Genomic DNA, 144179 nt, shown 5'->3' with positions numbered 1-144179 from the left:
TGGAAGCAACTCAAGTGTCCATTGACAGATGGGTGAATAAACAAAACATGGGATATACAGGCAATGGAATATTATTCAGCCTTAAAATGGAAGGTGATTCTGACACATGCCATAATACAGATGAACTTCGAAGTCACTACTCTAAGTGAAATAATACAATGGGTGAATAAACAAAACATGGGATATACAGGCAATGGAATATTATTCAGCCTTAAAATGGAAGGTGATTCTGACACATGCCATAATACAGATGAACTTCGAAGTCACTACTCTAAGTGAAATAATACAATCACAAATGGACAAGTATCATATGATTCCATTTATATGTGGGGCTGGAAGAAGTCAAATTCAGAGGTATAAAGTAGAATGGTAGTTATCAGGGGCTAGGAGAGGATGGGGGATGGGAAGTTAGCATTTAATGGATATAGAGTTTCAGTTGGGAAAGACGAAAACATTCTTGAGATGGACGATGGTGGTGGTTGCACAGCAAGGTGAATGTATTTAATGACACAGAACTATACACTTAAAAATGGTTTAGATGGGAAATTTTATGTTATAGGTATTTTACCACAATGACAACAACAACAAAAATAAAAGCCAAAACGTTTCCTTGTACCTCTGATTAGTTAGCCTCCTTCCCTTCAGGCCTAGGCAACCACTTTTCTGCTTTTTATCATTATAAATTAGTTTTGCTAGTTCTAGAGCTTCATGTAAATGGAATCATACAACAGGTATTCTTTTGTGTATGCCTGCTTTTATTCAGCGTAATAATGAATTTGAGGCTTTTCAGTGTTTTGTGTACTAGTAATTTGATCCTTTTTATGTTGCTTGTGTGCCATTGTGTGAATAGATTCCCGGAATTCCCATCGTGGCTCAGTGGTTAACGAACCTGACTAGTATCCATGAGGTTTCAGGTTTGGTCCCTGGCCTTGCTCAGTGGGTTAAGGATCCAGCGTTCGTATGAGCTGTGGTGTAGGCTGAAGATGCGGCTTGGATCCTACGTTGCTGTGTCTGTGGCGTAGGCTGGCAGCTACAGCTCTGATTCGATCCCTGGCCTGGGAACCTCCATATGCCTCATGGGTGCGGCCTTAAAAAGACAACAACAACAACAAAAATAGGCTCCAGTTTGTTTATCTGTTCTTTTCTTGGTGAACATTTGGGTTGTTTCCATTTTTGAGGTATGCTTCCTTTTAAAAAAATACATATAACTTTTATATCAATGAGGGCTACCAATTTATTTATAGCTAAAAAGAGGTAGAAGGATGGAGGGAGGAGGAAGAGAGAGAGAAAGAATGAATGAATGAAATAGTAAATAATAAATAGAGGGGACATTAAACATCCACTAGTTTCACTAATAAATCTAGCCTTTAAATTTCATTAAATAAAGAGAATATGGTATAAGCAGGGAGGAGTAACAATTTCTCCTTAAGTCTTTCCTATGGGTCCATCTTCCCCTTCCTTGTCCTCTTCCTCCATTAAGAAGCAGGGAAAACATAGCTACTCTAGAGGGTTTTGGGCACATGGTATTTGAAAGAGAGATCATGTTTTTTCAAAATTTTTTTATTTTTGTCTTTTGTCTTTTTTTAAATTTTAATCTTCTACATGTGGTTGTCCAGCTTTCCCAGCACCACTTATTGAAGAGACTGTCTTTTCTCCATGGCATATTCTTGCCTCCTTTGTCATAGATTAACTCATCATAAGTACATGGGTTTACCTCTGGGTTCTCTGTTCTGTTCCATTGATCTATATGGAAGTGATTTTTTTAAATGTTATTTTTAAAATCAGGCATCCATTGATTCTGTGGCAAGACTACTAGATGCTTTACAACCTCCATTCTCCCCTACTTCCCAATGTTTTACCTGTATACATGGCTGTTCTGTGAAAGTCTACATCTTCCAGCCTCTACACAACTAAGTGTGATATATAGCTGAGCTGTGTTCATTGGGATTTGAGTGGAAGTGTATACAGTTCCAGGTTATGGCATGAAGAGAATTTGCTCTCTCTCTCCAGCCCCCCCTTTCCATCCTGCTGCTTGCCATGTGGACATGGCAGGGTTCTTTGGGTCATATAGCTAATGACCAAGCTACAAGAAATCTGTGTGCCTATGTGAGAGATAGACGTCTATCTTGTTTGAGACACTGTTACCTTGGTTTTTCTATTACAGAAGCTGAATATGTACCCCAACTAATATAAATCATACCATTGGCAAACCAGTAAATTGAATGTCTCATGTTGAATGGAGCAACTTGACAGTGCAAGTCCTGAGGAATTTCACAGCCTAGGGAGAGAGACAGATACAAACTCAATAACTATAATGAAGAGTAGACTAGGTAACTGACTTATTAGAGTTATAAACAGAGCCTGATGGAGGAGATTAATTCTGATTGTGGTATTGGGAAGCACTAAAATAAGGTGACATGAAACTTGGGATTTGGATAATGTGTTGAATTCTTTTAAAAGGGAAAAGGATAAATAGGGGATCTCAGGCAGAAGGAACAGTTTGTGTAAAGGCAAAAAGACAAAAAAAATATGCACATGTATCCAGAAAATAACCAGCTGAAAAAGGAAGATTGTCCATGAATGCAGAGGAGGATGACCCAAGTAGATAGGGACCAGATTGTGAAGGCCTTTGAATGCTATGTTAAGGAATTTGAGTTTGGAGATGTTTAATCTGAGATGGGATGGATGGGATGGCCAGCATATAGTAGGAAATTAGATTCAGGAGTGAGGAAGTCAAAAGTGAGGTGAGAACTGGAAATGTAGATCTTGATGTCATCCATGTCTAAGATACAAAGTGAAATAGGCAAGAAGAAAGTGCAGTGAGAAGAGGATGAGGAGGAGACATAGGCCACGTCTTTAGAGGTGTGGGGAAGGGGAAGATGACAGAAAGGGGGCTAGTGAAGAAAACTAGAGGGTGATCAGATCCTTAGGAAGAGACTCAGGGAAAGGAATGGTCATGAATCAAGGAAGTCATAAATGACCTCGTTTACTTCCTTGTAGTATCAAAATTATTCTTTCATCAGTAACCCATCATTTACCTAGCATTCCTATCTTAGAAGCAGATCCTTTAAAGAATACAATAGTTATTTAACTCTCTTTCGGACTATCGCAGTACATCTTGATTTTCTCTTGGCTTGTGAATCTGTAGGGTGTGAGCAGGAACTAACTATAGTGGATGCCACTGTGTGCTACTCAGATCTCTCCCTCAGAACAGAGGCACTCATTCTCCTGGCTCTTGGGTATTTTGACTGCTGATGACTCACATTTGAGCTTCTTGCTGAAGGGTGTTATCTGCCCAAGTTTATACCTCTTCTTTACAGTATGCCTGCATCACCTGACTAATTGATGCAGGGGTACAAAGCTTACCCCCTTCTCTGTATATGAGACAACTCAAAAGATCACTTGTAGCTGTAGAGCTCCCAACAGGATCAGCTGAAGCTTCTGATGCAACTTGGGTTCAAGTTTTCTTCTTCCACCCAATCCCATTTCCTTCATTTTCTTATGGTTATTGTTCCTGAAAGTACTTACCAGTAAGCCTTCTGCATACAAATCCCAGCCTCAATCTGTTTCCTAGGGAATTCCATCTAGGAAAGTTGCTGCCCATGCTATCCTCATAGTGATAGTCCACCGCCAGCTAGCAATGAAGATCCCATCCATGGTTTGGGTGGAGAGTTGATAGTGCTTGGTATGCTGCAACTATGCAGTTAAAACAGTTAAAACTTTGACTGGTAGTTAGCTGCGATAGGAATCTAGTGGAAGGGAGGCATTGCAAGGTGTAATAACTCAGGTCTTTGAGATGTTTGGGAAAAGTAGTAAATATAAGGACTGTAGAATTAAATAGCTCTTGCTGTGTGCTATTGACGCATTAGAGAAAAATAATGAAATATTGAGGGTGATTAACTTCCAATTTAAGATGAAATGTGAAAGCCAGAGACCTTCCTTGGTAGCATCTAAGTAGATTCTCAACTCCTGCATCCAGACAGCAGTAAAAGTTGAAGGTCAGGGCTAGGACTTTATAATAGTAGCAAAACTTCATAGAAGGGTAAATTTTCAGCCATGAAAAGTTAGGGTCTTTCATGGCATGGGAAGGAATGAGACCCCAGAAACTGATATGGGGATATCTCAACTGGATTAATGAAACTGAAAATATTGAATCCTCAGATTCCTCTGGACCCTTCAGACCTGAATAAGTAGCATTTTTTTTTTCCCCGTGAAAGGCCAGTGATCCTCCTTTGCTTGAAGATAACATAAAGGACCTTCCCTTGTAAGATAACATGCACCCATGGCCCACAATCAACCCCTATTTTCCCTCCTGGCCACCAGACTGATTAATTAGTAGGGCTAAGTAACAGTATAACCTAGTACTTTCCCTAGCTGCTAAGGGAGGAAGTGGATCATATGGTAAAAGTACTACAGGATCTAAACAATATGTATTGCAGGAGCTGAGTGAGTATATATGAGACTTGATTCTAAAGAAGCTGAGTTAATGGAGTGAGATATAGCATTGAATGAAGAAGAATTTATGAATGTGGGATCATCTTTCTACAACACAGATTTAACACCCTGAGAAATAGTGCCAACTTGCTGCAAGGATGGTTTTTGAGGAAACTTTGAAAAAGTGAAATAGAAAATTCAGGCTGTATTAGAAGACAATAAGGGATTAAGCCTTTGTCAGTTGCCTTGTTTGAAACTATTTTCTCCCATTCCATAGGCTGTCTTTTTATTTTATTTTTTAAATGGTTTCCTTTGCTGTGCAAAAGCTTGTCAGTTTGATTAGGTCCCATTGGTTTATTTTTGCTTTTATTTCTGTTGCCTTGGGAGACCGACCTAAGAAAACATTTGTATGGTTGATGTCAGAGAATGTTTTGCCTATGTTTTTCTCTTCCAGGAGTTTTATAGTGTCTTGTCTTACATTTAAGTCATTCAGCCATTTTGAGTTTATTTTTGTGCATGGTGTGAGGGTATGTTCCAGTTTCATTGATTTATATGTGGCTGTCCAATTTTCCCAGCACCACTTGCTGAAAGACTTTTTCTCATTTTATGTTCTTGCCTCCTTGGTTGAAGATTAATTGACCTTAGGCATCTGGGTTTATTTCTGGGTTCTCTATTCTGTTCCATTGGTCTGTCTGTCTGTTTGGTACCAGTAACACACTGTCTTAATTACTGTGGCTTTGTAATACTGCCTGAAATCTGGGAGAGTTATGCCTGCTGCTTGTTTTTTTTTTTTTTTCTCAGGATTGCTTTGGCAATTTTGGGTCTTTTATGGGTCCATATAAATTTTTGGAGTGTTTGTTGTAGTTCTGTGAGAAATGTCATGGGTAATTTGATAGGGATTGCATTGAATCTGTAGATTGCTTTGAGTAGTATGCCATTTTTACAATGTTAACTCTTCCAACCCAGGAGCATGGGATATCTTTCCATTTCTTTGCATGCTCTTTAATTTCCTTGATTAATGTTTTGTAGTTCTCAACATATAAGTCTTTCACCTCCTTGGTCAGGTTTATTCCCAGGTATTTAATTTTGGGGGGTGTGATTTTAAAAGATACTGTATTTTTATATCCCTTTACTAATATTTCATTGTTAGTATACAGAAATGCAGCCAATTTCTGAATGTTAATCTTGTATCCTGCTACTTTGCTGAATTCGTTGATCAGTTCTTGTATTTTTTGTGTGGAGTCTTTGGGGTTTTATATATATAGTATCATGTCATCTGCATACAGTGACAATTTTACCTCTTCTCCTCCTATTTATTTATTTATTTTTGTCTTTTTAGGGCCACACCCATAGCATATGGAGGTTCCCAGGCTAGGGGTCTAATCGGAGCTGTTGTTGCCGGCCTAAGCCAGAGCCACAGCAACGCCAGATCTGAGCCACATCTGCGACCTATACCATAGCTCATGGAGATGCCAGATTTTTAACCCACTGAGCGAGGCCAGGGATCAAAACCTCAACCTCATGGTTCCTAGTCAGATTCATTTCTGCCACTCCACAACGGGAACTCCTCTTCTCTTCTAATTTAGATAACTTTTATTTCTTTTGTTTGTCTTATTGCTGTGGCTAGGACTTCCAATACTATGTTGAATAAAAGTGGTGAGAGTGGGTATCCTTGTCTTTTTCCAGATTTTAGCAGAAAGGCTTTCAGCTTTTCTCCATTATTATATTTGCTGTGGGTTTGTCATAAATGGCTTTTATTATGTTAAGGTATGTTCCTTCTATACCCACTTTGGTAAGAGTTTTTATCATGAATGGATATACACAATTGAACACTACTCAGCCATAAAAAAGAATAAAATAATGCCATTTTCAGGAACATGGATGGAAGTAGAAACTCTCATACTGAGTGAAGTAAGTCAGAAAAAGAAAGACAAATACCATATGGTATCACTTATATCTGGAATCTAATATATGGCACAAATGAAACTTTCCACAGAAAAGAAACTCACAGACTTGGAGAACAGACTTGTAGTTGTCAAGGGGGAGGGAGAGGGGGAGAGCATGGGTTGGACTGGGAGTTTGGAGTTAATAGATGCAAACTATTGCATTTGTAGTGGATAAGCAATGAGATCCTGCTCTATAGCAAAGGGAACTATATCTAGTCAGTTGTGATGGAACATGATGGAGGATAATGTGAGAAAAAGAATATATATGTATGACTGGGTCATTTTGCTGTATGATAGAAATTAACAGAACACTGTAACTCAACTATAATGGAAAAAATAAAAATCATGTAAACTTAAAAAAGAAGACACCAAGGGATTAAAAAGCTCTGAGATACAGGCATTTTAGAGTGGATATATAAGTCTGAAAAATCTATCTGCTGACTATGTTCTGCAGAAGAATTCAAATGATATTCCATTGATTAAAGTGATAACGAATGTGCTAGTAAAAGGGGCACAAGAATCACTGAGAAACTTAGCCATAACTATCTCAGTGGTAACATGTCAGGGCTACAGAAGTAAGCAATGCTACTATAAGACTAGCTTCCTCATAACCATGGTGATGACTGGACCCTAATGTAACAGAGGCTAGGTAGTAGCAGAAAAGCCATCAGAAACAAGGTGGATGCAATTATAGTAATAAGCAGGAAGGGTACAGTGGCCTGCAGAAGAGTCTCATATGGAGAGGTATAGGGAAGGTGAAGAGATTGTGTGTTTAGGGTCAAGATGAATGAACACCAAATGAAGAGTTTTTCATATTGTTCAATCAGTAAAATGAAAATAAACCAAGAATGGATGATTAGGAGGCTGAGGACAGCCATCCAAATAAAAAAGTCATGATTCCATGCCTAGTTTCTATATAGGAATCCATTTTCAGGTCCAAAGCCCAAGGGCAAAGTCTGATGTGTTAGATGTATTCTTGTCAGAGACGATCTTAGATGAAGACAGTTGATATGATGAGTTAATTTTTTTCTATCCTGGCAAGACAGGAGAATAAGAAGCAGGTTTCACACAGATGGACAAAGCAGTATACATTAATGTCCTTGTCCTAGGGCTATATTAACTTTATATCCTCTGATATAATATAGTTCAAAGGGACCTGGACTACCTGGAGATGCAGAATTTCACATAGGAACAAACTAATGGTTATGATAGGGAGAGGGAAGGGGGAGGGGAAAGACCTGGAAGGAGATTAAAAGGTACTAACTGCTATAAAAGAAATAAGCTTCAAAGATATATCATATAGCACAGGGAATAGTTCTAATATTTTAAAATAACTTTAGGACTTCATGTTGTGGCTCAGTGGGTTAAGAACTCAACTAGTATTCATGAATATGTGGGTTCATTCTCTGGCCTCGCTCAGTGGGTTAAGGAACCAGCATTGCCATAAGCTGTAGTGTAGGTTGCATATGTGGCTTGGATAACAAGTTGTTGTAACTGTGGCATAGGCTAGCTGCAACTCCAATTCAACCCCTAGTCTGGGAACTTCCATATGCCACAGGTACGGCCCTAAAAAAGAAAAAAAAAATTAAATCAAAGTAAATTTAAATGGAATATAATCTATACTATGAATAATTATACACCAATAAAATGGACAACCTAGAAGAAAAAAGACAAATTCCAAGAAATATACAATCTCCTAAGACTGAATCAGAAAGACAGAAATGACCAATAATGAAATTGAATCATTAATTAAAAAAACTCCTAACAAACAAAAGTCCATCACCAGATGGCTTCACAGGTGAATTCTACCAAACTTTTGGAGAAGAGTTAATACTTATCCTTCTCAAAATATTCCAAAAAATTGCAGAGGTATGAATACTTCCTCATTCTATGAGGAAGAATCACCTTGATAACAAAAACCAGACAAAGATCACAAAAAAGAGAGAAAATTATGGGCCAATATCACCGATGAACATATGCAAAAATCCTCAACAAAATATTAGTAAATCAAATTCAATAATTAAAAGGATCAAATACTGTGATTAAGTTGGATTTAACTCTGGGATGCAAGGGTAGTTCAATATCTGCAAGTCGATCAATTTGATACACCACATAAACAAGCTGAAAAATAAAAACCATATGATCATCTCTGTAGACGCAGAAAAAGCTTTTGATAAAATTCAACATTCATTTATGGTAAAAACATTCCAGAAAGTGGACACAGAGGGAACATACCTCAATATAATAAAGGCCATATATGAAAGAACATACGACAAGAACACAGTTAACATCATACTCAATGGTAAAAAGCTGAAAGCATTTCCTTTAAGATCAGGAAGAAGACAAGGATTCATACTCTTGCCACTTTTATTCAACACAGTATTGGAAGTCATAGCCACAGCAATCAAACAAGAAAATGAAATAAAAAGATTCCAAATAGGAAAAGAAGTAAGACTGTCACTGTTTGCAGATAAGTTTATAATACACATAGAAAGTCCTAAAGACACCATCAAAAAACTATTAGAACTCAGTAAAGTTGCAAAACTAATATTTAGAAATCTGTTTCATTTCTATACACTAACAATGAGCTTTCAGAAACAAAAATTAAGAAAACAATCCCATTTATAATTGTATCATAGGAATAAAATACCTATAATAAATCTAATTAGGGAGGTAAAAGACCTGTGCTAGGAAAATGATAAGGTAGTGATAAAATAAATTGAAGATGACACAAACAGGTGGAAAGATACATCTTTTTCATGGGTTGGAAGAATTTAAAAACAATTTTTATGGTTGATTTACAATGGGCCAATTTCTGCTCAGATATATATCTATACATATATACTTTTCACATATACTTTTTTAATATATTATTTTCCACCATGATTTCTCCTAGGAGACTGGATATAGTTACATGTGTTATATAGTAGAAACTTATTGTTTGTCCTTTCCATCTTTCTAAATGTTGATAGTTTGCATCTACTAACCCCAAACACCCAGCCCATTCCACTCCCTCCCCTTCCCCAATGGCAAGCACAGGTCTGTTCTGTATTATGTCTGAGTCTGTTTCTGTTTTCTAGATAGGTTCATTTGTGTTATATTTTATATTCCAAATGTAAGTGATATCATATATTTTTCTTTCTCTTTCTGACTTACTTTGCTTTAGTATAATCATCACTAGTTGCATCCATGACATTATTTTGTTCTTTGTATGGCTGAGTAGTATTCCATTGCACATATGCACCACCTCTCCTTAATACATTCATCTGTCTATGGACATTTAGGCTGTTTCCACGTCTTGGCTATTGTGAATAGTGTGCCTATGAACACGGTGGTGCATGCATCTTTTTGGATTATAGTTTTGCCTGGATATATTCCCAAGAGTGGGATTGCTGGATCATATGGTAATTCTATTTTTAGTTTTCTGAGGACCATCCATACTGTTTTCCATAGTAGTTGCACCAACTTATATTCCCACTAACAGTGTAGGAGGGTTCCATTTTCTACATATGGATTGGAAGAATTAATATTGCTAAAATGACCATACTAATCAAATAAATCTACATATTCAATTCAATCCCTGTCAAAATACCAATGGAATTTTTCACAGAACTGGAACAAATAATTATAATATTTGAATGCACATACAAGAGACCCCCCCAAAAGCCAAAACTGTCTTGAGAAAGAAGAGCAAAGCTTTCATACTCTTTGATTTCAAACTGTACTACAAAGCTACAGTAACCAAAACAAAAAAAAAAGACACACAGATCAATGGAACAGAATACAGAGCCCAGAAATGAACCTGCACTTATATGGGCAATTAATCTATGATAAAGGAGGCATAAATACACAATGAGATGATAACCTCTTCAGTAAATGGTGTTGTGAACAGTGGACAGCAACATACAAAAGAATCAAACTGGACTACTCTCTGACATAATGTACAAAAAAAAATTCAAAATGGATTAAAAAAAATTAAAAAAATGTTAAGACCTGAAACCATAAAACTTCTAGAAGAAAACATAGTAAGCTCTTTGACATCATTCTTAGTAATATTTTTTTGGATATATCTCCTTGGGCAAAGGAAATAAAAGCAAAAATAAACAAATAGGACTATATCAAGCCTAAAAGCTTCTGTATAGCAAAGGAAGCTATCGACAAAACAAAAAATCCACCTACTGAATAGGAGAAGATACTTGCCTATGAAATGTCTAGTAATATCTAAAATATACAAAGAACCGATATGATTCAACATAAACAAACAAACAACCCAATTAAAAAATTGGCAGAGGAGGTAAATAGACATTTTTCCAAATAAGATATACAGATAGCTAACAGCCACATGAAAAGATGCTCAACATCATTAATTATCAGTGAAATGAGAATCGAAACCACAATGAATTATCATCTCACATCTGCTAGAATGGCTATTACAAAAAAGAAAACAAGTAACAAGTGTTGGTGAGGATGTGAAGAAAATGGAACCCTCATGAAGTGTTGGTGGGCATGTAGTCTGGGAAACAGTATGGAAATTCCTCAAAAAATTAAAAATACAGCCTACCGTATTACCAGCAATTATCCCCCTGGGTATTTATCTGAGGAAAACAAAACTACTAACTACAAAAGATATGTGCATTCTTCAGTTCACTGCAGCATTGTTTACTGTAGCCAAGGTATAGAAGCAACCTAGGTGTCTGTCAACAGACAAATGGATAAGGAAGATGTGATATTTATAAACATAATGGAATACTACTCAGCCATTACAAAGAATGAAATTTTGCCATTTGCAAAAACATTGATGGACCTGGAAGGTTTTGTGCTTCATGAAATAAGTCAAACAGAGAAAGACAAATGCTGTATGTTATTACTTATGTATGTGGAATTTTTTCTGTTGGCCTCCTTGTGGCATATGGAGTTCCCAGGCCAGGGATCAGATCCAAGGCACAGTTGTGACCTCTGGATCCTTAACCCACTGTGCTGGGCTGGGGATGGAACCTGTGTCTCAGTGCTGCAGAGATGCCACCAATCCTGTTGCACTACAGCAGGAAGTCCTTTTACTTGGAATTTAAAAAATTCAGCAAGCAAAACAGAATGAGATTCAGATATAGAGAACAAACTAGTGGTTACCAATGGGGAGAGGGAAGGAGGAAGGGGCAAGATTAGGATAGGGATTGAGAAGCACGAACTACTACATATAAAATAAATAAGCTGCAAGGATATTTTGTACAGCACAGGGAATACAGTCAATATTTTTAAAAACTTTAAATGGAGTTTAATCTATAAAAATCTTGAATCACTATGTTGGAAACCTGAAAATAATATTTTAAATCACCTATGCTTCAACTAATTAAAAAATAGATTTCAGTTCATCACAACAGATAACCTAAAAATTACAAATCATCAAAAATAATAGGCCAGTTAGTGGTGTAATGAATTTTCATCACTAAAGACTATTCAAGAGGTTGAACATAACTAAGGATTTCTGTATTGGAAATGAAAAGCAGCAACAGGGTTATAAACACAGAGAACAAATAGGTGGTTGCCAGAGGTGAGGGTTGGGCAGAGGATAGAAACAGGTGAGGGAAAGTAAGAGGTACAAACTTCTAGATCAAAATAGATGAGTAATGGTATGAAATGTACAGTGTACAGGACATAGTCAATAATTATGTATGATGACATGGTCACTAGACTTATAGTGATCATTTTGCAATATATAGTAATATCAAATCACTATGTTGTGTAACAGGAATTAAAAGTGTTGTAGGTCAATTATACTTCAAAGACAAACAAACGAACTCAGAGGAAAAAAAAAAAAAGATCAAAAAAAAGATCAGATTTGTGGTTACCAGAGGCGTGGGGCAGGAGAATTGGATGAAGTCAGTCAAAAGGTACAAACTTCCGATTATAAGATAAATAAGGGATATAAGGCACAACATGATAAATATAATTAACATTGCTGTATGTTATATATGAATGTTGTTAAGAGAGAAAATCCTAGGAATTCTCATCATAAGGAAAATTTTTTCCTCTTTATTTAATGTTGTATCTATATATGAGATGATGGAATTCACTAAACTTATTGTGATAATCATTTCATGATGTTTGTAAGTCAAATCATGGTGTACATCTTATACAGTGCTGTATGTCAATTATATCTCAATAAAACTGGAAGAAAAAAAACCACACTGTTTAAGAAAGCCTATGGAGGGAGTGGCCTCCGTTTGTTGAGAGTCGCCTTCAGTTGACAGGCAATAAAAAAATGGACTTCAGTCCTACTCATGGAAGGAACTGAATTCTGCCAACAATCCGAAGGATCAAGTTGAGCCTCAAGTTGAGGATGCAGCCAGCTGATACCCTGATTTCAGCCTCGTGAGATCCTCAGCAGAGGACCCAGAAAAATATGCTAGACTCCTAACTTAGAAAATCTGTGAGATAATACATCTGTATTATTTAAGTTACTAAGTTTGTGGTGATATATTACGCAGCTATAGAAAACTCATACAGGCCTTGTAAATGTTTCCCCTTCCAAGTGTTTCTCCTTTGTCAGTTGGCATGATGTTAAGCTTTGTCAATAGGAGATGCTGGAGAGACTAAAGGAGGAGGGTTTTTCTCCTCTCCTCTTGATTCCCATGTGCTTCTCTCACCAGTGCTCCTAAAGTCTGTGCTGTTTCTGCAGTGCCTGTCTCCTGCAGCAAGCTTGGTTGGCTCCAGCAGCACACTTGGTTTCTGCATTGCCCAGCTCCTGCAGTGCATGCAGCTTCTGCAGTATCTCCTAGCCAGTAGCACACAGTATCTCCCCATGGGCAGTTTCCTCCAGCATCCCCTAGAGTGGCTTTTCAGTTACCAGGTAAGGCACCTCCCTGTAGCTGGCTTCCCGCAGCACCTCAGAAGTTCTGCTGGTGTGGCACCATAGCACACTTCTCCACCATCCAGTGAGCTGTGGCTATTCCATCTCCAACGAGATCTTAATCTTAATCTTGGTGGGGTTGAGGATTGTTCTTGCTCTCTCTGAGTGCCAGAATTGTAACTGCTTCTTATAGTTGCTTTTCTTGTATTCCTTACAATACTCTTGATTTCCACTGGCCAATACTGCATTACTTCAGTGTCCACTACAGTAAGTAATTCTTTATATTAAACCTTCCCCATTCATCAGGTGTGGGTTTTCTCTCCTAACTGGACCTGACCAATGTACCCAACAAAGCTGGAATCTTGCTGGGACTGTCCAATGGGGAGCTAGGACCAGACATAGAGCCAGCTGCTGCTCCAGCTGCCTCCTAAGGCAGAGAGGAAGGAGTGACAAAGACCCTGATTTCTCCTATACTCTCTTCTTCCAATCTCCCAATCTCTCAGCCTCCTGTCTCTACCAGTGCATCCCCTACCCTGCAGCTGACATGGTGGCCAGGGAACACAGGTGCCTGTGATACACAGCAGAACAGCAAAAGGCGAGGAGTAGGTCTGGGGGATACCAGGGCTGGGAAAATCCTGCATGGTCACTGACATTAAGGAAATCAGTTCTACTAGGTTAATGAACTACAAACAGATTATATTAATCTCTTTAAGTGAATTAGAGTGTATTTTTCTTTTGGGAACACATAAAGACTTTAATGAAATCTTAAGAAGAAAAATGACATTTTGAAATCGTTAGCTGTTCATTAAAATTAATGCTTTTAAATGTGCTCTTTCATTTAGTAAATTAAGTGAGCAGTTCAGCAAAAATACTTTAAGATGAAGGTAAGTGAATAATTTTAAAGAAAGCACTTTCATAAAGTAATTCAAAAGACACTGATGAGTAATTTACAGGAAGGCCAAAGACTAGAGCAATAATTTGAAGATAAGTTGATCTACTGGAGTTTTTAAATTGAAAAAGTAATTGGAGACTCTGAACTCTGTATTATTGACCTCATCATATTACAAAGAAATTGACTTTTTATATATCATTGCACCATCTGGTCTGAAAAATCTTTGGAAATTATTCTTATTTAGCAACAGAAATATTTTGAAGAGAACATTTAAAGTAACAAGTAAGGACTATTTTGAAAAGCTAATGTTTGTGTATTTTTAGCACTTTTAGCAGTTTTGAATGAAGCATGATTAATATATAGTAGCTATTAAATAAATCTGTCCTAAAGAGAAAGCTGAGTACTGGAATAATTTATGCTGCCTATAGTGCTGAAATCCCACTTTCAACATCACACAGAAAGAGAAGAAAGCAGTAATAGTTGGTGGCCCCTTTGATATCTACACACTAAGATTAATAAATGAATATTGTGAAGACCCCAAAATGGAAGAATCATTGTCTTTTAAAACAATATAAGCATATTAAAAGAGAATTTTAAGATGTAAATTTTTTTTTGTCTTTTTTTAGAGCCATACCTACAGCATATGGAAGTTCCCAGGCTAAGGGTTAAATTGGAGCTGCAGCTGCTGGCCTATGCCACGGCCACAGCAATGAAGGATCTGAGCCACATCTGCAACCTACACCACAGCTCACAGCAATGCTGGATCCTTAACCCACTGAGCGAGGCCATCCTAATCCATGTCCTCATGTTTACCAGTCAAGTTTGTTTCCACTGAGCCACAATGGGAACTCCTAAAATTCTTGAATGAATAAATTTTTCCCAGTAGTTTTGCAAACAGTCCAAAAACACTGATGGTATTTCAAATGATTACCACTCAATATTATGAATATTCCTTTACTCATGAACGTCATGAGTCAGACATTGTAGTGCTAAAAAGAATTTGGGATTTTTCTCTCCTCTTCTTGGTGAGTCTAGCCAGAGGTTTGTCAATTTTGTTTACCTTTTCAAAGAACCAGCTCTTGGTTTTATTGATTTTTTTTCTAATGTTTTCTGAATCTCTATTTTATTGATTTCCTCTTTGATCTGTATGATTTCCTTCCTTCTGCTGACTTTAGGATTTTTTTGTACTTCTTTTTTTAATTCATTTAGGTGGTGGGTTAAGTTGTCAATTTAAGATTTTTCTTCTTTTTTGAGGAAGGCCTGTATTGTTATGAATTTCCCTCTGAGCACTGCTTTTTTGGCATCCCATAGATTTTTGAGTAGTTGTTTCTTCGTTATCATTTGTCTTGAGGTATTTTTTAATTCCCTTCTTGATTTCCTCATTGACTCATTGGTTTTTTAGTAGCATGTTGTTTAGTCTCCATGTAGTCAGTTTTTTCTCATTTCTTTTTCTGTGGTTGATTTCTAGTTTCATGCCATTGTGGTCAGAGAAGATATTTGAAATAATTTCTATACTCTTAAATTTGTTGAGGTTAGCTTTGTGCCCCAGTATATGATCAATTCTTGAGATCCATGTGCACTTGAGAAGAATGTATATTCTGATTTTTTTGGATGTAATGTCCTGAAAATGTCGATTAAGTCTAACTTTTCTATTGTTTCCTTTAGGATCTCTGTTGCCATATTGATTTTCTGTCTAGAGGATCTGTCCATTGATGTGAGTGGGTGTTAAAGTCTCCTACTGTGACTGTATTCCCATCAATTTCTCCCTTTATGTCTGTTAGTATTCATTGGAGGTATCTGGGTGCTCCTATATTAGGGGCATATATATTGATGATTGTAATATCCTCTTCTTGAATGGATTCTTTAACCATTAAATAGTGTCCTTTGTCTTTCTTTACAGCCTTCATTTTAAAGTCTATTTTGTCTGATATGAGTATTGCAACTCCTGCTTTCCTGTCTTGTCCATTGGCATTAAATATCTTTTCTCATCCCCTCAGAGATATGGTATATATACACAATGGAATACTACTCACCCATAAAAAAGAACAAAATAATACCATTTGCAGCAACATAGATGGAACTAGAGACTCTCATACTGAGTGAAGTAAGTTGGAAAGAGAAAGACAAATACCATATGATATCACATATCTGGAATCTAATATACTGCACAAATGAACCTTTCCACAGAAAAGATAATCATGGATTTGGAGAACAGACTTGTGGTTGCCAAGGGGGAGAGAGAGGGAGTGGGATGTATTGGGAGCTTGGGATTAACAGATGCAAACTATTGCTTTTGAAATGGATTAGCAATGAGATCCTGCTGTGTAGCCTGGGAATTATGTCTAGTCACTTATGATGGAGCATGATAATGTGAGAAAAAAGAATGTATACATGTATGTGTAAAATTAAAAAATTAAAAAAGAGGAGAAGAAGAAAATAAGACAACCCTACCCACCCCCACCACAGAAGCAGAATATGGTGAGTAGTGTCAATGGTAAAGAAAGACTTGGGTATTGGTAGTGCTCTTTATACTTTAAGACTCAATCACCTCATTCTGCAAGTCAGAACTTCAATTGCCAGCTTTGCCAGTGGAGATTTACCCCTAAAAACTACCTTATTTTATGACACTGACTTGTACAAAAGAAGTGAGTTTGTAATAAAACATGTAATTGTCAAACCCTCTGATTAACTCATTTAATCTCCATTATCTCACCATGGAAGTCTTTTTAAGAAACCAAATTAAGGTTTGAAGGGTCTCTTAAGAAACCCAAAGCCTTTCAAGACACCAAATGAAGGCTGGTGATTATATGTAACTGATAAAATTAATTTGTATATGGCGACCAAGACCCACAAAGTGGAAACTACCCCAGTGGCCTGGAACAAATCACAAAACTATATCTAAGTCAGCCAACTCTTTTGGAAACACCTGTCAAGGAATCCTAACATAACACTACTCATAGTCCTTCAACTCAGCATTAGCTAGCTTACCTTACCCTAGAGAAGAGGACCTTCTGGCCTTATAAGGAAATCCTGACCTCCTAGTCAATGATGCCCAGTTTCTGCGTGGCCTCCTCTAATGTTCTGTAAAACTCACTCTTGTCCCAAGTCCCTCTGGAAGAGTGCTACACTGCCTGAGGCTCTGTACTTGCCCAATCCATGGATTGTTTTTCCTTGTATAAAGGACATCAGACTTGTTACAAAATTATTGTTTTTTTGTCATTTGACATGACCAAAGCACAAATAACAGAGATAATACTATCTCTCCTGATACTTAGTATGCACTTAGTTAGGGGATGCTACTACTTGCAATAGTGCTTTACAGCTTACAGATCTTTTTCATATGTCTTATTGAGTATTTGAGTCTCATGAGAATTATGTCAAGTAATGCATCTTGTATTTTCATCTCCCTGTCTTTGATGGATGGAAAGTAGAGATTAAGTGACTTGACTAAAATCTCATGGCTGATATAGCTGATATCTGTTGCTTTGGTTAGGTGCATTTCCTTCCTTCTTTTGGTAACATGACTCTGATTTTCCTTTATGGGACTACCCCTATGCCTTTATGTAATTCCTAGCAGGACTGAAAATCAAGGGGGTGTTGCCTTTCTCTGTTATATATGACCCAGCTTGGCTCATCAGGACCCTTTCGATTCCCTTAGATGCAGAGACTGGTGTACAGGTAGGCATGTGATCCAAGTTATCTAAGGGTTTTTTTTTTAATAAAGAGATTGAAATAAATGGATTCTAGGAGTGAGTTGGCTTCACATGGGAGCTATAAGGACCATGATAACCTGGAGTTATTTTCTAGAGAGAGCTGCTGGAGTGAAGCCAATACAGAGGAAAGCCAAGAGGAGAACCAAAATGTGTGTGTGTGGGGGGGGGGGGAATACATTCCTGATTTTGCTTGAGGAAACAAACATAGCTATCTGAAGCTGGATCAACTCCTGGATTTTAAAGTTTAGTGAGTCAGTATATTCCTGGTTTTGCTTAGGTAGGTTTGGACTTCTTCACTTGGAAGCAAAAACAAAACAAAACAAAACAAACCTAACTAATACAGCTGATAAATATCTTAGCTATGACTGAAACGTCTTTTGACATAAAATCCTTTGCCATTTCCACTGCTGAATACTTCAGAAAGGTGCCCATACTTATAAGTGTCAAAACTGATCAGGTGCCTTTGTAGGATATTTGAAAATCTGCCCACTTTACATGGAGACACACTGTCCTGGGTTCCTTTCAAGTTTTCAGTTTTAAAATTCTATTAAGAAACTAAGACAAGCCACAGACCGGGCTCACAATAGACATATATGAAAGACATATATGCAAAAGACATATGCAATAAAGGCCTGTTATCTCATATACACAAAGAACTTGGCAACAAGAAAACAAGCAACCTGATTTAAACATGGGCAAAAGGTCAGAATAGACATCAAAGAAGATACACAGGTGGCAAATAAGCCTATGAAAAAGTACATCATATGTCATCAGGAAATTCAAATTAAAGAAACTATGAGATACTCCTGCACACTTACAGGAAGCCAAACATTCAGAACACTCACAACATCAAATGCTTGTGAGGAAGTGTAGCAGGAGGAACTCTCTTTCATTGCCGGTGGGACTGCAAACTGGTACAGCTATTTTGGCAGATGGTTTGGCAGTTTCTTACAAACTAAACATGTTTTTACCATACAATCCAACAAACTTACTCCTTGGTATTTACCCAAAGGAGTTGAAAACCCACGTATGCGCAAAAATCTGCACCCAGATGTATACAGCAGCTTTATTCATAACTGCCAAAACTTGGAAGCAACAAAAATGTCCTTCAGTCATGAAAGAATAAATAAACTGTGGTATACCCAGACAATGGATTATTACTCTATGCCAAAGAGAAGTAAGCCATCAATCCATGAAAAGACATGGAGGAACCTTAAATGCATATTGCTAATGGAAAGAAACCAATCTAAAAAGGCTACTTATTATATGATTCCAACTATATGACATTCTGGAAAAGGCAAAACTATAGAGTAAACAGATCAGTGATTGCCAGGTATTAGAAGGGAAGAAAAGAATAGGCAATGAACAGAGGATTTTTAGGCAGGATTCTATTGTGGTGGATACATACCATTATGTACTTGTCCAGTTTCAATAGAACATACAGCTTAAAGGGGGAACCCTGATGTAAACTATCAGCTTTGGGTGATAATGATGTATCAGTGTAGGTTCATCAATTGTAAAAAATGTACACTCTGGTGGGGGATGTCTATGCATGTGATAATGGGGAAGGCTATGCATGTGAAGGGGTAGAAACTATTTTTTTACTTTCCTCTTAATTCTGCTGTGAACCTAATACTGCTTCAAAAAAATAAAGTATATTTTAAAATGTCAAAAACCATTGCTTTTGACCTTGGCCTATATTTTACAAACTTTTTGGTGGCAATGTTGGGAGAATGTGTTGATGAAATAATCCATAAGAAGATAAGCTTTTTTTAAAAATACAATGTAAGGAAGGAATGTTGAAAATGTAGCAGAGTTGCATTGGGTGGAAGAATTTCAGTACTTTGCTAATGTGAAAGAATATTTCTCATATAAATATAAGAAAAGTGGTTGAAATTGCTTAAGAAACCGCTTTATGTTGGTTAACCATAGACAAAATGATTTTACTTTAATGCCTCAAATTCTCTGATTTTCTGTCTTCAGTTCCCTTCCTTCCCTTTTATTATTATTATTTTTTGGCCACACCCACAGTATATGGAAATTCCCAGGCCAGGGATCAAATATGAGCTTCAGCAGCAACCTGAGCTGGTGCAGAGATAATGCTAGGTCCTTAACCAGCATTATTATTTTGCAAGAATATCTACCTTTTTTATTATTTTGCAAGCATATCTCTATATGAATGCTTTCAAATTTCAGCACTTTAATCCACTAGAAGCGTAAGGACATGGGCTCTAACAATTTTCTCCTATATATCTTCCTTTTCTCTGCAGCCTCTGGTTCCTACATCTTTCTCGCTCACATATTTTTGTCACCCTGCCCTATCCTTTTCTTTTGATTTTGGAAAAGGATGGAAAGAGATAGAGGGGAAGGGAAAAGCAAATCCTGTGAAAGAATTAAGTCTAACTAGGATAGAGTTTTATGAAATCTCAGCACATTCTAAATATAAGACATCCTGATCAATAAAAGGAGTGCAAAATATATTCATGTATTAACATGGTTTTCTCTTTACTTGAATCTCCCACCTATTCCCTTTTTGTTAGTAAAAATAAAGGATGTAGGACATTTTAAGAAAAATAGAAAAACTGAAAAATGGATAAATGGTTTTATATATTTACTGTGTTAAATTTGCTCTCCCTCCTTTGGGTTGAAATTCAATGGACTAATTTTCCTTTTGCTATGAATATATATAGCATTTAGCTGCTTCTGGATATCATTTCTTTAGAGTAATTTCTTCAGAACTATGTGGCTACATTTTGTGTTATCCTTTGTAAGTTCTTTTGATATAAAAGATTATATAACACATTTATCCATTAGGTTCTTTTACTAACCATTTAATCTGTGTTATTCTTGCCTTCCCCAAAAGATAGCTCCTTGAGTCTTTGACTCTGAAGTATACTTTTGCTACTTATGGTTTTTTTTTCTGATTAGAAGGCTTTATTAGTTTTTATCCTCATATTATATTGACCTGTCCTTCAAGGTACAGATTAAATTAATTTCATCTGTTAGAAATTTCCTCAATTACTAATTTCCTCAATTACTTCTTAATTGTGCACTGCACAACTGCACATCTCTGGTTGGCTAAGTAATGGCTCCCCAAAGGTGTCCACTTTCAATTCCCCAGAGTTTGTGAATGTAACCTCACATGGCAAAAGGAACTTTGCTGAAACATGGTTTTGTTTAGAACCATGAGATGGGGAGATTATCCTGTGTTATGTAAGTACGTTCAATGTAATCACAAGGGTCTGTATGAGGAGGCGGAGGATCAGACTTCATAGAGGGAGAAGAGGCAATGTGATGTGGAGCCATGAGCCAAGTAATGCAGGCTCCAGAAGCTAGGAGAGGCATGGGAGTGGATGCTTCCTCAGAACCTCCAGATGTGACCAGCCCTGCCAACACCTTGATTTTAGCCCACAGAGACTGATTTTGGACTTCTGACCTCCAGACTGTAAGACAGTAAATTTGTGTTGTTTTAAGCTACTAAGTCTGTGGTAATCTGTTACAGCAACAACAGGAAACCTGTATGATGTCATTAGGCACTTTATATTCTTCTAGGTCTCTTCCGCATAATTTAATACTTTACTGTCATTCTTTTTAAATCTACTGTGTATAAACAGTGGAATATAAATTTCTGATGGGCAGGAAGCAGGAATTTTTTTTTTTTTTTGGCTGCACCCATGGAATCCAAAAGTTCCTGGGCCAGGGATTGAACACATGCCACAGCTGTAACCAGAGCCATAGCAGTGACAATGCCAGATCCTTAACCTACTGAGCCATAAGGAAACTCGAGGAACCAGCATTTTTACCTTTTTTTTTTTTTTAAACACCTTATAACGCCTAAGTCAAATCTCAGGTACTCAGCTATTTGAAGGGGATTATAACTTTGGTGCATAAAAGAGACTGACCACTATCAGTGGGGAAATGAAAGGCATTTTGAAAGATGTATGTAACTCAGCAAACTATGTTTACTTATTTGGCATCAAATCCCAACCTTTTGATTTTGAGCTGTGTCACATGCAGTTAGGTGCACAGCATTTGCTTTATGGAGGCTGGAACAGAGTGTCCTCAACAAGCGCTTGATTCATTGAGCTGAAATCTGTGGGGTAAAAAGGGAAAGGAGAAAGAGGGAAAGCAAGATGTGTCTGGAAAAAGCTCCTTTTCTGTTTGGCTGATTCATTTTTGTCACATTAAGTAAAGTTAAAATGCCTTAAAAGAACATTCATGCTTTTAAATTTTTTTTTTTTTTTTGTCTTTTTAGGGCCACACCCAGACATATGGAGGTTCCCAGGCTAGAGGTCAAAGCGGAGCTGTAGCTGCTGGCCTACACCACAGTCACAGCAATGGCAAATCTAAGCTGTGTCTTCGACCTACACCACAGCTCACAGCAACACTGGATCCTTAACCCACTGAACCTGCATCCTCATGGATGCTACTCAGGCTTGTAACCCACTGAACCATAACAGGAACTCCCCGTCCATGAAATTTAACCAGTGTTTTTAAATCCAAGCAATATGCTTAATATTGTGCTAGGAGGTAAAGAGGTTATAGACCACCCATAGAACATTCATGGATCTATTCCAGAAGGCCTTAGTATCTAGTTAGGAGATAATATTAACAATCAACTAAGGTTATCAGGCAGTTTATCAAGTACCTTCTTATGTGATTCACATTTTGGAGATTATAGATATTTGGAATTTGTGGCTCAAGAATCAATACTTCATTCAGCAACTATTCATCGAGAACCTCTTATAGTTTTCTGTGAATAAGAGTTTCTGTTTGGAGTTTGTGATCTAATAGAGGAAGTCAAGGGAAGTAACTAATACAAGAATGGATTAAGTTCTAAATAGCAGGAGGATGCTTTGTAGTTGGGACAAGGTTATTAATGTAATTTTTAAGAGTTGAAAGGGGAGGCAGGATTGTGAATAGTTTTAAAGTAAAGGTATTATTTAGGCCGAGCATTGAAAGATGAGTAGGACTGTGAAAAGAATATCTCAGGCATGAAAGGGCATAGCTTTGGGGAGTATGCTCAGATGGAACAAAGGATGTTCAAAGGGGAGTGCGTTACCTTCAGATTGCTGTAGTAACAAACTTAAAGCAATACAAATTTATGTGCTGTCTTAGAGTTCTGTAGGTCAGAAGTCCAACACAGATCTCAGTGGGATAAAATTAAGATGTTGGGAGGGCTGAGTTCCAATCTAGAGGCTCCAGCAGTGAATCCATTTCCTTCCCCTGCCCCTGGCTTCTAAAGGTCACCAATCCTGGCTGGTAACCCTTTTCGTCTATTTTCTAAGCCAGCAACGTTTCATCTCTCTAGTCATTCTTCATAGTCACATCTCCCTCTAGGCTCTGTTCTTCTGCCTCCCCTTTCCAGTTTTGAAGTCCCTTGTGATTATGTTGGTCCCCACTCAATAACCCTGGGTAATTTATTTTATAAGTCATAGTACTAACAACCTTAATTACCCTTTTGTGGTGAAATGACATATTCACAGGTTCTGGGGATTAAGTCTGTGGATATCTTTGGTGGGGGGATTATTCTCCTTACCACAGGTAGTAAGAAGCAGCTAATCTTGAGAGGAAAGGAGGCCAAAAGACGAAGGGGTGTGAATGCACTGATGAGAGTATTGGGGAACAGGTGCAAGTCTCTGAGGCTTGACATAAATTCTCATTTAAAATTTTTTTAAAATTTAATTTTACTTTTGCTTTTTAGGGCCGCGTCTGCAGCATATGGAAGTTCTCAGGCTAGGGGGTCGAATTGGGAGCTGTAGCTGGCAGCCTACACCACAGTCACAGCAAAGCCAGATGTGAGCCCTGTCTGTGACTTACACCACAGTTCATGACAGTGCCGGATTGCTGACCCACTGAGGGAGGCCAGGGATCGAACCCACATCTTCATGGATACTGGTCGGATTGGTTTCTGCTGTGCCACAATGGGAACTGCCAAATTCTCATTTTTTTGAAGATTAGAGAGAAGATGGCAGAGTGGTAGGACTCGAGTTTTTTTTTTTTTTTTTTTTTTTTTTTTTTAAGACACCTTGCCTGCAGCATAAGTTATTTGGGGTGCAACATTAGGAGGCCACTATTACAGTCTAAGTGAGAGGGTCGAAGGTAAAGAGGCGTTTTATTGGGTCTGACGCTGCTTCTGCCCATTTCTAAGTGTTTTTCATTAAAGTTCGTGACATCATCCCTTAGGATCTCAGTAAGTGCAGTTTTCAGTAATTTGGCTGAATCTGTTCAGTGGATGCTGCAACCCAGGCCTAATAAATTGGTCAGCTACAATCAACAGGAGGAAAAGGAATCCCGGGAAAACCTCCAATTAGTAAGGCTGAAGAGAGCTAAAGGTTGACTTTTTAATAGGTCCAAATTTGCAGGGTCCTTGTTCTCAAGGCGTTTCCTTAGGCAGACACAAAACTGAAAAGCTGCACAGACTTACTGAACCAAGTCCGGCTGCTCGCCCATGCTCAACACAGTGCGTTCCAGTCTTCAGAGACACTCCTGGGAGCAGCCCCTTCCCGTCACCACCCCTTCTCATCCCCGCCTCCTACCACCGCTACACAGCCGACTCTACTCAGACCACTTCCTAACCAGACAACCTCTTGAGCGCAGAGTCCCGGAAGTGGGGGTGAAGGGGTGGAAGGCAAGAAGGGGGTGGGGCGGACCGTGGTCAAGTGCCTTGGGCCTGACGCATTCCGCTTCTGTCACTTCCGGGTGCGACCGTCGCTTTTGTCCGGGTAGGCTCTGGACTCGTTCGGTACTTACTGCCTCTGACTGTACAGCTGCCCCTTGCCAATTCCCAGCGGACGGGACATGAGTGTCTCTGGGCCGCCGCCCCCGGACAGGGTCCTGCCAGGGCCACTTGACGGCCTGGGGGCCGAGGACATCACGCCTGGTACGTGCTTTGGGGCGGGGCGGGCGGCTGGGACCCGAGTGGATGGGTCTCCGGGAGTAAGAGTAAGTGGGCCGTTTCGCAGGAATAAGATGCTTTTGGTGCCGCGGCCTGGAGGCTTTGGCCCCAGCGCGGAAGTATGGTTATATTGCCTAACCTCCAATCGAAAGCAGGGGAGGGGAAATGAGGTCTGGAGGGGAAGCGGTGTTTGGGGTGCTGTTGGTGGAGGTTGATGATGAAGCCATTCTGAGTTTGTGTGTTGACTCCAGCACACTCTTACACGTTAGGGGTTTAGGATGAATTTCTCAGAAGGATAATAGGTTTGTGATTCAGAGAACTGATGTATCCAGTTTTATTGACCACTTACTCATGAAATGCTCGTCTTGCATGTTGACCTTACTGCATCCCTATTTCTCCAGAAGTCTTCTCATCCTGAGTTCCAGGAGAGATTTAAGCCCTAATGGCTTAGGACGTCTATTGAATGTAGTGAATTGACTTGCTGTGCATCCGCAATGGTACTATGTATTTACCGTCCTTGGGAGAATTGAGAAGATAGTCAAAGCAGTTACTGTGTTCTGTGGTTCAGATGAGGTGCCCTAGGTGCAGAAGGCTGCAGGACTTTGGACGTGCCTTTACTTGTACTTCCTGTTGCAAAATTTCAGGAGTTACCCCCAAATAACTCAGCGCTTTCTTGGTCGTGCTTTTCCTCAGTGATCTCCCTCTTTTCCCACCTGCACAAGTTTATTCTATAAATATGGCTTCTTTGTGTACAAGTGCAGCTCGGGTCCCTCTCTGCTTGCTCCTCCATCCGCTTGTTGGGTACTTTGACGTGGTTGTTTTGCACTAATCTCACATATAGCATGTACATAAATAAAAGTAGATATTTGATCCTATTAATGGTGCCAAGTCCCTATGACTTGACATTACTCTTGACTCTTCTCACTGGCCTCCTACCTCTATTTAGGGGATTCTGTTCTACAATTTCCATCTCCTTTTTGCATTTCACTGCTACAGCAACAGTTGTAAGGCTAGTGCCCTTCCAGTCCTTTACTCTTTCATTCCATCTAGCTCCCTGTCACGTCACTTCCCCAAGATAAAGCTCCTATCATGTTGTTTCCTTACTTGGAAACCTTAAATGGCTCCTTACTACTTACTAAACTAAGGGCCAGATACATTAGATTAGCACCCAAGAGTTCTTGAAGGCTGGCCACAACTCACTACTGCATGTGTCTTATGCTCCAGACGTCCCAAACTAACTTCTTTCCAGAGCAATCCTATATTCCCACCTTGCCTCATGCTGCTTCCTCTACCTGTATTGCATCCCTTTCTCTCCTAGTCTGGCATTATTACCCATTTGGAAATAGCAGCCCATGTAGATTGTTAGTGGCAGTGTAAATTGGTGCCATCTCTTAGGAAGGCAGTTTTCCAGTGTCTGTTAAAAAAAAAATACTTGAAATCTTTGTCCCATTAATCTATTCCTAAGAATTTATCCTTCAGAAACAGTGGCATGAATATGCAAAGACAAGTAAGGAGACTCATGCAACATTGTTTGAAATAGCAAAAAGTGAAAATGTGTCATTTTTCTGTGAGTTATCTTAGTCTACATGGGCTGCTATAACAAAATAACAGGCTGACTTGAACCACAGACATTTATTCCTTGAAGTTCTGAAGGCTGTGAAATCCAAGATTTAGATTTGGGCAGAATATGTTCCTTGAGAGGACCCTCTTCTGATTTGCAGATGGTTGCCTTCCACTTGTGGCCTCACATGGTAGAGGGAGAGTTCTGGTCTCTCTCTCTCTCTGTTAAGGACAGCAATCCCATCATGGGGACCTCTACCCTTAGACTTCATCTAAACTTAATTACTTCCCAAAGACTTCCACCTCTAAATGCCATTACATTGGAGGTTTGAGCTTCAACATATTAATTTTAGGGAAGGACACAAACATTAGTTCATAACAGTAGGGAACTGGCTCAATAAAATAAGATATAATTCTGTTCTGTCAAAAAGAATATAGTAGATTGAAATATGTTGATGTGGATGATATCTAAGACATATATGTGAGAAAAGTTGCAGAACAGTAAGAGCAGTATTTCATTTGTGATTAAAAACAAGGTGTAAGTGTAAGTATGCAAAGAAAATTTCTTGAAAGCTGTGTAAGAAACTTCAGAGTGACTCTGGCCTAAGGGAATGAGTAGGAGTATTTTTGTTTTTCAGCTTATGCCCCCTTCTTCAAGCTTCAGCTCCTTTAGAAATTGTTCCCTGATATCCCTGGTGAAAGTGCTCTTTCTCTCATCTGAGGTACTTCTCACATTCTCTGATTCTCCTGTATTGAACCCATTCTGGGAAGGGGACTTGCCGAATTTATTGTTGTCACCTCAAAAACTAGTGTATAAAATACACGTGCAGCAAATGTTTCTTGTCGCCCACAATAAAGTACCTTAACTTTAGTAAATAAGTGTTGTGAAAACACAAGTAACCTCAGACTCTTCCAATAATTAACCAGAATACTGGGGCAGGATAAGAGGTTGGAGGGGTGGTCTGTGAGTTAAAATGTGTGTAGAGTGTAAGGAAGGTGTATTGGTTATTATTCCTTAAAGTTGAAATATTCTTGGAGTTCCTGGTGGCTCACCTGGTTAAGGATCTGGCATTGTCACTGCTGTGGCACTGGTTACAGCTGTGGCCCAGATTTGATCCCTGGCCCAGGAACTTCTGCATGCCATGGGTGTGGCCAAAAAATGATTGAAATGCCCTTATTTGGTTGTGTCTGTTTATCTGTAGTAATTATGTTTTCTGTGTTTTTTTAGAGTTGCCGCTGTTTGCAGTATTATTGTAATCAAGCCTTTACATCTTCAGATTTAATCTTCAGATTTAATCTGAAGATGTAATCAAGCCTTTAATCAAGATGTAATCAAGCCTTTAATCTTCAGATTTTTTTAAATTTAATTTTATTGGAGTATAGTTGATTTACACTGATGTGTTATTTTCAGGTGTTCAGCAAAGTGAGTCAGTCATACATATAAATATATCCATTCTTTCCCCCATATAGGTTATTACAAACTATTGAATCATCAGATATATTTTTATTAATGTCCCATCTGATGGTACATCAATGACAATATCTGTAAATGTTCCACTTTTCCTATTATATATTTTTATTTCATTTTCGAAGTGCTTCAGTTTCTAATTAAGTCTTTTTTTAAAAAAATTATTTTATTTTTTATGTTTTTTAGGGCTACACCTGTGGCATATGGAAGTTCCCAGACTAGGGGTCAAATCAGAGCTACAGCTGCTGGCCTGTCCCACAGCCATAGCAACACTAGATCCGAGCCACATCTGCGACCTACACTGAAGCTCATGGCAATGCCAGATCTTTAACCCAGTGAGCAAGGCCAGGGATCAAACCCACATCCTCATGGATGCTAGTTGGCTTTGTTACTGCTGAGCCACAACAGGAACTCCTCTAGTTAGCTCTTATTTGTTTGAATATTGCCTTGCAGCCTTGAGAATTCCAAAGATTGTTTATATGTTTCTCAGGATCCAAATAAACACTGTGCTATTTTAATTTCTAAAAGCTAATTTTGAATATGATAGCATGTTGTTTTCCTCAGCCTTGCCAACATTTAAATCTGTGGTAAAAACTATACTTGGAAATAAGCTATAAGCAAAGTGTCATGATAAAGTTATTCTGTATAATGATCTAATTTCTTGTTATGGATTATTATCAGATTATGATTAGAGATGTTTCAGAGTTCAATATTAGTTTAAAAATGTTCTGAAGTAGAATTTTAGTAATGTGACCATCTCACTTTTTTTTTTTTCATTCTAAACCTCTGATTCTAAAATCTTACAAACCGTTCATTGAACCCTGTTTAGAAATTGTTTTGTACTTTTCTTGGTGGGGTAGTGATTGACAGGCAGTCATATTAATACATTTTTGAATGTCTGGCACAGTGCTTACATTGTTATTCAGTGGAAAAGTATGAATGAAATAGTTCATGATGTGTAGATATACACACAATTATTATTATTTTTGTCTTTTTAGGACTGCACCCATGGCATATGGAGGTTCCAGGCTAGCGGTCCAGTTGGAGCTGTAGCCACTGGCCTACGCCACAACCACAGCAACGTGGGATCTGAGCTGAGTCTGTGACCTACACCACAGCTCATGGCAATGCCAGATCCTTAACCCATTGAGCTGAGTGAGGTCAGGGATCAAACCTGTGTCCACATGGTTACTAGTCATACTTGTCTTCCACTGAGTCACAACGAGAACTCCATAAGACAGTTATTATACTATTCTCTATGGTAAATTAAGGTACTGAATCTCAAGAGAGGAGAAATTCTTAGAAAATCTCTCCCATCATCTCTAACAAATGACAAAAAAACCCTCCTTTTACATGTAAATAATGTATTAAGCTGTACACAAAACAAACGTTGACCCATATTACTTCCTAGTTGTATAAGAATACTTTTAGTTATTGTATTTAAAATATATATAATTTCTGTGAGCTTTGAAAAGAAGAATTTCTCGTTTCCGTTCAGTGACTGTTACTCCCTTTTTGGCCTCAGACTCCTTTAATAAGTCATGGGAAATGAAATCCTCTAACCTGCAAAATATATAAATGTAGAGAATTTTGTGTATGTTAATGTCCTTTTAATCCAGACTTTACCTTGTACTAGTAGCTAAAAAATACTGAGTGCTCATAACTCTTCTTTTAGAATATGCTCACGAGGTCAAAGTTTTTAAAAAAAAGATACTTTAAGTAGGCTATGTGTCTGGTCTGAACTCCACTACCAGGGTCTTTCTCTCCCTCCCTACTACTCTTTTACCTCTGTGTCAATTTAAAAGCTTCCTAAATTTGATTTTCTGGTTGGCAATAGGTTTAAGCGACACTTCTCCAGATGAAGGGTTAACAGAGGACTTGAACATAGAAGACAAAGCTGTGGAGCAGCTGGCAGAAGGATTGCTTTCTCACTACTTGCCAGATCTGCAGAGATCAAAACAAGCCCTCCAGGAACTCACGTGAGCTGACAAAAACCATAAATGCACTCCTTTCCCCTCTGGCATAGTCATAGTTTACTGTATAAGTTAACGTATATGCTGTATTAGGGGTAATATTTTGTAACATTTAATATAATGAGTATTTCTATATCTTTTGTGATAGCAAATGGGAGTGGAGTAATCTAAATTACATAGAATATATGTAATTTGGATTACATAGTAACCTAAATGTAAAAAGTGAAATTAATACTCCGAGTGTTTCGTCTCTTCTAAGAAGTACCCCTAAATCTTATCTAGACTGATTAGTTTTTGTGTCTTACCACTATTTTAGGAAAATATCTCCTATTGGGAATGTTGCAGAATGGGTAAACACCTGTTTCTAAGTAGAAGTGCTAAGTTACCTCCATTAAGAGTCACATTTGTGTTCAACTGCTGGTTCACGAGTTGTCAGAAATCCTAAATTATCTTTTTTTTCCTTTGTTTTTATGGCCGCATCTTCAGCATATGGAAGTTCTTGGGCTAGGGGTCAAATTGGAGCTGCAGCCGCTGGCCTATGCAACAGCTACAGCAATGCCAGATCCTAGCTGCAACTGTGACCTACACTGCAGCTTGTGGCAACACTGGATCCTTAACTCTTTTTTTTTTTTTTTTGTTTTGTCTTTTGTCTTTTTGGTTGTTGTTGTTGTTATTGTTGCTATTTCTTGGGCCGCTCCCGCGGCATATGGAGGTTCCCAGGCTAGGGGTTGAATCGGAGCTGTAGCCACCGGCCTACGCCAGAGCCACAGCAACGCGGGATCCGAGCCACGTCTGCAACCTACACCACAGCTCACGGCAACGCCGGATCGTTAACCCACTGAGCAAGGGCAGGGACCGAACCTGCAACCTCATGGTTCCTAGACGGATTCGTTAACCACTGCGCCACGACGGGAACTCCTGGATCCTTAACTCTTTGAGTGAGGCCAAGGATCGAACCCACACCCTCATGGATACTAGTCGGGTTCTTAACCCACTGAACCACAATGGAAACTCCTTAATTATCTTTTTTTTTTTTTTTTTTTTTTTTTTTTTTGAGATGACCCATTTCATTCCTAGTTAATAAGTCTACTTGCTAAATAAAGGATTGGAGGATAAGCTAAGAAAGGAACAGGATAAGGAAGAATGGAACCAATAGAATGGGATCCATGGTTTGTAAAAATATACACTCTAATTTTATTAGCTCCCACCCAGAAACAGCAGCCTGAGCTTCTGCTTCTTTGTGGGTCAGGACCTCTCTGGATTGACCAAGCTGGCCTGTCATGTCTTTTTTGTGGTGGTCAGCTTTTTTGTGATGGTCAGACCAGCTGGCCTGTCATGTCTTTTTTGTGGTGCTGCTGCTGTAAAACTTACTCTTTGTCTTTTCTTTCTTTTTTTTTTTTTTTTTTTTTGTTTGTTTTTTTGGTAACTATATTTTCCCAATCTGCAGTTTATTTTCTCTTTTTCTTGATCCACATAGTTTTTTTTTTTTTTATAATTTTTTTTTTATTTTCCCACTGTACAGCAAGGGGGTCAGGTTATCCTTACATGTATACATTACAATTACATTTTTCCCCCACCCTTTCTTCTGTTGTAACATGAGTATCTAGACAAAGTTCTCAATGCTATTCAGCAGGATCTCCTTGTAAATCTATTCTAAGTTGTGTCTGATAAACCCAAGCTCCCGATCCCTCCCACTCCCTCCCCCTCCCATCAGGCAGCCACAAGTCTCTTCTCCAAGTCCATGATTTTCTTTTCTGAGGAGATGTTCATTTGTGCTGGATATTAGATTCCAGTTATAAGTGATATCATATGGTATTTGTCTTTGTCTTTCTGGCTTATTTCACTCAGTATGAGATTCTCTAGTTCCATCCATGTTGCTGCAAATGGCATTATGTCATCTTTCTTTTTTTTTTTAGGGCCGAACCCAAGGCATATGGAGGTTCCCAGGCTAGGAGTCTAATTGGAGCTACAGCTGTTGGCCTATGCCACAGCCACAGCAACACGGGATCTGAGCTGTGTCTGCAACCTATACCACAGCTCATGGCAATGCTGGATCCTTAACCCACTGAGTGAGTGAACACACAACCTCAGGGATTGAACCCACAACCTCATGGTTCCTAGTCAGATTAATTGCTTCTGTGCCATGACGGAAACTCCTCCATGTGAATTTTAGAATCAGTTTGTTGATTTCTATAAAATAACTTACTGGAATTTAAATTGAGATTGCATTGAACCTATAGATCAAGTTGGGAAGAATTGATATCATAGCAATGTTGAGTTTTTAATTCCTTTTACTTGGAATATCTCTCCATAGTTTAGATCTTTTTTTTATTTCTTTCATTAGAGCTTAATAGTTTTTGCATGTAGATCCTATACATATTTTGTTAGATTTATGCCAAAGTATTTCTTCTGACAGGGGTTATTATAAATGATATAATTGTTCTTTGCTGGTGTATAGGAAGGCAACTGACTTTTGTATATTAACCTTGTATCCTGAAACCTTGCTGTAGTCACATATTTGTTCCTGGGTTTTCTTGATTCTTTGGGGATTTCTACATAGACAATCATGTCAGCTGTGAACAAAGATGGTTTTATTTCTTCCTTTCCAATCTGTATACCTTTTATTTCCTTTTCTTGTCTTACTGCATTAGCTAGGACTTGTAGTACAATGTTGAATAGGAGTAGTGAGAGTGGACATCCTTTCTTTGCTCCTGATCTTTAGGGGGAAAGCTTCTAGTTTCTTACCACAAGTGCAATATTAGCTGTAGGTTTTGTTTTTTATTCTTGTTTGTTTGTTTTTGATGGTCTTTATCAAGTTGGGGAAGTTCCTCTCTCTAGTTTGATGAGAATGTTTTTAATCATGAACGAGTGTGGGACTTTTCCAAGTGCTTTTTCTACATCAGCTGTTAAGACCATATGATTTTTCTTCTTTAACCAGTTGATGCGATGGGTTATATTGATTAATTTTCAAATGTTGAACCAGCTTTGCGTGCTTGGCATAAATTCCACTTGGTCGTGGTATATTATTCTTTTTATACATTGTTGGGTTTGATTTGTTGATATTTTGTGGAGAATTTTTGCACCTATGTTCATGAAAGATAATGGCCTATAGTTTTCTTTTCTTGTAATGTCTTTATCGGGTTTTGATTTTAGGATAATGCTGACCTCATAGAATGAGTTAAGAAGTGCTCTCTTTGCTGATGTTTTTTGAAAGATATTGTGGAAAATTGGTATGATTTCTTCCTTAAATATTAGGTGGAAATCCCAGTGAAGCCACCGGTTCCTGATTCTTTCATTTCTGGACATTTACTACTTAGAAATATAGGCCTACTTAGATTATCTGTTTCTCTTTGTATGAATTTTAGTAGTTTGTGTCTTTCAAGGAATTAGTCATTTCCATCTAAGTTTTCAAATTTGTGAACAGAGGTGTTGAAAGTATTCCTTTGTTATTTTTTTAACGTCCAGGGGATAAGTAGTGGTGATCCCTTTTCCATAAATTATGTTAATAAATTGTTTTCCAGTTGTAGCAGCCTGTTTCTACTGTCCTGCCTCTCTTGGGTCATTGATCTGCTGGGTTTTCCTCTCATCCATTCTGTTTTTCACCTTCTGTAGTCTCTGGTCAGCTGAAGGGACATCTGTGACCTGTGAGGTATGCCACACTCAGTACTGAATGGTAGAGATACTGTAACTGCCTTTCAGTCTCTTCATTGCTATTTCTTATTTTCATTGTTCTCTGTTTGCATAGTTTTGCAAGCACATCATGTCATATTTTTCTTTGTCTATAGTATTCTTTGAACTATTTAATTAGGTAATGCTCCCTCCCCCCACAGTGTTACTTATTCCTATGATCCTAGCATTGGTTGATCTGGAGAAGAATATCAGAGAAATTGGCTTTTCTTCCTCAATAGAAAGTTTTGAATCAGGTGTTCTTATTGTAGCTCAGCAGTAACTAATCTGACTAGTATGCATGAGGATATGGGTTTGATCCCTGGCCTCACTCAGTGGGTTGGGGATATGGTGTTGCTGTGAGCTGTGGTATAGGCTGGCAGCTGCAGCTCCTATTTGACCCCTAGCCTGGGAACTTCCCTATGCCATGAGTGTGGCTCTAAAAAGGCAAAAAAAAAAAAAAAAAGAAAGTTTTGACTCAGATCTTAATGAGGAAGCTTAGAAATTACCTGGATTGACCTTACTTTATAAATGAAGAAGTTTAGGTCCAGAGAAACAAACTAAATTTCCAAGATCATGTGACTAGTTATTATCCCTTGGTGCTGCATTTTTCCCAACCCTAATCTAAAAAGTCACTGCTTCTCTTCTCCTTTATGGTAATGTTACAGTTTTAATATAAATAAAACATCAAGTTTCTTGGGCAACATAGTATTAAAAAAACTTTTGATGATAATACAAAGAGTTCCTAAAAATAAATAATAAAATAATTTAAAATGGCTTGATGTTGTTCTAGTCTGTAATTGAGGCATGAATAAAAGACCCGTTTACTTATCAGAATGAGGATTTGGAATATTATTTTGAAAAAGATTATGTTAAACTAAATAAGCCATGGAATGTCAATAAACTTCCAAATTATTTCTCCTTTTAACATTGACCAAGTTGAATGTGATTTGTTTTAATGACCCTCCTCTTAAAGTATGTAAAGTTTATTTTGACTATGTGCTTTTGTTTCAGACAGAACCAAGTTGTATTATTAGACACACTGGAACAAGAGATTTCAAAATTTAAGGAATGTCATTCTATGTTGGATATTAATGCTTTGGTAAGTATGACTTAGTTGACATTGCTTAATGACATCTTGTTTTAGAAATAGCTAGGTTTATCCTCCCAGCTTTGTACTTATGTATGTTTGAGATCTTTTCTTCTAATTTTTTTTTTTTTTTGTCTTTTTGCCTTTTCTAGGGCTGCTCCTATGGCATATGGAGGTTCCTAGGCTAGGGGTCTAATCGGAGCTGTAGACGTTGGCCTACGCCACAGCCACAGCAATGTGGGATCCAAGCCACATCTGCGACCTACACCACAGCTCACGGCAACGCCGGATCGTTAACCCACTGAGCAAGGCCAGGGATTGAACCCGCAACCTCATTGTTCCTAGTTGGATTCGTTAACCACTGTGCCATGATGGGAACTCCTTTTTATGGTTGCACCTGTGGCATATGGAAGTTCCTGGGCTAGGGATTGAATCCAAGCCATAGCTGCTACGTCCGCTGCAAGTATAGTAATGCCAGATCCTTTAACACACTGTGCTGGGCTGAGGATCAACTTTTGCCTTTACAGCGACCTGAGCCACTGCAGTCAGGTTCTTAATGCACTGCATCACAGTGGGAACTCCTTTTCCTCTAATTTTTAAAGTTTAGAATTTGTTGTTTAACAAGAAACATTGATTTACTTTATTAGACTTTCTATTTTCTTGAATTGCTAGCTTTCAAATGTTGAACTTGAGGTAGGAAATTGAACTTATATATGAACGTCTGGAATAGATCTACTCATAATTGAAGACAAATAAAAGAGAAGTAAAAGTAAGGAGCTTTGGGGGTACTATTTTTCCTGTTAAAGAAAGCACATCTCTTTTTATCAAGTACATGGATTTTGAAATTAGCATTTATTCAATTGTATGGCATTTTCACAATGCCAGAACAACTTAACTCTGAAACAGATTGTTTGAAGCTCCTTTATGGACCCTTTATGTCTTTCAATATAGGCAATAATAGTTGAATTTCATCAGGAGCGTTATAGCTTTTGGATGAGAGGAACTGATACTCTTTATTTTAGGAAATGGAGAATTAACAGAAATAAGGAACTTGTGGCTATCTTCCTTTTTATGTCAAACATTAGAAACTAACATTAGCTTAGTTTGCATGGTTTTGTGTACTTTCATACTTACGTCAAAAAATGTACTTTTCATTGGAAAAATGTGGCTTACTAATGTTTTCCTTTTATAACAATAAGAAACCAAGACTGCCTTCTCTAGTATTAGATAGAAGCATGTGGTAGTATATATGAAGTCTTCCATTCAATAGTTCCTGATTTGTGAAGCCTACCTAGTTTTGTCTTCCCCACTGAGTTCATGTTGCAGCAGAATGAGTTTTGTTGAATGAATGAATTAATGAAAGAATGAAGAATGAATGAACCAAGCAAATGTAGTATTGTTGCTTCCATCTGAAGGGCAGAAGCTAAGTCTTCCTCTTTTTCCTTCTTTCAGCCCAAGAGTGGTTTTGATTGTCATTTAGGAACTGAAAATTAGAAGGCTCAGAGAGAGAGAAAGAGAGTCTGTAAGCTCTAGAGCTCATCTGACTCCAACTTTACTTGTAGCTGTATTATGGCTGCTAATTTCTCTACTGACACTTCTTTCATTTTTGTTACCTGACCTTCTCTTTCTGTTGCCTTGCTTCCTGAGAATGAGGAGCTCTTTTTCCTTCTCTCCCATCTCTGGCTGAGATGGAAAGTCTATACATATGTAACACTACTTGGAAATAAAAGTGTGCTTACAGAGATTGTTCTCCTTGGTCTGACTTCAGAAGCCCAAAGAATATGACCAAACTTGTCTGCCACCCTCTCAGGGCTTTCTGGTCATAGCTTGGTTTTTCCCGATGGGCAGACACTTCACTTAAACTGTCCTATGTACTCTGGCTTGGCCTCTCTCTTGTAAAGGCAGTAGAGTGTTTTACTTTTCTTAAATAAAACTGAGCATTATTGGATAGTCTTACTAAAATTGCATGTTTTTAAGGCAAAATGTTATCTGTATAGAATATAAATGTCTGTATTATGTTTAGTAACTTTTTAATCAATCTGCACGGAATCAAGTATTCTCAAAAGCCTGCTAGTGATTTAAATTAGATTTGAATTTTGGAATTACAATGTGGCGATAATTAAAGCTTCAAAAATTTGACCAATTTAGGAAGAATGAACTGTAATTTAGACATTGATTTATTTATCCCTTTTGATATTTGTCTGTTTTAAGTTGACTTTTCGTTTACTTTTCCATGGTAAGTTCACTGAAGCTAAACACTATCATGCCAAGTTGGTGAATATAAGAAAAGAAATGCTGATGCTTCATGAAAAGACATCAAAGTTAAAAGTGAGTTAATAATCAATGCTAAAAAATTCTTTCATAGTCTTTATATAAATAGAGGTTTAATTGTCTATTTTTCTCCAATATTTATTTTCTGATTTCTTATATTCATATACAATAACATACTTAATTCATGGTACATTGTGGTTTTTTTTTTGTTTGTTTCTTTAAAATACATTCTTATGTATTTTGGGCTTCACTTTGGGCTTTTCCTTTAATAACTGGCTGGTAGGCTCATGTTCTCTGAATATGTCACTGTCTTTCTCATTTAATAAGAGTTTATAGTAAATAAACTTCTTGTATCAAGGAGACCTTAAAGTATCCCAAACGTTAAAAAATTGTGAATCACTATGTCATACATCTGTAACTTATATAGTATTTTCCAGTAATTATACATCAATTAAAAAAAACTCAGAACAAATATGAAAGTTAAATATGAAATTTATTGATTATCTTAAATCAGAGCACTGTTACTTGTTTAAAAATGTTAAAATTAAAAATTTTTAATACAATTTTTAAATGTTACTTTCCATTTACAGTTATTTACAAAATATTGGCTATGTTCTCCGTGTTGTACAACACATCCTTGAGCCTATCTTACACCCAGTAGTTTGTTTGTACCTCCCACTCCCGTACCCCTATATTGCTGCCCCCCTCCCCACACACAATGGTACCACTAGTTTGTTCTCCAAAAACACTACTATTTTATTATCTCCTTCCTTATCCTGATGTTAGGTTTTGTTCTTTTTCTAATTCTTTAGGTGGTGGTTTAGGTTGTTTACTTGAGATTTTTCTTATTTCTTTTTTTTTTTTTGTCTTTTTGTCTTTTTTTGTTGTTGTTATTGTTGCTATCTCTTGGTTCTTGGGCCGCTCCCGTGGCATATGGAGGTTCCCAGGCTAGGGGTTGAATCGGAGCTGTAGCCACCGGCCTACGCCAGAGCCACAGCAACGTGGGATCCGAGCCGCGTCTGCAACCTACACCACAGCTCACGGCAACGCCGGATCGTTAACCCACTGAGCAAGGGCAGGGACCGAACCCGCAACCTCCTGGTTCCTAGTCGGATTCGTTAACCACTGCGCCACGACGGGAACTCCTTCTTATTTCTTAAAAAAGGCCTATATTGCTATACATTTTCCTGCAAGAACTGCTTTTGCTGCATCCCATAGATTTTGTATGGTTATATTTTCATTGTCGTTTGCTTCAAGATATTTTTTAATTTCTTCTTTGATTTCATTGTTGGCCCACTGGTATTTTAGTAGCATGTTGTTTAGTCTCCATGTAATTGTTTTTTTCTAGCTTCATGCCATTGTGATCAGAAAAGAAGCTTGAAACAATTAATGTAGTCTTAGTTTGTTGAAACTTGTTTTGTGCCCTAGGTCAATCCTAGATAATGTTCCATGTATACTTGAAAATAATGTGTATTCTGCCTTTTTTGGATATTAGGTCCTGAAAATATCAAGTCTAACTGTTCTAGTGTGTCATTTAGTTTCCCTTTTGCCTTATTGATTTTCTGTCTTGAAGATCTGTCCATTGATGTGAATGGGTATTAAAGTCTTCTATTATTATTTTATTCCTTTCAGTTTCTCCCTTTATGTCTGTTAGTATTTGTTTTATGTATTTAGGTGCTCCTATATTAAGTGCATGTGTGTTGATGAATGTTATATCCTCTCCTTGTATTGCTCCTTTTATCATTGTACAGTGTGCTTCTTTATCATTCTTTTTTAAAAATTTTTTTATTATGGTTGATTTATAGTGTTCTGTCAATTTCTGCTGTACAGCAAAGTGACCCAGTTATACATATATATACTTTCTTTTTCTCACATTATCTTCCATCATGTTCTATCACAAGTGATTAGATATAGTTCCCTGTGCTATACAGCAGGATCTCATTGCTTATCCACACCATATCTTTCTTTCTTTATATATTTTTTTTATTTTAAAGTCTCTTGTCTGATGTGAATATTGTAATCCCTACTTTCTTGTCATTTCTGTTTGCATGAAATGTCTTTTTCTATCCCCTCACTTTCAGTCTATGTGTGTCTTTTGTCCTAAAATGGGTCACTTGTGGGCAGCATATTGTAGGCTCTCTCTTTTTTTTTTTAATCCAATCTGCCACTTTATGTCTTTTGATTGGAGCCCAAGTCCATTGACATTTAAGGTAATTATTGATAGATACACGTATTTATTGTCATTTTGAGCTTATTTTCCCACTGATTTTATATTTCTTCTTTGTCCCTTTCTTTTCCTTTTTGTTTTTCCTCTTGTGGTTTGATGATTTTCTTTTTGCATTATGCTTATGTTCTCTTCATTTTGGCTTTTGTGAATCTATTATATGTTTTTGATTTGTGGTTACCCTGTTTTTCAAATATGTTAACCCCTTCCTATATCTACTTGCTTTAAACTGGTAGTAATATAAGCTCAAACACATTCTAGAAAAAAAATCTATATTTTCTTATTCTCCTCCCTTAGATTTTATGATTTTGATGTCCTTTTTTACATCCTTTAGGTTCATATTTTTGCCATTCTTTGTAATTATCATTACATTCACAGAAATTTTTCTTATTTTTTTTTTAATCTGTATCCTGGTTTATTTAAGTGATTTATTCTCTCTCTCTCTCTTTTTTTTTTTTTTTTTTTTTTTTTTTTTTTGCTTTTCAGGACCACAGCCATGGCATATGGAAGTTTCCAGGCTAGGGGTCAAATTGGAGCTACAGCTGCTGGCCTGTGCCACAGCCATAGCAATGCCAGATCTGAGCTGTGTCTGCAACCTACACCACAGCTCATGGCAATGCTGGATCCCTGACCCACTGAACAAGTCCAGGGATCAAACCTGCATCCTCATGGATACTAGTTGGATTTGTATCTACTGCATCACAACAGGAACTCCCAAGTGATTTACTTTCTAATTGTGATTTTCTCTTTTCTGAAGACCTTTCAATATTTCCTTTAGGATAGATTTAGTATTGCTATATTCTTTTAGTTTTTGCTTATCTGAGAAACTCTTTATCTCTCTTTCTATTCTAAATGATAACATTGCTGGATAGAGTATCCTAGGTTGCAGATTTTCCCCTTTCAGGACTTTGAATATATCTTGTCACTCCCATCTAGCCAGTAAAGTTTCTGCACAGAAACAGCTGATAGCCTTATGGGGCTCCCTTATAATTAACTCTTTGCTTTTACTCTTACTCCCTTTAGAATCCTCTCTTTATCTTTAACTTTTGCAATTTTAATTATAATATGTCTTTGGGTTCATCATGTTCGAGGCCCTCTGTGTAAAAGCATTGCTACTTTTAAATTAGACTATAACCTATAAGCCTTGTGTTCTCTTTGTTTTTAATTTTTTTTTTTTTTGGCATAGAAAAGAGCACTTAAACTTCAGCAGAAGAGGCAAAAAGAAGAGTTGGAAAGGGAGCAGCAACGAGAGAAGGAATTTGAAAGAGAAAAACAGTTAACTGCCAAACCAGCAAAAAGGACCTGAGAAGTTGGATGTTTGTATCTGTCCTTCTCCTATTCATGTTCTTGATTTAAGATGACCCAGTGCAGACTGAAGTTAAGGTAGTGCCTTATACCGTTGTGTTGAGTTTTGAAATCCTTTTCTCAGGAGTGCTGTTTATCTTCATTTCAGCCATTCAAGAAGCTTTCTTCCCTAAGTAGAAGACATGATGCCACTTGGTTTATATATTTATATGTAATTTTTCAACATTGTTTCACTTAATTTTGAAATTCATTCTTTTTGGCCCTAAGTCATTTATAAAGTAGAAAATGGTTTGATTGTTTCAATAGTTTAGACTCTAAGTGCTTAAAAATTAGTATGAATCTCTTAGCTTCTTAATAAGTGTGGATTTAGAAGTTTCAGTTTCTTTTAAAATCATTTGCCTCTCTGTCAATACAAAGCTGGTTTTTGACAGTTAGCTTTACATTGTTTGGTTAAGAAGAAATGCCAGCCTGTTTAATCACATACTACCACTGACAAAGAGGTGGTTTAAGCCTTTGTGAAGAACATGATAGAAAAATATGTATGCAGGAAATATTAGCATCTTAGGCATAGGGTAGGTGAGCAAGATGCTATATTGATTCCACTAACCATGTACTCTCACCGCTTCTTAGCTTTGTTGTTGCTATTTAGTTCTTATGTAGCTTCTGGGCTCAAAGTAGATTATATATATTCCTAAAGTTTGGCGGGGGTGGTGTAGCTTTCACACCCTCAAATGTGCTTAAATATTTATAATTCTTGGTTACAGTCATCACAGTCTGTGAGATACAGTTGTCAAGTTGATAAGATAATGAACCCAACTTTCCACATGGGAAGTCTTATCACTAGTTCTGTCTGTCCTCTGATTTATTGTGTAGCTTCACATGTGGTTGCTTTTTCTGTGCTTTTAAAAAAATTCTTAAAAGTAGAATGATATATACCAACTACCCATTTTATAGATAATGACAAGAATGGTGGAAAATGGGAAAATAGCTTCTTCACAAAAGAGGCAGCATGATACCTTTAGTGTTTTCTAGATCCCACCCCCATATTATATGTAGAAATGTATTATATGAGGGAAATATGAAGTTTCATTGTATTAAATTGAGAATATTTAGTGTTTTAGTATTGTTTAATATCCAACTGATATCTGGTCTCTTACTTAGAGACTATACAGAACCTATAAAGGTGTGTGACTAGAATGTGTATCTTTTATAATCTACATTACATTTTTGCTTAGCTGGAATCACTACCTCTGATAACATATCAGACTAAGTAATGATGGAGAAGGCATTAAATTTATGTTGAATGCTTAGAACTGGTCTGTTTAAAGGTTTAAAAAGTTTGTTTGAAAGCCTTTCCCTTCTTTTTTGTTTGAAAGCCTTTCCCTTCTTTAGTGAATGAATTATGATCTCACAATTTGCTTGACTTTGATCTTATGTTTAAGAATATAAATATATTTTATTTTTAAAGGCTTTGTGTTGTCCCCAAACTCTAGCTAAAACTGCTAGGGCAGATCATTAGTGCTGGCAGGACAGTGTCACCTAAACTGCTGAATGTAGTCATTTATATATAACCTGACAAAGGCTGTGCATTATTTCTCAGAGTGGTATGAGGTCCAACTGCAACGATTATCTAAAATGCTGGTTCCAGAGTTCCCATTGCGGCTCAGCAGGTTAAGAATCTCATTAGTATCCATAAGGATGCGGGTTTGATCCCTGGTCTCAGTCAGTGGGTTAAGAATCTAGAGTTTGCTGCAAGCTGTGGTGTAGGGCGCAGATGAAGCTTGGATCTGGCATTGATGTAACTGTGGTGTAGGCTGGCAGCTTCAGCTGCAATTGGATCTCTAGCCTGGACACCACTCTCAGTCTACTGAAACAAATGTTTGTTTTTCTTTTTAAAAAAGTTTCCTCAAGTGAGGCACCTTAAAAGTTGAGAACCACTGATCTAGTGGTCTAAGTTAGAGGTTTCCACAGTAGGCTGCGTATTATCACTTGGAAACTTAAAACAAACAAACAAACAAAAAAACTCGGAGATTTTTACTCATTAGTTCTTCGTCGGGGCGCATGTACATTTTATTTTTTTGTCTTTTGTCCTTTTAGGGCCGCACCCATGGCATATGGAGGTTCTCAGACCTAGGGGTCTAATTGGAGCTGTTGCTGCCGGCCTACGCCACAGCCACAGCAACGCCAGATCCGAGCCTAATCTGCGACCTACACCACAGTGCACGGCAATGCTGGATCCTTAACCCACTGAGTGAGGCCAGGAATCGAACCTGCAACCTCATGGTTCCTAGTTGGATTTGTTTCCACTGTGCCACGATGGGAACTCCTCCATGCACATTTTACAGAGCCCCTCTGATAAGTCTGATGCAAGGAACCACTGGTCTAGACTTTCTAGTGATTCGTATTTATAAGGAGTGAAATAGTTTGAAAGCTACCCAGTAATTGTTGGGATTAATCCTATGAAATAAATTCTTAAACTGTTTTTTTTGATATAAAGTTAGATTTAAGACTGAAATAGATAGCAGGCAGGAGATAGGTATAGAATCTGGGTTAATTGAAATTTTGTGATCTGTATTAAATCATGTTTATTGATCGAATGGCAAGGCACACGTACTTTTAGAGATGTATTATTTACACTTTGAAGTTTTTTAAAAATGTTAACAATATGTATTACCATTCACTATTTTTAGGTCAGTTGTAAATCAGAAGTACTGTAATCTTGTTAATTAAAATCTAAAACTTTAGCTGTATTTCAGTAGTGTTCAAACATATCTTACCAAAGCTGAACAGAACCCTTATAATTAGTCTTGCTGTAATTTTGCACAAAATAACGAATTAATAACTGAGTTAAAAAAATTGCCTTTGGCATTTTGGTTGAAAAAAATTGCATTTTGAAACTATATCACATATGTCTTGAACTAAAATGATGGGAGTTAATTTTGTATTTACTTTGAGGCGGTATCATGTAAATATGCAGACATTGAATGTAGTATGGACTGTGTCCACAGTGAGGTTTTGGGTGGATGCAGTTTATAAATATGCCAATTATATACCCTCATGCACTTGTCTGATTTTGAGCCTGTAAAATGACTACTTTTTACACATTTAATAAAGAAAAAAAGTTCTGAATTATCCGATTTTATTTATCAAACATGGGTGTGCTCACAGCACTGTGTATTTCTCTTTATGTACCTTATTTCTGACATTCTCTTCCTTTGCTTTCCTTTCCTATCATCTTCCTCTTAATGTTCTTCATAGATTGTGTCATAAAATGAATGACACTTATGAATTCCTTTTCATAGGGAATATATCACAAAGGTGATAGAAAGTGTTGTGAAAAAATTCTAGCTGAAATAACCCAATTTCGTAAAGTTCTCCACTGTTTGAAAGTAAAAATAATAGCTACTACTTTTTTTTAATAGTTGTTTCCCCAATACAATTTTTTTCTACTGTACAGCATGGTGACCCAGTTACACATACATTTACACATTCTATTTTCTCACATTATCATGTTCCATCATAAGTGACTAGACATAGTTCCCAGTGCTACACAGCAGGATCTCATTGCTAATCCATTCCAAAAGCAATAGTTTGTATCTATTAACCCAAGCTCCCAATCCACCCCACTCCCTCCCCCTCCCCCCTGGCAACCACAAGTCTATTCTCCAAGTCCATGATTTTCTTTTCTGTGGAAAGGTTCATTTGTGCCTTATATTAGATTCCAGATATAAGTGGTATCATATGGTATTTGTCTTTCTCTTTCTGACTTAACTTCACTCAGTATGAGCGTCTCTAGTTCCATCTATGTTGCTGCAAATGGCATTATTTTGTTCATTTTTATGGTTGAGTAGTATTCCATTGTGTATATATTACCACATCTTCCTAATCCAGTCATCTGTCGATGGACATTTGGGTTGTTTCCATGTCTTGACTATTGTGAACAGTGCTGCAATGAACATGCGGATGCATGCATCTTTTTTAAGGAAAGTTTTGTCCAGATATATACCCAAGTGCTGGGTCATATGGAAGTTCTATGTATAGATTTCTAAGGTGTCTCCATACTGTTGTCCATAGTGGTTGTACCAGCTTATATTCCCACCAACAGTGCAGGAGGGTTCCCTTTTCTCCACACCCCCTCCAGCATTTGTTATTTGTGGACTTATTAATGATGGCCATTCTGACTGGTGTGAGGTGGTAGCTCGTGGTAGTTTGGGTTTGCATTTCTCTAATAATCAGGGATGTTGAGCATTTTTTCATGTGCTTGTTGGCCATCTGTATAGCTACTACTTATAGTGGTTTGATAAAAAGTGCTTCACCAGGACCATGCTAGCCTATGGAAACTTCTAACTAATAGAATATTTTAGGTCAAATTTTTAATTTTTTTTTAACTTGGGACCCTGGGGGCAGGACTTCTATAGATAGTAGCCTTTGGAGATGTGAGCTCTTTATAAAGTTCTCACAGAAATTTGTTATGTATATGTTTCTCAGGATTGAGTCTATAGATTTCATTAGATTCTTTTCTAAATAAATATGTTTTACATATATATGAAATTTCCTCAAAAGCAATGATTCTTTTTTTTAATAATGATTTTTATTTTTTCTATTATAGCTGGTTTACAGTGTTCTGTCAATTTTCTACTGTACAGCGTGGTGACCCAGTTACACATACATGTATAGATTCATCACAAGTGATTAGACATAGTTCCTAGTGCTATACAGCACGATCTCATTGCCTATCCATTCCATACACAGTAGTCTGCATCTATTAACCCCAGACTCTCAGACCATCCCACTCCCTCCCCCTTGGCAACCATGATTCTTTTTTTTTTTTTTTTTTTGGTCTTTTGTCCTTTTAGGACTGCACCCACAGCATATGGAGGTTCCCAGGCTAAGTGTTGAATTGGAGCTGTAACCGCTGGCCTACACTACAGCCACAGCAATGCCAGATCTGAGCCATGTCTGCAACCTACACCTCAGCTCATGGCAACGCAGGGTCCTTAAACCTCTGAGTGAGGCCAGGGATTGAACCTGCGACCTCACAGTTCCTAGTTGGATTCATTTCCCCTGCGCCACGACAGGAACTCCCAGCAACTACGATTCTTAATCATTAAACCCCAAACTTCACTGTGCACATATTTTAAAAAGTTACTTAGCCTCTAAGCTTTCATTTTAGATCAAGACAGTTTCTACTTTACATATTTGTTGAGATACTATGTTTGCACAGATTAATCAGGTATTTAATTAAGTTTGTTCTATTGATAGCCTATTCATATTGTTTTAGCTCCCCTTGCATGTATGAGGTCAGATGCCATCCAGTCTTTGGGTTAACATTTGGATGAAACAAGGTTTATTTTCAAACCATTAAGATAGTGGAAGAAGGAGTTCCCTGATGGCTCAGTGGATTAAAGGTCTGGCTTGGTCGCTGCTGTGGCACGGGTTTGATCCCTGCCCTGGGAACTTCTGCATGCCATAGACAAAGCCAAAAATAGTGAAAGGAGTAGTCAGAGGAGATGGTTCTAATGACTAGTTTAAAAAGCACTTAAAGCAAAAATTCTGAAGAAACACAATATGAAGGAAGCGCAGTCAAAGAAAAGCTAGGTAAAATTTGGGGTGGGTTTATGTGTAAATTTTGAGGTGGTAATTGAGAAAGAGAAAAGGAGAGGCAGAGACTGAAGTAGAAGGGAAAAGTGATGTATATTTTGTGTATCCTGAATGAGAGGCTTGCAGGTGCATGAAGAATAATAAATTAATGAAGTCCACCTGTTTTAGGGTAAGGTCGCCCCCTACTGTCACTTCATTGGAAACTGAAAAAAGGTTGTAGCTAACTGTTTATTCCAATTTCCATCACATACATTCCTCAAGTGCTTCAGAATGTCTGCGATACTGAAATCCAGGTGAGCATGTATGGGTGCTGCTTATCCTATTCCAGGTTTGACTTTCATTAGGACTTTGGAGAAAAGTCTGAAAGTATATTGAACACTTAGTATAATGCTAAGAAACAAAAACATGTATGTAGAACTGAAGGTTCCTGGCTTCTGCTTTGATCATAAATTTTAAAGTATTTAGGACCTCCTGAGTAATAGAGTGGTTATGATTGTGGACTCTAAAGTCAGGTTGCTGTGGTTTATATTCCTGCTTAATTTAGGAGCTTGAACTTGCTTAAACCCTGTGCACCTCTCAGTTCCTAAACTGCAAAGTAGAAGTAAGTGTTTCTGGCTTCATAAGGTTATGAGGTTTTATGATATTCATATAAAAGCCCTTTAAGAGAATAGAAAGAGCTCAAGAAATGTTGGGTATTCTGTCAGTATCTTGAATCAAATATCCTCATAAGGGGGTGGTGCTTGTTTTGCCCCTTTGTGCATGTCTGTTTTTGCTCACAGAGTTTCCACTAGGGTCTTTCATTCTATGATGTCTTCCTGTTAGACAGCTATTACTTCTCAAAGAATTTCTTTTTTCTTGTTCTCTTAGTACTTAATACATCTGCCTTAGCATTTACTGTATTAGTTGTGTGTTAACGTGTCTCTCAAGATGAAGGATATTTCCTAGTCATCTTTTTCTTCCATGTTGCTTTAGTGTCTGACCTTTAGTTTGTATATTAAGCAGTTTTTGCCAGAGAAACAGAACGAATTAACCAATTTATGTGTGTATGTGTGTGTGTTTATGTGAGAGAGAGATTTATTTTAAGAAATTAGCTTATGTGATCGTGGGAGCCGGCAATTCCAAAATCAGAGCAGACCAGCAGGCTGGAGACAGAGGGAAGGGTTGATGTTGGCAGCTTGAGTTTAAAGGCCTTTTGGAGACAGAATCCCTTCTTCCTCAGGGGACTTTGTCAGTCTTTTTCTCTTAAGGCTTTCAACTGGTAGATTGAGGTCTACCTGTGTTATGGAGGGTAATCTTTCCTTGAAGTCTACTGATTTAAATGTTCTCATCTAAAAAAAATTAACTTTTTTTTTTTTTGCTTTTTAGGGCCCAATCTGTGGCATATGGAAGTTCTCAGGCTAGGGGTCAAACTGGAAACTGCTGGCCTCTGCCACAGCCACAGCAACACGGCTATGACCTACACCACAGCCCATGACAATGTGGGATCCTTAACCCACTGAGGGAGGCCAGGGATCAAACCTGTGTCCTCATGGATACTAGTTGGGTTTGTAACCCTCTGAGCCATGACGGGAACTCCTAAAAAATATCTTCACAGCAACATTAGACTGGTATTTGCCCAAATACCTAGGTACAATGGTCTAGCCAAGTTGCCAGATAAAATTAGCCATCATGGCTGAGACTGAATCGAATCTAGTAGGAAAGATAGGTATTAAAAATAGCTATGATAAAAAACTGGATTATATGTATATACACCAAAAAAGGAATATTGCAGTAAATTTCTAAAATTCAGACATGGCTTGAGAGCCTGTAATCCTTAGCCACTGCTTCCATCCCTGATTACATACTCAGTTAGACTAAAAAAAAGTAATGGTAGCCAGTCCCAAGATCTTGGGCATAAAATGAGCTCAGAGGTAATGCATGTAGAAAAATAGGTGCCACATCTTTTGTTTAGCTTTATACCTTCTCTATCAGCTAGGGGCTGTTCAGTTTTCTTAAAGAGAGCTTCAAGGAAAAGGTGGGCAGTTGTAGAGCAGGCTCAACAGATGAGCACATCTTAGATTTAAAACTTGAGGAAGCACAGAAGGGACAATGCTGTCATCTTGTGCTCTGCTCCCTAGCCTACAAATTCTGTATTGTCTCAATCAGTTTGATGAAGTTTGACCTATGTGTTCTTAACCATAGTGCTTTTGGTAAGTCAGAAGTACCACATGGTCTGAACTTTTGTTTAAACAATGAGAAGTTTGAAAGTGATCTGTGAAACATTTGATAAGGTTTAAAACTACATTTTTCTAACTTTTTGAGCATTTTAGTACGATGTTGGGCTTAAGCTCCCCCCCCTTCTCTAATCCTATAATCTGTCATCATTAACCATGCTCAGAATTCTAAGAAGAACTTTCCAGGCCTAAGATTTTGCTGTGGCAACGGCCCCAGGAGTTGTGTGCTTTTTATTCACCTGACCTTCTCCATTGGGTCTCTGCAGATAGGATCTGGAGTGAAACCTGACCCAAGGGCGGTCAGCCTGTGGGCCAAGAGGTGAAAAATTAGCCTGGCAAGAAAAACTCTACCAGGATGGGGACATAGAGGATCTCACTGGTTTAGTCACTGTCTTGGGAGTATATATTAGAATACTCACTCAGAGAGAATCAGCACTTTAGTAGTTGAAGAAGAAATGAGACAAGAAGCAGACAGAATAGCCGAGTGTTAAGTGCGAAGGAGTAGGGATCCATGAACTTCTACTTCTGGAGGGGGACAGGGTCATAGACCCCTCAAAATGTCTTGGACCCTGAACAGTTGTTCTGTGTAAGTCTCTCTATGACCCAGGTACTGGACTTTCTAGGTTCCTTTGAGATTTGATTCCTGGGCTAGGATTCCTGTTTTCCACAGATATTTTACAGTGCTACTCTCCTGTCCCCTACCCATTTATAAGGTAAACTTCTGTTTATTGCAACTTTAAGCATCTAATGTTGTCATTATCTTTTAGGTTGCTCTAGCATGTTATCTTTTTCAAAGTGTTGTTTTTTTTTCTTCTTCTTTTCTTTTTTGGCCGTGCCTATGGCATGTGGAAGTTTCTGGGCCAGGGATTGAACCTGTCTCAGCAGTGACCTGATCTGCTGCAGGGACAATGCTGGATCCTTAACCCACTGTGCCTCAGGGGAGCTCCTCAAATGTTTTAATGTGCATTATCTAATTTAATAGTAAGGATGCTACTTAAGAGATTGTGTTTTTATGCCTGCTAATCTAGGAATTCAGGGAAGAAGATAATACTAACCCGCATCCAAGTGCAGTCCTGCTGCCAGCCATGCACTTGTTCTCATTGCTTCCTGGGGTTTTCCCCTTGTTTTCTCCAGTTTCTTAGAGTATTCTTATCTCTGGCTGGATTTCTTTCTTTCTTTCTTCTCTTTTTAGGGCCACACCCATGGTGTATGGAAGTTCCTGGGCTAGGGGTTGAATTGGAGTTTCATTTGCTGGCCTGCACCACAGCCACGGCAACATGGGATCAGAGCTGCATCTGTGACCTATGCTGCAGCTTGTGGCAAAGCTGAATCCTTAACCCACTGAGCCACAACAGGAACTCTCTGGTTGAATCCCACATCTACTTCTAGCTCATTCCCAATCCTGAAGTTCAGAGCCCCAGCTCTGTTGAGCATCTGTTCTTTGCCAGGTGCTTTATACACATCATCTCATAATAGCTGCCTTAGGAGTTATCACCCTAGCACCATATCCTTATCACCATTTTATAAATGAGGGCATTATATGGATGAGGATAGCTGAGATGCATTGAGTCTGAGTAATTGCCCAGATCCCTAGCTCCCAAGTGGTGGAGCTGGATTTGATTCTGGGAAAAATGCAAAGCTATCACATTGCTTGGGAATTTTTTTAGGCTGGGGACTCTAGATCCAGAGATAGAAATAGGCTTAGGAATTTTACTTTAAATCTTTTTTAAAAAATGTGTTGTTTTTATTTGTTTGTTTTTTAGGCATACAGAAGTCCATGGCATACAGAAGTTCCCAGTCCAGGGATCGAACCCGTGCCACAGCAGTGACCCAAGCTGCTGCAGTGACAACGACAGATCCTTAACCTGCTGTGCCACAAGAGAAGTCCCTTTACACATTTTGATAAAACTATACCAATAATAGGGAATTAGGTGGATGCACCATTTTGTCTGCTAATATGTTTAATCCAGTCTGATAATATTGGAAGAACAGAAGTGGAGGAGACATAGGTTTCTATGTTAGGAGAGAGCCTATCAGAAAGAATGCACAGAACTCTTCTTTGATTTTCCTCCAAGGCTGGTTTAATTCTAGACTGACCGTGAAAGAAACTGGTGACCTTGAGATGAGACCTGGGTGAGATGTGGCCTGGGAGCCTCCCCTCAGATGCTGCTGCTGCTGCTGGACTAGACAGAAGAAAGGCAGAGCTGCTGGGAGATGTGAGTGACTCTGGAAGGGCTAAGACATTCCCATTATGGCTGTTTTGAGACATTTCATCACCACCATCTCCTTGAGAAAGTGGTCCTGGATGTCTCCTTGCTGGTCTGCATTTCTGGGTCTCCATCTCTTTTGGCACCTTTACAGCTTTGGGGGAAGAACACAGCTAGGATGAGCAGCCAGGTGTTCTCACTGGCAGCCCTTGAATGGTTCAGTTTCCCTCCAGGGTAAACACGCAGACAGGAAATGATCCCTAAGATTCTCTGAGTGTTAACATCATGAGACACCTTGTATCCATGGCCAAGGAGTGTTGGCTAAAGGGCTGTTTTCACTTACTAAAGCGCCAATCCATCTGCTTGGTGTAGTGGTGGCCTCCGGGTAAAAGCACTCATCTCAGGTGAGATGTTCTAGCCTTTAACTCCCTCACAGCCTGGCATCAGAAGAGTCCTAGTCTGTGAATTGACCCTCGCACAGTCGGGGAGCTGGGAAGAGATGACTTCTGGATAAGGGCAGATGTTTCTTTTTTCTCTGGATTGAAAGAATAACAGTGAGGAAAGAGGAGGAGAGGCCACACCGGGGCTACCTTAGCCCTCTGCAGTCCAGCCTGCAGCCTCTTATTCTATTGACTCACCCTCCTCTCCCAAGAGAGGTGTCATTCTGGGCAGAAGCTTGCGCCCTCTTAGAGGTCAGACCTCTTGATGCAGACTGGCATTTAAAGCAGGCTTTGATACACCCACCCTGATCGTTTTGGGCTGCTATCATGGCTATGAGCTGTCTCACACACCTCTAACTAGAGGGGCTGTAGCTGACCAAGGGTCCCTGCTGCAGTGCCCTGAGACCTACCTGTGTTTTCACTGATGCACACTTCCTACAGGTTGCTTCTAGCCAGTGGTCCGCTCCTGGGAGACACAGGACCTCTCTGATGTCAGCTTTGGCTCAAGGACTCCCCATTGGCTTCCATAAAACTCTTCTCAGCAGTTTAGGCTGCTTCCCCCAACCTTTCCTTCTCTTCTTCACTGCAGCATTCAGTGCAGGAAAGAATAAAGAGGTTAAGGGAAGTGGACATGCTGGAAGGGCTCTATTATGTTAGACAGAAGACCCACCCAAGGATGTATCTCATGAGAGGACACTCCAGTCACCAAGCCATCAAAACCCACTGATGAGAAAGGCACCAACATTATTAAGTTCTGTAGGCCAGGAATGAAGGAAAGGGAAGCAGTGACAACTGGGATTATTAGCATCTGTAGGGATGAAAGAGGCCAAGAGGTGGCACTTACCTCACAGAAGCCAGGAGGCCATAATTATCTCACTTACCAAAAGGCAGGTTTGGAGGGAGGGCCGTCAGTGGGCTCTGCCATCAGGGGTTGTGCAGCTGGTTAATGGGGCATGGTGTTGGTTTTACAGGTAGTGGCAAAATAGGCAGACAGTTGACAAGAGTGCTGCTTTGCATCTATCACGGGGTCAGCAAGCTTTTTTAAAAAAGAGCTAGACAGTAAATATTTTAGGCTCTGCAGGTGACATGCTCTTTGTTGCAGATGCTTAATTAAGTGAGTTGTTGTAGAATAAAAGCAGCCATAAGCAATATGTAAATGAATGTAGCTGTCTTTCAATAAAATTTATTTACAAGAACAGCTAGTTGTCTGGATTTGGCCCATAGGGCCATGTTTGCTAATTTTTTTTTTTTTTTTTTTTTTTTTGCCTTGGTGTGCAACAGCTTGATGTGGGATCTCATTTCTCAGACTAGGGACTGAACCTGGGCTGCAGTGGTGAAAGCGTGGAATTCTAACCACCAGACCACCAGGGAACTTCCATGTTTGCTGATCTTTATTAAAAAATAAAACAGATGGAGGAGAAGCAAGATGGCAGAAGAGTAGGGGGACGCACTCGCCCTCTCCCACAAACACAACAAAAAAACCACATCTACATGTTAAACGACTAGCACAGAACAGCAACTAAATACTGGCAGAAGAACTTAAACCTTCAAAAACAGCAAGAATCTCATGACATAACTGGGTAAAACAAGAGAAAATAGAGTGAGAGAAGGGGAATCAGGACTGGACTGGTGCTCCCGAAAGGGAACTCCAAAGGAGAAAGGGAACCCACACCCTGGAAATCGATGGAAAGATCAACAGAGTTGGAGGGATCTCCAGATGCCGAGAAAAGTGCAGCAGTAGGTCTGAGATCTGAAAAGCAGAGTGAGAGCTGAACAGATCATCTGAACTATTGGCACAGTCACCAAAAACTGAGACGCTCGGGTAGGGGCTGGGCACTGAGACCTAGGCTCCAGAGGTTAGTCCCCAGGAGCAGGCTGGGGTTGGCAGTGTGGAGACAGCCTGAGGGACTAGGAAGTGGTGCATTGTGGGTGGAGGGAGCAATATGCTAAGGGCTGGGGGGTGGAAAGTCACAACAGAGGGAACCTGGGAGAAGATCTGGACCCTCAGGAGAGACAAGGTGCCAGTGTTGGGGAGGCGAGAGGAGGAGGGCCTGTCTGCTATAGAATACTCCTTGCACCCCAGCAAGCATGCTTGCTTGCCAGCTAGCAGAGAGCAGTGCCTCTCAGTGCATCCCCACTCCCCTACCCAACACGTGTGCCTGACCTGAGGTTGCCTGCCATCCTGGAGGGCTGGCCTCACCACTCGCGGGAAGCCAACCACCTCCGGGGCTTTCCCCAGCCTGGCCTGTCCACCCTCTGGAGGGGCTACACTCCCACGGAGCAGCTGCCCAGCACCACCTGCCCCCGGAAGAGCTCTGTGGCCCAGAAGCGTGGGGCAAGCCCTGCCCAGCCAGGGGAAGTCTGCCTCCATCATGGTGCGGACCTGCCAGTCCTGCCCACCCTTGGGAAGTCCTCCTTTGCTTCAGAGTGACTCTATTAGCCCCCCCACCCTCGGGAAACACCCTGCTGCCTCAAAGAAGGCCAGCCAATACTGCCAGCCCTCAGGAAACACTCCACAGCAGTGCCAGGGCAAACCCTGTCCCGACACGGTGAGTGCACCTCCACCATGAAAAAGAAAATAACAAGCAAGATGAAGAAGCTCAGAAACCATTCCCAGTTAAACCAACAGGAGAACTCAGCTGAAGCAGTCAACAATGAAACAGCTGTGCACTCTGACAGACTTGGAGTTCAAGAGGGAGATAGTGAAAATACTGAAGTAATTAAGAGAAGATATGAACAGTAATGCAGACTCCCTCAGAAAGGAACTAGAAAATATAAAGAGGAGCCAAGAAAAACTAGAAAATTCATTTGCAGAGATATGAACTGTGCTAAGGGCAGTAAAAACCAGAATGAATAATGCAGAAGGAATTAGTGATGTGGAAGACAGGATAATGGAAATCACCCAAACAGGACAGCAGACAGAAAACCAAATGAAAAAACGTGAGAGCAATATAAGAGACCTATGGGATAATATAAAGTGGGCCAATCTACGCATAATAGGAATTCCAGAAGGAGAAGAAGAAGATAAGGGGATTGAAAATATATTTGAAGGAATTATCGCTGGAAACTTCCCAAATCTAAAGGATACTGATTTCAAGATACAGGAAGCACAGAGGGCCCCAAACAAGTTGAACCCACATAGACCCACACCAAGACACATTACAATAAAAACGGCACAAGTTAATGATAAAGAGAGCATCCTAAAGGCAGCAAGAGAAAAGGAAAGTGTCAAATATAAGGGAACCCCCGTAAGGCTATCAGCTGATTTCCCTACAGAAACTCTACAGGCCAGGAGGGAATGGCAAGGGATATTTAAAGCACTGAAAGGGAAAAATATGCAACCTAGAATACTCTCTCCAGCAAGAATATCATTTAAAATGGAAGGGGAAATAATTTTTTTTCCCCCAGCAAACAAAAGCTGAAAGAATACAGCAATACAAAACCATAAAAACAAAAAGCAAAACAAAAAACAAACAAACAAAAAAACTAGGATGGAGGAAACCACAGTCAGAGAGCACTCACTCAAATAAGCCGGGATACAGATTTAATCATGAAGATGTTTAAAACAAAATAAAATAAAAAGAAAAAAAAGAGACATCAAAATCATAAAATATGGGCAAGGGAAGTAAGGAAATAAATATATTCTTTTTTAAAATTTTATTATGGTAATGAAGTGTTTGAACCTACAGGACTATCAGGCTAAAACACACAATTATAGGAAGGGGTTAACATACTTAAAAAACAGGGCAAGCACAAATCAGAACCAAACATTACATTCACAAACAATGAAAAGAAAAATAAGCAGAAAATAATTGGAGACCATCCAACCAAAAAAGAAAGGAAGAATGGAGAATCATAGAATCAATTGGAAAACAAGGTTTAAAATGGCAATAAATAATCATCTATCAATTATCACCTTAAATGTCAGTGGACCGAATGCTCCAATCAAAAGACACAGTGGCTGATTGGATAAAAAAGCAAAAACCTTCAATCTGCTGCCTACAAGAAACTCACATTAGGACAAAGGGCACATAGATTGAAAGTGAGGGGGTGGGAAAAAATATTTCATGCCAATGGGCATGACAGGAAAGCAGGAGTTGCAATACTCATATCAGACGAAATAGACTTTAAAATGAAGGCCATAAAGAAAGACAAAGAGGGACACCATTTAATGGTTAAAGGATCCATTCAAGAAGAGGATATTACTATTGTCAACATATATGCCCTAAATATAGAAGGACCCAGATATATACAACAAATATTAACAAATATAAAGGGAGAAATTGATGGGAATACAATCACAGCAGGAGACTTTATCACCCCACTCACATCGGTGGACAGATCCTCTAGACAGAAAACCAATAAAGCAACAGAGATCCTAAAGGAAACAATAGAAAAGTTAGACTTAATTGACATCTTCAGGACACTACATCCAAAAAAATCAGAATACACATTGTTCTCAAGTGCGCATGGAACATTCTCAAGAATTGATCACATACTGGGGCACAAAGCTAACCTCACCAAATTTAGGAGCATAGAAATTATTTCAAGTATCTTCTATGGCCACAATGGCATGAAACTAGAAATCAACCACAGGAAAAGAAATGAGAAAAAACTGACTACATGGAGACTAAACAACATGCTACTAAAAAACCAATGGGTCAATGAGGAAATCAAGAAGGAAATTAAAAACTACCTTGAAACAAATGATAATGAATGTACAACCTCTCAAAATCTATGGGTTGCCAAAAAAGCAGTGCTCAGAGGGAAATTCATAGCAATACAGGCTTTCCTCAAAAAAGAAGAAAGATCCCAAATTGACAACTTAACCCACCACCTAAATGAATTAGAAAAAGAAGAATGAAAAAATCCTAAAGTCAGCAGAAGGAAGGAAATCATAAAGATCAAAGAGGAAATCAATAAAATAGATTCAAAAAAAAATAGAGAAAATTAATAAAACCAAGAGCTGGTTCTTTGAAAAGGTAAACAAAATTGACAAACCTCTGGCTAGACTCACCAAGAAGAGGAGAGAAAGAACCCAAATAAAATTAGAAATGAAAAAAGACTTGGAGAAGAGACTTGTGGCTGCCTGATGGGAGGGGGAGGGAGTGGGAGGGATCGGGAGCTTGGGCTTATCAGACACAACTTAGAATAGATTTACAAGGAGATCCTGCTGAATAGCATTGAGAACTTTGTCTAGATACTCATGTTACAACAGAAGAAAGGGTGGGGGAAAAATGTAATTGTAATGTATACATGTAAGGATAACCTGACCCCCTTGCTGTACAGTGGGAAAATAAAAAAAATTATTAAAAAAAAAAGAAATGAAAAAGGAGAAATCACAATGGATACTGCAGAAATACATAAAACCATAAGAGAATACTTTGAACAATTATATGCCAACAAATTTGACAATCTGGAAGAAATGGACAACTTTCTAGAATCTTACAGCCTGCCAAAACTGAATCAAGAAGAAATAGACCAACTGAACAGACCAATCACTAGAAATGAAATTGAATATGTCATAAAAACACTCTCTACAAATAAAAGCCTAGGATCAGATAGCTTCACAGGCGAATTCTACCAAACATATAAAGAGGATCTGGCGCCCATCCTCCTTAAACTTTTTCAAAAGGTTGAAGAAGAAGGAACACTCCCAAAGACAACTATGATGCCACCATCACCCTAATTCCAAAACCAAAGATACTACCGAAAAAGAAAACTATTGGCCAATATCTTTGATGAATATAGACTCAAAAATTCTCAAAAAAATTCAAGCCAACCGAATCCAACAACATATCAAAAAGATCATACAGCACGACCAGGTGGGATTCATTTCGGGTGCACAAGGATGGTTCATTATACGCAAATCAATCAACATCATACACCACATTAACAAAAGAAAAGTAAAAAACCATATGATCATCTCAATAGATGCTGAAAAAGCATTTGACAAAGTCCAACATCCATTTATGATAAAAACTCTCACCAAAGCAGGTATAGAGGGAACATTCCTTAACATAATCAAAGCCATTTATGACAAACCCACAGCAATAATACTCAATGGAGAAAAGCTGAAAGCCTTTCTGCTAAGATCTGGAACAAGACAAGGATGCCCACTCTCACCACTTTTATTCAACATAGTTTTAAAAGTCCTAGCCACAGCAATTAGACAAAAGAAAAGGCATCCAAACAGGAAGAGAAGAGATAAAACTGTTACTATATGCAGACGATATGATATTATACATAAAAAACCCTAAGGACTCAACCCCAAAACTACTTGGACTGATTAATACAAATACAGTGCAGAGGGGAGAGGGGAGATGGTGAGTACAAGTTAGGATCTGCTCTGGGGACTGTTATTAATCCAATTACTCCTTCTTCTGAGTTGCCCTTCAGGAGGGAATGCGCACAGGTCATGAAGAGTTGCTTCTTGTCTGTGTGGAGCGGTTGCTCTACATGACTCCGGGGTGACTGTGGTGGAAAGGAGGACATGGCTCCCAGCCCCGCCAGGTATGTGCTTGCTCCCAGACCTCAGCTATGCACCTCCATAACCTCCCTACCCTCCCTCCTAGATGGGCTCTTCCTGTGGTGTTCAAACATATGTGGAAAAGATATAGATGAACTTGTAGAATTGCCATCTGCTCCAGGGGTCAGGAAGGCATTCAATCCCCCATATTCTCCCCTCCCCAACTCCTGAGTCTTTCCTTGAATACTTTTCTCCAGGTGCTTATCAAATGTGGGTTATAACTTGACCAGTTGTCTAGCAGTCCTTTAAGGGAGTCTGTTTTGACGCTAACACTCCTACCTAGGAACACTTCCGTGGGACCCAATACACTTTCGTTGGGTAAAATACATTGCTAAGCCCTGGGGGATAAGATGGAGGAGACGGTTCCTGCCCTCAAGGAGTTCATGTTTTTCTTAGACATGGTTTGTCACATTATGCATGACTTTAGTAAAGGGGGTAATAAGTCACCATGGCACAGAATACCAAAGGAATAGCAATGGGAATGATGGGACTCACTGCTGGCACAAAGGCAGGTTTGGTAAGAAGTGTTTTGAAGGAACTAGCACTGACAAAGTGTCAACTGCCAGCTACAAAAGAGCCCCTGCTACCCGCCAGCTCTTGTTCTTGAGATAGAAGGAATACTCCCAAGACAGAGGGTAGGTCAAGACCTTCCTCACTTTTTGCTTCATCTTTTGGGAATATCAATCCCACTCTCAGGTTCGATTTCATGTCTGAGAGGCACTTTGCAGTGCAGTATATCAGCCTGTAAAGTAAATAGTTAGCTTTTCTATTCCCCGATCATTCCCATCTTTGAGAAATGAGGTGTAATATTCATATACTAGCTAGGCCCAGTATCCATACTGCTTCATTTAGTATGTGCCTGCCTGAACACTGGATAACGACAATACCTAGATAGTTACTAGCATTTTACTGAATGCTTAATCTATGCCAGGTATGATACCAATCACTTTATATGTATTAACTCATTTAATTTTTATAAGGGTCCCATGAGGTAGGTACTCGTAAAAATACTCATTACCAATGCTATTAACTGAGGCACATCAATTTATTCTCTCTGAGAGTGGTGGTGTACAAATACAAAGATAACCTGCGGTCTTCAGAGGCCCCCGTCCTCTGAGCCATCCGTCGGCCAAAAGACATAGTGATATTCCTGCAGCATATCCTTGAGGGAGGAGGGCAGATTCATTCTTATCATATAGATGAGGACATTCAGGCAGTAGGAATCTCCCCAAACTGAGTTTGAGGCTAAGTTTCTGAGAAAGACTGGATTCTAGATCTAAGTTTTTTCCTTATGTTCTCAGAGACCCCTCTGGATGGAAAGTCTGAGCCTGTGTGAGCCACACCTTCATTCTCCAGTGCTCTCATAGACATGGATTTAGGAGTTCCTGCCATGGTGCAGTGGGTTAAGAATTCCGACTCTGGAGTAGTTCACAGCTGTGGCTCAGATTCAGTCCCTGGCCTAGGAACTTATATATGCCTTGGGTCTGGCCGTAAAAATATATATGTGTGTAGATTTAGCAGAACTGTCTGTGTTAAGATGTAATATTTGCAAAGCCTATAGCTGACATCTTTTCTTTTTTCTTTTGGATGCCAGTATTCAATCCCTTTCCTATTTGGGGGAAATGCTCATCATAAAAGTCCTGGTGGAAGTCAGAGGAGCCACATAGGGTTTGCTGGAACCAGGAGGTGAGACAACTTCGCTAGCTACCCACTCACCAGGGAAGAATTTGCTAGTGGGAAGGGGTGAGGGTGGGGCTTGCTGATGGGCAAAGCTGAGAGTCCTGTTTAAAGCTGCATGTGTTCGGGAACAGTCTCTTTACAGTGCTCTTCCTCCTGCACCTTCCCTTTCCTGTTCTCCAGAGAGTGTATTTCTCTGTTCCATTCCCCAGTCCTGCCCATTCCTGCTGCCAGTTCTTCCAGCTCAGGAGCATGCGTGCCTTCCCAGAGCCCTGTCAGTTGACCACTCATGGATGTTCTTTTTTTTTTTTATTTTTTATTGTGAGCGTCGTTTAATGAAATTTCCACCTTTGTAATGTCTTGGATGCAAACACAAGATGTCAGGCAGGTCAGCTGTGGGAGTCACACAGGAAACCTCCAGGCACAGAAGCCTAGGGAAGAGGCCGCTTGCCTTTCACAAGTCCTGTAGTCCCAGGATGATGGTTAAAGATCCTATATATATACATTTTTTTTCATTTTTTTAATTACTCAAATGAATGTATCACATCTGTAGTTGTATAATGATCATAACAACCTGATTTCACAGGATTTCCATCCCACAGCCAAGTACACCCCCCCACCCCCAAACTGTCTCCTCTGGAGACTGTAAGTTTTTCAGTGTCTGTGAGTCAGCATTTGTTCTGCAAAGAAGTTCCGTCTGTCCTTTTTTAAGATTCCACATGTCAGTGAAAGCATTTGATGTTGGTGTCTCGTTGTATGGCTGACTTCACTTAGCATGATAATTTTTAGGTCTATCCATGTTGCTAAAAATGCCGGTATTTCATTCCTTTTAATGGCTGAGTAATATTCCATTTTGTATAGGTACCACATCTTCTTGATCTGCTCCTCTGTTGGTGGATATTTGGGTTGTTACCATATCTTGGATATTGAAAATAGTGCTGCAATGAACATTGGAGTACATGTGTCTTTGCAAGTTGTGGTTTTCTCTGGATAGATGCCCAGGAGTGGGATTGCTGGATCAAATGGTAGTTCTATGTTTAGTTTTCTGAGGCATCTCCATACTGATTTCCACAGTGGTTGAACCAATTTACAATCCCACCAACAGTGTACTAGGTTTCCTTCTTCTCCACACCCTCTCCAGCACTTACTGTTTGTAGACTTTTTGATGATGGCCATTCTGGCTGGTGTAAGGTGGTACTTCATCGTGGTTTTGATTTGCATTTCTCTAATAATGAGTGATGTTGAACATCTTTTCATGTGTTTTTTGGCCATCTGTATGTCTTCTTTGGAGAATTGTCTGTTTAGATCTTCTGCTCATTTTTGGATGGGGTTGTTTATTTTTTTGGTATGGAGCTGCAGACGGTGTTTATAAATTTTGGAGATCAATCCCTTGTCAGTTGATTCACTTGCAAAGATTTTCTCCCATTCTGTGGGTTGTCTTTTTGTGCTGTTTAGGGTTTCCTTTGCTGTGCAGAAACTTTTAAGTTTGATTAGTTCCCATTTGTTTATTTTTGTTTTTATTGTCAATACTCTAAGAGGTGGATCTGAGAAGATGTTGCTGTCGTTTATGTCAGAGAGTGTTTGGCCTATGTTTTCCTCTAGGAGTTTTATAGTGTCTGGTCTTATATCTAGGTCTTTCATCCATTTGGAGTTTATTTTTGTGTATGGTGTTAGGGACTGTTCTCATTTCATTCTTTTCCATGTGGCTGTCCAGTTTTCCCAGCACCACTTATTGAACAAGCTGTCCTTACTCCATTGCATATTCTTGCCTCCTTTGTCATAGATTAATTTGCTGTAGATGCGTGGGTTTAATTCTGGGCTTTCTATCCTGTTCCATTGATCTATATGTCTGTCTTTGTGCCAGTACCTTATGGTTTTGATGATTGTTGCTTTTTAATATAGTCTGAAGTCCAGGAACCTGATTCCTCCAGCTCCATTTTTCTTTTTCAGGATTCTTTGGCTATTCTGGGTCTTTTATGCTTCCAAACAAACTTTGAAATATTTTGTTTGAGTTCTGTGAAAATCGTCCTTGGTAATTTGATAGGGATTGCATTGAATCTGTAGATTGCCTTAGGTAGTATAGTCATTTTGATAATATTGACTCTGCCAACCCAAGAGCATGGTATATCTTTCCATCTATTTGTGTCATATTTGATTTCTTTCATCAGTGTCTTATAGTTTTCAGAGTACAGGTCTTTTGTCTCTTTAGGTAGGTTAACTCCTAGGTATTTTATTCTTTTGGATATGATGGTAAACGGGATTGCTTCCCTAATTTCTCTTTCTGTCTTTCATTGTTAGTGTATAGAAATGCCATCGATTTCTATGAATTAATTTTGCATCCTGCAACTTTGCCAAATTCATGGATGAGCTCTAACAGTTTTCTGGTAGAGTCTTTGGGATTCTCTAGGTATAGTATCATGTCATCTGCATATAGTGATAGTTTTACTTCCTTTCCAATTTGGATTCCTTTTATTTCTTTTACTTCTCTGATTGCTGTGGCTAGAACTTCCAAAACTATGTTGAAGAGTAGTGGCGAGAGCAGACATCCTTGTCTTGTTCCTGATCTCAGCGGGAATTCTTTCAGCTTTTCACAACTGAGAATGATGTTAGCTGTGGGTTTGTCATATATGGCCTTTATTATGTTGAGATAGGTTCCCTCTATGCCCACTTTCTGAAGGGTTTTTATCAGAAATGGGTGTTGGATTTTGTCAAAGGCTTTTTCCACATCTATTGAGAGGATCATATGGTTTTTATTCTTCGGTTTGTTAATGTGGTGTATCACACTGATGGATTTGTGGATACTGAAGAACACTTGCATCCTGGGATAAATCCCACTTGATCATGATGTACAATCCTTGTAATGTATTATTGGATGTGGTTTGCAAGTATTTTGTTGAGGATTTTTGCACCGATGTTCATCAGTGAAATTGGCCTGTAGTTTTCTTTTTTTGTGGAGTCTTTGTCTGGTTTTGGTATCAGGGAGATGGTGGCCTCATAGAGTGAGTTTGGGAGTATCCCTTCCTCTGCAATTTTTTGGAATAGTTTCAGAAGGAGAGGTGTTAGCTCTTCTCTAAATGATGATAGAATTCTCCTGTGAAGCTGTCTGGTCCTGGACTTTTGTTTGTTGGAAATTTTTAAATCACAGTTTCAATTTCAGTTCTTGTGGTTGGTCCATTCATCTTTTCTATTTCATCTTGGTTTAGTCTTGGAAGATTGTACTTTTCTAAGAATTTGTCCATTTCTTCTAGGTTTTCCATTTTATTGGCCTATAGTTTCATATAGTAGTCTCTTTTGATCCTTTGTATTTCTGTGATGTCTGTTGTTAATTCTCCTTTTTTATTTCTAATTTTATTGATTTGAGTCCTCTGTCTTTTTTTCTTGATAAGTCTGGCGGGGTTTATCAATTTTGTTGATCTTTCCAAAGAACCAGCTTTTTGTTTCATTGATCTTTTCTATGGTTTTCTTTGTTTCTATTTCATTGATTTCTGTTCTGATCTTTATGATTTCTTTCCTTCTACTATCTTTAGGTCTCGTCTGTTCTCTCTCGAGCTGCTTTAGATGTAACGTTAACTTGTTTATTTGAGCTTTTTCTAGTTTCCTGAGGTGAGCTTGTATTGCTATAAACTTTCCTCTTAGAACAGCTTTTGCTGCATCCCATAGGTTTTGGAGTGTCATAACTTCATTGTCATTTGCTGCTAGGTATTTTTTAATTTCCTCTTTGATTTCTTCAGTGATCCATTGGTTGTTTAGTAGCATGTTGTTTAGTCTCCACATGTTTGTGTTTTTTGCAGTTTCTTGTTGTTGATTTCCAGTCATATAGTGTTGTGGTTGGAAAAGATGCTTGATACAATTTCAATTTTCTTAAACTTATCGAGGTTGAATTTGTAGCCCAGGATGTGATCAGTCTTAGAGAATGTTCCATGTGCACTTGAGAGGAATGTGTATTCTGTTGCTTTTGGATGGAATGTCCTGGAAATATCTATTAAGTCCATCTGGTCTAATGCATCATTAAGGGCCTGTGTTTCCTTATTGATTTTCTGTCTGGTTGATCTGTCCATTGCTGTAAGTGGGGTGTTAAAGTCCCCCACTATGATTGTGTTATTGTTGATTTGTCCTTTTAATGTCATTGGCAGTTGCCTTATATATGGTGGTGAACCTATGTTGGGTGTGTGGATATTTAAAATTGTTATATCTTCTTCTTGAATTGATCCTTTGATCATTATGTAATGTCCTTCTTTGTCCCTTAAAATATTCTTCATTTTAGAGTCTATTTTGTCTGCTATGAGTATTGCTACTCCAGCTTTCTTTTGATCCCCGTGTGCATGAAATATTTTCTTCCATCCTCTCACTTTCAATTTGTATGTGTCCCTAGAAGTGAAGTGGGTCTCTTGAAGACAGCATGTATATGGGTCTTGTTTTTGTATCAATGCAGCCAGTCTATATCTTTTGGTTGGTGTGTTTAGTCCATTAACATTTAAGGTAATTATTGATATGTATGTTCTTATTGCCATTTTATTAATTGCTTTGGATTTGTTTTTGTTGCTCTTTTTTCTTTCCTTCTTCTCTTGTTCTTTTCTGCCTATAGAAGCTCCTTTAGTATTTGTTGTAAGGTTGGTTTAGTGTTGCTGAATTCTCTCAGCTTTTGCTTATCTATGAAGGTTTTGCTTTCTCCTCCAAATCTGAAGGAGAGCCTTGCTGGGTAGAGTAATCTTGGTTGGAGGTTTTTTTCTTTTCATCATATTAAATATACCATGCCACTCCCTTCTGGCCTGCAGAGTTTCTGCTGAAAAATCTGCCAATAACCTTATTGGGGTTCCCTTGTATGTTATTTGTTTCTTTTCCCTAGCTGCTTTCAAGATTTTCTCTTTGTCTTTAATTTTGGTCACTTTGATTAATATGTGTCTCAGTGTATTCCTCCTTGGGTTTATTTTATATGGTACTCGTTGTGCTTCCTGGATTTGAGTGAGTGGTTCCTTCTCCATGTTAGGGAAGTTTTCAGCTATTATCTCTTGGAATATTTTTTCTGTCTGCTTCTCTCTCTCTTCTCCTTCTGGCACCCATGTAATATGGATGTTGGTGCATTTCACCTTGTCCCAGAGTTCTCTGAGACTCTCTTCATTTCTTTTCAATCTTTTTTCTCTTTTCTTTTCTGCATCCATAATTTCCACTAATCTGTCCTCCACCTTGCTTATTCATTCTTCTGCCTCCTGTATTCTGCTATTAGCTGCTTCTAGTGAGTTTTTTATTTCAGTTATTGTATTTTGCATCTCTTCTTGTTTAAGTTTTATATTTTATATCTCTTTGGTCAGTGTTTCCTGTAAGTTATCCATCTTTGCCTCCAGTTTATTTCCAATGTCTTGCATCATCTTCAGCATCAACAGTCTAAAGTCTTTTTCCTGGAGGCTCTTGATGTGTCCTCCTCTTTTTCTTCTGGAGCAGGATATCTTTTTTATCTTTTTTAAGGTTTCTGGTCCATTTGGGTGAAGAATGTTCAGTCTTTAGTTGTGAATTTTGTTGTTTTTAGGAGAGAAGTTGAGCTCTAGTCCTTCTCTTCCACCATCTTAGTCCCATCTCTCATTATGGATGTTTGTGAATTGGGGTTTGTTCCACTTAGTGCCTACCCCTCCTATCACTCCCTCTTCCCTCCCTTTAATGGTTCATCTCCTACTTTCCCATCTCCCCAAGTGCACTTTCACTACTTGGCAAGCCCCACATAGTTAGGAATTGAGTCTGAGTTTTTCAACAGTGTATGATCAGGCAGGAGGCACAGGGCTTGCTTGGTGCATAGCAGGCGGGGACCCAGAGATTATCCATCAGGTTAAAGAATCACTACATGAGTGAGTGATTGAACTGTCAGCTCTCTTCCTGGCTGTCTGATGTTACAGTCCCAGCTCTTCTTCAAAGGATAAAAAGAGGTTTTAAGTGAGATAATAGGATGAATACTGGTAGAAGCCACCAGCATGTGGATTCTGCTCAGGACACCTTTCTTAACTCTGAATCTGAGTCCACACCCACCAATCTCAAACCACCCAGCAAGTAGCACATCTCTTGTGATTCTTTCTGCCTGCATCCTTCCCATTTAAACCAGGGCTTCTTAACTGGAATGGGGCGGGTGGGACTGGGAGGTGGAGTGGGACATTTTAGAACTATATGGGGCACTTTTATTTGTCAGAATGATTTGTGCATAATCTATTGGGGAGTGGGGGAGTCAGAGATGGCAACATCCAGTGCTGTGTGGATTTTCCCATAAACAATTAACTGTCCCAAATCCTGCATGATTTCTGGTGTCCTCTCTTGTACCAGCATTTAAGTATGCAAGGAAAAAAAAAAGTGAGCTGACTGGACCATCTCGAAAAGTCAAAACTGAAGGAACAGTGAGGTGTTCTCTGTAATCCTGGCCTTCTGACATGGCATCTGAGCCTGTAGTCCCAGAGAACCCAGTAGTAGCAGAGGAGGCAATATGTAGGACTCAGGGTTCCTGGCCACAGTGTTGCCTGCAACTACAAGTAACTGCGCTGCAGTGGTGGGACCTGGGACATCAGCCAACCAGCTGCTGAGGTGCCTCTGACTCCAATTCCCTGCTCTACCATCTTAAGTGCTGGACCCTTTGAATCTGACTGCCCTGGACATAGCAGAGGCACCCTCATGACCCCAGCCCCCCTACCCCAACAGTGACAGAGCTTGCCACTCACAGGGTCCTGGATACAACAGAAGCGCCCACCATCTCTGTGCGTGAGGCAGCAACACTGGCAGAAGCAAGGCACCGATGACCCCAGAGACACAGAAGTGATAAGGAGAGCATGAAGCCCCACCTGTGACAGATGGTAGAGGATGGAAAGTACTGATTGTCATAACCAGAGGCAGCACAGGTTAAGATAAATCAAAAACCAAAACAAAACACCTGTGCTATAGTGCCACCTACTGGAAAACAAAAGAAAAGCCTCTAATTTTTAACCTGTTGAATTGTTAGAATCAAGCAGGTGTTGACTACTTCAAATGCACTGGCAGAGGAACTATTCATCAAACACCATGAAGAACCACAGTAACAAAATTATCATTCCAATGTAAAGGAGAAATAGACATTTTATCAGACAAAAGCTGAGGGAGATCATCTCTACTAGACCTGCCTCACAAGAAATGTGGAAAGGAGCTCTCCTACCAGAAACAAAAAGACAAAAGTACATAAAACTTTGAGTAGGATGATAAATATACAAAACTAGAAAACAACTCTCAGTCAGAACAGGTTTTAAATACTTTATTATAGCATAAAGTTTAAAGGAGGGAGGAGCCAGAAAAAATAACCACAACTACTTCAATTCTATAACATGTTCAACATAAAGAAACAAGGTGAGATAACAAAAACAAGAAAGGGGAAGAGGAAAAGGATGAAATATGCATATGTAAATGAATATAAAGATGCTATCAGCAGAAAAAGGATTATTTTACCCATGAGACATTTTATACAAACCTCATGGAGACCACAAAGAGCAGAGACATGAAACATAAAAAAAGAGGAAACTGAGAAAAATATAGAAAACCACCAAACTAACATGCCAGACAGAAACAAAAGGAAAAAGAAACAGTGGAAATATAGAACAACCAGAAAACAAAAGATAAAATGGCAGTATTAAATTTTCATCTGTTAATACTTAAATGTAAATAGACTGAATTCACAAATCAAAAGACACAGAATGCCTGGATGGATTTAAAAACAAAACCCAACTACATGCCACTTTAGGAGACATACCTCAGCTCTAAGGACAAACATAAGCTAAAAATGAAGGAATGGCAGAGGACACTTCAAGCAAATGGCAGCCAAAAGAAAGTGGATATTGGAGTTCCCTGGTGGCACAGCAGGTTAAGGATCTGGTATTGTTACTGCTGTGGCTTGGGTCACTGCTGTGGTGTGGGTTCAATCCCTGGCCCAGGAAAGTCTGCATGCTACAGATAAGGCCAAAAAAAAAAAAAAAAAAGTGGGTCTAGCCATACACATATAAGACAAAATAGACTTTAAGCCAAAAAAGCTAACAAGTGACAAAAATAGTGTATAATGATACAGGGGACATTCATCAAGAAGACATAACATAGGAGTGCCAAAATACATAAAATAATTATTTACAGACCTAAAGGGAGAAATTGACAGCTACGCAATAACAGTAAAGGACTTTAACATCCACTTATGTCAATGGATAGATCATCCAGATAGAAAGTCAACCAGGCAATAGTGGACTTAAATGACACATTAGATGAGTTGTATTTGATTTGTACAGAACATTCCATCCGAATGCAACAGTACACATGAAACTTTATCAAGGATAGGCCATATGCTGGAACACAAAACAAGTCTCAATGAATTTAAGAAGATTGAAATCATACTAAGCATCTTTTATGATTGCAATGATATGAAACTAGAGATCGGTGACAAGAAGAAACCTGGAAAATCACAAATATGTGGAGACTGAACAACATGCTATTGAACAATGATTGGTTAAAGCAATCAAAGGAGAAAACAAGAATTACTTGAAGACAAATGAAGATGCAACATACCAAAATCTGAGGGATACAGCAAAAGTACTAAGAGGGAAGCTTTTTTGTTTTGTTTTGTTTTAGGGCTCAAGAAAAGTCTCAAATAAGCATTCTAACCTTAAACCTAAAGGATCTAGAGAAATAACAAATGAAACCCAAAGTTAGTGGAAGGAAAGAAAGTTTAGACCAAAATAAATGAAGTAGAGACTAAAAAGATAATAGAAAAGAAAAGTGGAACTAAGAGGTGATTCTTTGAAAAGATAAGATTGACAAATCTTTAGCCAGACATACTAAGAAACAAGAGCATAGGTTCTGATAAATAAAACAAGAAACTAAAAGGAAGAAATAACAATGGATACCACAGAAATACAAAGGATTATAAGAGAATATGATAAACATCTATATGCTAGCAAATTGGACAACCTAGAAGAAATGGACAAATTCTTAGAATCATGCAATGTTCCAAGACTGAAGCATGAAGAAACAGAAAATCGGAATAGACCAGTAGTCAGTCTCTAGTACAGAGACTGAAACAGTAATCAGAGAGCTCTGTCAAAATAAAAGTAGGGGAGTTCCCGTCATGGCTTAGTGGAAATAAATCTGACTAGCATCCATGAGGACACAGGTTTGATTCCTGGCCTTGCTCAGTGGGTTAAGGATTCAGTGTTGCCATGAACTGTGGTTTAGGTCTCAGACTATGGCTTGGATCTGGTTTTGCTGTGGCTATGGTGTATACTAGCAGCTGCAGCTCTGATTTGACCCCTAGCCTGGGAACCTTCATATGCCATGGGTGCGGCCCTAAAGAGACAAAAAACATAAAAATAGAAAAATAAAAAAATAAAAGTATGGGACCAGAGGACATCACAAGGGAATTCTACCAAACATTTAAAGATTAAGTCTTCTCAAGCTATTCTAAAAAATTGAAGAGGAGGAAATGCTTTCTAACTCATTTTATAAGGCCACTATTACCCTGACACCAAAACCATACAGACATGACCCAAAACAATAAAATAACAGGCCAGTATATCTGATGAAAATAGATGAAAAAATCCTCAGTAAAATATTAGCAAACTGGACACAACAATATATTAAAAGGATTTACATCATGATAAAGGAAAATTTATTCCAGGGATGCAAGTATGGTTTGACATCTGCAAATCAATGAATGTGATACACCATATTAACAAAATGAAGGCTAAAAGCCATATAATCATCTCAGTAGATGTAGAAAAAGCATCTGATGATATTTAACACTCATTTATGATAAAAACTCTCAATAAAGTGGGTACAGAAGGAATGTACCTCAATGTAATAAAGACCATATATGACAAACTCACAACTAATCTCATACTAAATGGTGAAACACTGAAAACTATCCTTCTAAAATCAGGACTAAGACAAGGATGTCCACTCTTGCCACCCTCATTTAACAGGGTATTGGAAATCCTAGCCAGAGAAATTAGGCAAGAAAAAGAAATAAAAGGAATCCAAATTGGGAAGGAAGATGTAAAACTGTCACTATTTGCAGATGATATGATTTTATGTGTAGAAAACTCTGAAAATCCCCCCAAAAGCTATTAAAAGTAAGAAATACAGTTAAGTTGCAGGATACAGTATCAACATATAAAAATCTGTTGTTATTTCTATTTGCTAACAATGAGCTAGCAGAAAGAGAAATTAATAATCCCATTTACAATTGCAACAAAAAGAATAAAATACCTAGGAATAAATTTAACCAAGGAGGTAAAACAATAAACGCTATAAGATGTTGCTGAAAAAAATTGAAGACATAAATAAATGGAAAGATATTCCATGCTCATGGATTGCAACAACTAACATTGTTAAAATGTCCATATTACTAAAACAATCTACAGATTCAATGCAATCCCCATCAAAATCCTAAAGACACTTTTCACAGAAGTAGAATAAAAAAATTCTAAAATTTACATGGAACTGCAAAAGACTTTGAAAGGCCAAATAAATCCTAAGGAAAAAAGAAAACAGCTGGAGGTATCACACTCCCTGATTTCAAACTATGCTACAAAGCCATAGTAAGCAAAACAGCATATTGGCAGAAAAAAACAGATATATAGATCAGTAGAACAGAATTGAAAGCCCAGGAATAAACTCACACCTATGAGTTATATGGACAATTAACATATAACAAAAGAGCAAAGAACATACAATGGACAAAGGATAGTCTCTTCAACAAATGGTGTTAGGAAAACTGGACAGCAACATGCAAAAAACAAAAACAAAAAATAAAAAACAAAAGTAGACTTCAGTCTCACACCATACACAAAAATCAGCTCAAAATAAAGACTTGAATGTAAGACCTTAAACCATAAAACTCATAGAAGAAAACATAGGCAGTATGCTCTTTGATATCGTCTTAGTAGTATCTTTCTAAATATGTTTCCTCAGGCAAGGGAAACAAAGCCAAAAATAAATAAATGGGACTTAGTCAAACTAAAAAGCTTCTGCACAGCAAAGGAAATATTAACAAAATGAAAAGACAAGCTACCAAATGGGAAGAGATATTTGCAAATAATATGATCTTTGAAGGGTTAATATCCAAAATATACAAAGAACTCATACAACCTGACAACAACAACAAAAAACCTGATTGAAAAATGGACAGGGAGAGTTCCCACTGTGGCTCAGTGGTTAACGAATCAGACTAGGAACCATGAGGTTGCGAGTTCGATCCCTGGTCTTGCTCAGTGGATTAAGAATCCGGCATTGCCATGAGCTGTGGTGTAGGTTGCAGATGCAGCTGGGATCCTGTGTTGCTGTGGCTGTGGCTTAGGCCGGCGGCTACAGCTCCAATTAGACCCCCTAGCCCAGGAACCTCCATATGCCAGGGGTGCGGCTCTAGAAAAGATGGAAAAAAAAAAATGGACAGAGGATCTGAAGAGATGGTTTTTCCCATTAAGCCAACAGGCACATAAAAAATGTTAAACATTCCAAATTATTAGGAAAATGCAAATTAAACCACAATGTTTGGTTAGCTCATACCTATAAGAGGGCTAATGTCAAAAGGGCTAGAAATAAGTATTGACAAGGATGTGGAGAAAAGGGAACCCTTTTGTTGGTGGGAATGTAAATTGGTATAGTCCAACGGAAAACAGTATGGAGATTCCTCAAAAAATTAAGAATAGGACAATATGATCCAGTTATCCCACTTCTGGGTATTTATTCAAAGAATAGGAAAATATTAATTTGAAGATACTTGCACTCCTAAGTTCATTATGGCATTGTTTACAATAGCCAAGATTTGGAAACAGCCTAAAGCATGCCCATCAATGGATGAATGGATAAAGATGTGGGATACATATATATATGTGTGTGTATATTCATTACATATATAGTATGTATGTGTATATATATATATGTATATATATATACACGAAATACTACTCAGACATAAAAAAGGATGAAACCTTGCCATTTGTGACAACATGGATGGATCTTGACGGTATTATGCTAAGTGCATTAATTCAGATGGAGGAAGACAAATACTGTATGACTTCACTTGTATGTGGGATATAAAACGCAAACAAAATAATCAAACAAATTAAACAAAAACACTGAAGTGCAGAGAAAAGAATAGTGGTTACCAGAGGGGAGCGGGGGAGGGGAAGGATGAAATGAGTAAAGGGGATCAACTGTAGGGTGAGGGATGGAAATTAAGTATTTGCTTGTAAGCATGCTGTAGGGTATAAAGAAGTAGAAATGGAATATAAAATGTTATAAACCAAAGTTACTTCAATAAAAAATAAACCTGAAAAAAAAAAAAAAAAAAAAGAAAGCAAGCAAGCCAGGGGGAGGAGCTCAGAAATTGTTAACAACTTTATTAGGTTGCTTTCCTGAGGCAACCGTCTCTTTGTGGTTACCTCAATAATTTTTGGTTTGCTAGTGTTCCTCTTTAAAAAGAAAAAAAAAAAGTATAGAAAAAAGTTGACTGAAACAAAAAATTCAAAAAACTAGTTCTTCAAAAATTGCAAAATGAAATAAATGTAAAACAAATGTAAGTAGTTATATTTTCAGGGGACTTTTTAAAGGAAAGTTTGTAACTCACATCTAAAGTTATTAAAGCTTAAAATTGCAGCAAGACTTCTGGACACCCAATGCATGCTATGAAAATGTTCTCTAGATCTGATGTGGTGGAAAACCACTCACCTACACTTCTCACCTACTTAGAGCAGCCAGTTGAAAACATCTAGCATGAAAGTATGATTGAACATGGTTTGGAGGCGAGCGGGTGAAAGCCAGCTGACCTTAGCCTCCACCCCTGAGGGAAAAGCGCTGCTCCAACGCTTAATAAGGTGAAGTTTTGGGGCTTCTCTGAGCCTCGGTTGCCTTAGCTGAGAAATGTGCATGGGAACAGCTGTCTCTCTGGACAATGTTTGGAACCAGATGAGAAGCACAGGGCCCACTGGAGGACCAGAAGACGCCAACCGCCGGGCCTCTGCCCACAGCCCCGCCTTCACCTTTGTCCCTCCCAGTTACGCAACAGAGTAGGCACCCAGATGGGGGAGAGCGATAGGTGCCCTCCGTGCCCACTCTGTGCCTAGGGCGCCCAGCCACACTCCAGGGTGCGCTGGGGGTAGGGGCGAGTCTGCCTCGCCGGCGGAGCCCCGGCCCGCTGGACCCACGTCCCTGGCTGTCCCCCGTGCGTGCTCATAAGCCTGGGTGCAGTCTGAACTTGGCCTTGGTGCTGGGACTGCGGCGCCGGGCGGGGCGCTGGCGGGACCTTTCCGGAACTTTCTGGGGGGTCGGGGCGGGGTGGGGCTCGCTCTCCCCGCCTCCAGCCTCCGCCCGGGGAGCGGGTGGTGCCCCAGCTGAGGCTGCAAGCCCCAGCGGGGAGCGGCAGGTTTTGCTGCGCCAACACTGTGGCCGGAGGCTCTGCGCGCCTTTGGGTAAGAGGCATACCCCTCGGCCGATCTCAGGCCCGTAGGGGAGGGGGACCAGGCGGGGACAGAGATCGCTCTGAGGCCGGTTGTTTATCTAGATATGTCCAAGCAGCTGGGACTGTTCCATCCCTCTTTACACTTTTCTTGCCCACACAGCATTCACAGCTCTTGCCGCCCTTGTTGGAACCTGGGTCTTGGGACCCCTTCCCAGTGTCAGGCCTCGGGGTCGCTGAGAGACCGGACCTGTGAGGAGCGATTAAATACTGAAGTTATCTGTTGGCTTGTGTATGGGGATTTTTTGCTAGAGTGTGTGGGAATTTCTGGCACCTTTCACCTGTTGACTGTGTTCTTAAGCATGTTTCCTGGGTCGCAAGTGAGCGCTCAGCCCCAGTGGGGTGGGAGGTGACGTCTGCTCCTTTGCCCATAGTGGGGCACGTTTCTCCAATGCCAGAGCTCAAGGGACCGAGGAGCGCTGGAGGAGGCAGCTTCAGCTGCTGCTGGAAGCAACAGAGGAGAGCATTTAGGGCCGTGCCCAACAGGAATTGGTGGAAAGAGTCCTCTGGTCCTTTCCTTTCCCATTCGTTTCTCTCTTTTAATTATAAAAATCCCAAACTAGCTTCATACTCAAAGACACAGTGAGCAGAGCCTCCGGGTTTGCCTGTACGGCCCATTGCTGTAATGTAGGTTTCTGACCAATTTTTGTGTCTTGTATCCCTTGGACAGTTCGGGGAAGACTAAGGACCCTTTCTCAGGGCAATATTCTTAAAGGTAAAAAAACAAAAGGCAAAGTATTATCAAGGAAACCAGTTCCAAAAAACTTGTCACAATATTAAAAGAATTTATGATATTTATGATATGTTCTTAAAAAAAAAAACAAAACGAATGCATTAAATAACAAGATCCGGCAGTGGATCTAATAGCTACTGAAATTTCGAAGTCATAATGAACATAAGATTTCAAGATTTAGAAAATCCTTGTAATATAAGAATATGTCTGTGATTTCTCTTTGTGAAAAAGTGGTGGGCACAGTCAGTATTCCTGGGGTTGTCGCCTGTATATGTAATTGAAGAAAGTGCTAAATTTCAGTTAGAGATTAATGAAAATAAAGATGTGAATTTTTATTTTCCACCCAAGTTCATGGTTAAGTGGAAAGGGTAGTGCACAGGAAGTCAGGTCACATGGCTTCTGGTCTTGACACTTCCATTGACTAGCAGCATGAGCTTGTCTTTTGGACTTATTTCCACCTTGACTTCTTCATTGTACAGTAGAGATAATCATGACTTCCTACTTATTTAAGGTGTCCAGCACTGCATCTGCTACAGAGAGGGTGAAATAAATCCCATTTATTAGAACTTGTTTTTCTCTCTTCCTAGACCCCAAGTTTATAGCCATCACCATTGTGTCTCCATTCTTGGTAGATGGAATGTACTCAATAAATACTTTTTGAATGAATAAGTGTATTGGAGAGGATTGCTTGAAAGTACATCTAAAAAAAACCTCCCAAATTCATCCAGGAGACAGCTGGTCGTTTGCAAAATGACTCTGCTTAAAATTTGGGCTTCTTTTTCCTACTGGCCGAACAATGTATAAACACATCTGGAGTTGGAGTGCTTGAAATATCAGTCAGGGCCTGTGGGTCTGTGTGTGTGTGTGTGTGTGTGTGTGTGTATTTGTGTGGAGGGTCTGTGTGGCTGGTGTTCTGCCAGAGAAAATGAAACTGAGTGTTGATGGCAAATTAGAATTCCTTTGGAGAACAGTTTCTCCTCCATCTTGCCTGAGTCTGGGCTTGCTAATCTGATGTGATGTAACACAGGAAATGTCTTACAGGGAGTGGAGACAGACTCATGATGAGGCAGTTCTGGGGACAGATGCATGTTACTCTTTCCTCTTTTCTTTTCACCTTTCCCTGCCTGCCCCACTACCTACTACATAACTCCTCTCTGACCCTGAATATTTGGTAAACAGGAGCAGTAGGTGCAAACTGCTAGAAGCTGCCCAGACTAGACCTGAAGCCAGCTGGTTGCTTCTTCATTCCCAGCCTTAAAAGTCTACATAATCCAACAAACATGGATGGTGATAGGAAGAAGAAAAGTAGATCCAGCCAGCTATCCCTGTGATTTACTTTCTACCTTGGGGCAGAAAGATGAGAGAGAACTTTGTAAAGAATGGTTAAGTTTAGAGCACATTGCTTGGAGTTCCCATCGTGGCTCAGTGGTTAAGGAATCCAACTAGGAACGATGAGGTTGTGGGTTTGGTCTCTGGCCTCAGTCAGTGGGTTAAGGATCCGGCGTTTCCATGAGCTGTGGTGTAGGCTGCAGATGCGGCTCGAATCTGGCATTGCTGTGGCTCTGGCATAGGCCAGCGGCTACAGGTCTGATATGAACCCCAGCCTGGGAACCTCCATATGCTGCGGGTGTGGCCCTAGAAAAGGCAAAAAGACAAAAAAAAAAAAAAAATAGAGCACATTGCCTGTAACTTTGGGAAAAGCAAATACCAGTGTTATGTACTGAATTGTGTCCCTTCAAAATTCAGATGTTGAAGCCCTAACCCCCAGTACCTCGGAATCTGTTTGGAGACAGGGCCTTTAAAATGAGATCATGAGGGTGGGGCCCTAATCCATCATGAGTAGTGTCCTTGTAAGAAGAGGAAAAGACACTAGTGGTGTGGGAGAGGCAAGACTATATGAGGGCACTAGGAGGTCCAAGCCTAGGAGAGAGGCCTCTGGAGAAACCACACGTACTGACACCTTGATCTTGGACTTCTAGCCTCTCGAACAATGAGAAATAACTTTCTATTGTTTGAGCTACCCAGTTCATGGTAGTTTGTTATGGCAGCCTGAGCAGAGTAATACATAAGCTGAGGAAATTTATTTATTTACTTATTTTAATTTTTTTTCTTTTATTTTCCCACTGTACAGCAAGGGGATCAAGTTATCCTTACATGTATACATTTTTCCCCCCACCCTTTGTTCTGTTGCAACATGAATATCTAGACATAGTTCTCAAAGCTGAGGAAATTTAGATTGAGTGTGAGCTCTTCATTCTCTTTCTTCCTTTGTTGCACTGACCTTCAAGGTCATGCATTCCAGATAATGTTGCTAAAAGATGGAGGAGAAAGGCCCAATTCAAATATGTTTTCTTGTGCCAAGCCACTGATATTCCTGGTTCCATTTTTGCTATAGGACAACCTCATGTTAATCAGGCAGGCTCATTCAACCTGGATGTTGGCTTTTACAAACAAAAGCTAAGCACAGGACCCTTTGGTTCTGCTGCTCCATGGGATGACCCCTCCTTGATGCAGTGGATGCTTCAAGTCTGGATACATGAGTGGGGCTGACTCACAGAGTAACTGAGAATATCAAGGTGAAAAGAGAGAGTTAATACATCAAATATGATACTGCTATAATTACCTAGGCCCAAAGTTACCTTGATCTTGAACTTTCAGCCTCCAGAACTGGGAGAAAATGCATTTGTGTTGTTTGGCCCATCCAGTCTGTGATATTTTTTTACGGCAGCTCTAGCAAGTTAATACTGGGGCACTGTATTCTAAATCATGATCCTAACACTTCCATTGCTGTCTCTCACCTCACCCACCAAGGAGATTCTTATACTCTCTTTGTACAGACAGCCTGCATTTTTGCTTGGATCCTGTCTGAGGTCATTAAGGCCTTCTTTACCTTCATGATCTTGACTGTTAGGAGAAACAGAACAGTGACCAGGGTAGCTGCTGTGCCTTATACAGAGCGGGTGCTTTATAAATGCATAGTGGGTGATGGGAAGATGTTGTTGGTCATCATCCTTAAGCACCATGGGGCGATTCCTTTCTAATCAAATGAATTTCCAAGATTTGACCCTAGTCCTTCCCTCAGGGAGCTTTCATTCTGTATAGCTGGGAATGGGCAGCCCCAGCCCCATACACAGTAATGGAGAGGAAATATCTGCATCTTTATTCTGGGACCAGTTCCTGACTTCTGGAAGGGAAGAGGGCCTCAGTGGTGGGGCCTATGGTGATTTCACTCTAGACACTTTCATTTTCCCTTGGCAGTTTGCTCTAAGGAAAATGATGTATTTTAACAACCACCTTGTTTACAGGATAGATTGTGAGTGCATCCCAAGGAGCTTTCTGTGAGCATGAAATGGTGCTTGAGGTGGGTGAGGGGCTATCTAGATTTTCATCATTGTGAGCCTTTCAAGGTCTAGGTGATCAAACCAAAGCCTGTCTTGAGTCATAGAGCAGGAGGGGCCTTTAAAGTCGACTAGACACATCCACTTATTTTACACTCATGAAAATAGGCTCAAAGTGGTTGTGACTTGACCATGGCTCCACAATGTCTACTTTCTCACGTAAAAAATGGGAATAGTAAAACCAACCTCTCAGCTTGTAAGAAATTATGTAAAGTTCATAGTCCAGTGCCTGTCAAATAGCAAACTTTCAACAGTTGTTTTCCGATTTTTTAAAAATTATGTCTGAGGTAGTGCACAGTATTTGCCCAATGAATCATGGTCAGTAATGGTCCAGGTGTTGGACCTGGGGGAAGGGAAGGGTTTCCATTCTGATTATGTTCTATGCCTGGTTACAAACCCTTGTCATTTGCTGCAGTATTTCAGAGTTCCAGTCAGTCTAAGGAATTAGTAGAGTAAGGATTCCCATTCAGGTATCTGCTTGTGAACCTCTTCAGGTATCTGCTTGTGAACCTCTTTTTCCCTTTCTCCCTTGAAATCCCCCTGTGATTTCAAGGATCACAGAGTTTTAGAAAAGGAAGAGACTTTTGAAGCTATTCTATCCAGTCCTTTATCCCATTGGTGACGAAAGCATGACCCAGAATAGTTAAGGATGAGCCCTCTGGCTCTACCTGGAATGAGGACCTGGATCTCCTGACAGCTGACGTGTCCTCAGACAAGGCTTCTGCAGGAATGGGGACTGTTTTAGTTAGACATAGGAAAGACATGAGCTTAAGGAACGTGGTATGCATGTCACCATACCTACCTCTCATTCTGTCCTAAGCATTAAAGGATTGATCTTCAGTCATGTTCAGGCAACAGTTATAGTTTGTAATTAAAAGAGTCTCTTCTCACTGTGTTCAGACCTCACATGCTGGACTCCAGGCAACAATAGGCTTGACAGATTGGCCAGTCCTCAGAGTGAAACTTCGATCCTCGGAGTCTTCTTGTTGGTAATACTCTGAGTGGGAATCCCAGCACTCCTGAGGCTGATGAGTAATTTTAATTTGATCATTGAATGGCTGTGGGAGACCATTGCATGAGCTAGATCCTTGCTGTGTGCCTGGAAGGAAATTAATTCCACATTAGGCCTCCCTCTCCAGTGTGTCTTGTTCTACACTCTTGGGATGGACACACATAGGCTTGTGTGGTCATTAAAAAGAAACCTTCAGGGAGGGAGTTCCTGTTGTGGTGCAGCGGAAACGAATCCCACTAGTATCCAAGAGGATGTGGATTTGATCCCTGGCCTTGCTCAGTGGGTTGGGGAATCTGGCGTTGCCATAGCTGTGGTGTAGGTCACAGATGCAGCTTGGATCCCGAGTTGCTGTGGCTGTGGTGTAGGCCAGATGCTGTCACTCCAATTTGACCCCTAGCCTGGGAACTTCCATGTGCCACAGGTGCAGCCCTAAAAAGCAAAAAAAAAAAGCAAAAAACAAAACAACTTTAGGAAGTTACTGTTGTGGCTTAGCAGGTTGAGAATCCAAGTAGTATCCATGAAGATGTGGGTTTGATCCCTGGCCTTACTCAGTGGGTTAAGGATCTGGTGTTGCCGTGAGCTGTGGTGTAGGTTGCAGACACGGCTTGAATCTGGTGTTGCTATGGCTTCGGCATAGGCTGGCAGCTGCAGCTCCAATTCTACCCCTAGCCCGGGAACTTCACATACTGAGGGAGTAGCCCTAAAAAGCGGAAAAAAAAAAAAAAAAAAAAAAAAAGGAAAAAGAAATCTTCAGTATACTTGACAAGAGACCAACTGTGATGGGTTGAAGGAGAGCTAAATTGTGATGATCTGCACACTGAAACTTGCGTGGTCAACCTCTCACTGGCTAAAGCAAATGGAGACACAAGGCGTTTCCTCCTATAAACTCAATCAAAATCTTTCACTTTCAATTGAATAATCCAATTGATTGGCTTATTTTTTTCCTTTTCTGGAGCCCTAATGTGAGATAATTCTCCTTATGTAAATAGAATTTTTATTATCTGCTTAGCAAATGCACGGTTTGGTCCCTCCTTGTTATAAGGCTTTCTGATCGTAAAAAGAGGATAGACTAGGGAAACTTGTAGGAAATTTCTCAGCAGCAAAGGGAGCCACTGTTTGATTGCCACGTCCTCATTAGTAAGTCTTAATTAGTAATTCTTATTTATTTATTTATTTTTTTGTCTTTCTGTCTTTTTAGGGCCACACCCGAGGCATATGGAGGTTCCCAGGCTAGGGGTCTAATCAGAGCTTAACCACTGGCCTACACCACAGCCACAGCAACGTTGGATCTGAGCCACATCTTCGACCTACACCACAGCTCACAGCAATGCTGGATCCTTAACCCACTGAGAGAGGCCAGGGGTCCAACCTTCATCCTCATGGATGCTAGTAAGGTTCATTAACCACTGAGCCATGATGGGAACTCCTCTTTTTTATTTTTTAAATTTTTGTTTTTTTTTTTTTTTTGCTTTTTAGGGCTGCCACATATGGAGCATCCCAGGTTAGGGGTTGAATCAGAGCTACAGCTGCCAGCCTACGCCACAGCCACAGCAACATAGGATCCAGGTTGTGTCTGCGACCTACACCTTAGCTCATGGCAACTGCCGGATCCTTAACCCACTGAGCGAGGCCAGAGATCAAAACCACAACCTCATGGTTCTTAGTGGGATTCATTTCTGGTGTGCCACAATGGGAACTCCAATCAGTAATTCTTTAAATTTTTTTTTAAGTTATAGCTGATTTATTATGTTCTGTCAATTTCTGCTGTATAGCAAAGTGACCCAGTCATATACATTCTTTTTCTTATATTATCTTCAATCATGTTCTATCACAGTTAATCAGTAATTCTTTAAAGAAGTGCTTCCAGTGTTCTCCTAAAGAGTTAGGGAACTAAAGAGCCCCAATGTGGCTCTAAACCCTGAATCGTCAGGGAGCTGTATGGGGTTGTTTTTGTCTCCTGAATAATTTACCCTGGCCCATTCCCAGAGTGCTAGCTTCACAGTTTAAGTGTTTAAACAAATATTGGCTATTATAACAGCTCTGAAGGTAGAGTTCTAACATGGCCCTGCAGGCCTAAATGGAGATTGCTTCATTTTCTTTGTTAACACAGTAGTAATCCAGTTCCTGAATACAACAGGCGCTACCATTACTCCGGGGAGGTGAGCCAAGAGGAAGGGCGCTGCCTGCCTAATCCCTTGGTGGACCCTGCCCATTCCATTCTCAGGGGGTGTGGTTTCCTTTTCTCTCTGGCAGCTTTGGATCTTTACTGCACTTGGAGTAATTCTGTCTGGTTGCTTACATATGCTCTTCAGTGGAGTCACCTGGACAGGGCCCCAGTTCACATTCTTCCTTCTTTCTCCCCCATGGCTAATCTGTCACAAAATTTCCTTTGGCATATGTTTTGCATCCACACTTTCATTTCTGTTCTCATGTCTGTTCCAAGCATTTGCTGGTGCTTGAATTTCTGAAACAGCCACTTCACACATCTTTATGCTCCTGGTCTTTCTTGTAACTCAAGACAGACGACTCTTACTCATCCCAGGCTCCCCAGTCCCAGTTTAGGACAATTCCCGGCACAGAGTAAACACTCAAAAATGCTGAACTCAACTGAATTGCTCTGATTCATCCTCTCCTCTCCCCCCAGGGGGTCCTCTTGAGCTTCACTAAGAACTTCCATAACCTTCAGCAGGAACTACGGCTCACAGGCCTCCAGAGCTGAGCAGGTAACAAATGAGGAGGCCGTGTGGTGCTGGGCGAGCTGGGACCTTGTGCACGGTCTGATGGGCAGTGACTGCTCAGCTCTGGCCGACTGTTGATATGGGAGAACGTGGGCTCAGTGTTGTCAGAGAGGCCAACAATTTGGAATTTTGGGAGTGAAATAGCCAAAGTTTTTAATGTTGACACTAATTCAGAATTAAGCAAGATATGTGATACTTCCTTGTTTCTGCCCACATAACTCCTCTCTCTTCTGCTGCCTGGGTTTCAACTTTGGCTCTTTTTTTTTTCCTCTGAGGGGCCCTTCCTACCTTTTATCCAGTCATTCTCTTTCCCCTACATCGGTTTTATCTGACTCTCTTTATTTGTATTTCTAATGCTAGCACCTAACCAAGCCTTATCACTCACACCTGGACCTCTGCACTCGTCTCCTGACTTCCAGAACTGATTTTGTCTCTCCTCCAATTTAATTTCCTCCCTGATACGTTTTCTCAAAGCTGCCCCCCTTCATTCTATCACCTCTCAAAACTTAGATTTGTCGATCTAAAGCCTCAGTTCCCTAGTGTGACCCCACCCTTTATTTTTGTCTTTTTGGGGCTGCACCTGTGGCATATGGAAGTTCCCAGGCTAGAGGTCGAATCAAAGCTGCAGCCCCTGGTCTACCCCACAGCCAGAGCAACACTGGATCCAGCACTGCATCTGTGATCTCATCTGCAGCTTGCGGCAACACCAGATCCTTAATCCACTGAGTGAGGCCAGGGATTGAACCACATCCTCATGGTGAACACTAGTCAGGTTCTTAACCCGATGAGCCACAACAGGAACTCTTTTTTTGCTTGGCCCTTTATAATTGGGCTGTGACATTCCTTTGTCATTTACTCCCCTCAGTATCTGTCAAATCCAGTTGGCCTTCCCACCTTATCAAAGTCTTGAGAAACAGTTGGCATGCTCAAATAGTGTTATTAAGAAGGGTTTGATGAAATAACTATTTACAAAGGTGTGGGCAGGGTTAAGGGGAACCAACAAGCCTGGTGAAGCAGTGGTATTGATTCAGGGCCTGAAGAAGCAAGCAGAGTGTGTGGTGACAAGAACTCTGAGTAAGAGCTGTTGCTAAGGGAGGGGCACCCCCAGGACCCAGGCGTCTGGCTGGAGGACTATAGCACTGCTGAGCTGAGGCTTGGCTCAAAGGGGTCTGGGTGATAAATATCCTAATGTCATTCTTTTTCCATCCTTTAATCTCCTGGTGCCTCCCATTGGTTTAATCCAACTGGAAGCCAGAGGACAAAGGCCAGTTGACACCACCTCACTGTTCAGCTCTTGGGGATTGAAGGAGGGCAGAGAAGGCTGGAGAGGGGTCTGGAGGGCAGTCACCATTTCTGATTCATTTACTTGTGCTACTCTCTTCCCTCAGTATTCTCCCCCCTCCCCTGCCCGCCCCTCCCCCCTCCCCATCGCATTTCCACTTGTCCAAATGCTGCCAGTCTTTTAACTCCTGCTCGGATTCTGTTTTATCAAGCTGTCATTGATTATTCCTTCTCTGCTTAAAACTCCCAGGGTGTTTTGCTCACATTGATTATATTGCTCCTTGCTTCTGCTAGTTAAGTCTTAAGAGCTGGAATATAAACCCAGATTTTTGGAAGCCAGCCCCAACTTTCCTTCTCTTAATCCAGAGATGACATAGGTGCTAGAAAATGCAGGTACCCCAATTTGAGGCAGCTATACCTGAGGTGGTAGCTAGAGAATGCTGCACTCTCAGTAGGCTGCAGAGGTTTTGTGCCTGTTGCCACCAACTGTTTAGACCCCAGAGATGATAAGGGGTGAGGGATCTCTCTGCATCCTCTTTTGCAAGAAAGAACCAATTCCATTCTTGAGGGCTCCACCCTCAGGACCTGATCACCTCCCAAAGACCCCACCTACTAATACCATAACCTTTGGAAGTTAGGATTTCAATCTATGGTTTGGGGAGGGGCATAAAATATTAAGATCATAGAATGACTTAGCAGATAGAAGGGTTTATTCGATACCTTTACATGTCAGATGTGTACACAGTGAATAAAGGTGGAACTTCATTCAAAAAGAAACCTATCAGGGTGGAGGAAAAGACAGAGCACTGGGACGCTTCTTTACTCAAGCTAGAAAAAGAAAGATGTGCACGCATCTCACTACCTTTAACATTCCAATATTTAAATTAGACCTTCTCACACTGAAAGAAACTTTCCCCTGGAATTTGGCTCACCTTATTCTTGGCTGTGTTAGCAATAGCTGGCATGGTCTGCTGTTCTTCCATTAGCACCTAAAGCGAATAGACTGGGAGTGGGACCAGAACTGGATGGGGAAATTTCTGTCCATCTGTACAGGTCCGTGTATGTAGTAGGTACCCAATAAAGACTTGTGGAAACATTTTTAGATGAAGTAGAATTGTGACTGTGCAGATTTCATGTAACTCTTGCTTTCCATGAAGATATACTCGCACATTTAGCACAGCTAAATGTAATTTAATCTGCATGCCTTCTGTGTGGGAAATAAATCTGTAAATAAAAATATAGCTCAGATGATGTTTTTTGAGCTCTTTTGGCTGCTGATCCATTCCTTAGTTAAATGGATGAAAGAGATGTGAAAACTTATCTTTTTTTTTTTGGCTTTTTGCCATTTTTAGGGCTGCTCCTGCGGCATATGGAGGTTCCCAGGCTAGGGGTCTAATCAGAGCTGTAGCCGCCGGCCTACACCAGAACCACAGCAGTGCAGGATCCTAGCCGCGTCTGCAACCTACACCACAGCTCATAGCAACGCTGGATCCTTAACCCACTGAGCAAGGCCAGGGATCGAACCCACAACCTCATGGTTCCTAGTTGGATTCGCTAACCACTGAGTCACGATGGGAACTCCAAACTTATCTTGTTGGAGAAGCCATCTCAAGTTTCAATACAAAGAGGTGATAGAGTGTGACGAAAGAAGGCCTGGAGCTATATTCTTTAGGAGTAATTATTGCATTAAAAAAATCATACTGGGAGTTCCCGTCGTGGCGCAGTGGTTAACGAATCCGACTAGGAACCATGAGTTTGCAGGTTCAGTCCCTGCCCTTGCTCAGTGGGTTGACGATCCGGCGTTGCCCTGAGCTGTGGTGTAGGTTGCAGACGCGACTCGGATCCAGTGTTGCTGTGGCTCTGGTGTGGGCTGGTGGCTGCAGCTCCGATTCGACCCCTAGCCATATGCTGTGGGAGCGCCCCAAGAAATAGCAAAAAGACAAAAAAAAAAAAAATCATACTGTAGCTATGCTATTTAGTTGCAAAGGTTGACCCACTCATTCACATAATTTTAACCTTAGACAGTAATATGTAATTAAATTGCTTTTTAGATGCCACCTGACAGTTCAGCGGATGTTTAAGGAAACGGTGCAGAGCAAAATTTGATAAATATGTAAAATCTTTGGTCTGGCTGCACAATGAATGTATTTTAACATAAGGGTATTTAAATGTACTTGGATTTGTTTTCAGTCAGATATGGTGAAGCCAACATCAGGACATTTCTGCCTTAAAGAAAGAAGTTTTGACTCCCAGTTCTCTAGGGACGGGAGGCATGGTACATCCTGTGGGGCCACATGGGGAAGCACCAGCATTGGTCAGGAGGTAGAAAAATTGAGGGGAAAACATGGGGCAAAACCTATAATGTGGATTTCGGGAGGAGGGGGAACAGGATGATGGGTTTGAGATTGGCTAATTTGAAAATTTTTAGTAGGCTCTGGTGTATAGAGGCTGCCCTGGTTGTCTGATGTCTGGCCCTGGGATGATTAGGGTAGAGGAATACTGCCTTCTGGAATGTTAAAGCCAGATAGAGGAAATGGTCTAGGTATGGGCTCTGGGTTGGTTGGTTTGCTTATCAAAGGTGTGCTCCCAGATGAGAGAGGTTTACTGTCTTCAGGAGTTAGCTATCTCTGGAAGGGACAGTCTCTTTAGGATGAACAAAGCCCCAGAAGGTCAAATCATCATAAAATACAGAAATTAAAAACATGCTTAATACAGTAGGATTCAAAATATCTCCAGGAAAGACTCATGTAGTGTCTTACCCAGTGCTGTTGAGAAGTGCCACTAATAGACCCACATACTTTGCTTGCATGTACTTCAGATTAAGATGAGAACTCATTAAGAAACCTTGGCATTTGGGGGACAGCTTTTGGCATTTTCTCTGCTATCTAATCATAGTACAATCTCCTTCCCAAGATTTTTCCAGATTTGGACATGCCCTTTTATAGGTTAAATCAGAGAGTATGATGGCTAATCCCATGTGTCAGTTTGACTGGGCCACAGGGTCCCAGACATTTGGTCAGACATTATTATGTGTGTATCTCTGAGGGTGTTTCTGGGGGAAATCAGTCAACTGAATGAAGCAGATTGCCCTCCCCAGTGTGGGTACGCCCATGCAGTCAGCTAAAGGTCTAAATAGAACAAAAAGGCTGACCCTCCCATGAATAAGAGAGAATCCTTCCTGTCTGGCAGTCCAGCATTGGTGTTCTCCTTTGCTCATACTGGAATGAAACATCAGCTCTACCAGGGTCCTTTTTTTTTTGTCAGGACCGCACCCATGGCATGTGGAAGTTCCCAGACTAGATGCTGAATTGAAGCTGCAGCTGCCAGCCTATATCACAGCCACAGCAACACTGGATCTGAGCCAATCCTTCAACCTTTACCACAGCTTGTGGGATCCTTAACCCATTGAGTGAAGCCAGGCACCGAACCCGTATCCTCACTGACATTATATCAGGTTCTTAAACCACTGAGCCACAACAGGAATTCCTCTTCCAGGGTGTTTAGCCTGCTGCTCCTTTGGACAGAAACTACAGCATTGGTTCTCATGGGTCTTCAGCTTGCTGATGCAGATTTTGGGACTTGTCACCCTCCACAGTGGTGTGAGCCATTTCCCAGGAGTATCCTTGGTATAACAGGGACAGTGCTTTAGTTTTCTCTCTTACTCCTTTCCATTGCCTCCAGTTAAATCCTGGTTTTGTCCTTTACTGGTTGTGTGGCCTTGAGGCTAAAGCCAATCTCCTGCAACCTCACTTTTTTCAGGTGGTCAAATGGAGATGCTACATCTACCTCAAGGGCTGAGCGCCGTGCTTGGCACACAGGATTCTGGGCTGGGACAGTCATGAGCCAGCTTTAGACTAGGGATTAGGATCTAGCTTCGGATTGTTAAACTGGCAAGGGCTGGGAGGGGCTTTGACAAAGCCCAGGACTGGTAGAGGGAGGGACAGGGCCAGTTCAGTGAGTTTCTGGGGTGGGCGGACACAGTGCCCTAGAGGAGTGCTGTAGGCACTAGAGGTGGATTTACCCAGAAGCAAATGAAATTTAAGCTTCAGGGCCTCTCTCCTGCACAGGTCTCTGTGGGTGCTGGAAGTTCCAGGAGCAGAGGCAGGAGATGTAGCCAGGTTATAACGAGGAAACATTTCTATGCTTGTATGTCTGATTCATTGCCTAAAAGAGACCTCAGAAGAGTCCTAAATCACCAAGGATCCAGACATTTATTGTGACTTATTTTCTCAGTCAAAATTAATATTAACTACTGTATCTGGTTTTTATAATTTTAGGGTCTTAAATTGTATAGGTTTCAGGGCCAGTAAATCCTGGATGCCTCTGCCTTGAGGGCTGCTCTTCTGGGAGCTGGCATGTGGGGCCACTTGGGGTTGCAGGACTCCTCTGCCTTGCCTGGCCCAGCAAAGAGGCCATCCTGAGGTCTGGAGCTGGGAGAAGGTCCAGATTGGGAGCTTCTCCACCTCTGAACTGCTAGCTCCTGCCTAATATGTGCATTGCGGCTCCAAAGAGCGTTCAGAAAAAGTTGCTGTTTACAGAAAGGGCTTACTGTAGCTTTGGCTCTGCTACAGATTTGAAAGGTCACCTCACCTCCTGGGAGCCTCGGTTTCCCCATTTGTGATTTTGTTTGTTTGTTTTGTTTTTTTGCTTTGCCAGTGGCATGTGGAAGTTCCTGGGCCAGGGATCAAACCCATACTACACCAGTGACCAGAGCTGATGCAGTGACGATACTGGATCCTTAACCCTGTGTGCCACAGAACTCCCAGTTTCCTCATTTGTAAAGTATTAGTGCCTCCCGTGTGGGCTCAGCTGTGGGCCCTGTGAATTGTAAGGCACCATGTATGTGGGAGGGGAAGTAGGACTAACTGTGTTGCTACTACTTGTATTTCTATTATATGCTATTATTTGAAATATGCTCAGACCTTAACCTTTCAGTGACTAAACAGTGAAGCTAATGGCCACCCTGACACACTGTTTTTTGACTTTTTTTTTTTGTTTTGCTCACTCATTTTAATTTTTTATTATGTAAGCTTTCCAGGATATGCAAAAATACACAGATTATCACAAGGAATGCTTATATTTATCCATAAGTTGGCTTCAGATTATTATCAACTCTGAAATAATGTCATTTGGAGCAACATGGATGGACCTAGAAATTATCATTCTAAGTGAAGTTAGACAAAAACACATATCGTAAGATATCACTTATAGTGCAGGTTTAAAAAACAGTACAAATGAACTTATTTACAGAACAGAAATAGACTCACAGACATAGAAACCAAACTTACGGTTACCAAAGAGGAAAGGCGGGGTGGGAGTTATACATTTGGAATTAGCAGTTACATACTACTATATATCAAATAGATAATCAACAAGGTCCTACTGTATAGCACAGGGAACTATATTCAATATCTTGTAATAACCTATCTGTAATGGAAAATAGTCTGAAAAATAATGTAACAATCACTTTACTGTACAATTGGAATACTGTAAATCAACTATACTTCAATAAAAAATATCAACTCATGGCCAATCTTGCATCATTTACGCTTTCACCTTTTCACCTCCTATAATAACTTCGAGCAAATTCCAAATAATTTCAACTGTAAGAATCTTAGTATGTATTTTTAAAATTTAAAATCTCTTAAAAATTGTCAGTATTATTATTCTATTCACCTATCTCCCCAAAACTTAGATTTGTTTTTTCCAATTTGCTTAGCAGGCTGAAAGTTACTTATTTTAATTCAATGAATTTTATATTTATAGTTGTACAGCCATTATCACAATCTAATCTTAAAACATTTCCATCCCAAACTACCAGTCTACCCCTCTCTTCCCCTCAACCTGTCCCTTTGGTAACTATCACTTTTTCAAAATCTGAGTCAGTTTCTGTTCTGCAAATAACTTCATTTACATCCTTTTTTTTTTTTTAAGGTTCCACATGTAAGTGATAGCATATGATGTTTGTCTTTTACTCTGTCACTAATTTTGCTTAGTATGGTAATTTCTAAGTCTATACATGCCACTATTTCCTTCTTTTTTATGGCTAAGTAACATTCCATTGTGTATATATACCACATTTTCTTTGTCCACTCCTCTGCTGATGGACATTTAGGTTGCTTCCATGTATTGGCTATTGTTTATAGTGCTGCAGTGAACATTGGGGTACATGTATCTTTTTGAGTCATGGTTGCCTCTGGATAGATTTCCAGGAGTGGGATTGCTGGATCATATGGTAATTCTATTTTTAGGTTTTTGAGGATCTCCATACTGTTTTCCATAGTGGTTACACCAATTTACATTCTCACTAACAGTGTAAGAGGGTTCCCTTTTCTTTGCACCCTCTCCAGCATTTATTATCTTTAGACTTTTTGATGATGGCCATTCTGGCTGGTGTAAGGTGGTAGGTACCTCATAGTAGTTTTGATTTGCATTTCTCTAATAATTAGTGATGTTGAACACCTTTTCATGTGTTTTTGACCATCTGTATGTCTTATTTGGAGAGTTGTCTCTTTAGATCTTCTGCCCATTTTTTGATTTCCTTTTTTTTCTTTTTTTTAGTATTGAACTGCAGAAGCTGTTTGTATATTTTGGAGATTAATCCCCTGTCAATCCATTTGCAAATATTTTCTCCCATTCAGTAGGTTGTCTTTTTGTTTTGTTTATGGTTTCCTTTGCTATGCAAAAACTTTTAAGTTTAATTAGGTCCCATTTGTTTATTTTTTTTTTATTGTCATTACTCTAGGAGGTGGATCTGAGAAGATATTGCTGAGGTTTATGTCAGAGTGTTTGGCCTATGTTTTCCTCTAAGAGTTTTATATTATCTGGTCTTACATTTAGGTCTTTAATCTGTTTTTGGTTTTATTTTTGTGTATGGTGTTAGAGAGTGTTCTAATTTCATTCTTTTACATGTAACTGTCCCGTTTTGCCAGCACTATTTATTGAAGGGACTGTCTCTTTTCCATGGTATATTCTTTCCTCCTTTGTCATAGATTAGTTGGCCATAGATGTGTGAATTTATTTATGGGCTTTTTGTCCTGTTCTGTTGATCTATACTTGGTTTTTTGTGCCATTACCATACTGTTTTGATGATTATAACTTTGTAGTATAGTCTGAATCCTGGGGTCTTGATTCCTTCAGCTCCATTTTTCTTTCTCAGGAATTCTTCAGGTAGCAAGCTAAATGCCACATGTTCCCTCCTACCTCACTCTTTGGGACCCAAGCTACTTTACACTTGAGTGTAAATAAAATTCAGCTGGTAGACATTTTCCCTGAATTATCTCTTAGGTCAAATGTTATGAGAACTCAGTTGAGTCAGTTTGAATTAAACTCTGCTGCTTCAATTAGTAATGTAACCTTAGGCAAGTGTTCTAACCTTATGCCTAACCTCATATTTTTCATCTGTAAAGTGGGGATGCTAACACTCCCTTTACAAACTTATTGTAAGGAGTTTCTGAGATGGAATTAGTAAAGTACAACTAGTAAGTGTTAGCTGTTATTATTATGACAGTTTCTCCCTATTTTTACATATAAAATCCTGTATTTTGGAAGTAATTTGGTTGAGAGATGCAAGTAACTGATGATGGCCTTGACTGATTTAAGTTAAAAGGCCCAGCAAGCCTAAGGGCGAGGAGCTAGTGGAGGAGGCGGAGCCTTCTAGGAGTTTTACCAACTGGACACTGGATGTAAGCCCAGCCTGTGCTGTGTAAACAAGTTTCACTTGTATCTCAGAGACTGGCACTCACAGGGATCCAGACCATTAGGACATCACAGCTCAGTGGAAGCTGGGCTGGGAAGCTGGGAGCTGAGAGGTCAGGTAGGAAGAAGGGCGTGGGTGGCAAGAGCTGGAGGCTGTTTGTTGTCTGTTTTCCTCTGGATTTTGGAAGTTTTCTACAAAGGTGATAGATATATTAAAGGTTGGCCTTGTGGCTAGTGAAACCCAAAGCAGAGTGGACCCAGCCTGACATGGGCTTGAAATAAAACAATTGTGAACCCATACAAAGACCCCACTGTTTCCTCAAGAGCAAAAAATAGCTGGAAGATTGACTAAGGCTTGCTGGCCTGATGGGTCTTTCATTAAGATGCTCTGAATAATCCTTGTTTAGAGGCCAGTTCTGTTTGAACTCAGCCAAGTGTCCTAGCTGACACTCTGTGAGTGGCATGTCACATGGCATAAGATTAGGGAGCTCCTGAGGCTGGCAGTCAGCGCTACTTGTCTCAGAAGGGCTGGCAGTGGACGGATGTGGTGTCCCCAAAACTTGTCTAGACCAGGGGCCAGAATCAGTGGCCAGCAAGGTAAGTAGGATGTATCTGACTGGCTGTCTTATCTTTCTGTCAGCAGAGATTTTTCTTCTTTAGTCAGACAACAAGTACAGCAAAGGATTTATTTTGATCCTTTAAAGGAAGCACTCAGTTGATTTAGGATTAATTTAAGAAGTTTTGTCTCACTTAAAAGCATGATATTGTTTAATTATATCACGTATTTGTTAAATGAAATGCATTTATTTCAATGAAATAAATGTGCCACTTGCTAAATAAAAGTGAATTTCACCTTATTTATTGATTTTTTAAAAAAAGTGTGTGTGTTTCACTTTGTAAAAGTGTAGAGAGAAAGCACCTGCATTCTTCTGCATCTTCTGCACCTCACAGGTACGTATGCTACAGGCTACCTTCTAGGGATACTCAGAGACTTGGATTTATGTTCCCTAGGTGTTTTGTTGACAGAAATTTTTATTTCTTTTCTGTTGACTTTAGGGTCAAGTTTGGCCTTTCTTCCTGCACTATCCCCCATTCTGGTTAAGATAAGTGACTTGTTTCCTTCATTGTCTGGTTTTTTGATTGTTGTTCCAAATAGACTTGGTTCAGGTCAATGTCAGGAATTACTTGGTTCCTGTGTATGTTTTCTGACACTACTTCTAACACCAGATTTTTGACTTTTCCAATACCAAACAGTTCTCTGATACCAACTTTTATCCAGCAATTCAGTTCTGATGTTAGCTCCCAGAGCTGCAGATGAGGTCCTATTTGACCCACACTTCTGCCTGGCTGACTACAAATGTAGGGATTCCCAGGATCCCTTCTTATGTTTGATCGTTTATTAGAATGAGACAGAAGTCAGGAAAACACTTCACTTATACTTAATAGTTTCTAACTAAAGCTAACTGCAACTCAGGAATGGCCAGTAGAAGAGATTCAAGAGGGCAAAGTATGGGAGGGGTTGTGTGGCACCACTGTACCAGGACTTCAGCGTGTTCACCAGTGTGTGAAGCTCTCAGAATCTCATTGCTCAGGAGTTTTATTATAGAATTCTATCTCCAGCTCCCCTTCCCTCCCAGAGGATGGTGGTGGGAATGAAAGTTCCAATCCTCTCATCATGTTTGGTCTGGTGATTGACCTCCATTATGAATCTGTCTGGGGATCCCACCCAGAGTCACTTGATTAACATAAACTCTGTTATGGTTGCAAGGGGCTCCTTATTATTTGCTATTGCAGAACAACTTTTACCACCTAGGAAATTCCAAGGGTTTTAGGAGTTTTGTACCACAAAAAGGGAATAAAGCTTAAACATATATATTTTATTATATTGCAGTTCTAAAGTGGGATATTAAAAATTATGATTATGCATTATTGTTCTGGGTTTTTTTTTCTGGTCTTTATATCATGCCCTACCTTCTCCACAAATAGATTATGGTCCTGATTTTTCTGATCTGAAAGTTAGGATGACATTACAGGGTTAGAATGAGAGTGTTTCCGAGATGATCAGGTATTTTGAAACCTGGAACATTTCCTCTAACACATTCTTTTATGTTTTTGGACTTCAGGGAGATCCCTTCATTGTTTAGCGGTTAACAAACCAGAGTAGTATCCATGAGGATGCGGGGTTGATCCCTGGCCTCGCTCAGTGGGTTAAGGATCTGGTGTTGCCATGAGCTATGGTGTAGGTTGGAGATGCCTCTTGTATCTGGTGTTGCTGTGGCTCTGGCGTAGGCCAGCTGATGTAGCTCCGTTTAGACCCCTAGCCTGGGAACCTCCATATGCTACAGGTGGGCCCTAAAATAGTCAAACCCCCCCCAAAACAAAAAAACTTCTGTCGATAGTTCATAAGTGAAATTTGAGTGCAAGGGCCAGGACATTCTGCTTGATGACTATTATTAGCGAAGTTGATAGAACTGATTCAGAGGACTTTGTGTTTATAAATACTGAATCCAGAAGTAGGGTATGGGTTACTGCTGAAATAAAGCAGAACTAGCCTTCTTGGCTGGAAAAGGAAATATTTGCATAAAGTCTTCCTCTCTCAAGAGAAGAGCCAAGGGGTGTTAGGCCGGAAGGGAACTAGGAGGTCTAAGAGCCTCAGACGCTGTGGCTGGAAATCAGAAACTTAGCCAAGCCTCCTTCTAGGTCATTATTTTTTAACTCTTCATGGAGTAAGATGTGTCAGGACCATGAAAAAAAAACAGTTTCCTGAAAAGGCAACGTTGCTGTGATTTTGTCTTTCTCTGGAATGTGAAGTCTATTCACCATAAAATGTATTTTTTCCCTATCCAACAGCAATATCCTCCTTGATAGTTTCCCTGACTCCTCAATCATTGAAAGACAAAAAACAACCCGACCACAAGCAAAACCCAATTGTGGGATTTTAAAATTTAAATTTCATTAAACTTGAGAAAAGCACACACAAAGAAGAGGAAGAAAATCAGTGATAGTTATATCAAAACATTGCTAATATTTAGGGGTCAGTACTGTGGAGAAGTGATTTCCCTATTCTGGGAAGAGTGGAAAATATATCTTTTTTTTTTTTTCATTTAATGTTATCATATAAGCATTGTTCCATTGTTGATGAAGATCACAGATATAGTAGATGTAGTGTCTTAGAGTAAAGGCTCTGACACTAAAATGTCTGGGATTTAAATCACGGTCTGCCATGTGTGAGTGCTCTGCTTCTGTTTTATCAACTGTACAATGTGGATGATAGTGACAGCCAACTCACAAGTGAAATGCTTCTGTACATTAGTACATGTTTGTTATTATCATCAAAATAGATTTTACTATATTACATTACATACATTAATGTATGTATATAGTAGAAATTTTTATAAGATGCAGAAAAGAAGAAATCAAAACCAGCCATTATTCTAAAACCCAGAGAAAATGACTTATCCAGTGTTAACATTTTGCATTTTTAAATGCATTTTCTCTTACATATAATTGAGCTAGTGTTGTATTTCTAGTTTATATCTTGATCGTAAGTATTTTATGTACTCTTTGAAGACATAATTTGAAAAGACTGCATAGATCATCTTGTATACATATGTTACTTAACCTTTCCTCAGAATCTTGACATGTTGGTGGCTTCCCTGCCCACCCAGATCCCCATTTTTAAATAGAAGTAATCATAAATTAGCCTCGTTTAGAATAGTCTGGGGCCTGAACCACTGAACCCTGGCCAGTTTGAAGCTCACAGTTTTTACTGTAACCAGGATGTAATTAGATCCAATCCACAAACCAGTTCACTCAGGGTTGGTTGACCATATTATGACTAATAATATGAGATCTTTGTAAGGGTTTGTCTTCTTCAGTATTAGAGGTTATTTCCTTAGACTAGAGTCTCATGAATGGAAATGCAGGGTCAGAGGATGACAAATATTTTCTATAGGGACTATACTGACTAAGATTTATGGCAACAATGTATGAGCCTGCCCTACTTTCTGTGGCCTCCATGTCCCCTCCCCCAGCTCTGGGTTGCTTCTCAGATCAGAAATATTGAGGAAGTTGTCAGGCGTGCCAAAACACCACAATAGAGTTAATCCTAATTAAAGTCATCGTTCTGGCCACTCCTTTTCACTCCTAGTCACTTCTCCCTCCTCCAGGGCCCTTCCTTCTACCTTTCATGGTCTTTTTCTCTCTCAGCTTTCTCTAACCCCCTCATGTAGCCTTCCTTCCTCTTATCCAGTCGGGGGAAATCACATAATTAAATTGTTCCATTAAGAGGTCAGTGACTTTATTTTTTAATTTAATTTTATTTTTATTTTTTGTCTTTTTGCCATTTCTTGGGCCGCTCCCATGGCATATGGAGGTTCCCAGGCTAGGGGTCTAATCAGAGCCGTAGCCACCGGCCTCGTGGCTAGAGCCACAGCAAGGTGGGATCTGAGCTGCATCTGCAACCTACACCACAGCTCACAGCAATGCCAGATCCTTAACCCACTGAGCAAGGCCAGGGAGGGAACCTGCAACCTCAAGGTTCCTAGTCGGATTTGTTAACCACTGATCCACGACGGAAACTCCAAGAAGTCAGTGACTTTAGCACCTAGAAGTGTGCTTCCCCAGTGGGGTATTTGCATGTTAATAAATGATTCCTGGAGCATTGTGGAACCCAAAGATCTGAACTTGATGGTGGAATTTGGGGTACTCTGATACACAGGGAAGAAGATATTTTGAGTCTGTGCCCTTCACATTATATAACAGCTGGTATCTAAAGTGCAAGACCTGGTCTATGGATGGGTTGACTCCAAGGCTAGTTTTTGAGAAGCCTTCATTTCCTCACTGCCAAAGCACTAATGGCTCAGAGCAGGAACACCTTTTCCTAAAAGTGTCTCTTGGAAAAACTGTTAAGGGGAGATTATTTACTAAATTGGATATAATAAAAGACTGGTCAGCAGCACATGCAGATTCTTTACATAAAATATAACTTTTATGATACAAGGCAGGGCTTCTTTTATGGCTTTTTAATCATCTAGTTGAAATTGCCAAAGGTGTGGGGAGCCTTTGCTTCTGTAGCCAGTGATGTGATGAAGTTTCATGTCCCTGCACAGGCAGATCCGGGTACTTCTGAGTGGAGCCAAGGCTCTGATTTCCTTGGCCTGAACTCTACATTGCAGAAGGTGGGTTTCTGGCTGGACTCTGTTTCTGCAGGGTCTTGGGTGCCCTTTGTGGCAAGGGATTGTACAGGTGCCTGTCTGTGGACTCAAACATTTTAACAGATTGAATAAAAGCCAAAGAAAGAGTTGAGCATGCTTGAGAGGAGAAGGAGTGACAGTATGAAACCATATGTGATGCCCTAGGTTTAGGGATGGACAAGGATGGGTACAGGTGCATTATTAGAGAGGACTTAGAAGATGAGGCTTACCTAGTTCAAAGGCTGAGATTTTTCTGAAACAAGGAAGAGAAGAAATGGAAAGCTTAGCCAATTGATAACCATCAATGGAGCTTTCCCAGCAGACTCTTGACCACAGCCAGGCGGGAAGGTAGTCTTGAAATGGTGGGGACCAGCCTTCCCTTCCTCCCTGAAAAAAGATGCTTCCTTACACACAGCCTTACCTGTTCCTTTCTAGCCTGATCCAACCCAAAGATGACCTCACTGGCCACTGTGGCATCTGGCCCCCGCACCCGGCTCTTTGCCTGCTTCCTCAGGCTGGGCACTCAACAGGTCAGTCCACTCCAGCTGCACACAGGGACCAACCTCGCAGCCAAGAACCACTATGAAGTGCTAGTGCTGGGCGGGGGCAGTGGTGGGATCACCATGGCCGCCCGCATGAAGAGGAGAGTGGGTGCAGAGAATGTGGCCATCGTTGAGCCCAGCGAGGTGAGTCTCCCCCCTTTTGAGAGAGAGAGTGTGTGTGAGGGTGTGGTTGTGTGGTGTATGTGCATGCACAGGTTAGGGGCTGGAGTGGGGATAACTGTCAGGCATAGGGTCACCATATTCTCAGGCTGTGCTTCTCTTTCTGGGCGTGAAAAGCAGGCTGTCCTAAGGACCTGGGAAAAGGTAGGGGGAGGGAGAGATTGGGGACAGATCTCTTGGCTTTGAATGTTCTTCTCTGTTTCAGTTTCTTAGGGCCACCATAACAAATTACCATAAATGGGTGGCTTAAAAACAATAGATAATTTATTCTCTCATGGTTCTGGAGCCTGGAAGTCCCCAAACAAGGTATGAGCAGGGTTGTTCTCCCTCTGAAGGGTGTGTAAGGGAGGATCAGGCTGTCCCATGCTTCTCTCCCAGCTTCTGGTGGTCGTGGGCAGTCCTTGGTGCTCCTTGGCTGGTCGTTCAGCACTCCCATCTCTGCCTCTGTCCTCACATGGCCTTCTTTTTCTAGTGTCTTCACGTGATCTTCTTAAAAGGACATTGCTTATTGGATTAGATGTTGAGACAAGCTAATGGATGGACATTAGAGAGTCAAGGACACTCTAATCCAAGTATGACCTCATCTTAACTTGATTACATCTGCAAAGACCCTAATTCCAAATAAGGTCATGTTCACAGGTCCAGGGTTGGGACATCAGCATAGAGAGACAATGCAACTCACGTCATCTTCCACTTTGAATCTCAGGTCCAGAGAAAACCTAGTGGCTTTCAGTACTTTCAGTACTTTCCTGTCCCTGTTCCAGTTTGGAGAAAAGATTATGAGTTGAAGGGCAGGAGACCTCTGAAAAGGTGTGAGTGGGTTTGATAAATTTGAGGACAAGATATTATAAAGGGATGACAAAGCAAGGAAGTTGGGATGTGTTTGTAAGGTGCTATCTCATGAAAATCTTTGTTCAAAAGCTTTAGAAAAATAGTCAAGATTTTTGGTGGTTTGCCTGATGTTACGTAGGGAACTGGGCAATGCACCAGTGAGAAGCTGTATCCTTGGGTGGGAAAAAGCAAAATGGATCTGGTGCTTGTTGGGTGGAGAGGGTAGGGCAAGAAAGGCCCATTCCTTTTTAAGACTAAACAAGGTTTCCCAGGGCTTTGTTGCAATCTCTGATTGATATGCTGTAATCTGAAGGGAGACTAGAGGGTGCTCTCTGTCACTTTCTAAAGTGACTTGAATTCAGGGACATTTTAAATGTTAATGGTCTAAGAACTGTATCAGGTGGCCTGTGGTGGCTTGTAGCTAACCCATTGGAAGGTCTTCCAGTGGGGCTATTCTCTGTAATGGGACAGACTCTTCTGAGGCACTGGACACAGTGATTGAGAAGGAGTCTATCCTGCCTCATGAGGAAGCGCAGGACAGGGGCTCTAGGGGGAGCTGCCAGTGGCTCAGGCGTTTGGCACTTTCCCTTCTGTGTCTGGTTTAGTGATTGCTGGCACTCATGCTTGTGTGCAGTCTAAACAAACACAAACCAGTTGGAGCTTGTTGTTTTCATTCTTTTTGCTGTTGTAAGAGGGACTTGAAATGATTGAGCTCTCCCCACTGGAGACCTCTGCCTGCCTCCTTTTTGATCACATGCATTCTGGCTGTAGGGAGATTGCAGAGCCATTCCTTATGTGCTCTTCACCCTCCGGGGGTGTCAGCAACTCTGCCCAGCCAGCGTGAGGCATTTTGGCAATATTGAGATCTCTTGGTCTCCTGATCTACTCCATGGATGAATTGGAATTCTCAGAGGCCATAAACCAATCTGACCTTTGGTCCCGAGTCTAGAACTTCCACAACTAACTGAGATCCAGAATGGACCATCCGAAGCAAGAGAACTGTAGAAAATAGGGGAAGTTTAGGTATTTTCTAGAGAATAGGGTAGAGGATCTGGTGCATCCTAGCTTTGGGTGTAAAACCCCTGAGAAAGGAGAAGAGGGGCTCCTCAGGCTGAGAAGGGATTCTGTAGCCCTCCCCATGGGCCTGGAAACACAGTTAGAAGTTAATGAAGTTTTTTGAGCATCCCAAAGTGGCTATAAACTTTTCAGGCTCACCTCAAAAGGTTTATTTTTCATTGAGGTATAATTGACATAACATTATGTTAGTTTAAGGTGTAGAACATAACGATTCGATACTTGTATACCTTGCAAAATGATCACTACGATAATCCAGTTAGCATCCATCGCCATACACAGTTATAAAACATTTTTTTTCTTTGATGAGAACATTCAGAGTCCACTTTCCTAGCTACTTTCAAATATGCAATACAATATTATTAGTTGTCATCACTATGCTGTATATTACTTCCCCAGGGACTTATTCATTCTATAACTGGAACGTTTTTGACCTTCTTCATCCATTTCACCAACCCCCTCACCCCTCCTCTCAGGCAACTACCAATCTCTTCCCTATATCTGATCTCCCAAATTTCTGAGGAACTGTATTTAGGCTTCTGGGCTTATTTTTTCTTTATATTTGTGCACATAAATGTGTGTATATATGCACATATATGTAACATGTGCATATTAAATACCAAATCAACTTTCATCAATAAATAATACAATAATCACTAAAGATAGTTTATGGCTTTCTTTTTTTTTTTTTTTTTTGCTGATATTGTCACAAAGTCCTTTTGCAGGTAACTGCCCTTCAGAGCTTAACATGGTAGGAGACACCAGTGGACCTGGGGAGGGGGTGCAGGGGAATGAACCTTCTTGAGACTTTTCTATGTGATGATCCATGGTTCAGGAAGGAGTAAGCTAGAGAGTCTAGCTCAGATACCTTTATGACCCTTCGATCAGCCTCATTTTGAAATGATTCTCTAAATACTTTGTTTCTTAGAGACATTTCTACCAGCCCATCTGGACCCTGGTGGGTGCTGGTATCAAGCAGTTGTCCTCATCTGGCCGACCCACAGCGAGTGTGATTCCATCTGGTGTAGAATGGATCAAAGCTAGAGTGGTTGATCTGAACCCAGACAAGAACTGCATCCACACAGACAATGGCAAGGAGGTAACCATTGGGGTCCTTTGGCTTTTGTTAATCTGAGGGCTTGTATTGAGTGCACAGCCATGATCATACTAAACAGCCTCATGGTGAGAAGGTGGTGTATATGTGCCTGGGCTGAAAACCACATGAGATATGGGAGGGGGTGTGGGGATAGGTGGAAGGACTGGGGATGTTGAATCAATGAACAGAGAAATATTTGTTGAATACCACTCTGCCCTATTACTTGGTACAGTATCTTGCACCTGAATTTTTATTGAACAAATACACTGCTCTATGTTAAAGTACCAGGCACCTCCCTCCTTTTCCCTTTGAGGCAGCCAGCTTCTCCACCTGACAGCTGGCCCCCCAGAAGGGGATGTTGGAAAGTATCCATCCCAGTCACACTAGGGGGCGCTCTTCCAGAGCTGTAAGGGAACCATGTGACTGCAATTGGTGTTAGGTGGGTGGGGGGGGGGGGGAGGTTAAGAATTGCTGCTACTGCAGCTTGAGGCTCAGGATTACTCAGTGACATTTAGAAGTTTCCTCCCATCGCCACTACCCAGGGATCAAAACTTTTCAGCAGCTGCAGCCTCCGTGTTTGATGGAAGGGATGAGGGCAGGATGGTGAGAACACAGGCTCAGAAGCCATCAGCAGCCTTATGTTCTGATGCTGTGCTGAGCCCAGGGCAGCCATCAGACTGCACCCAGCCTGTTCCAGGCTCCGTGGTTCTTGGTCCTCATATACTTATATATACACATATGTATAGATGTTACTGGCCTTAATACTCTACCTGTCTCCCTCCAAATTGGGCACACTAGCGTTTTCATGGAACTGTGTAATCGAGAGTTGGTGTGAATCTGAAAGGTTTTCAGATCCAACCCTTTGCTGTAAGCAGGGACCATTGGTTGCAGGCATTCTCAGCCTTTCCTTCTTAGGTCATGGATCTTTCTGAGCATGGATATTAGCTCACTCTAGAAAAATGCGCATATGTCAGATTTTACATTTAATTTCAAGGAGTTCAGAGATTCTTTGTAGCCTTAACCTTTGATCAAGATTACCTGCCTACCTTCTGGTGGGCCTTGCTTCCTTTTTTCCTTTCTTCCTTTTTTCCCATCTTTCTTCCCTCCCTTCCTCAATATTTATTAAACATCTTCCATAAACTAGGTACAGTTTTAGAGATACACGAGTGAACAAAAACAGACTGAAAATCCTTATTGTCCTGGATTTTATATTCTAGTGGAGGGGAACAGACAATAAACAATAGACATAATAAGTAGGTTATGTGGTGTGTTAGGTGATGGATATTTAAGGAAATAGAGCTGAGTTACTGGGATTGGGGCACACAGGGGTAGGGTGTTGAATTTAAAATTGGCTGGGGGGAGTTCCCATTGTGGTGCAGCAGAAATGAATCTGACTAGTATCCATGAGGATGCGGATCGATCCCTGGCCTCACTCAGACGGTCAGGAATCTGGCGTTGCCGTGAGCTGTGTTATAGGTTGGAGACACGGCTTGGATCCCACGTTGTGGTGTAGGCTGGCAGCTATAGCTCCGATTTGACCCTTAACCTGGGAACCTCCATATGCCACATGTGCGGCCCTAAAAAGACAATCAATTGATCAATCAATCAATCAATAAAATAGGTTAGTATTTATACATCCCAGGGCCAAGGACTTCTTTGACAAGTTATCCTTCCCTTGTTTTAGAAAGACAGGTGGTAGGAAAGTTCTGCCTTTCATGAGTCTGAGTCCACATTCCTGTAACCTCTCTTTTGTTCTCTCTTTGGCCTCCAGGGATATTACTGGCTTTAATACCTTTCCTGTTCCTTAGTCTTCCTAGACTATAGGAAGGAAGGTCTTCTCTCTTTTCTGTGGAGAAACCCTTGACTATTGGAACATGGCTCTTAGAGTCTGTGTCCATCTTCTCAGGTGGACTCATCCTGCTGTCCCCACTTTCTTCATATTTCATGGTCTCCAGTCCCCTTACTACCCCCTTTACCCTGCTTTAGACATCCTCTGGCTTTTTAGTGTCCCCATGACCCATGGCCCCAAGGGGTGACTGGAAGAGTAGCTAGGGCCATAGAACAGCCCAGAATTGAGTGGGACCATCTGCTCCTATGCCTGGATATAGTCCAGGTTAGCATTTGCCAAATGGCAGTTCCCACAGTGCTGATTTGTGTTGGGCAGGTGGTCAGTTCGAACTACTGGGGTCTTTTTTTCACAGGGTCTTTTGATCCACTGTCAAATCAGGCATACCCCATCCTAAAATATATAACATATGTACTTATTTATTTACATTAAATTTAAAAATTTATATATTATTTTTCCCCATTGACAGACTTCCTTATTTTCCCCAGCATCTCCAGGATAGCAGACTGCATTAAACACAAGATTGTTCTCCATTTACAAGGTTGAGCTTTGAGGCTCATCTCCCTTGCCATCTGCTGCCAGCTCTTGGGGCTAGCAAACTTATATCTTATACTATACATCACCCTTTGGTATAGCAGTGCCTGCTCCTAGTCAGACCCATTTGCATGGCAGGACTAGCTCAGAGTCCTCTGTGACTGGGTTTGTATGTATCTTGAGGAATATAAACTTGTCTCATCTCTTGAGACACTCTCATCGCTTCTGAGCCCTGCTTATACATCTAAGGCCTGGACCCTTGGAAGAGTTGTAGTGTGTTGTTTTAGGTTCGAGGAAGAAGTTGGTACAAACCGGTGAGGCTTTTGTCCAAGATTTTTAAGCAAAAGTATTCCACAGCTGGATTTCAGAAATCCACATACTGTGTTTCATCCTGTTGGTTTTTGTTCACCTTCCCACCTTGCCTGGATCTTTTGGATTTGTGATTCTGTCATCCAGGCAGCAATTTTTCCTTGCCAATATCCATGATGGTTTCATCAGTTCAAGGTTTTAATTCTTTAACATGTCCCTAGAGAACTTTTTTCTAGCTTATATCAATCATTCTTCTTTTGAAAATGTAAAAAATCCTACCAGGAGTTCCTGTTGTGGCTTATTGAGTTAAGAACCCAACTAGTATCCATGAGGATGTGGGTTTGATCCCTGGCCCCGCTTAGTGGGTTAAAGATCCGGAGGTGCCATGAGTTGTGGTGTAACAGACACAGCTTGGATTCTTCATTGCTCTGGCTGTGATGTAGCCTGGCAGCTGCAACTCTTATTTGACCCTTAGAGTGGGAACTTGCATATGTCCAGGGTGCAGCCATAAAAAGACAACAAAACAAAACAAGACAAAAACTTACTGAACTGTTTTATTTGTTGTTTACACTTTCCTATCCTGTTCATAATGTGCAAGACTGGGTCAAGGGACTGCTGAAATCCAGACTCACTGTGTCTCTGACTCTCTCCTGTCCCAAGGGTCTGTCTGTTTGGAATGTGTCCTAGAGGCCTTGGGTAGACTGGCCCTTGCTCCTTCTCCAGACCTAACCTGGTTCTGATCTCTTCTTGTTCTGTTCCAACACAGGGTCTCTAGTTTCCTCGAATACTGAGGCCTCCATTCCCTGCAGGACATTTGCACATGCTGCTTCCATCTTGTCCCCTAGCTAACTCCTCATCTTTAGCTTAGAGATGACCTCAGATGACCTGTGGTAGGTCAAGTCTTCCAGGTCCTACCAGACTAGGAAGCTTCCCCCTTGCCATGCCATCACCACATTCTGTGGTTTGGTAATTATTTGTGTGATTTTTCTGGTAATGCCTGTCTTGCTCACTAGACTGAGTTCCTAGAAGGTAGAAACTGGGTCTTTCTTGTTCAGTGTTGTATTTCCAGGACCTTTTACAATATCTGTCACGTAGAAAGTGTTTAGTAAATCTTCGTGATCAAGTTGTATCTCAGTTTCTTCATTTGTAAAATGGTACTAATAATAATACCTACTTCATTGAGTTGTGAGGATTAAATGAATTAAGACTTGTAAAACATTCAGAACAGTGCCCTGTACAGAGTGAATGCTCAAGAAATGTTGTTGTTGTTATTATTATTATTACTGGTATTTTAATGTTCCTTTTTTTTTGTCTTTTTGCCATTTCTTGGGCTGCTCCCACGGCATATGGAGGTTCTCAGGCTAGGGGCCTAATTGGAGCTGTAGCTGCCAGCCTACGCCAGAGCCACAGCAACGAGGGATCCAAGCCATATCTGTGACCTACACCACAGCTCATGGCAATGCCGGATCGTTAACCCACTGAGCAAGGCCAGGGATCGAACCCGCAACCTCATGGTTCTTAGTCAGATTTGTCAACCACTGCGCCACTATGGGAACTCCTATTTTAATGTTCTTTTAAAAGACTCTTTGGCTGACGTGTGCAGCAGCTTGATGTGGGACCTTAGTTCCCAGCCCAGGGATTGAAAGGCCAAAGCACTGAGTCCTAACCACTAGGCAACTGGGAAAATCCCACTTATTATTTTTTAAAGACCACATGAGAAGTTCCCATCGTGGCTCAGTGGTTAACAAATCTGACTAGGAACCATGAGGTTGCAGGTTTGATCCCTGGCCTAGCTCAGTGGGTTAGGGATCTGGCATTGCCATGAGCTGTGGTGTAGGTTGCAGACTTGGCTCGGATCCTGTGTTGCTGTAGCTCTGGTGTCGGCCAGCGACTACAGCTCCAATTAGACCCCTAGCCTGGGGACCTCCATATGCCATGGGAGCGGCCCTAGAAAAGGCAAAAAGACCAAAAAAAAAAAAAAAAAAAAAAAGACTACATGAGAAAAAGGAAAAGAAGGTATATAATGAGTTTCTACTCTGTGCCCAAAGAGTTCTTTCTTGATTGCTGACGATGGAAAGCAGGTTTGCAATCTGTGAACACATGCTGATGCTCTTTTGTTCTAAATTATTGAGACATTTATTTAGTATATGAGTCTGGAATTTTGAAATGGATGAACATCCTATTTTCATAAATTGTTAGTGTCAGAATTTATTTCCCCCACTCCCTGCATAAAATTAGAACACTTGCCCATTTTTAAGCTTTCTGGCAAGGTCTGTACTCGCCTCTGAAATTGCTCAAAAGGTTTTTTTTTTGTTTTTGTTTTGGCTGCACCTGTGGCATATGGAAATTCCTGGGCCAGGCATAGAACCCATGTCACAGTATTAACCAGAGCCAGCAGTGACAGGACTGGATCCTTAACCCACCGAGCCACCAGGGAACTCCTCAAAAGTTTTGTTTGCAAGACTTTGCAATTCCTTAGAGTTGAGATCATCTGGCCTGGAAGCTTGAACTCATTTAAAAGGCTTGAAACTTTATGTTTTTTGCTATGTTAGGGTTTATTCTCTCTTATTCCCCCCCCCCTAATTTTAAGCTTGTCTGTTACTAGTCCTTAAAAGTAATCAGTGTTAGGAATTCCTGCTGTGGTGCAGTGGGTTGAGGATGGAGCGTCATATCTGCGGCTGTTTGAGTCACTACTGGAGCACAGGTTCAATCCCTGGTTCAGGAATTTCATATGCAATGGCTGTGATCTCCGCCCCCCCCGCCCCAAAATCACTGTTATTCTCTAATAGAACCATGAAGCTGTGCTTATGCCAAAGCCTTTTTTTTTTTTTTTTTAAGGTGACACCTGCAGCTTATGGAGGTCCCCAGGCTAGGGGTTGAATCAGAGCTGAAGTTGCCGGCCTACGCCGCAGCTGCAGCAACAGGGATCTGAGCCATATCTGCAACCTACACCACAGCTTGAGGCAATGCCAGACCTTAGCTGGCTGAGCAAGGACAGGGATTGTACCCATATCCTCACAGAGAAAACGTGAAGGTCTTAACCTGCTGATCCACAATGGGAACTCCCCCAAAGCTTTTCTTGTTTAGAGTTGATGTGTTTTCCCTTATGTCATCACCCCCAGGCCTCGTGCTATCTCTGACCTCACACTCTAAAGACAGCCCTGTTCACATAGCCATTTAAAGGGCCCAGTACACTTTCCTACAGAACAAGGAATTTTAGTACACCCAGTTTCCATGGGCAGGCAAATCATACAGATGAAGCTGTATATATTATGTATCCACTTTGATAAAAAAATGATATTTTTCACAAGCAACTGAAATCAGTCTTCCACCCATCCCTTCATCCAACCACACAAGCAACTGAAATCAATCTTCCACCCATCCCTTCATCCAGCATTCCTGGCTTCCTCACTTTAATTTAGTGACTGCTAGATTCTAGGACTATGAGGAATAAGACATAACCTTTATCATCTAGGAGTTTTCAGTGTAGTGGGGGAGGATGGGGCTTCTGTATAACATGACAAGGGCTATAAAGCATTATGGACTCTGTGCTAAGGGAGCTCTTAGGAGGGGCCAGCAGGGAGGGGGACTGAGTCATGAGAAGGCTGAATTGGGGTGACCTGGAGCTGAGTCTCCTGGATCCCAGGGCAGGACCTCTTTAGAGACTTTCTCTGCAGTCCAAGCCGAGCACTCTTAGGTCTTGGAGTCACCTTTCTCCCACTGTGGCCTGCCCAGCTCCCTGCCCTGCTTCTCTGTTTGGTACAAGACTGTGGCAGCACTGCCTTGGCTCCATTCTGGCCTCCTGACATTCACTGCAGTCACTCTCCAGTTTTCTAGGCAAGTCCTTTGATCTTATATCCTTCTTGCTTACCCTTTTGTGCTTCATCATGTCTTTCTCCTGGTCTTAAAACCGACATTTCCACCATGATAAAAATGGATATTTTTTGGAATTCTCTTGTGGCTCAGCAGGTTAAGGATCTGGCGTTGTCACTTCAGTGGCTTATGTTGCTGCTGTGGTGTGGGTTCAGTCCCTGGCCTGGGAATTTCTGCATGCTTTGGGTATGGCCAAAAAAAAAAAAAAAAAAAAAAAAAAAAAAAAAAGAAAGAAAAAAATGGATACTTTTGCCTTCAGCATGAAAAATCACAACGTCTATATTTAAAGAAGAGCTTTATATTCCAAACAGATCAATAAATAAGATCAGGTAGGTTATATCACACACGTCCTTGTCAGTGACCCTTGAAAAAGCAGTTTCTCAGTTACGATATTGTTCCAATTCATGTGACAGGTCAGATTTGCTTGGATTCACATGTTACCACATTGATTTTAAAGAAAGTTGGTTGTGGAGTTCCCATTGTGGCTCAGCAGGTTAAGAACCCGACTGGTATCCATGAGGATGTGTGTTGGATCCCTGGCCTTGCTTAGTGGGTTAAGGACCTGGCGCTGTTATCCTGAGCTGTGGTGTAGGTCAAAACACAGCTTGGAATTCATGTTGCTGTGGCTGTAGTGTAGGCTGGCAGCTACAGCTCTGATTCAACCCCTAACCTGGGAACTTCCGTATGCTGCAGGGGTGGCCCTTAAAAGGAAAAAAAAAAATAATAAATTTTTTTTCTCATGAGAATGGCTTTGTCTTTTTTTAAAAAATTTATTACAGTTGATTTACAGCGTTGTCAATTTCTGCTGTACAGCAAAGTGATCCAGTCATACACACACACATTCTTTTTCTCACATTATCCTCCACCGTGTTCCATCACAAGTGATTAGATATAGTTCTCTGTGCTATACAGCAGGATCTCATTGCTTAGCCACTCCAAATGCAATAGTGTGCATTTACTAACCCCAAACTCCCAGTCCATCCTACTCACTCCCCCTCCACTTTGGAAACCACAGGTCTGTTCTCCAAGTCAATGAGTTTGTTTCTTTTCTGTAGATAGTTCATTCGTGCTGTATATTAGATTTCAGATATAAGTGATATCACATGGTATTTTTCTCTTTCTGACTTCATTTAGTATGAGTCTCTAGTTCCATCTGCGTTGCTGCAAATGGCATTATTTTGTTCTTTTTTTATGGCTGAGTAGTATTAAGAAGATATTTTAAGATTAGAAAGTCTTCCTCCCTGACCCTTTAACATAAAAAGTGTTAACACAAGCACTGTGCAAATAGCTTTGGCCTCTTTGCTGTCATTCTCCAGTTCTCCAGTGCATAAAACTGCAGTGGCCTCAAACTCCCAGAGACCAGGCAGGTTGTGCAGTCAATATTTGTGAAGCAGTAAGGGGTGAGTCAGCAGAGAATGGTGGGCCAGATGGCACCCTGGAGCGTGCATTCCTGCTCAGCTCCTGCATCCCTGCTCCATCACATTAAAAAATGGAAGCAGTGTTGGATACACACATCTGGGGTTGGAATTGGCCCTTGGGCTGCCACTTTTTGGGTCTTGGTCTAAAATGATGTTGTTTTGTGTTACAGATCTCCTACAGATACCTTATCATTGCCCTTGGAATCCAGCTGGACTATGAGAAGGTACTGTTTAAACCACTTCTGGGTTACACTGGCTTTCTTATGCTATGATCAAAACTTCATTATGTTGCCTTCTTTTCATTTTGGCAAGAAAGAGTACTAAGAAACCCTCTTCTAGTTTTACTTTTTAGCGGTCTCTTTATGGTTTTAAAAAAGTCTGAGATTCTGTCAGTGATCATGACATGTTCTAGCTTTAAGCTTTAATCAGAGTTCAGCATGTGTACAGCTGAATGGTAATTCTTACCAAACAGCAGACTTTTCCACACTTATGAAAAAAAAAACCCCATCTTTCTATGTAGGACTGAGTTGCCTTATTACAGATTAAATTTTCCTTTGAAAGTAATATTTAGATTATGAATTTTAAGCAGACTCTCAGGGTAGAATACTAGCAGTTTGTTTATCATGCACTGGAAGGATATCTGAGTTTCCTTGCATAGAGGCTGCACTTTTTGATATGAAGTGACCGCTACAATATAAATGCTACCCTGGAAGTTCCTTAGACCTCCCTTTTCAGTGAGCTAGGGTGTCAGATGCCCTCTGAAAAATGTGAAATTCAAATGTAGTTTTCTAAAATATTATGAAGCAAGTTAGTAATTATGATTTACAGAAGCTCGTTGGGGACTGTGGATAAATAGTTGGAGGACGTAAAGCACAGTGATGACCATGTCACAAGTTTTAGGAATATGGTCTGGGCAAGAGCCTCATCTGGGTTGGATCAGCAGGGTCTTTGAAGTGTGTTTCCATGACATGTCCAGGGTAGGGGGTAGTGAGAATGATCTGGGACGTGCTCTGTGAAGGTTCAAAGAGACCGTGAACTGGTGTGAAGGTTTGATGAGTTTTGTGCTGTGGCTCGTGAGTCTCATATAACCACAAAGTATGGATGAGACTCTATGGAGGAAGGAGAGGTTACAGTTTCTGGGAGGTCCAGGCCTCTCAAAAAAGCCCCATTAGTGTTGACTTAGCAAAGAAAGCCCATCTCTAGGGTCCTGATGCTCCCACAGCCCATGCAGTGCGTAGGGGACTGTTTGAAGAGACTGGTGCTGAAAATTCTTGGCATCCTCTTGCAGTCAACCAAGAAACAGTAATACTTAAAAGTAGCTCTTCGGAGTTCTTTTTGTGGCTCAGCAGGTTAAGAACCCGATGTTGTCTCCATGAGGATGTGAGCTCCAACCCTGGTGTTGATCAGTGGGGTAAGGATCCGACATTGCCGCAAGCTGTAGTGCAGGCCACAGATGCGGCTCGGATCTGGCATTGCTCTGGCTGTAGTGTAGGCCAGTAGCTGCAGCTCTGGTTTGAGCCTTAGCCTGGGAACCTCCATATGCCTGGAGTCCAGCACTAAAAAGAAAAAAAAAGTAGCTGTTACTATGGAGTCTTTACTAGGTGCCAGGGACCATGCTAGGAATCTAATATTGATTCCTCATAGCTACTTGTGAAGTAGGTATTTTTATTTCCTCTTAATAGATGAGGAAACTGAGAATGTGAGAAATGTAACCAGGGCCGCTGTGCTACTTAGCACTCTTCGCAGATGCTGGGAAACTACTCAGGGTAGTGTAAACAATGCAGGGGTTTCTTTGACGAAGATTCCAAGGTGTGTGGGTCTCTTGGGCAGGGTGTGGCTGGGCCACCAGAAGGGCTGGGTCTCTGATCTGGGTTCGGTTGAACCCCAGGCAGGCTCTCCCTGCCCAGTTGCTTCTGCCTCTTGTTCCCAGCAGCTCTGGTGTGGGGGAGGGTGTCTCTTCAGCTTGGTGCCCTGCTCACTAGCCTGCTCAGTGCAGTAGGACAGTCCACAGCTCCCAGTGCATGCAGCCTGTTCCTGTGCAGCCAGAGTGGGGGTCAGATCACATCTCTTTCTCTGACTCTGTTCTTTGTCCTTCAGGGCTCTCAGGGAGGCAGTGTGGACTCAGTGGGAATCATATAATGCCCTTCATGACCACACCTCCCTAATAGGAACTTGGTTACCACTTTATGGTACCTTTTCCCTTAACAACTGGTTCTTCAGACTAGAGAAAGATGAAGGCAGTAAGAGATCAGCTGTTTCTCTCTTGGATACTGAGTTTTGCTTTGGGAGCCAGCAAGGATGGAGCTCCTGGAGGAGGAGCCCTAGGGAGTGTTTAGGGCTTCAGTATCTAGTTCTATAAGATTCTAGGTGGGTCTCTCACCCTTGCTCTTCTTCAGTTCCCTTATCTCTGTCTAGGAGCCAATAATATTCCACTCCCTCCCTCAGAGAAGAATAGGGAATATTAGCATAGATGTGAAACTGCAGAAACCTTAGGATGCAAGGTGATTTTATAATAAGAAATGGTTATTATCATTGAGACTGCTAATAACTTAAACTGTAGCAGAAGACGTGGTCAGTAATCAAAGGAATAGTTGCTCTTAACATTGGCTATAATGGGAGTTCCTGTCGTGGCTCAGTGGTTAACGAATGTGATTAGCATCCATGAGGACGCAGGTTCGATCCCTGGCCTTGCTTAGTGGGTTAAGGATCTGGCGTTGCCCTGAGCTATGGTGTAGGTTGTAGACTCAGCCCAGATCCTATGTTGCTGTGGATGTGGCTGGCAGCTGTAGCCCCGATTTGACCCCCAGCCTGGGAACCTCCATATGCCGCCGGTGCAGCTGTAAAAAAAGACAAAAAGATAAAACACACACACACACACACACAAAACCAAAAAGACTCCATTGGCTGTATTGGAGGAGACCACAGGACTTTGTTTCCTTGAGGCCTGAGGACTAGGAGTCCAGCCACTCTGCGGGTGGGTGCCTATAGCCTGGAGAACAGCCTGGGAGGTTCTGAAGGGCCAGACCATCTTGATGACTTTTGTGATGATTCCCTGTTCATGCTTGAATCTCTTAACTCACCCTGTGCCATCTCATTGCACTGCATGAACTTTCTAATGTTTAAGACAAAGACCCAGTTAGTTTTCCTAGGAGGAAAATGCTAATACTCATGGAGCACTTATTGTGTAAATGTCATTTTTCTAATCATCTTCCGTGAATGTTCTCCTTTACTTCTGCCAACAATCCCATGAAGCAGTTACTTTTTTTTTTTTTAAAGGCCGCACCTGCAGCATATGGAGGTTCGCAGGCTAGGGGTCCCATTGGAGCTACAGCTGCTGGCCTACACCACGGCCACAGCAACTCGGGATTGAAGCCAAGTCTGCCACCTACACTGCAGCTCACAGCAATGCTGGATCCTTAACTCACTGAGCGAGGCCAGGGATTGAAGCTGCATCCTCATGGACGCTAATCAGATTCATTTCCACAGAGCCACTACGGGAACTCTGAAGTAATTACTTTTATCCCAACCTTACAGATGAAGACCTTAAGCTTATCAGTGTGTGGCAGAATTACCTGGAGGGCCTGTTAAAACAGATTTCTGGGCTTGCCTCTGTTTCTTACTTAATAGGTTTGGGGTGGGGCTTGAGAATTTGCATTTCTTTTTTTTTTAAAATTTATTTATTTATTTATTTTTTATAATTTTTTTATTTTCCCACTGTACAGCAAGGGGGTCAGGTTATCCTTACATGTATACATTACAATTACAGTTTTTCCCCCACCCTTTCTTCTGTTGCAACATGAGTATCTAGACATAGTTCTCAATGCTATTCAGCAGGATCTCCTTGTAAATCTATTCTAAGTTGTGTCTGATAAGCCCAAGCTCCCGATCCCTCCCACTCCCTCCCCCTCCCATCAGGCAGCCACAAGTCTCTTTTCCAAGTCCATGATTTTCTTTTCTGAGGAGGTGTTCATTTGTGCTGGATATTAGATTCCAGTTATAAGTGATATCATATGGTATTTGTCTTTGTCTTTCTGGCTCATTTCACTCAGTATGAGATTCTCTAGTTCCATCCATGTTGCTGCAAATGGCATTATGTCATTCTTTTTTATGGCTGAGTAGTATTCCATTGTGTATATATACCACCTCTTCCGAATCCAATCATCTGTCGATGGACATTTGGATTGTTTCCATGTCCTGGCTATTGTGAATAGTGCTGCAATGAACATGTGGGTGCACGTGTCTCTTTTAAGTAGAGTTTTGTCCGGATAGATGCCCAAGAGTGGGATTGTGGGGTCATATGGAAGTTCTATGTATAGATTTCTAAGGTATCCCCAAACTGTTCTCCATCGTGGCTGTACCAGTTTACATTCCCACCAAGAGTGCAGGAGGGTTCCCTTTTCTCCACAGCCCCTCCAGCACTTGTTATTTGTGGATTTATTAATGATGGCCATTCTGACTGGTGTGAGGTGGTATCTCATGGTAGTTTTGATTTGCATTTCTCTTATAATCAGCGATGTTGAGCATTTTTTCATGTGTTTGTTGGCCATCTGTATATCTTCTTTGGAGAAATGTCTATTCAGGTCTTTTGCCCATTTTTCCATTGATTGATTGGTTTTTTTGCTGTTGGGTTGTATAAGTTGCTTATATATTCTAGAGATTAAGCCCTTGTCCGTTGCATCATTTGAAACTATTTTCTCCCATTCTGTAAGTTGTCTTTTTGTTTTCTTTTTGGTTTCCTTTGCTGTGCGAAAGCTTTTCAGTTTGATGAGGTCCCATGGGTTTATTTTTGCTCTAATTTCTATTGCTTTGGGAGACTGCCCTGAGAAAATATTCATGATGTTGATGTCAGAGAGTGTTTTGCCTATGTTTTCTTCTAGGAGTTTGATGGTGTCCTGTCGTATATTTAAGTCTTTCAGCCATTTGGAGTTTATGTTTGTGCATGGTGTGAGGGTGTGTTCTAGTTTCGTTGCTTTGCATGCAGCTGTCCAGGTTTCCCAGCAATGCTTGCTGAATAGACTTTCCTTTTCCCATTTTATGTTCTTGCCTCCCTTGTCAAAGATTAATTGACCATAGGTGTCAGGGTTTATTTCCGGATTCTCTGTTCTGTTCCATTGGTCTGTCTGTCTGTTTTGATACCAGTACCACACTGTTTTGATGACTGTGGCTTTGTAGTATTTCTTGAAGTCTGGGAGAGTGATGCCTCCTGCTTGGTTTTTGTTTCTCAGGATTGCTTTGGCGATTCTGGGTCTTTTGTTGTTCCATATAAATGTTTGGATTGTTTGTTCTAGTTCTGTGAAAAATGCCATCTGTAATTTGATAGGGATTGCATTGAATCTGTAGATTGCTTTGGGTAGTATGGCCATTTTTACAATATTGATTTTCCCAATCCAGGAACATGGAATATCTTTCCATTTCTTTACATCTTCTTTGATTTCTTTGGTTAAAGTTTTATAGTTCTTGGCATATAGGTCCTTTACCTCCTTGGTCAGGTGTATTCCGAGGTATTTGATTTTGTGAGGTGCAATTTTAAAAGGTATTGTATTTTTGTATTCCTTTTCTAATATTTCATTGCTGGAATACAGAAATGCAACTGACTTCTGAATGTTAATCTTATATCCTGCTACTTTGCTGAATTGATTAATCAGTTCAAGTAGTTTTGGGGTTGAGTCCTTAGGGTTTTGTATGTATAGTATCATGTCATCTGCATACAGTGACAGTTTGATCTCTTCTCTTCCTATATGGATGCCTTTTATTTCTTTTGTTTGTCTAATTGCTGTGGCTAGGACTTCCAAAACTATGTTGAAGAGCAGTGGTGAGAGTGGGCATCCTGTCTTGTTCCAGATTTGAGTGAGAAGGCTTTCAGTTTTTCCCCATTGAGTATTATATTTGCTGTGGGTTTATCATAAATGGCTTTGATTATATTCAGGAATGTTCCCTCTATACCCACTTTGGCGAGGGTCTTGATCATGAATGGATGTTGGACTTTGTCAAATGCTTTTTCTGCGTCTATTGGGATGATCATATGATTTTTGACTTTTTTTTTGTTAATGTGGTGTATGATGCTGATTGTTTTGCGTGTGTTGAACCATCCTTGTGAACCTGGGATGAACCCAACCTGGTCATGGTGTATAATTTTTTTGGTGTGTTGTTGGATTCGGTTGGCTAAGATTTTGTTGAGAATTTTTGCATCTATATTCATCAATGATATTGGGCGATAGTTTTCTTTTTTGGTGGTATCTCTGTCTGGTTTTGGAATGAGGGTGATGGTGGCATCGTAGAATGTCTTTGGGAGTATTCCTTCTTCTTCAACCTTTTGAAAGAGTTTAAGGAGGAATGGGCACCAATTCCTCTTTATATGTTTGATGGAATTCACCTGTGAAGCCATCTGGTCCTGGACTTTTATTTGTAGGGAGTGATTTTATGACCTCTTCAGTTTCATTTCTAGTGATCGTTCTGTTCAGTTGGTCTGTTTCTGCTTGATTCAGTTTTGGCAGGCTGTAAGATTCTAGAAAATTGTCCATTTCTTCCAGATTGTCAAACTTGTTGCCATATAGTTGTTCATAGTATTCTCTTATGGTTTTTTGTATTTCTGCTGTATCTGTTGTGATTTCTCCTTTTTCATTTATAATTTTGGTGATTTGGGTTCTTTCTCTCCTCTTTTTAGTGAGTCTGGCCAGGGGTTTGTCAATTTTGTTCACCTTTTCAAAGAACCAGCTCTTGGTTTTATTAATTTTCTCTATTGTTTTTTGAGTCTCTATTTTATTGATTTCTTCTTTGATCTTTATAATTTCCTTCCTTCTGCTGACTTTAGGTCTTTTTTGTTCTTCTTTTTCTAATTCGTTTAGGTGGAGGGTTAAGTTGTCAATTTGGGATCTTTCTTCTTTTTTGGGAAAGGCCTGTATTGCTATAAATGTCCCTCTGAGCACTGCTTTCGCAGCATCCCATAGATTTTGAGAGGTTGTGTCTTCATTATCATTTGTTTCAAGGTAGTTTTTAATTTCCTTTTTGATTTCCTTCTTGATTTCCTCATTGACCCATTGGTTTTTTAGTAGCATGTTGTTTAGTCTCCATGTAGTCAATTTTTTCTCTTTGCTTTTCCTATGGTTGATTTCTAATTTTATGGCATTGTGGTCAGAGAAGATACTTGAGATAATTTCTATGCTCCTAAATTTATTGAGATTCGCTTTGTGTCCCAATATGTGGTGGATTCTTGAGAATGTTCCATGAGCATTTGAGAAGAATGTGTATTCTGATTTTTTTGGATGTAGTGTCCTGAAGATATCAATTAAGTCTAACTTTTCTATTGTTTCCTTTAGGATCTCTGTTGCTTTATTGGCTTTCTGTCTAGAGGATGTGTCCATTGATGTGAGGGGGTATTAAGGTCTCCTACTATGATTGTATTCTCATCAGTATCTCCCTTTATGTCTGTTAATATTTGTTGTATGTATCTGGGTGCTCCTATATTTGGGGCAGATATGTTGACGATAGTAACATCCTCTCCTTGGATGGATCCCTTAATGATTAAGTAGTGTCCTTCTTTGTCTTTCTTTATGTCTTTTGTTTTAAAGTATATTTTGTCTGATATGAGTGTTGCAACTCCTGCTTTCCTGTCATGTCTATTGGCGTGAAATATTTTTCGCCACCCTTTCACTTTCAATCTATATGTATCTTTTGTCCTAAGGTGAGTTTCTTGTAGGCAGCATATTGAAGGTTTTTGCCTTTTTATCCACTCAGCCACTCTGTGTCTTTTGATTGGGGCATTCAGTCCATTGACATTTAAGGTGATAATTGATAGATGATTATTTATTGCCATTTGAACCTCGTGTTCCAGTTGATTCTATGGTTCTCCTTTCTTTTTTTTTTTTTTTGGTTGGATGGTCTTCTGTTATTATCTGCTTGAGTGTATTTTTTTTTTCATTTTTGCAAATGCAATATTTGGTTTTGGCTTGTGGTTGCCCTGTTTTTTAAGTATGCTAACCCCTTCCCATAATTGTGTGTTTTAGCCTGATGGTCCTGTAATTTCAAACACTTCATTACTATATTAAAATTAAGAAGAGAAACATACAAACAAACAAAGAAAAAGGGTTATTTATTTCCTAACATCCCTTGCCCACATTTTATGGTTTTGATGACTCTTTTTAATTTTTTTCTTTTTAATTTTATTTTGTTGGAAGCAAGTTCATGATTAAATCTGTATGCTGGCTTATTTGAGTGACTGCTCTCTGATTGTGGTTTCCTCAGTCCTAGTTCTTCTTCTTCTTTTTCTTTTTTTTTTCTTTTCTTTTTTCTTCCCTTTCCTTCCTTTCTTTTTGGTTTAGAGAAGCCCTTTCAATATTTCCTTTAACCTGGGTTTTGTGTTGCTGTATTCTTTAAGTTTTTGTTTGTTGGAAAAAATTTTTATTTCCCCTTCTATTTTAAATGATATTCTTGCTGGATAGAGTAGTCTAGGTTGCATATTTTTTCCTTTTAGCACTTTAAATATCTCTTACCATTCCCTCCTGGCCTGTAGTGTTTCTGTAGAGAAATCAGCTGATATTCTTATGGGGGTTGCCTTGTAGGTAACATTCTGTTTTTCTCTTGCTGCCTTTAGGATCCTCTCTTTATCACTAACTTTTGCCATTTTTATTATGATGTGTCTTGGTGTGGGTTTGTTTGGGCTCAGTTTGTTTGGGTCCTCTGTGCTTCTTGTATCTTGAACCCAGTATCCTTTAGATTTGGGAAGTTTCCAGCGATAATTTCTTCAAATATATTTTCCATCCCCTTATGTTTTTCTACTCCTTCTGGAATTCCTATTATGCGTAGATTGGCCCACTTTATATTATCCCATAGGTCTCTTATATTGCTTTCCAGTTTTTTTGATTCGGTTTTCTGTCTATTGACCGGATTGAGTGATTTCCATTATTCTATCTTCCATATCACTGATTCGTTCTTCTGCATTATTCATTCTGGTTTTTACTGCCCTTAGTTCAGTTTGCATCTCTGCAAATGAATGTTCTAGTTTTTCTTGGCTCCTCCTTATATTTTCTAGTTCCTTTCTGAGGGTATCTGCATTACTGTTCATATCTTCTCTTAATTCCTTCAGTATTTTCACTATTTCTCTTTTGAACTCCAGGTCTGTCTGACTGCAGAGATCTGTTTCATTGTTGACTGTTTTGGGTGAGTTCTCCTGTTGGTTTGACTGGGGGTGGTTTCTCAGCTTCTTCATCTTGCTTGTTGTTTTCTTTCTCCTGAGGGAGTTGTACTCTCCGTGATCGGGCAGTGTTTGCCTTGTCACTGCCGTGGAATATTTCCTGAGGGCTGGCATTGTTGGTCAATCTTTTTTGAGGCAGTGTGGCTTTTCTGGAGTGTTGATGGGGCTAACAGTGTTTCTTTGAAGCAAAGGAGGACTTCCTGAGGGCAGACAGGACTGGGAGGTCCACACCACGATGGTAGCAGATTTCACTTGGTCATGCAGAGCTTGCTCTGGTGTTTTTAGGCTGTGGGGTTCTTGCAGGGGGTTGGCGGTGTTGGGCAGCTGTTCCTCAGGAGTGCAGCACCCCCTGGGGGCTGGAGCAGCTATCTGGGTCACTGAGAACCTAAGAGGCTCTTCCCTAGGGCATCCCAACTCAGAAGGACAGCCTGTGAATGTAGGCGGATCTTTTCACAGTCTGGCTTAGCTTGTTGCAGCTTTTCTGGGCCTCAGGGGGTCCTCCAGGGGGCTGGTGGTGCTGAGCAGCTATTCCGTGGGAGTGGGGCACCCTCTGGGGGCTTGGGCGGGTAGCAGGGCTGTTGGAAACCCAAGAGGCTCCTCCCCAGGGCAGCCCGACTCAGAAAAACCGTCTGAGAGCTTTTCCCGACTCGGCCAGGCTTGTTGCAGCTTTTCTGGGCTGTAGGGGGTCCTGCCTGAAGCTGGCAGTCCTATGCAGCTGAGCCTCTAGAGCTTGGCACCCCCTGGGGGATTGGGCGGGTCGCAGGGCCGCTGGAAATCCAAGAGGCTCCTCCCTGGGGCAGCCCGACCCAGAAAAACCATCCGAGAATTAGGCAGATCTATTCACGGCCTGGCTAGGCTTGTTCTAGCTTTTCTGGGCTGCAGGCCTTTTCTCGGGGCTGGTGGTGTTTGGTGCTGCTCTGCGGAAGTGTAGCCCCTCCAAAGGGCAAGCAGGCCTGTGCAGGGACAGCCCCTACGGTGGTAGGCTTCAGGCAATTGTTGAGGCCAGCCCTCCTGGATGGCAGGCAGCCCCAGGTCCGGTGAGAGCGTAGGGGTGGTGGGGGTGGGGGGAGGGGATGCACTGGGAAGCACAGCTTTCAGCTAGCTAGCGGGCCTGTACGCTTGCTGTGGCGTCGGGGGTATTCTATGGGGACCCACCCCTTCTTCTCTCCCCTCCCCAGCACGGGCGCAGACCAGGCTCTTCTCCAAGGTTCCCTCTGATGCGGCTTTCCACTTCCCCGCCCCTAGAGTATTGTTCCCTTCCTCTGCGACAGCTTTTCTAGTCTCCCAGGCAGTCTCTGCCCCGTCAAATGGTTTCTACACCTCCCAAGCAGTTTCCGCTCCACCCCGCGCCCCCAGCCCGTTCTCGGGGACTAACCTCTGGAGCTGAGGTCTCGGTGCCCAGCCCCCACCCAGGCGTCTCAATTTTTGGTGACTGTGCCCGTAGTTCAGATGGTCTGTTTGGTTCTTGATCGGCTTTTCCGTACTCCAACTTACTGCTACACTCTTCTCTGCATCTGGAGATTCCTCCGGTTCGTTTGTTCTTTCCCCGGTGTAGGTGACTTTCCAGGGTGCGGGATCCCTTTCTCCTCCGCAGTTCCCTTTCGGGAGCGCCCGTCCTGCTTGGATTCACCTTCTCTCACTCTCCTCTTTTCTCCCGTTCTGCCCAGTAATGTCACGAACTTCTTGCCGTTATTGGAGTTTAGGTTCCTCTGCCAGCGATTGGTTGCTGTTCTGTGCGAGTCATTTATTCTGTAGATGTGCTTTTTTTGTTGTGTTTGTGGGAGAGGGCGAGCGTGTCCCCCTACTCCTCCGCCATCTTGTTCTCTCTCTCGAGAATTTGCATTTCTAAAACATTCACGGGTGGTGCTACTCTGGGGACTACACTTTGGGGACCACACTTTGAGGGCCACCAGCTGATTTACTGAGTAATTTACCCAAGGTCACACTTGTAAGTGGAAAAACTAGGACTCAAGCTGAGGCAGTAGGGTTTCCAAGTCCATGCTTTTAATTACCTGCCTTTACTGCCTTTACCAAGAGCTTGATCTGGTCCATCCTGATATATGGTCATTTACATTTGTGATTACTGCCAATGTGGCTTTTGGTTCTGCTCATTCTTCTTTCCATTAAGTCATCTGGTTCTCCAAAAAGGAAGTATGGCTGGCTTCTTGTCCTCACTGTGATGGTGGGAAGAGATATGCTCAAATAATGGTTTCTAGGCCAGGGAGGCCAAGGGCTCCTTCTGGGCTGAGCCTCTTCTGCAGTTTGACCGGTGACTTCAGGCACTATAATTCTGGCTTAGTAGATGCCTCAACCACCTGTCTGTTTGACTGTGTGTGAGGCCTGGGAGCTAGTAATTGTGCTGAAATGCTTGAGAGGTTGTAGAAATGATATGAGAACAAGGACTCTAAACACAGATTCCTTGTAGCACAGCTGGCTAAGGATCCAGCATTGTCTGCTGTGGCATGGGTTCATTCCCTGGCCTGGGAACTTCCACATGCCATGGGTGTGGCCATAAAAACCAAAAATAAAAACAAAAACACAGATTCCAGGAGTTCCCATCGTGGCACAGCGGAAATGAATCTCACTAGGAACCATGAGGTTGCAGGTTCCCTCCCTGGCCTTGCTCAGTGGGTTAAGGATCTGGCATTGCTGTGAGCTGTGGTGTAGGTCTCAGACATGGCTCGGATCCTGAGTTGCTATGGCTCTAGCGTAGGCCAGCAGCTATAGCTCCGATTAGACCCCTAGTCTGGGAACCTCCATGTGCCGCGGGAACGGCCCCAGATAAGGCAAAAAGACAAAAAAACAAAAAACAAAAAACACAGACTCCATTTGAACTTTTGTTAAAAAGAATAACTTTTGTGCTTTGTTGCAGATCAAAGGCCTCCCTGAGGGTTTTGACCATCCCAAAATAGGGTCCAATTACTCATTTAGGACAGTAGAGAAGACATGGAAAGCGCTGCAGGACTTCAAGGAGGGTAATGCAATCTTTACCTTCCCCAATACTCCAGTAAAGTGTGCCGGAGCCCCACAGAAGATCATGTATTTATCAGAAGCCTATTTCAGGAAGGTATGCTTTTCTGGGGATAGAGCCAAGGAGGGCAGAAAGTGCCAATTCAATGATTGCCAGAATTCCATTTTCATCCATGTCAAAATACCTTTTCTTTTTTTCTAAATTTGTATTACATGCGTATAAAATTATATAATTGGAAATTTACAAAATGGAAAAAAGGAAGAAGTCATTCATAATCCAAATGCTTTAATATAGCTGCTGTCACCAATTTGACATGCATGTCCTACCATTTTTTTCCCCCCATACATGTTTTTAAAAACATTGTTATAAGTTCTTGCTATGGTGAAGTGGGTTAAGAATCCCACTGCTTGCATCACTACAGAGTTGTAGGTTTGATCCCTGGCCCAGTGCAGTGGCTTAAGGATCTGGCATGTGGCATAGGTCAAAACTGTGGCTTGGATTCAATTCTTGGCCCAGGAACTTTCATATGCCATGGGAGTGGCCATAAAAAACAACATGGTTAGAGTTATACTGTAATACAAGTTTGGATGTATTACAGGTTGTTAAATAGTCTTTGTAATATACTTTTAAGTGTGTATCTAAAAGTCTGCTGGGGAGGTATGTTAGAAATTAAGTATTTCCATGTAGTTGCACAATTAATTGCACATTGTTCAGTTTTATACATAATATCATCCTCACCTGTTCCCACTCAAGTTCAATGTGATTAATATTTAATGACACTTGGATGTATAATAGGCAAAATGCCAATTCTAAAGGCAAAAAAAAGTTCACATAGAACTTCAAACCTTAGTGGAAGGAGATGTTTAGGTGGGGATGTGTTCTCAGCATTCCTCAGACACCCTCAGGTTTCCACAGCTCAGGTGTAACTGGCAAGAAGGTGCAAGGAAGCTGCTGTTGCCCTCCTTCTGGTGTGTGGGATGTCACGGTTGGGTTACCAAAGCATGGATGGTTTGATGACACAGTGTCAGGATTCAAAGCAGCCTCTGGCTCTGTAAAGGGACAGGTAGGCAGAGGGGAGGGGAAGGTAGAACTGAAGGGGTGTTAAATGTGTGCTTGGAACCTGGCCCTGGGAGGGCTTCCCCTGAGTTATGTAAACCTGCTCTGACCCTGTAGGGTGGGCAGTTAAGGAACAGGTCCACCATCACTGCTGATTCTAAGAAAGGTCATTCTGGGAATTCTGAGTTGGCACAGCCTTTTGAGGTTCTTACCTACCCAACTTCTTTCAAATACTGTGATCCAGGTGAGTAAATCTTAAAAGGAGCGGAACAGAGGAAAAGAGTAGGATGCTGGCCTTCTTCCCACCTGGAATTCTCTTTGCATCACATCTCCTAGGTCTTAGATGGTCTGAGAGGAACTTTCTCTTTCAAGTGCCACAGATCTTGGGCCCTTGGGAGAAGACTGGCCTCTCTGAAACAATAAGCCATACTAGAGTGTGTGGGCCAAGGGGACAAGAACTTTGTTTTGTTTACTTCCGTCCCCTCAGCATCTAAGATAGCACCCAGCCCCCTCTAGGACCTCACTGAATGTTCACTGAGTGAATCAGCAAATGAATATAGCAGTAAACAGTTCGGCTCCATCTTTCCTTGGACTTGGCATTCATCTCTGGCCCTCACTGAGCAGGGCCCACTTTGACCCCTGACTCAAGTGTGCCCTTGGTTGCTGTGCCACTGACAGAAAGTCAGGAGGAGGCAGTGGATTGGTCCACACCTCACCGCCCCCCCCCCAGTCCATAGTGATGAATAAAGCTGGTGAGGTCTCTTCTGAGGTTTTAATTCTTATTTATGTTACAAATTTAAAAAAAAAAGTGGCTGGAGAAATATTTTGATGTTGGTTGTTTCTATCCTTTTTCTCAGACGGGGAGGAGATCCAAGGCCAATATCATTTTCAACACATCCCTTGGAGCAATTTTTGGGGTCAAGAAGTATGCAGATGCCCTGCAGGAGATTATCCGGGAGAGGAACCTCACTATTAACTACAAGCAAAACCTCATTGAAGTCCGAGCTGATAAACAAGAGGCTGTTTTTGAGAATCTGGACAAACCTGGAGAGACTCAAGTGATTTCGGTGAGTGTTGAGGTGAAGCTGTCAACTGAGCAGAGCCACAGACACAGGTGTCATTCAGACCCCCACTTCCCTGTCCACCATCATTACGTGCTTGGGAGGCTGGTTACCATGAGCATCTTAGGGTTGCAATGGGGAGAAGGTGGACCAACATGGATGGGGAAAAGAAAGAGATTAGAGGCTGTTCCCATGGGAGTTGAAGAGGTTTCATCTACAGGTACCAAGTGAATTTTTATTCTCTTTCGTGTCTGCTTTTCTTGGCACTAAGTTCCTTGAAGCAGTGAAAAATATTTCACAACTTCAGTTATTGCCCAGAGCTTAAGAAGAGCCCCTTAAATGCAAGTTTGGTAATTATCTCAATTTGTGGTTTGTGAGGATCAGCCCTGCTTGTGGGTAGTTCAGGAGTGATGGGTGTCTTCCACCTGTGGATCAAAGAAATGCTTAAATATCCTTGAAAGCTCTGGTGGAGCCACATCCTTCTTGGAAAGATCTAGCCTTTGTGTATGGGCTTGGTTTCTATGTGTCCATTGCTTCTTCTGTGAAGTGGGAATAGTACATTAAAAAGAAGATGTAAAGGCAACTGGAGAAAAGCATCATTTGTTTATGTCATTCTGGCAGGAGCTGTTAGCCATGAGAAGACAGTACACAGTCACATTTGATTCATTTAGCATCTTTAAAGGAATGAAGGAGTCCATAAAAGGAAATTTTGAAGTGAACTAAAGATTAATTTTCTAAATACCAAAACTTCACATTTTAAGCTTGTTAGTGCAAGCTCTTTCCAAAATGTATTGCACATATCTTTCCTTTCTTAAATGGTGTGTAATGAGTATCATTTAAAATGTTGATGGAGTTCCTGTAGTCCAGTGGTTAAGGATCCAGCATTGTCATGTGGCTCAGGTCACTGCTGTGGTGCAGCTTACATCCTGGCCCTGGGAACTTTTGCATTCTCTAGGTGGGACCAAAAAGTAGCTAATGACTCAGGATCATAATTTAAAAGGTTTATTTGGAAATAATCTCAAACTTAGAGAAGGTGCAAAAATAAAAGTAGTGCAACAAAAACTGTATCCAGCCTTTAGCTAGATTCACCTTTTAGAGTTTTACCCCATTTGTATTATCATTGATTTCTATCTGTTTTTCTTTCTGCTTTTCCTCTCTCTCTCACTCTAAATGTAATGTAACACATTTCCCCTAAAGCATTTAAAGGTGAGTTGTGTATATTACTCATCATGGCCCTTTACCTCTCAATATTTCAATGTAAATTTCCTAAGAGATAAGAGTATTCTCTTAACCACAGTACAGTTCTCAGTTCAGTAAATTTAGCAATATCTTAATCTAAGATTTATGTTTTAGTTTTGTTGGCTAGCAAATAGCATTTGTAGTACTTTCCCCTCCAGGACAAAAGCCAGTCTGAAATTAAAAAGGCAAGTCCTGAATTTAATTGCCATGTCTCTTTAGCCTCCTTTAATGTGAAAGCTTTACTTTGTCTTCTGTGACACTGATATTTTAGGATAATACAGCTCCCCTCCATCCACTTTTATTTTTTAATAGAATGTTCCCCATGTTGGGCTTGCCTATGCTTTCTTTCTTCAGGATATGCTTTTTGGACTGAAACACCACATAAACAATGTGTCTTTCCAGAGTATCACATTGGAAGACACACAGTGCTCATCTGCCTCTCATTGATGAGGCTCACTTTGATCATCAGTCAAGATATGGTCCTTGGAGTTCCCGTCGTGGCGCAGTGGTTAACGAATCCGACTAGGAACCATGAGGTTGCGGGTTCGGTCCCTGCCCTTGCTCAGTGGGTTAACGATCCGGCGTTGCCGTGAGCTGTGGTGTAGGTTGCAGACGCGGCTCGGATCCTGCGTTGCTGTGGCTCTGGCGTAGGCCGGTGGCTACAGCTCCGATTCAGCCCCTAGCCTGGGAACCTCCATATGCCGCGGGAGCGGCCCAAGAAATAGCAACAACAAAAGACAAAAAAAAAAAAAAAAAAAAAAAAAAGATATGGTCCAATTTCTGCATTGAACAATTATTCTTTTTCTTCTTTGCTGCTAATAAGAAGGGGGTGCACTTTAAGACCATGCGAACACCCTACTCATTAACATTTCCCACTAGATTTAGCATCCGTTGGTGATTTTTGACTAATCCAATCTTTGCTATGGTGTTTGCAGAACGATGTTCCGATCCGGCATTCCCTTCCACCAACCTTTACTCATAGTCTCTTGACATCCTGTCAGCAAAAGCCCTCTCTTCTCAATTAATTAATTAATCATTAGTATGAACTCATGAATCCCTATTCCCCCCCACTGTGGTTTATTTTATTTTATTTTTTAGCCTTACCTGTGGTATCCCAGGCAAGGGATGGAACCCAAGCCATGACAATGACCCAAGCCCCTGGATCCTTAACCCACTGAGCCACCAGGGGACTCCTCCCAACGTGGTTTCTAATTCATCACTGTCCTTAATTATTTTAGTGCTCAAGTTGTTTCAGATTTGGTCAGTAGGGGTCCTTTCAGAATGGTTCTTCTGTCCTTGTGACATGTCCCTATCATACTTTGGAGCACTTCCTTGCTTCGTGGTGTCATGCCTGAGTATGTCCCAGGCTCATCTAGTATCTACTTGCCCTAGCTCAGGGTCATAATTTTGAACAGCTCTTACATAGTGATCTCCTAGAGCCTAATGGGTTGTTTTAGGGCTAGTTATCATTTTACAAAAGGGTCTCAGGCTACTCTATTGTTTGATTTTGTGTGTGTCCTCTTTGTAGTTTTCCAGTTTTCTTCTTTCCTGGCTGTCAGATAGTCCTGAGTAACTTTGGAAGGCCCTTCTATCTTCAGCTCCTTGAAATTGCTACTGCCTATTTTTTTTTATTGGCTGGAAAATGAGATAGCCACACTTCTTCAATTCTGTGTAAAAGTAAAAGCACATAGGCTATGTGTGAAGGCCTATGGCATACTTTTATGAGCAAAATGTATGTGCTTGAGTGGGCGAGCTTAATTTTGTTAATTTGGTCATTTTTGCTTTTGTTCTCAGCTGTGCTGTGGATAGTTGAGGCTGCAGATAGGGACTTGGATAAATAATTGGTGACTGTTCTTCTAAAAGGTTTATAAAGAAATAAGATTATTTGCATCCTTTTTGAAGTATAGGATTTTAGGTTAGATTTTTCTCTCCAGACCTAACCTGCATTTTCCACAAGTCTCCCAAATGCTGCTTGTACACATTCAAGTTTGAAAACCACTATTCTGAATAGATTATTTTATGTGAATGAGGGAGAACCAGGTTATTTATCAGATTCTGTTTAAAATATGAATTTCAAAAAGTCTACCAAAAGGCTTTAGAGCAATGCCTATCAGCCCTGGCTGCACATTGAAATCACCTGGAAAGCTTTTGTTTGTTTATTTATTTTCTTTCTCTTTCTTTTTCACTCTTTCTCTCTTTCTTTCCATTCTCTCTTCCTTTCCTCTCCTTTCCTTTCCCATTTCTTTCTCTGAACCTTTGGTATATGGAAGTTCCTAGGCTTGGGGTCGAATCAGAGCTGCAACTGAGACCTACGCCACAGCCACAGCAGTGGTGGATCCAAGCTACATCTGTGACCTGTGCTACAGCTTGCAGCAACACCTGATCCCTAACCCACTGAGAGAGGCCGGGATGGAATCCACATCCTCACAGAGACTGTGTCAGGTTCTTAACCCGCAGCACCACAACAGGAACTCCTGGAACGCTTTTAAAATGTGCTGATGCCTGGGTCTAACCCACAGAGATTTTAGCTAATTGGTCTGGGGTATGGACTGAGGAGTGGGAGTTTCAAAAGTTCCCCTAATGATTGAGAACCACTGCTGTAAAAAATTGCATGTACCCCAAAGCCTCTAATCTGATTCTTCATAGAGAGCTTGTGAATTGGTCCAAGTCTCCTGTTTAAACAAATCTAAACTTGTTGTATATCACAAAGTCCCAGAACTAGAGATTCTGAGATTATCTTGTGTAGTGCATTTCTTTATAGATGAGGAAAGGAGTGGTGAAGTGATCCATCCAGGTAACAGCACTTCGTTCTTCATTGTAAATGAACCTGTTCCTTCAAGTCTTTCTAAGACTGTCACCTGCAGGTTTCATGTGTCAGAATCACTAGGGGGTTTTGTTAAAGTGCACATTCCTGTTCTTCTCTCAGACCCACTGGATTGGGATCTTGTGGTGAGGGGGCCCAAGAACCTGCATTTTCCACAAGTCTCCCAAATGCTTCTTATATACATTCAAGTTTGAAAACCATTATTCTGAATAGATTATTTTATGTGAATGAGGGAGAGCCAGGTTATTTATCAGATTCAGTTTAAGGAAATAGTGGATAAAAGAACAAGCAACAACTAAATGCCAATGCCAATTTTCCATAAATCTATGAAGCAGTAGTCCTCTTGCTTCATAGATATAACTCCATGCCTTTATGATGGTTATGTGGAAACATTTGACTTTCCTTCTTGAAAAGATGTGTGAAATTCATGTGTATTTGTGAAATCCAAGCATGTTACCTCTAGTAGATAGAGGTGACTTTAATAAGATTTAGCCTTCAGCTAAAAAAAAAGTGGTTCTGGTTAATGGCAGAATTAGACATGGTCTTCCTAATTTGGTGGATGATGGATTCTGTTAGCTTTCCCACAGATATGTGTTTATTCTCCAGCTTCATTAACAGATCCAGGGCCCTAAAGAGCACCCAGAGTACTTTGCAGAGCACTGCCCATTTGCCCCACTCCTGCAATAAGGTTGATTAAGCTTCTGCTTGTCTGAGGATGTGAATAAATGCAAGTCACCTTCCTAACTCCTTCTGCCATCATTGACTGCCAGGCCCTGGTGAAGGTACTGACTGACCTCCTTATGGAAACCAGGCGCTGTTGATGATCACAAAGTTAGGATGGCCCTAAGATGGTAAATTTTCATTGTAATGAAATGTTTTGTGAACATTTAAGTCAATATGAAATTGCTGGATGGAGCTTATTCAAATTAAATACAAGAACAAGAAGGATCAGAGTTCCCTTCGTGGCTCAGTAGTTAACAAACCCAACTAGGAACCATGAGGTTTCAGGGTCAATTCCTGGCCTCGCTCAGTGGGTTAAGGATCAGGGGTTGCTGTGAGCTGTGGTGTAGGTTGCAAATGTGGCTCAGATCCCACATTGCTGTGGCTGTGGCCTAGGCTGGCAGCTGCAGCTCCTATTTGACTCCTAGCCTGGGAACTACCATATGTTGTGGGTGCAGCCCTAAAAAGCCAAAAAAAAAAAAAAAAAAAAAGAGAGAAGAAGAATAAGAAGGATAAATTATGAAAAATTATATAAACAGCCCAAAAATATTACATAAACAAAAGAGTTAAATGAGCCATTGGAAGTGACCAGGATGGGGGAGTTCCTGCTGTGCCTCAGTGGGTTAATGATTGGGCTTGTCTCTGGAGGCATGGGTTTGATTTCTGGCCCAGCTCAGTGGGTTAAGGATCTGTTGTTGCTGTAGCTGTGGCATAGGCTGCAGCTCCTAGGAAGCTAAAAAAAAAAAGTGACTAGGATGGTCAGTGTCCTATTGCTAAAGGTAGCCTTGATATAGGTTTTTTTTGGGGAAAAACAAACAAACAAACAAACTACCCTTCTCACTAAACCCAGTACTAAATCAGACTTCTTCTCCAAAGTGCTGGCCAATGTCCTTATCACCTGTTATTTCATCTTCAATTGATATTTTGATGATTCCCTTTATGTGTTCTGAGAGTTGACCTACATTTGGGAATGATGCTCACTTATTAGCCCCTAACATGGCCTTTACACATTTTGGGCATTCTGAGCTCCTTTTTGAGGAATAAAACGGAAGTACCAGACTTTCCAAGTCCATAGCTGAGAATCAGGGAGAGAGCAGCTGAGATCCAGCACCCGCATCACGTTGGGTTCTTTCATAGTATTGCTGAGGTTCACTCTGGTGTTTCAGATTCCCTGGTGCATACTTCCAAGGGGTCAAGTGGGCTATGTCTGGGGAGACCACGTCAGTTACTGTATCACTGCATTGCACAGATCTGGGAGGAGATGGGGACCAGCATGAGCACTGATCGTTCAAGCAGCTGTGGTGCAGACTGTGGGTGAGAGCTTGTAGGGCTATAGAAGTAACAGAAGAAACACACATTTTTGGATGGTCTGCTCTTTTGTAGTATGAGATGCTTCACGTTACACCACCCATGAGCCCACCAGATGTCCTCAAGACGAGTCCTGTGGCTGATGCTGCTGGCTGGGTGGACGTGGATAAAGACACTCTGCAGCACAAGCGGTACCCAAATGTGTTTGGGATTGGGGACTGCACCAACCTTCCAACATCCAAGACTGCTGCTGCTGTAGGTAGGGTCACGAGCTCTGCTCCTTCCCAGCTCAGAGTGATGTCACCCTAAAGTACTGTCATAACAGAGAACAAAGGTTGTACACAAATGACATTTCCTTACATGTTCATTATATTAATGAAGATATAGTTCATTACCTTCATTAATCATGAAGCAGCTTTTGTGGTCTGAAAATGACGTTGGCCTTGCTGATGCAGAGACAGGCTGTCAACGAACCTAGTGTTGTGTTTAAAGAAGAAAGTATGCATTGAGTGCTTTGCACCTGAGTAGCGTGACTTCCTCTGCCTTTTCTTGGTCAGAGGGGTGGTTATCAGGGGAGGGGGCATGAGAGAGAGGTACCTCTTTCCTAGCTTTCTGGGATTCTGTTACTTCTCTACTGCCATGCTCGAATCCCTGGCCACCTTTGTCCCTGATGCCAGGCAGTTGGCTATCTTTCTTCTGCCCGATACACCGTAAAACTAGGGAAGCATTTGTTTCTCTGGAAAACACATGCAAGTCAATGAAAGCTTGCAGAGCAGAAAATTGTTCTGTTAAGACAGATACAGTGGAGAGTGCCCTGATTGGTACACGATTAAGGCCTCAGCCTGGAAAACTAAATTCTTCATGTCGATGTTCTGCTCTAGCAGTGATGGGGAGAATTACCTTTTAGATTCTGTTTTCTGTAGACAGGAACTGTCTTCTCTAGGTGCCATAAAGCACAGACCTCTCTGACGGTGCTGGGTATGGTAATGCTTGGTGTGAATTACACATCTGAGGAACATGTTGTATTACTTTTGCTGACTACGTCAGCCTAAGAAAGATTTCCTAAGAAATCCAATGAATGCCTTTTTCATTACTAATAATTTCCCCCAACTTTTTTTTTTAAATTTATTTTTTTCCCACTGTACAGCAAGGGGATCAAGTTATCCTTACATGTATACATTTTTCCCCCACCCTTTGTTCTGTTGCAATATGAGTATCTAAACATAGTTCTCAATGCTACTCAGCAGGATCTCCTTGTAAATCTATTCTGACTTGTGTCTGATAAGCCCAAGCTCCCGATCCCTCCCACTCCCTCCCTCTCCCAACCTTTCATCTCAAAAATTTCAAACTGGAGTTCCCAGGTAGTGCAGTGAGTTAAGGATCTGGCATTGTCACTGCTGTGGCTCAGGTTTGATTGCTGGCCCTGGAACTTCCACATGCTGTGGGTGCAGCTAAAAAGATTAAAAAAAAAAAAAAAAAAAAAAAAACCCCAAACCAAAAAACAAAATCCCTCAAACCTATGAAAAATTTGAAAGTATAAATGAATACCTATATGTCCTTCAGATGTTAACAAATTTTAATATTTTGTGACGCAATATATTAACCAATAAAATATTTTGCTTGATCACTCTACATACATTTTTCTGTTGAATCCTTTAAAAGTAAGTTTTAATGTCATGATACTTCACTCACAAATATTTCAACCTCTGTCTTCTAAGAAAAAGAACTTTCTTCTCTATATCCACAAGGCCATTATCATGTCCAAGAAACTGAACATTAAATTATAAACTCATTGGTAAAATCCAATTTGAATTTCTCCAGTTTTTCTAAAAAAGTATCCTTTATAGCTCTTCCTGTCCTTCCCCCCACCCCTGTTCCACCTTAAATCCATGAGCCCATTAAGGGCTACACCCTGCGTTGGTTGTCGTGTTTCTTTGGTTCCCTTTAATCTAGAACAAGCTTCTTACATTTGTTTTTTTACTTTCATGACATTGGCATTTTTATAAAGAGTCCAGGCCAGTTGTTTTTTAGACTATCCCACAATTTAGAACCATCTAGTAGTTAGTTTTCTATGATCAGACTTAGGTTGTACCTTTTGGTGAGGCTGGGGGCTTCTTAACGTGTTCATATTAAACTTATTGACAAATTAGTTTTCGTAGAAAAATCTAGATGCTTCTGTTTTTCTGACTTTTCCATTTCTCACATAGCTGCCCAGTCAGGAGTCCTTGACAGAACAATTTCTCTGATTATGAAGAATCAGACACCAACGAAGAAGGTTTGTATGCCTTGTAAGGATCACTGTCTTAATTTACCATCTCCCATTCAGCATTGAATCAGTGTTTTCCCACAATTTTGCCACTTTCTTAGCTTCTCTAGTATGGGCACTTCAGTTTTTGCCTTTAATATATTTTTTGCTTATAGTTTCTATTTTTCTCTGTCCAAAAAATTAGAGTATACAAAATTTTGCAACTTCTCAGAGTAAATAATAAGTGCTTAAGTGTTTAGATAGCACCACGAAAAAAAAAAAGCCACTTTCCAACTCAGTCTCATGACCAATTATAGTATGATGGCTACACGTCGTGTCCACTGGTGACTGGTTACAACCGTGTGATTCTTGCGGAGTTTGACTACAACGCTAAGCCCCTGGAAACCTTCCCCTTTGACCAGAGCAAAGAGAGACTTTCCATGTACCTCATGAAGGCTAACATGATGCCGTTCTTGTATTGGAATGGGATGCTAAGGTAAGCACCTTGCCCCAGGGACAGGCACACCTATTAGCAGGAGGCCCTCCTGCTTCAGGAGCTATGACCCAGAGTGGGACTGGCCAGAGGGATCCACCTTGCTGTGCCATGTCCCGTAGATTAATTAGTGATGGTGCCTGTGGAGGGTTCTGAAGCCTCAGCTGGGTGTGATGGGAGAAGGACTGTCCTGGGGGAGGGGGAGGGAGCTCTGGCACAGCTACCGCCTACCCAGGGTGCAGCCTCTTCTCTTCATTATCGACAGTGCCCAAATCTTCTGTCTTCTGAGTTCTGGCTCTCTCTTCCTCCTGGATAAATAATAGTAATCATCATAGTAAATCACTTGGACCTGCCAGGTACCTTATCAATGGGCTACATTATTTTTTTTTTCTTTTTCTTTTTAGGGCTGCACCTGCGGCATATGGAAGTTCCCAGGCTAGGGGAGGAATTGGAGCTACAGCTCCCGGCTTACACCACAGCTTACAGCAACACTGAATCCTTAACCCACTGAATGAGGCCAGGGATTGAACCTGCATCCTCATGGATACTAGTCAGATGTGTTACTGCTGAGCCACAATGGGAATTCCTATGTTTTTTTTTTTTTTTTTATGTTGTAGGACAAAGGAAACATACTGAATAAGAGCATAAGTTTGGAGTCATACCTGGAGTCAGACCTGTGTTTGAATCATGTGTCTGTCATTTACTAGCTGTGTGTCCTAGGGCAAGTTGCTCAAACACTCTGTGTTTAGGTGTCTTACCTGCAAAGTGAAAGTAATACTGTCTTCCTCATAGGATAGGGATGAAAAAGGCAATACATAAAGAGACAGCTTCATAGTAGGCATTCAATAAGTAAACAGAATAACACATATAATAATTCTGTTCCCAGAAAAAAATTCATTTGACTTTCCCAAACCCTTTGAGAAAAGTAAGTCAAAATATTGATAGCAGTGTTTTTCAGCCAGGGTTGATGTCCCCAGGGGACATTTCACACTACCTGGGGATTTATTTTGTTGTCACAACTGGACGAGATGCTACTGGCATCTAGTAAGCAGAGGCCAAGCATGCTGCTGAACAGGACAGGCCTGCCACAGAGAAATGTTTGGTCCAAAATATCAGTAGGGCTGAAGATGAGAAACCCTGACCTGCACTTAATTTATGAAAAATTGAAAGTAGGACTACAGTTTGCATGTAGTAGAGGCTTGGTACAGATTTGCTGAATTGAGTCAGCTTGTTCAGGCTTATGTAGCAAATCTGTGTCAAAGCCAAGGCCTGTCCCCTCCTAGTCATGGGATCTTTCTGCCTTACTAGACAAATCTTGCTTTATGGCCTGACAAGCATCCTCTGTGAGTAGCCTGACTTCCTTTTAAATATCCTGCTGGCTGAAGTCATCCCCATCTTTTCCTGCAAATAACTTTTTCATGTCATTTCTCCCAGGGGTTACTGGGGAGGACCAGCCTTTCTGCGGAAGTTGTTCCATCTGGGTATGAGCTAAGGATGGCATGACTCTTGCTGTCCTCGGATGACTTCTGGATCCAAAATCACAGCCACTGATTGACCAAGAGCAGCATGAAGAACTCAAAACCTAACGCTGTAAAGAATTTATCTCTGGATAATGGTGACCAAATGCCTGTCTTTTCATTCCCTCTGGACAGCCACCTTGGGGGCTGCCCAGGATGCATCTGATTCTTTGGAAACATTTAAATGAAAGAATAGACTTCAAATTTTTTAAATAAAAGCTTGCCATTGATTGAGATCCTAGGAGAAAACTTTTATCTTGCCCAGTGGAATGAAAAAGTTACAGCCCTTGGGAGGAAAAAATGGTGGTGGTAGGATAACTTACCTGTTAGCTGCCTTGAGTATTCAACTGATAGTGGACATAAGTTCATCAGAACCCGTTTGGCTTTACAGAAAACAGAGTCATCGCAGGGAGAGTATTATTTCAGATAGTGTCTGCAAAAGCCCCAAATGTGTGTGGCCTAAGCTCATGCTCTGGGACACAGTGGACCGAGAGCCTTGCTGCAGCCCCTCTGCTCCACCACTATGTTCTCCCAGCCAGTGACTGATGCCTGGGGTACCCATGCTGGCTCCTTCGTGTAGGATGGGGACCTCCTCTACTCAGAAACTTTGGCTTCAGGATTACCCCTCAGCCTGGTGGAAACTTTTTTAGAACTGTATCACCCCCCCTTCCTTCCCCTCCTCCTCTCCCAGGTGTCCCTCCTGGATCATGGTCTGACAGCCCCAGCTTGCCTTTTCTGGTTTCTTCTCCATTAGCCTTGACAGACATTCCCCTCCAGTAAATCTCTTGCAAATCTAATTCTCTCATGGTCCCTGCTTTGAGGAGAACATGCACACAGTGAGGATGGGGTTGGTTCAGTCCCAGTTGTGGCTGGTAATATTTTGAATGTGATCACCTTGGAAATATTGCAGGAAGTACTTCCAGTTGAAGTCGAGCAGTTGCTTCAGGATGTTTGTTCCCAATCAGTTTGTTTATCTTCTTTTTAGGCCATCCCCTGTGGCATATGGAGGTTCCCAGGCTAGGGGTCTGGTCTACGCCACAGCCACAGCAATGCTAGATCTGAGCCATATCTTCGACCTACCCCATGCTTATGGCAATGCTGGATCCTTAACCCACTGAGCAAGGCCAGGGATCAAACCTGCATCCTCATGGATACTAGTCCGGTTCATTACCACTGAGCCACAATGGGCACTCCTCAGTCAGTGTATTTGGAAGCTTACAGTTTCAGTTCAATCTAGTATTTGAAAGCTTTTCATGTTTTGTATTTATTGATAAACTCCAGCAAAGGGCATTGCATAGCAGTCTATGCAATGCCAGATTTTTTAAAAAAAATTAAAAATTTTTTTTTGGTCATGGTGTGCAGCGGCTTGATGTGGGATCTCAGTTCCCAGATGAAGGATTGGACCCATAATGTAGCAGTGAAAGCTCTGAATCCTTACCACTAGACTGTCAGGGAACTTCCAACGAGTTCAAACCTACACCGTTACTTCATTTAGGTGACAGTGTTACCTAGGGTTTCCAAGTATATCTCTGGTTTCCTGAAGTTCCCTGATATTTTTAGAACCTCTGCTCAGGCATACATTTGTCCATTCATTCAGAAAGGATTTATTGAGTACCTCCTAGCTGCCAAACACTGTCTTGGTGAACCAGACAGATAAGGGCCCTGCCGCATATCTGTGGTTTCTGTGATAGTTTCTTCTCTGTTCCCTAGGATGCTAGGGGGCTTGTCAAAGGAGGCCTTGGTTGGATTTGAAAGTAGACTTTCTTCAGTGGCACATGTTCTGAGGAGGAAGAGGCCATCACCCTAGCAGCAGATTCCTAGTCTGTCCACGGAAGTGGGAGATGTTTTCTGGATGACCACCCCACCTGGTGGGTCTGAGATGTTCCTAACATCTCTTATTCTGGTGTAGCTATTAATAGTGCCCCCTTTCATTCTCTAAAATGTCCTGTTTGGACGATAGAGTCTACCACTATAGTAAGCGCATTCACTCCTGTCACCTGACCTCAATTCTAGAATGGGAGAACAGTGCTACAAAAGGTGGCACCATTTTTCACTAGGTGGTGCTCCTGAAACAGGCAGAGATGGGGTATTCTGCCCTGCTTGTGGCATCCCTGGCCATTACAGAGTTCCTGCCTGAGCTGGCTGCAGCCTGGCTCCGGGTGGGCTGCTGAGTCAGGGAAAGCTGGGGGCAGTTCACCCCAAATGATCTTTCTCTGCAAGGTCCAAGAAGTCCTGGGAATAACCAGCCACAACTGTTTCCCTAAATGTGGACAAAAATGCATCTTCAAAGAGTGAAGCTGTATTTCTGGGAATGGCTGAGGCTCTGGGGTCAGTCACTTTGAAATCCCTCATAGGGTGAACGGGTGCCTCCTGGGTCTGTTTATGATCCTGCATTCTGAATAAACCTCCAAGCATCAGGAAATTGCTTCAGTGGTTCACATTATGCTGGGGAGAATTTATTGCTGAGGGTGGGTGGAGCAGTAGCCACTCCTGGCTGGTACATTGGTCTCTAGCTCTCACTCTTCTGAGCTGGGAAAGATCAGAAATGTGCTGAACTCCAGAAAAGTTTGACCTTTGAAACCATATGTCCTTAACCACAAATATGGGGTTGGCCAAGGGACAGGCCTGCCTTTGACATTGCATCTGTTTACCCAGATCAGCAGCAGTAAGGGCAGTGGGGAGGGGTGAGATCAGGATAGGGTGGTGGTTTCTCCAAAGGTGGGGCCGGGGTCGGGGTGAGGCTGCTGTTCCCACCGTATAGGGGGATCCTGAGTCCAGAAGTGACACAGGGCTAGGAGAGCTGACTTTGAAAATGCTTTCCTGCCCCTTGTTCCCAGAGCTTCTTCCTTCTCAATTTCTGCCTTGGTGTCAGCCCTGGATGAGCTGTGGGTATAGTAAAAACAGAGCCAGGTGGCAGCTTGGGACCACTGAGATACAGGGAGGGAAGTGAGATCTAAGTCAGCAGATTTAGTAGGGTGTTTTTTTGTTTGTTTGTTTCTGCTTTTTGCCTTTTTTTTTTGTAGGAACATTTTTTAGTGTGTTTTTTCCTTATGTCTAGTTTTTACAAAGATTTAGAGAACATAGGTCAATAGAAGGAATACAATCACCCCAAATCTATCACCCATTGTAACAACTAATAGCATCTTGGTGTCCTTTCTCTAGTGTCCTAATATTATTACCTATGACATTCCTGAAAACAAATAGGATCATACTGTAAGTCCTGTTTTATAGTTAATATGTGTTGAAGACCCAATGGTTGCTGATAGAGAGGAGGAGGAGGTCGGTGAGTAATTACTCAAGGCACACTGATCATTTGTGCTGGCTGAGAAAACTGCTAATTAATTAATGGAACAAACACATGTCATGTGCATAGGAGGGTATTGGTATGTAGTTAGCACTAGATGTTTTCTTATAAAATCCTTCAACAATCCTGTGGATAGAATTAGCACAGACATGCAATATCATCATTTATTTAATTTTTTTTCTATTTACAGCTGCACCTGCAGCACATGGGAGTTCCCAGGCTAGTGATCGAGTTGGAGCTGCAGCAGCAGACCTCTGCCACAGCCATGCCAACATTGGATCCAAGATACACTGCAGCTTGTGGCAACACCAGATCCTTAACCCACTGAATGAGGCTAGGGGTTGAACCCACATTCTCACGGAGACAAGATCCTTAATCTGCTGAGCCCCAAATCACCTCCAGAATATTATTTTTTTTGAGGAAGGTGGCTTTGTAACACAACACTTTATTTAAAGCTGCACCTGCAGCATATGGAAGTTCCCAGGCTAGGGGTTGAATTAGAGCTGCCACTGCCGGCCTATGCCACAGCCACAGCAATGCCAGATCCGAGCTGCATCTTCAACCGACACCACAGTTTATGGCAATGTTGGATCTTTATCCCACTGAGCAAGGCCAGGGATCGAACCCGAAACCTCATGGATACTAGTTGGGCTCATTACTGCTGAGCACCAAGGAGAACTCCTATAATGCACACTTTAAAGTAGCTTCTCTGATTGTTTTTCATGCACTGAATAACTCCTGTCTAATTTTGAAGCAAAGGCCCCCTTTTGTGCCTTAAGACCTTAGATGAAAATTTCATTTGGGATAGCCTCATTGTCATCATTTCAGGGAGGAAAGGAACAAGAGCAATGCTTTGGGTAAGATGATTTCCAAAAGGATGGATGACCAGGTCTCACTACTGCCAAGTAGCTAAGGGGATTGCTTGTCTATATGCTGGAGAAAGTCAAGGTTAATACTTTGCAACAGATAGGTAGAAAGGTCACAGGAGACAGTTGAGAAACACAGATGGTGAAATATTGAGCAGTTTTCTCCCCCAATATTGATTTTTAAAAAGTAACTTCCCCAGAGTAGCGCATGTTGTGAACAACTCTAGATGAAATCATAACTTCCTATATTTGCAAGCAGTAAAATGCCTGTAATTGCATCCCTCAGGTATAATTTGGGGCCACGCCCAGGCCCACTGTGGGACGCAGGTGCAGAAAGCAGAAACCCTGCAGCCGTCCTGGCACAAGCTGGCTTCACATCTTCTCGTCCAGGAAGAGCTGATCAGGACACGGGATTTGGAGCCACAGACCAGGATTCGGGTCCTGGCTCTCTCACTGAATAGTGCCTTATAGGGTCCCACTCAAGCATTTTCATCACCATTTTGTCACTTGTAGAGTGTGTGACAATACCTGCTTCACAGAGTTAAGGAAAGCATGAAATGAATCCACATACAGCTTTTAGCATTTTGGCACATAGACTGGCTGTGATTGTTGTCCTTAACTCCCAGTAGTTGAATGATTGCTCAGAAACACACCTTCCTTTAGACTAGAAATTCCTGCTTGTCTGGGAGACATGGGGTCATGACAAGGCTTTCCAATATCTTTGTTCTAAGAGGGCAGGTGGATTTCATTACTTGACACCGCTCATCTCCCTGCCCCATTTCAGCAGTGGGAAATTGCCAGCATAACAGATTAGCCCATGTAGGGAAGTAGCTAAAAGGACAGATATGGACCCAGCCTGCTTGGGTTTGAACTCTCGGTCTGCCTCCCACTGGCTGTGTGACTGAGGGCAAGTCACTGACACTCTCTTGGGCCCCCTGGTCAATTTAGATCCTAGAAGGCCGTTTGTATTCAATCTCTCTTGATCTCAATCAGTCCCTCACCGCACAAATGTTAGGTGTGCACTCCTGGATATACACTTGTTTTTAGAGCTTCACTAGCTGTAAGAATTCATTATCACTCCCACAAACATTTTGGGGCATCTAAGATACACAGGCCCTGGGGATTCTGAGTTGAAAGCTATTGTGTTCAATGGGTTCTGTTTGATTCTTTTTTAATTTTTAATTTTTAAAAACTTTATTGGAATATAGTTGACTTAAAAAGTTGTGTTAGTTTCACTGTTTGGTTATTTATATGAGAAGCCAAAATAGACATCTCATCTGTAAGTGGTTATAGCATTCAGAGTATGCCGTTGATTTATACCAGGCACTCAGGGAAAATATCCAGAAGGTAAAGTTTGAGTTGAGTCCCTGTATCAGCCAGGTCTCATTTGGTTCTGAGTGACAGAAATCCAACCCAAATAAGCCTAATGGAAAAAAGGGGAACTTATTGGCTCATGTAACTGGGAAATTCAGGTGTACGCTTCAGGTGTGGCCAGATCTAGGAATCCAATGATATAATCTAGGGACTTTCCTTTTTCTATCATTTCTCTCAATTCTTTCCCCCTCTGAGTCACTCTCTGTCACAAACAAGCTTTGTCACTGTGGCCAGGGGAGAGGGCTTCATGCATGTCCTCCTGGCTTGGCCTCCCTAGTGGAAAAGAGAACTGGGCTTTCTCAATGTCCAGAGACCAGTTATAGGGGAAGGATTATGATTATCAGGAGATAAACAAATAACTGTGTTTCCCCTGTCCGAACCAGTGCTCTTTGTTCAGTGCCATATTAGCAGTACCTAGAACAGTATGACCTAGAACATAACATTGTAAATTCTCAGTAAATATTTGTTAACTGAATGAACCAGCTACATTTTGGCCATGTGCCCACTTCCTATTTACAGGAGTGGGATTTGCTACCGAAAGAAGGAGATTGGTAGACGGATATTCTGAGCACCCCAAATCGTGATGACTTCTGTGGTCGTGAAACACGAGGAAGATTTAGCCTTGAGCAGAGGAGTGGAAACTTCTCGGGCATGGAGGACAGTATGTGTAAAGGGATGCAGTGGGGTTGGGTGGGTTGAGGACTATGTGTAATTTGGTCTGGATAGGAAGGATATTGGAGGACAGGAGGACAGGGTGGAAAATGGGCTTCTGGAGGATCTTGGGTTGGGACCTCTGATGTCACTTTTTGTCCTCCTGTGCCCCCCTCCCTTCTGCATTCTGCTCACTGCCCTGGGCTGCTGCCCAGCAGGGGCTCTGTGACCAGTCTCCTCTGCTGTCTGGTTTCTGATTGGGTCTGAATGGTGGGGATTGGTAGGAGATGGAGGGAAGGAGGGAGGAGGGGAAGCTTGGGGCGTTCACTCCTCTGACTCTGTCCTTGCGGGGCTGTTTTGTCCCTAGAAAGAGGTAAGAAAAGACATTAAAAGTAAGAGTTTATAAACTTTTATAGCAATTTGGCAGAGATATTTTATATCTTTTAGCTGTTGAATCTAATAAGAAAAAACTGGGGCTTGTATTTTATGTGTGTTTTCAAATTTCATTTTTTTCTAATAATTTTTATTGTATTTTATGAAAGTCCTAGTTGGAGAAAAATTTGATTTAGAAAAAAAAATCAAACAAAATGAAAACAAACCCCACAAATCTGGTCCTTCAACACAGATGGCTGGAGAACCCCTGCTCCCCTTTTAGATTCTGATGGCCTCTCCCTGCACCCACCCGGTCGGGCATAAGGGTGGAAACAGGCCCTTGGATACAAACCCCGAGGGACCGCACTGTGCCTGTGGTTCCCCTAACCTGATCCACTTGGTTCATAAACACATCGTGAATTATCCTGACTTAACTGTGTCATCTGCTTCCTGTTGGGGGCTGATACCAGGTAACCTAAGGGTATGACAGGAGACCTTCACAGTGTAGGGGAGCTATGGATTGAAAAGTCTCCAAATGGACTGGCCAAAGCCGGGCCAACTAGCTTCAGCAAGGGATGGCGGGGGCTTGAATTAAGGTGCTAAGGAAGGAGGGAAGGGGGGGGACATTAATGGATATTTAGGAAACCGTATCAGGCAGGCAAGCAGAAGGCATGGGATAGTTTACGCAGTAAGGAAAATTGCAGAGTTTGGCACACTCTGACCTATGAGCCAGACTGAGCCCACTGCCTGTGTTTTGAAATAAAGTTTGATTGGAGCACAGCCTTGCTCCTCCATTTCTGCATTGTCTAGGGCTGCTTTTGCCACTACAGTGGCAGAATGGAGCCTTTGTGACAGAGACTGCATGCGGCTCTCAAAGGCGCAGATATTCACTAGCTGGCCCTTTACAGAAAAGATTTACGAACTCCTGGAAAACTCAGAGGTTGGTAGGTACAGGACTGTAGGATTGGGTGGGGAAACTTACAACATGGACAAATACTGCTGGTTTTCAGAGGGTCAAGAGGCTTGCAGAAATTGTAGGAATACTGGACCCAACAAAGCAAGAGGAGTTCCTGTGTGGCACAGTGGGTTAAGGATCTGGTGTTGTCACTGCAGTAGCTCTGGTCACTGCTGTAGTGTGGGTTTGATTCTTGGCCTGGGAACCTCCATGTGCCAGCTGTGGCCAAAAAAACCAAAACCAAAACCACAAAGCAGGTGATTGCTTGCAAGCTATGCACACCTGTGTCTACAGACTGATATGCAGGCCATTGCCAAAGGGAAAGGGCTTCTCTTCTGTCTCCAATTTGCTTCAGGTGCCCCTCCCTCACTGGCACACTCTAGATGAAACTGGTCATCCTTTCCTGGCTGGCTTTCCTCCTTGATACCGAGGTGCGTATAGCAGCAGCAAGCATACACGAGCCCAGGGCTTTGGGAGGACTACAGTGGGTAAGGGCTTGGGGGTTGGGACAACTCCCAGCCTTGGGGTGACCGTAATGGATGGCGGTGCTGCCAGGGAGAGGGAGGGAGCAGCAGAGAAGATTCTGGACAGGAAGAGAGGTAGTGCCACGTGGTTAGACTCCATAAACTCCTGCCCACTGTGGAGTCTCAGCCACCTTCCACAATGAGGCTTCATGGAATGAAACCATAAAATTGTTTGGATGTAAGAATATTGGATTTCCAAGCCTGGGATTAACATATCTTTCCAAGCTTACAGGCTAAAGCAGCTGGAAATATTCCTTTTATTTTATTTTATTTTTTGTCTTTTTAGGACTGCACTCGTGGCACATGGAAGTTCCCAGGCTAAGGGTCAAATTGAAGGGCGGTGCACACCACAGTCACAGCAACACCAGATCTGATCTGTGTCGTCGACCTGCACCACAGCTCATGGCAACACCGGGTTTTTGACCCACTGAGCAAGGCCAGGGATCGAACCCGCATCCTCATGGATTCTAATTGGGTTCATTACCTCTGAGCCACAATGGGAACTCCTTAAGTATTCCTTTTAAAGGAGACCTTCTGGGAGTTGGAAAATGCTGGCTATCTCTTTGGCCCAAGGATCCTATTGGCACGTGTAGTCCTTTAAATAGCAGAGGGAGGCCTGAAGCAAAGCAATGAGGGGAAAAGAGCAGACTGGAGGGAGAGGTGGTGAGGAGCAGAGAGTGGAGAGGAGAGAAAGGGGTGCATCTGGGAGGGCTTCCTTACAAAGGTGCGAGGTCCCTTAATCCCTGCACAACGGCAATGGGAGGACATGGGGAAGGGGACCAGTTCTGACCAGCCCTAGGCCTCTGCCCCCACCTGTTTACTATCTCTGCGGTCACTCAGGGCCTTTCCTCCCAAAGTATGTGCCCTACTGTTGATGGGGGCCCCTCCTTCAAATTGGTAATAGGCCAGGTTGTAAATCCATCCATCCATCCTGTTAACTCACTGAATATCTGACTAAATTAGTGTCCCTTCTGAATAAGTGATACCTCCTTATGGTTTTTATGTGCAAATATAATACTGTATGTGCCTAAACATCAATAACTACAAATAACAGTAATTTGAATGGTTGTGATTAAAATGAAATTTTTCTAGAATCCAATTTATATGTCTAGAAAATAGCTGTTATTTGTGACCAGGAGGTATCTTTTCATTGTCAAAAGTTCCAAAAGATTTTCAAGATCACATAGCAAATGAGAAGCAGAGCTGGGATTTGAATCTCAGTCTGTTCTCACAGTGTCTTAGAAAAACTGTTGATATCAGGATTACTTTGGAAGGTTTCTCTTTGTTTAGTGGTATCATATTTCTGCTCAGGAATAAAATAAAAAGGAAGAATGTATTAGTCCAAGTACTCTCATTTTCCAAGTAGCAAAAAAGCAATTGACTGGCTTTTGCACTTAGCAGTTGTGGAAGATCAGGCATGGCTGGACCCAGGAGCCCAATTTCTTCCTCTCTTGGTGTTGCTCTGTCTTTCTTTGTGTTGGATTTCTCCTCAGGTATACCACTTCACTTGCTGACAAAGTTGCCCCAGGTTGAGTCAGGCATACCACTTTAGAGCGCTCAGTCCTTCTTTTCTTTTTTTTTGGCCTTGCCCGTGGCATGTGGAAGTTCCGAGGTCAGGGATGGAATCTGTACCACAGCAGCAACTAGAGCTGTTGCAGTGACAACACAGGATCCTCGACCTGCACCACAGGGGAACTCCCACACTCCTTCTTTTTTAAAATCTGGGAAAGTATTTTATGCTCCACGCTGTTTGTGACTTTTGTTGAACCCATCATGTGACCACTCTTGGGGGAGAGGATTGAGTTGGCCCTGTGGGAGCCATTTGGACTTGAGAGTTGGGGTGACAGATGGTGTGATTCTCCAATGAGATGCTGGAAAGGTTAAATACCTCATCCTACCTTCTCCATTATCAACATTAACCTCCTTCACTCATTCATTCTCTGACTGGCTGCTGAGAGTCCTCAGGTGTGTAAATTGAGTTCCTCTGCAGGAGGAGTTTAGACCCCAAGGGAGCCTGAGTTTTCAGGAAGGGTCTTTTTGACAACTTGCAAAGCATCCTCCTGACCAGGAAGGGGAATTGCAGCTTCTCTGGGATGCTGGCTGACACCAAGGATTCCTGCCAGGACCTGCCAACAAGGTCTGTCTCAACTTCTCAGGGCCTCTCAGTGGGCTCTGGGGCAGAGCAAACTGGCTGCAGAGAGGCCATGGGGAAGGGGAGAGTGTGCATGGCTCCATCCTGGAGCTGGGCTGTGGGCATCCCTGCAAGCCCTGGAGGCCTGTGATTCTTTTACAGACTGGGACTTCAAGTGCTTGGTTTGAAGTGATGCCAAGCTGTGTGTATTTACTGGTGACACCTGATAAACTGGCAGCAAGGTAAGCTCTGAGCAAAGGAGCCCAAACTCTGTATCACAGGATGCTCCCGCCCTCTGTCCAGCAGCCTTCTCCACAACCTGACAACACACAGGGGCCGTGCTAGCTCTCTTTCCTGAGAAGTGAGTCAGCTCAGCCATGATTGTAATCATAATCAAAATAATATTAATTGCTACAGTTTTGAGTAATTTGAGGCAGGCATGAGGATAGGGCTTTGCATCCAATTTCTTTTCTGTTACTTTTTTGTCTTTTTAGGGCTGCACTGGCAGCACATGGAGGTTCCCAGGCTAAGGGTCAAATTGGAGCTGTAGTTACCAGCCTATGCCACAGCCACAGAAACCCTGGGTCTGAGCAGTGTCTGCGACGTACACTTCAGCCCTCGGCAAAGCCAGATCCTTAACCCACTGAGCAAGGCCAGGGATCGAACCTGCGTTCCTCATGGATGCTAGTCAGATTTGTTTCCACTGAGCCATGAAAGGAACTCCCCAATTTCTTATTTAATCTTCATGATCACCGTATGAGAAGGCAATTTACTTGTGTTTTACAAAGGACTGGGTTTTAGAGGTAACTCTGTAGTTGAGACGTGACAAGGTCAGGCCAGAACCACAAGAGGGAGCTCCTGCTTTTTCTATGAGTTATGCTTTTCCTTGGGGGAAACCCACATTATATGTTGACAAATGTAAAAACCCACATACACAATGTACATATATATGTATGTATGGATGTATGGATGTATTTGAGGAAATGGATGACATTGAGATATAGGATGAGTACATTTCTGGAATCTTACATTAGGCTACATCTGGTGTGACAGGAGGCAGAAATTGTAAATTTAGGAGTCTTGTACAATTTAGGATGTTGGTTATCGAAACCAGAAACACTAAAGGTGGGAGAGGCCTATGTGAGTTATGGCTGGCAATCCACATCATGTGCATATGTATGCAAGCTGTACACTTAGCTTGAGCTTCTTTGCAGGCCAGTCCTGGGTGCTCCCTTGCCCTGACAACACTTAGGATTAAAGTCTGTAGCAGCTGCATTCCTTTAAGATAACCTGAAGGCACCAGTCTTCCTTTTTTTTTTTTTTTTTTTTTTTTTTTTGTCTTCCTCTCTTTTTAGGGCCGCACCTACAGCATATGGAGGTTCCCAGGCTAGGGGTCAAATCTGAGCTGTAGCCACCACAGCGCACAGCAATGCTGGATCCTTAACTGAGGTCAGGGATCGAACCTGCATCCTCATGGATGCCAGTGAGGTTCGTTAACTGCTGAGCCACGATGGGAACTCCCAGTCTTCCTTTTTCCATTTCCCTCTCCCAATTTCTCCTTGTTCCTGACTCTTGGTCTGATTGAGGGTTTTGCACATCTAAATTCTACTTATTCTTTATAGAGGGGAATATTGGTACCGGAATAGGCCATTTCTGATTGATTTATTTCAACAGGCTGTTTCTAATTGTAAGTAACCACTCTAGTTTCTAATTATCGATCAATTTAAAGTGATAGTTTTTAAACCTTCATTAGAGAAGTTTGTATCTGGAGTGTCTGTTGTGGCTCAGGGGTTAAGGATCCAATGCTGTCTCTGTAAGGATGTGGGTTCAATCCCTAGCCTTTCCCCATGGGTTAAGGATCCGGCATTGCTGCCAGCTGTGGCATAGGTCACAGATGCAGCTTGGATCTGGTGTTGCCGTGGCCATTGCACTGGCCACAGCTGCAGCTCCATTTCAACGCTCGGCCTGGGTTGAACTCTTCTGTATGCTGCAGGGATGGCTGTAAAAAAAGAAAAAGAAGTTTGTATCCATTGATTACCTCCATCAGGCTTTCAGCTTCTGGAGGGCAAGTCCTCTCCATTTTGTGTGTTGAAGCCTTACTAGGTACCTGTGTTGGGTCTTGATGCTGGGTTCCCAAAGCTGATGGTACATTACAATGAACAAAAGTTTTTTTTCTTGTAAAAGCTTTTGCCTGGGGATTCTGTCTAAACTACTTTGGGCCAAAGCTTGGCAATCTGCGTTACATGAACAGGGGACCCTCATTCCTGTGACATCTGCCTCTGTTGCACTGACATCTCCCTCAGCTCTCATCATGGTTCTGTGGGGTGTGGTGTGGTGGGGTGTGGGTTCTTTATGACACTGGGAAAAGAGCTTGGGTCTGTTGGCAGGGGTTGGAAATGGACTGCTGTCACACTATTACCACCACTCAAGGGTGGCCTTAAGGACAGCGGTAAGGAAAATACCCCCAGTGGGCAGAGCTGTAAGTGGTATCCCTGTTTGTCCATTTTGCATGGGGGGAGAGGTGGCCTATGATTGTTTCCAGGAGTCTTGGGAAGAAGCATGTGATGGAACCTGCAGGAGTGGCTAGATCTTTCTGCTGATGATCAATACCCAGCAGAGGGGTCACTCAGCAACCAGGTAGGCAAGATGACTCATCTGGTAGATGTCTGTCAGCCTCTGCTATTGGTCACCCTGGTGCTCACACAATAGGCCTGTGCATGGAGGAGTGGGGATGAAGGCTCTTCCTGGGTTCCCTCTGACCAGAGCTAGTCCAGATATCATCATGGTGAATGCCCAATATGTTAATGCAGAGACTAAAGATGATCCTTTGATATGGCACTGCTACTGGAAAAATGTTATTGGAATTCGGGTTCTTGTTCATGGAGCTGAAGAATGAATTTCAGGAACACACAGGCAGCAAGCAAGTAAAAATCTTTATTACAGGAAAGCAAAGAGCTCCCAGCACAGACACTGGGAGGGGGAGGGAGAGTCCCCCTTTCCTATTGTTTTATGGAGGTTTTTATTTCTTAAGGATGGGGATACCAACATGGGGTCCAGATATCTTTCCTTTTTCCCGTTGGCCTTGTCCAGGCATCTATATCAGGCCTTATCCAATAGAGGACTTAGAGACGGCTATGCCCCATAAGTTTTATGACTATTTTGTTCTTCTTT

The 144179-nt window shown here is 41.2% G+C and overlaps 2 protein-coding genes across 10 annotated transcripts; both read left to right on the top strand.

Moving 5' to 3' along the window:
* BLOC1S6 (biogenesis of lysosomal organelles complex 1 subunit 6) lies at positions 24594–40463 on the top strand. The gene is made up of 5 exons (NM_001098592.1): positions 24594–24715; positions 29596–29737; positions 34412–34499; positions 36729–36815; positions 40169–40463. The coding sequence occupies exons 1-5, from the start codon at positions 24634–24636 to the stop codon at positions 40286–40288; spliced, it is 519 nt and encodes a 172-aa protein (NP_001092062.1). The 5' UTR covers positions 24594–24633; the 3' UTR covers positions 40289–40463.
* SQOR (sulfide quinone oxidoreductase) lies at positions 72000–131072 on the top strand. 9 transcript variants are annotated; one of them, XM_021091905.1, is made up of 12 exons: positions 89836–89906; positions 90213–90260; positions 90366–94489; positions 94940–95190; positions 98060–98230; positions 106378–106431; positions 118270–118464; positions 120282–120491; positions 126652–126835; positions 128784–128851; positions 129139–129317; positions 130749–131067. In XM_021091905.1, exons 4-12 carry the CDS (start codon positions 94957–94959, stop codon positions 130804–130806), a joined length of 1353 nt encoding a protein of 450 aa, XP_020947564.1. In that variant the 5' UTR covers positions 89836–89906; positions 90213–90260; positions 90366–94489; positions 94940–94956; the 3' UTR covers positions 130807–131067.

The sequence above is a fragment of the Sus scrofa genome, chromosome 1 (genome assembly GCF_000003025.6).
Source record: "Sus scrofa isolate TJ Tabasco breed Duroc chromosome 1, Sscrofa11.1, whole genome shotgun sequence".
NCBI classification, from domain to species: domain Eukaryota; kingdom Metazoa; phylum Chordata; class Mammalia; order Artiodactyla; family Suidae; genus Sus; species Sus scrofa.
This window is presented reverse-complemented; position numbering and strand designations above follow the sequence as displayed.

Coding starts and splice junctions, on each gene's coding strand:
- BLOC1S6 (NM_001098592.1), top strand. CDS start 24,634: ATGAGTGTCTCTGGGCCGCCGCCCCCGGACAGGGTCCTGCCAGGGCCA. Junction 29,738..34,411: donor CAAGCCCTCCAGGAACTCAC/GTGAGCTGACAA, acceptor CTTTTGTTTCAG/ACAGAACCAAGTTGTATTAT. Junction 36,816..40,168: donor AAAAGACATCAAAGTTAAAA/GTGAGTTAATAA, acceptor TTTTTGGCATAG/AAAAGAGCACTTAAACTTCA.
- SQOR (XM_021091830.1), top strand. CDS start 94,957: ATGACCTCACTGGCCACTGTGGCATCTGGCCCCCGCACCCGGCTCTTT. Junction 106,432..118,269: donor TCCAGCTGGACTATGAGAAG/GTACTGTTTAAA, acceptor GCTTTGTTGCAG/ATCAAAGGCCTCCCTGAGGG. Junction 118,465..120,281: donor CAGAAGCCTATTTCAGGAAG/GTATGCTTTTCT, acceptor CCTTTTTCTCAG/ACGGGGAGGAGATCCAAGGC.